A 121,896-nucleotide genomic window follows, 5' to 3' on the forward strand; every position below is an offset into this window, starting at 1 on the left:
GAGTGGTTTGACATTTCTTTCTCCAACTCATTTTACGGATGAAGAAACTGAGACAAACAGGGTTAAGTGACTTGCCCAGGGTCACACAACTAGCAAGTGTCTGAGACTGGATTTGAACTAAGAGCTGTCCTGACTCCAGGCTTGATGTTCTATCCACTGCACCATCTGGCTGCTCTCAATGAATAAAAAGCAACATCCAGTTAGACTCCTTACACACTAGAAGAGTGAAACACATGGCCTTGCAGCCTGCAACATTACTGAGTTTGACCTGAAGCAGATTAAAATATAATTGGAAAGTGTTTAATTAAATAAGTGAAAACACAATAGCATTTAAGGTCATTTTCTAAGTTGATATGAAGCCCACACAGATCCTTATGTGCAGTCAGTGGTCCAGTTTCTATTTGAGTTTGACACCATGGCCTTAGAACAAGAAGCAGAGAGAGGGCAGAATCAAAAGTTTTTGCCAGCAAGAGTACAGTAAATGGAAAAACATAGGGAGTTGTTAATGGTTCCAGATTTCCACAAGTGACTGGACTTAAGACTTTAACTCTCTTGAGAAGCAATGATAGAAAAGCAAATGAGGAGTAAGCGAACAGTCCAGAAACAAATAATGAATACATATAGAGAATTTGCATGATTTCCCAGTCTAGTTATTAATTCAAAAAAACAAATGTGTTTCATTCATGGCATGACTTGTTCTTAATGAAGTTGTGTTGGTTCTTTGTAATCATGGCTGCTTACTCTTAATTTTCACTAACCATCACCATTCCTAGAATCTAGGAATAAAATTAAAGTTGCTGGCACTTAATGCCTATACTGTGCTGGCTCCATTCTTCCTCCTTGTTCATCTTTTTAAAAACTGAGACATTTGCCCTTCAGTTATCTTCAACATTTCCTCCATTCTATATGATTTTTCAAAGATTAATGACAGTAGCTCAGTATAATGTCTGCCAGTTGCATCAAAACCTTAGAATAGATCATTTTGAGGTTTTTTTTTTTGTTTCTCTGGTTTTTATTTTAGACAGTTCCATGACAAAAATCTTTCTGATGCTGCCTGGGTCACTCTAGGACATTGGGTTACAACCTCTGCAGTAGATCTCCAAAGTTCCTTGTACCAGTTTTTCAGTTGAGAACAAATCAATGTGAATTTGGTGGTTCCAAGTTCAACCAAAAGGTAGAGAATGTCAACATGTGGTGTTTTTTTGTTGTTTATCTTCTTTAATAGATTTAGTAGTTAGTGACCCTTATCTGGAAAGGAAAAATAAACTTGATTTTTGATCCTTACTTATAGGAATTTTTTTTTAATTTAAATTTATTTATTTAACATATTTGGTTTTCAGCATTGATTTTCACAACAGTTTGAATTACAAATTTTCTCCCCATTTCTACCCTCCCCCCCACTCCAAGATGGCTTATATTCTGGTTGCCCTGTTCCCCAGTCAGCCCTCCCCTCTATCACCCCTCTCCCCTCTTATCCCCTTTTCCCTTCCTTTCTTGTAGGGCAAGATAAATTTCTACGCCCCATTGCCTGTGTATCTTATTTTTTAGTTGCATGCAATAACTTTTTTTTTTGAACATCTGATTTTAAAACTTTGAGTTCCAAATTCTCTCCCTTCTTCCCTTCCCACCCACCCTCCCTAAGAAGTCAAGCAATTCAACCTAGGCCACACATGTATCATTATGTATAACCCTTCCACAATACTCATGTTGTGAAAGGCTAACTACATTTTGCTTCTTTTCAATCCATCCCGCTTTGTTGAATTTTCTCCCTTGACCCTGTCCCCTTTCCAAAGTGTTTGTTTTGATTACCTCCACCCCCATCTGCCCTCCCCTCCATCATCCCCCCCCTTTTATTTTATTCTTTTTTTATCTTCCTCCCTCTTCTTTTCTGTGGGGTAAGATACCCAACTGAGTATATATGGTATTCCCCTGCAGGCCAAATCGGATGAGAGCAAGGTTCACTCATTGCCCCCTCACCTGCCCTCTCCCCTCCTCCCACAGAACTGCTTCCTCTTGCCACTTTTATGCCAGATCATCCGCCCCATTTTATCTCTCCCTATCTCCCTCTCTCAGTATGTTGCTCTCTCATCCCTTAATTTCTTTGGATATCTTCCCTTCATCTTCAACTCACCCTGCATCTGCACTCTCTCTTTTACATATATATATATATATATATATATATATATATATATATATATATATAAACACACATATATATACACACACATACACATACATACATATACACATAGATATATACATACATACACATTCACTTATATATATACATAAACATATACATATATATATGCATATTCCCTTAAACTACCCTAATACTTAGGTCTCATGAATCATACACATCATCTTTCCATGTAGGAATGTAAACAAAACAGTTCAACTTTAGTAAGTCCCTTGCAATTTCCGTTTCTTGATTACCTTTTCATGCTTCTCTTGATTCTTATGTTTTAAAGTCAAATTTTCTATTCAGTTCTGGTCTTTTCACTGAGAAAGCTTGAAAATCCTCTATTTTATTGAAAATCCATATTTTGCCTTGGAATATGATACTCAGTTTTGCTGGGTAGGTGATTCTAGGTTTTAATCCTAGCTCCATTGACCTCCGGAATATCGCATTCCAAGCCCTTCGATCTCTTAATGTAGAAGCTGCCAGATCTTGGGTTATTCTGATTGGGTCTCCACAATACTCAAATTGTTTCTTTCTGGCTGCTTGCAGTATTTTCTCATTGATCTGGGAGCTCTGGAATTTGGCAACAATATTCCTAGGAGATTTCTTTTTGGGATCTATTTGAGGAGGCGATCGATGGATTCTTTCAATTTCTATTTTGCCCTGTGGCTCTAGAATATCAGGGCAGTTCTCCTTGATAATTTCTTGAAAGATGGTATATAGGCTCTTTTTTTGATCATGGCTTTCAGGTAATCCAATAATTTTTAAATTATCTCTCCTGGATCTATTTTCCAGGTCAGTGGTTTTTCCAAGGAGATATTTCACATTGTCTTCCATTTTTTCATTCTTTTGGTTCTGTTTTATAATATCCTGATTTTTCATAAAGTCACTAGCTTCCACTTGCTCCAATCTAATTTTTAAAGTAGTATTTTCTTCAGTGGTCTTTTGGACCTCCTTTTCCATTTGGCTAATTCTGCCTTTCAAGGCATTCTTCTCCTCATTGGCTTTTTGGAGCTCTTTTGCCATTTGAGTTAGTCTGTTTTTTAAGATGTTGTTTGTTTTCCTCAGTGTATTTTTCAGTATTTTTTTGGGTCTCCTTTAGCAAGTCATTGACTTGTTTTTCATGGTTTTCTCGCATCCTTCTCATTTCTCTTCCCAATTTTTCCTCTACTTCTCTAACTTGCTTTTCCAAATCCTTTTTGAGTTCTTCTATGGCCTGGGGCCAGTTCATGTTTTTCTTGGAGGCTTTTGTTGTAGGCTCTATGACTTTGTTGTCTTCTTTAGGCTGTATGTTTTGGTCTTCTTTGTCACCAAAGAAAGAATCCAAAATCTGAGACTGAATCTGGGTGCGTTTTCGCTGCCTGGCCATATTCCCAACCAACTAACTTGACCCTTGAGTTTTTCAGTGGGGTATGACTGCTTGTAGACTAAGGAGTTCTATGTTCCATGTTTGGGGGGGAGGTGCCAGCTCTGTCAGATCCGCACTGCTCCTTCCCCAAGAACTCCCAACCCGAACTGGGCTTAGATCTTCGGCAGGCTGTGCACCCCTGCTCTAATCCGCCACTTAATTCCTCCCACCAGGTGGGCCTGGAGCTGGAAGTAACAACAGCTGTAGCTGCCCCACCTCCGCTGCCCCTGGGGCTGGAAGCCAAACCACGAACTCCTTCCTCCCGCAGCTTTTCCCACTAACCTTCTCTGCAATCTTTGGTGTTTGTGGGTTGAGGGGTCTGGTAACTGCCGCAGCTCACATATTCAGGGCACTAGGGCCCCCTCTGCCCGGCTTCTGGTCTGGATGGTCCACGCCACCCACGCTGAACTCTGCTCCACTCTGTTCCCAGCTCCCAGCTCCCAGCTCCCAGCTCTGTGTGGGATGGACCTCACCCAGAGGCCATCCAGGCTGTCCTGGGCTGGAGCCCTGCTTCCCTCTGCTGTTTTGTGGGTTCTGCCATTCTAGAATTGGTTCAGAGCCATTTTTATAGGTTTTTGGAGGGACTCTGTAACGGAGCTCACTCTAGTCCCTGCTTACCAGCCGCTATCTTTACCTATAGGAATTTTACCCAACATTTTGAAGCAGGAGAGAGATAAAAAGTGAATGAGGAGATGGGTGGCCAATTGCTACTCCAGAATAATATATTTGAGGGGTGAAAGTTGCGGAGAAAATAGATTTGCATATAAAAATTGAGAATACTTGTTGGTAAAAAAATGAAAAGTCAGAATCTTTTGATTGGTGAAGGATGATAATGAGCATAGTAGTGAAGTAATGAAGAACTTATATTTGAGATCTGTGTTGAAAAGGAACATAGGTTGCTCTGGTAATGACAATCTATTGAATATACACGTGTGTGTGTGTGTATGAGTATTACAAAAATCATGTAGCCTGATTAATTTAGAGGCTGGAGACAACAACAATCAGCTTGAGACATACGTAGCTTGAGGATAGAGACCACAAGTTAGTGAGTGTGAGGATACTGAAGTTATAAAGTTAATAGTGGATCACCCCAGAAATGGTAGGAATATCCATCCAGTGACCCACTTGTCATGCAAAATTCCAAGGGCAATGTAGAGGAAGTTATACATTAAGCCAGATGACGGACATTGATTGAATAAATCTAATGTGTACTTTACATGTAATTTCACTATGTAATGTGATATACTGCGCATGACTCCAGCATTTAGTCTACTATATACAACGCAGATAATGATGCTAAGTAATACATATTTGCATTGAATCCGCATATTTGTACTGCTGTATTCAGCTTCAATTTTTGATATTATATATTACATTTCTGTATGTGATCTGGTTTTCTTCATGCCACTGTAATTTATTTTTTCTATTTTATCTTGGATTTGCCTGTGACTGTCATAAGCAAATTGAATAATGCTTTCTGATGAACAACTATAGATTTAGCTCTATTCCTGCTATACTTTCCAAGGACTCCAAACTTTATTTTCTTGGCATTGATCTTACAGAAAAATCAGATTGCCGGTCTAGCAACATCTGACTCCTCTCAACCTTATTTGTCAATAATTAGAGGCAATTATTATATGCTATTGGAAAAAGACACATGAAGTCAAGAAAGAGAAACTGAAGAAGAGGAAACTGAAGCAAATTGATGGAGTGTCACATGGCAAAACTACCGGACATAGCATCTTGGAAGTCTCTGAAAATAGCTGCACAAGACCCCTGAAACTTGGGACAGTACACCCTCTACCCTAGAAGCAGAGCCCTACTTTAACCAAGAGTTAAAGGTCAAGTAATAGGCTGGGAAAATGAGCAAACAATGGACAAAATTTTCCCATTCTATACTCATTGTGCTTTTCTTATTCTTCATAACAGCCAGCACATAATTTTTAGAATTTCTTTTCTTTTTGAAAAATTTAGCTAATTTAATTATTCTAAACATTTATATTTTAAAATTTTCATTTGAAATTCTCCCTCTCTCTCTCTCTAGTCCTTTTTCACCGCTTGAGAAGGCAAGCAATATGGTATTCATTATACATACTAAGTCATGGAAAAAATTTCTGTATTAGCCATGTTGTAGGGAAAAAAAAAGTAAGGAAAAATATATTGAAAAAATATGTTTCAATCAGCACAGAGTTAATCAGTTCTCTCCCTGGAGGTGAAAAGCATTTTTCATCATGAGTCCTTTGGAATTGTCATGGATCATTATCTTGATTGGAATGATTAAGTCTTTCATAGTTAATCATCATTACAATATTGCTGTTAAAACGTACAAGGCTCACTTCACTTAATATCAGATTATATAAATATTCCTAGATTTTCTAAAACCATTCCCATCCTCATTTGTCATAGCACAATAGCATTCCATCACAATTATATATTACAACTTGTTTGCCATTCCACCATGGATAAACATCTGCTCAGTTTCTAATTCTTTGTTACCATATAAAGAGCTGCTATGTTTTTGTAAATATAGGTCCTTTTACCCCTACTTTTAAAAATCTCTTTGGCATACAGACCTAGTAGTGGTATTGATGATTCAAAGGGTATGTATACTTTTGTAGCCCTTTGGGCCTAGCTCCAAATTGTTCTCCAGTATGATTGAACCAGTTCACCACCTCACACACAGCGTATTTGTGTTCCTATTTTTCACTTACATTTGTCATTTGTCATTTTCCTTTTCCATCATGTTAGCTAAATTAATAGGTGTGAGGTGGTACCTCAGAGTTGTTTTAATTTGTAATTCTCTATTAGTGATTTAGAGCCTTTTTTATATGAGTATTGACCATTTTGATTTCTTCTTCTGAAAAATGCCTGTTCATATCCTTTGACAATTCATCAATTAGATAATGGCTCTTTCAAAAAAAATTGACTTAGTTTCGTATATATTTGAGAAATGAAATCTTTATCAGGTAACCGTGGACAGCTAGCGTTTACACAGAACTTTAAGGTTTGCAAAGCACTAGACATAAGTTGTCTCCTTTTCTCCTCATAAAACCCCATTGCAATAAATGTAATAATTTCCATTTTACAGAGGAAGGAACTGAGACTAAGAGAGGTTAAGTAACATTCCCAGGATCTTACAATTATTAACTGTTTAAGACAGAATTTTTAAAATTTGTTTTTACATTTTCATATGGCACAGTATATTTTAAGCAGATGTCATAATCTCATTGATTTTTGTATCCACAATCTAGTCTTTCTATTAATTCTGATAAGGTTGTCAGAGGCTTTATCAGTTAATAAGTGACATTTTACAGCAAATCCTCATACTAACCCAAAAATTCTGTGCCAAATTTCTTGTGTAGTTCATAAGAAAAGAAAACTGTACAAATTTTGCTTTTATTCATGAAAAACAAAAATTTTTTTGTGTGGTCCAAATTAGTAATTAAGAGACATGAGTATAATACTAAACTCTGTGAGGGAAGGGCAGAGCAAAAGTTTCCTGCAATGTTCCCCCCCCTTCCCTGCCCCCAGTGTTTCGTTTTTCAGTCCAATAGAGAGTTCAATTACTCCCCATGAAGCTGTCTTCAAAGGTAGCTGGCTTGGACACGTGTGAGTGAAAGAACAAAGAGCTTATCTGATGTTTTGGTGGACACATTGAAGGATTTTGCAAATGATGAGACTTTGTCACAGTCAGACCTGTGCCAAGAAGTGGGACCTATGATGCTGGCATGTGGCTTAGTTTTACAAAAGATTGTTGTATTCATTACTGAGTAAGGTAAGATTGAAAGTTTACCTTTCAGTGCCATAGGAATCATCTGAACTGCATTGCTAAAATTTCTGGGGAAGAAACAGTAATGGCTTTTGCAGAATTAGCTACTCCTTCTTTGATTTTCTCACAACTAAGGGAGAGGGCTTTCTGTCTATGGTCTTTGGGCGTAGGTTGACCTTCACTGAATTACTTAGCTCAGCTGAAGTTTCCTCTGGTACCCATGATTTTGTTACAACAAACTGGAAACTTTATCAGTGGAGGTCCAGATTCTACACAGTTACTTTCATCAAGCAAAGTAGTAACTGTGATTTCAGTTGGCATCTGATCTATTTATATCACTTGCTCAGATGAATCAATGTTAGCATGAAGTTCAGAATGGTTGGCTACTGAAGTTGATGGCTTGGCATGTGTTTGTGTATTGACTGGAACCTTCTTAATCATGCTCACAGAGGAGTTTGGAATAGTTTCCACTCCTGGTAACTTTATTCCTAGTGGTTGGTACCAAGGAATAGACAATTTAAGGTTTTTCGACAATGGCATTTTGGGCTTCCAGATGGGTTGGGTTGTCACTGCTAGGGTAGCATGGGGCAAAGCAAAAAGAGGAAAGGTTCACCCCCAACCAGAAACTTGCATCAGGGCATACTCTTGTGGTGGCATTATCAAAGGCCTAGTATTTGCTGAGGATGTGGGATATAATTGATCGGACAGTGATGGTGATTGATAGGGCAGCACTCGGGATGTTAGGACATTTGGTGTAATTTGGGGGTGTGACAGTCCTAAACTGAATTTTTTTCTGTAAATTTTTCCCAGTCTGTGTTGTTCAGGGAGACATTTTAGGTTCATCTTGATCTTTTGGAGGTACCAATAAAGAATTCTCCATTGTGATGTCTGGCTTTCCCATGTCAATAAATGGGCTGGTGACTGTGAGGTAGCTCATACCTAAGCCTCCAGATTCTTAAATCCAGTGCACTCAGCACCTGATAAGCCAGATTCCTTAGAGCACCTATAAGCCAGGCTTGGCCATTCTTCCTACTTCACAAATCTTACGTCAATCTTCTTCCTTTCAAAGAGCATAATACAAGACTCAAGAAAGCTGAGCTTTTTAATTACATATAAAAATCCTTGAGGCTGCCTGGGTGACATATAAAGAATGTTCAGGAAGTATTATATCATATAATTGCCAGACAGCCTTCCTACTCCCTACTCAGCCCAGCAGGGTGACGTCATGCAAGCTTCATGTTCAAAGACATCAGACTGGGGTGGGGGGGGGGGAGGTGAGCAAGCAGCAGGACACCTCCCCTTTATTCACCTCTCTTCCCCACCACACACACACACACACACACACACACACACACACACACAAACACACACATACACATACACACTATCAGAATTTTTTTTAACTTTTAAAAATTTATTTCTTTATTTTTAGTTTTCAACATTCACTTCCATAAGATTTTGAGTTCTAAATTTTCTCCCCATCTCTCCCCTTCCCCCACCACAAGATGGAATGTAATTTGATATAGGCTCTATACATATATCCATATTGAAACTATATTCATATTAGTCATGTTGTAAAGAAGAATTAGAACCAATGGGAGAAACCACCAGAAAGAAGAAACAAACAAAAAAAAAAGAAAAAAAGAGAGCACAAATAATATGCTTCAATCTGCTATCAGATTCCATAGTTATTTTTCTGGATGTGAACAGTATTTTCCATCATTAGTCCTTTGGAGTTGTCTTGGTCCTTGCATTACTAAGAGATAAGTCTATCAAAGTCAGTCTTTGCACATTGTGGCTGTTACTGTGTACAATGTTCTCCTGGTTCTGCTCACCTCACTTGGCATCAGTTCATGTTTTTCCAGGATTTTCTGAAGTCTACCTCCTCATCATTCTTATAGCACAGTAGTATTCCATCACATTCATATAGCAGAACTTGTTCAGTCATTCATCAACTGATGGGCACCCCCTCAATTATTTCCTATAAATATTTTTGTACATGTGTGTGCTTTTTCTATTTGTATGATCTCTTTGGGTTACAGATCTAGAAGTGGTATGGCTGGGTCAAAGGGCATGCATATTTTTATAGCCCTTGGGGCATATTTCAAAGTTGCTCTCCAGAATGGTTGGATCAGTTCACAACTCCACCAAAAATGCATTAATATTCCAATTTTCTCACATCTTCTCCAGCATTTATTCTGTTCCTGTATTGTCATGTTAGCCAATCTGCTAGGTGTGATGTGGTACCTCAGAGTTGTTTTGTAGTTCTCTAATAAATAGTGATTTGGAGCATTTTTTCATAGGACTATAGATAGCTTCAATTTCTTTCTCTGAAAAGTCCCTGTTCATATTCTTTGACCATTTATTAACTGGGAAATGACTTGTATTCTTACAAATTTGACTCAGTTCCCTATACATTTTAGAAATGAGGCCTTTATCAGAGATACTGGTTGTAAAAATTCTTTCCCAGTTTTCTGCTTCCTCTCTAATCTTGGTTTCATTGGCTTTGTGCAAAAATGTTTCAATTTAATGTATTCATTTTCCATTTCAAAATGTTCTCTATCTCTTGTTTGGTTATAAATTGTTCCATTCTCCATAAATCTGATGGGTAAACTATTCCTTGCTCTTCTAGTGTAAAATATTGGTCTATGCTTAGTTTCTGCCATACCATTTTCCAGTTTTCCCAGCAGTTTTCATCAAATAGTGAGTTATGGAGTCTTGTTTTTATGAAAGAGCAGATTATTATAGTCATTGACGATTGTGTCTTATGTAGCTAACCTATTTCACTGATCCACTAGTCTCTTTCTTAGCCAGTACCAACTAGTTTTGATGATTGCTGCCTAATAATACAGTTGTAGATCTGGTATGGCTAGGCCACCTTCCCTTGCATTTCTTTTTCATTAATCCCCTTAATATTCTGGACCTTTAGGTCTTCCAGATAAATTTTGTTATTATTTTTTCTAGCTCTATAAAATAATTTTCTGGTAGTTTGATTGGTATGGCACTGAATAAGTAAATTAATCTAGGTAGATTTGCCATTGTTGTTATATTAGCTCAGCCTTCCCGTGAGCAACTGATGATTTTCCAGTTATTTAGATCTGATTTTATTTGTGCAAAAAGTGTTTTGTAATTGTATTCATATAGTTCCTGGCTTTGTTTTTGGCAAGGAGACTCCCAAATATTTTATAATGTCTACAGTAACTTTAAATGGAATTTCTTTTTCTATCTCATGTTATTGGGCTTTGTTAGTAATATATAGAAATGCCAATAATTTATGTGAATTTATTTTATATCCTGCAACTTTTCTAAAGTTGTTAATTATTTCAAGTAGTTTTTTAGTTGGTTGTCTAGGTTTCTCTAAGTATACCCTTATATCATCTGCAAAAAGTGACAGCTTTGTTCTTCTTTGCCTAGTCTAATTCCTACAATTTCTTTTTTTCTCTTATTGCCAAAGCAAACTTTTCTAGTACCATATTAATAACAGTGGTGATAATGGACATCTTTTTTTTTTTCATCCCTGATCTTCTTGGAAATGCTTCTAGCTTATCCCCATTACATGTAATGTTTGCTGATAGTTTTAGGAAGATGCTACTTATCATTTTAAGGAAGGCTTCATTTATTCCTATGCTCTCTACTGTTTTTAATAGGAATGGGTGCTATATTTTGTCAAAAGCTTTTTCTGCATCTATTGAGATAATCATATGGTTTCTGATAGCTTTGTTGTTGATATGATTAATTATGCTGATAATTTTCCTAATATTGAACCAGCAATGCATTCTTGGTATAAATCCTGCCTGGTCATAGTGTATTATTCTCATGATAAGTTACTATAATCTTTTTGCCAATATTTTATTTAAATTTTTTTGCATCTATATTCATTAGGGAAATTGGTCTATAATTTCTTTCTCTGTTTTGACTCTTCCCAGTTTAGGTATAAGTACCATATTTGTATCATAAAAAGAATTTGGTAGGACTCTTTCTTCACCTATTTTCCCAAAGAGTCTACATAGTAATTGTGCTTTAAATGTTTGCAAGAATTCACTTGTAAATCCACCTGGCCCTGGAGATTTTTTTTCCTAGGGAGTTATTGATGGCTTGTTCAGTTTCTTTTTCTGAACTGGGTTATTGAAGTATTTTATTTGCTCTTCTGTTAATCTGGGCAATTTATATTTTTGTAAATATTCATCCATTTCACTAAGATTGTCAAGTTTATTGGCACATGGTTGGGCAAAGTAGTTCCTAACTATTATTTTCATTGGTGCTGAATTCACCCTTTTCATTTTTGATACTGGTAACTGGGTTTTCTTTCTTTTAAATCAAATTAACAAAGGGTTTATCTATTTTATTATTTTTTTTAATAAAACCAGCTCTTAGTTTTATTTATTCATTCAGTAGTTTTCTTAATTTAATTTTTTTTAATCTCTCCTTTGGTTTCCAGTATTTCTAATTTGGTATTTAGTTGGGGATTTTTAATTTGTTCCTCTTCTAGCTTTTTTAGTTGCATGCCTAATTCAGTGACCTACTCTTTCTCTATTTTATTCATATAAGCATTTAGAGATATAAAACTTCCCCAAGAACTGTTTTTCCTGAATCCCACAAGTTTTCGTATGTTGTCTCATTATTGTCATTCTCCTATATGAAGTTATTGGATTGTTTCTATGATTTGATATTTGACCTACTCATTGTTTAGGAATAGATTATTTAGTTCCCAGTTAATTTTAGTCTATTTTTCCATGACCTGTTATTATATATAATTTTATTACATCGTGATTTGAAAAGGATGCATTGACTATTTCTGCCTTTCTGCATTGGACTGTGAGGTTTTAATGCCCCAGGACATGGTTAATTTTTGTGTAATAATTTTGCCATGTACCACTGAGAAAAAGGTATATTCTTTTCTATCCTCCTTCACCTTTCACCAGAGGTCTACCATATCTAACTTTTCTAAAATTCTATTCATGTCCTTAACTTCTTTCTTGTTTAAGACAGAATTTGAACTCATGTCTTCATGACTCCTAGTCTGGCATTCTTTCCCACTGCAGCACTCAGCTGCCTCTGACATAGCAGACAATAACTTAATGGTTACACATCTCAGGTCAGTCAATACTCAGGATAAAATTCATCTGGGCCTGATGATTTGATCTCATTAATCATTCTACACATCCTAAATATAAAAATCCTGTTAGCAGAATAGTGTTCTTTCTTCTCATGTACCTAGGTAGTGCAGTGGGTAAAGAGGCAGGACTAAAGTCAGGAAGACTCATCTTCCTGAGCTCAAATCTGACCTCAGACACTTACTAGCTATGGTACCCTGAACAAATCACTTAACTCAGGTCCTCATTTGTAAACTGAGCTGGCAAAGGAAATGGCAAACCACTCCAGTACCTTTGCCAAGAAAGCCCCAGTTGGGGTCACAGATAGTCAGATAAAATTAAAATAAGAGAATAACAAAATTCCATCTTTACTACAATTTCTTTAGCCATTTCCTAAATGATAGACAACCACTCAGTTTTTGCTGTTGTTGTTGTTTTCATTTTTTTTGGGGGGGGGGGGCTTTGATTTGTTGTTTTGCTTTCACAGTGGCAGAGAGAGGTAGGGAAGGTTATGGATGTGAAAATAAAATTTAAATTTAAAAAGTCCCTATGTCTATTTTAGTAGAAAGATCATTTTATTTGGCAGAGAACGAGTTGAAAAACTCTGCCTTCTCTTTTTGATTTTGTTCTTTTCCATGATATAGTTTAAGAATACACTCTACTTGTCAGTTTTGGACACCAGAAATAGATTATAGGCGCAGTGTGTGTGTGTGTGTGTGTGTGTGTGTGTGTGTGTGAGAGAGAGAGAGAGAGAGAGAGAGAGAGAGAGAGAGAGAGAGAGGAGAGAGAGAGAGGGGAGAGAGGGAGAGAAGAATAGAATGATGTTAAAATTTTAGGTCTCTGACGTGTTTTATTTTTATTTTTCAAACTTGCAGCATCTGATTTTAAGTAATTCCCTTTCAGATAGTATTAATCATTATTATGTAAAAAGAAAAAAGATGAAAAACATCTTTTTATGGTTTCAAGGTGCACCTATAGCCCAGTAGAAGCAAATTTATCATAGAAATAATTAAGTATAGCTTTCCATCTTCCAGGAAAAATAGTGTCCTTAGTACTATTTTTAACAGACTTGTGCCTTTCTGTGCCTGGTGGCAGAAGCCTCAGTGATAGACAGTGAAAAAAAGATAAACAAATAAATTGAAAGTATACCTATAAACATTTTTATAAATTATGATAAAATAGATTGAAAAATATTTTTACAACATTCTGTTAACTTTATTTCACAACTTTCTGTTGATATATTTAATACAATGAATAAAGTATTTAAATGATTCATGAAAAAGGCAAGAGTATGTTGACCACATGCTACTGTATAATAAAATTTCACATCTAGACATTGACATAATAAGCACTTTTTAAAAAGTTTTCATGGGGAATAAAATTCAAAATTAAGTTTGTTGAAGTAGCCACTGAAATGATATCCAAGGGAAGATAAACTAGCAATAAGCTTTCTATCTGTTATCCCAAAAGTGTATTTTAATTTTAAAAAGTGAAACCTTTATTGAATTTCAATTCAATTTCAAAAATATTTATTTAGGGTTAGCTGCAAGGCAAAGTTTAAGGAAGCACTTGACAAATTAAAATTAGACAATATTACATAAGAATAAAGGTTCTTTTCAAAATTAATCTACTTTCTGTTAGGTGCAAGACCAAACTCAGCAAGCATGAATGACTCAAGGTAAGAACTGATGTAATAAAGTTTTAAAAAGGGTTTTCTTTTTAACTTTTCATATGAAGTTACTAAAGATTAATGTTATTATATTTCACACCACAGAAAAGTTCTAAATCAATATTTACATTTATAATTATACAAAGAGAAAATATTTGGACATGAAGAGAGTTACACATATAATGAATCAGCCAAAGTAGATGTTTCTGTGGAATTCCTTGAATGCTGAAAAGTATGATCCCCAAATTGCCATTATTCAGTCATCAGGCATTTATTACATACCTATGCCAGACCTTGTGTTAATCTTTGGAGATAAAGATCCAAAAATGTGATAGTCCTTCCCTTCAAGGAATTCACTTCTTTCTAAAGCTGTGTTTCCTTGCCCGGCCAGTAGAGAGTCTCAAAAATTTGTTCACTGTTAGTATGATCTTTCTTGCTACTTGTAGATTCCATTGTATCTTCTTTATTGTTTGTGAGATTTCCATTTTTAGAAACATATCTCCTCTTTAAAACAAAAAGCATTGTAATACTCAGGAAAATAGACACGGTGCCAAGTAGCACGGTTAAGCCCAGATATATGTATCTAAAAGAAATTTTAAAAATCATTTTTATAATTTTATCTTGATTGGTTATTTTGAAATTATGGGAAAATAAATATAAGATTGCAATTCTTATTTCCAACTAATAATATGAATTATGTGGCTGTAAAGACCCTAGGAAAGAGACTAGGAAAGAAACTTTACTAATAGAATGACCTTCTGGCAGGGTTATTTTCAGCTACCATTTCCCAAATGCTTAACTGGTAAATTACTTCTGATATAAGTTGCTGGTTAAGTAATTTATGTTGTTAATTACTTTCTTAAGACCAGGCCCAAGTTTGTCTTGAATTAAGGCTGCCCTAGGCAACCACAATGAAAATCAAACCTATCAACAGCCAACAGATGACTCAAAGAATAAGTCCAGAGTGTGTCACTTTCATCTATGAAGCTAATTCATTCCTGAACATGGAAATGCCACTCTAAACCTTACAAATGAAACAATAAATGTCATATATTTATGACAAAATATTTGAATAAATTTTCCATGTAAAATGATGATAAATAAGACACTATATTATTAAAAAGCATGAATTCAAAAGGATTAGTACCTAAACGCATAAGAGTCATATAATCTGCAGGCTCCTCGGTATCCACACTTTTTAATTCCCCATTTAAGACATGTTGTGTCTATCAGTACTCCAAAGTATATTGGAGCTGGGATTCCTGCTGCAAGGAAAAATACAATAAATTAAAATACAAATATTATTACATTTGATCCTTACAACAACTCTGGGAGAGAGGTGCTATTATTACAGCCTTCTTATAGATGAGGAAACTGAGGCAGAGAGGTTAAGTGATTCACCCAGGGTATTAGGGTGGGTAATTATCTGATGCCAGATGAGAACCCAAATCTCCATGTCCAACCCACTATCCACTGCCTTATCTATCTTCCTAAATTCTTTTCGAAACACTCAAAGAACAATTTAAATCACTTTTGAATTTTTAACAGATATGAATTTTTAAGAGATATGGAATTCAAAGCACTTGGCTAGATGATTGAAGCAATACTTTTTTCCTCAAATACCAGAAAGTTAGGTAAAGGGTTGCTTCTATTAGTATGCAAAAAGCCAGGCACAATGACTTATCTTTAGTTTCTTTCTAATACTTATCAATTTTGTTATATTTAGATTATAACTATGTCTAGCATAATTATATACTTAGATTTATTTTTAACCTATGTATATGAGAGCTTGATATAAATTTTGTTTAAGCTCTGAATCCAGTTTTATTTTAGCCACTGAATTGGTCCTGTCTGACAGTTTTGTAAAACAGTTTGCAAATGAATGAATAAATAAATGAACAAAGTATTTCTTAAGTGCTGAATTTGTTCCCAGCACAGTGCCAAGGATTAAGGTTACAAAGAAGCAAGGATAGAGACACACACAATAGGAAATTAAGACCAGAGAAGGACATCTTAGTCTAAGAAAGTTGCAGGGATGATGAGTGGGACCCTAGAAAAATAGATTGACACACTCCGTCTATGGACAATGGAGTTGATTGGTTTTAGGGGTTGGGATCCTGCAGCCTCAAGACCACATATGGCCCTCCAGGTCCTCAAGTACGACGCTTTGACTGAACCCAAACTTCACAGAACAAATACCTTTAATAAAAGGATATATTCTGTAAAACCTGGAAACTTGGACTCAGTCAAAAGGTAGCACCAAAAGACCTAGAAGTCCACATGTGGCCTCCAAGCAGCAGGTTCCCCACTCTGGGTGCAGATTAATGGTTCCAGAGGAAGAGAAGAAAGAAAAGGTATATACAGGACAATAAAGTGGTCAGATAAACTTGGAAGAGATAGACAGAAAGTAAAACCAATTTTACATATAGACTTTCTCATTTATATTGGCTTATACACCAAAGTTAATTTTAGCAAAATATTTTCAATAAATGTCAGAATGTAAATATTATTTCCATTTTTTAAATGATGTATAAGTTATACTTACCAAAAACTCTTATTGCTAAAGTGTAGATTCCTAGGGCAAAAGACTTAAAATGTGGCTTTATTGACCTAAAAGTAATAAAAGCATGTTTAATGAGACTATAAAGCAGTAGTACTTGTAAACAAAAATTCCTGTGTAAAAAACAAAACAGAACAAAAAACAAACCTGTAACACAATTATGTGAAATACAATAACTTGTTAAATAGACATCAAATCACATCAATATATTCTGGAATCCAAATTTTCCTTATAATTATTTTCAAATGAGCATAGGTATATGCAAGAAAAAAATGTTTTAACTCCCCAAATACTGACACTATAAATCATTGAAATAGTTTTAAAATAGATAATTCCATTCTTATAAGTAATTAGTGAGAATTAATGATACATTAACAGTAATTTATAATTTATAAACTAATCTATTGTTATCTTTACAAGCACAATGCAAAATTCAACAGAATTTGGTGATAATCAGTAAAATTCATTGTGCCTTATTATGTGATAGTGTTATATGTTACAAACCTGAAAAGACTGATCCTGTCTCACAGTTGTTGTAAGACTATCTTAAAGGAACTAAAGGGACTGGAATTTTTTTCAAAATCAGAGATCCTATTTCCTTTCATGTTAATATGCATTTTGATAGATATAATCATTAGTCAGTATTCCCAGGAGTAGCAAATTCTTAAATTGTCAGTTCTCCAGGCTACACCTCAATCCTGTATGGAGGAATATTAGAATTCCCATTTTACAGATGAGGAAACTGAGACATAGATATTAAGTGACTTGCCCATGGTAACAAAAGTGGTAAGAGTTTTTTAGGTCTGATTAAACTTAGGTCTTCTTTACTCCATTCCAGTACTTTGTTACTATAGTATTGGCTGTGTGCCCTTCATAAGTCTTTCTATGCTCTAAGTAAAATATTGAAATCATATGATTGGTAATGGGAATTTCTTGACCCAATATTTCCTTATGCCAATGAAACCACAGGCCCACTCATTATCCCTATCACTTATGAGTTTTTTCTAATATGAATATATTTTATTAATTATTACTAAAGAAATATTAGGGAAAAGAAAATAATGTTTATACCCCAAACTGATTGAAACATATTTATTATTACTTCTAGCCTGCATTTAGTAAAAATAATACTACTCATTGTGGTAACATTGAGCTAATTGTGCTAATATTATGCTGATTTTGCTAATACTATATGTTAGAAACTTATATGATGTGTTCTCTCCTCTCTATAAGATTATGTCAACTTTTATGTTAAAAAAAGTATATGCATTCACCTCAGAAGCAATATATACCCAGGTGTGCCTCCTACAGATAAAGTATAGGAAGTGATGACTGATATTATCAGGAAATATAGGAACATTTTTGAACATTCATTTCCTTTTTGACATCTGCCCACCATTCCTGAGGAATTTCCTGATTTAGACTCTGTGACTCCCACACAGGTGCAATTGTAAAATATCTGGAATAGAATGATAAAAGCTTCAGTAAGTTATATAAAAACAAAAATGTATAATATTAATTTTTAGAATCTTACTGTACATATGTAGTTTATGGGGGTGGACTAAATACCTGTTTCTTTGTCTTGTATAGACATATGCAAATGATAAATCTAGACAAATTTCAATTAGTAAACACAAAAATAAATCTAAAATTGTTTGCTTAGAAACATTAGATCGTAGGTCCACAAAATTCTTCTCTTTCTAAGAAGAGGTACTCTGAAATTTGGTGAATAGACTTTTCATTTGCCATTACAAAAATCCAGAACCTTTCTGAAGTTTTTGTTGTCATGGTCCACTTTGAGAAGGAAGGACAAATAACAACCCTGTCCAGCTTTCTGATATATGGAATACAATACGTCCTGAGAAAAAAGCTATGATTGCTTTATACAACCTATAATCTTTCTTTTCTTCCTTTGTCTTATATGTTTAGGGTAGGGATTATCTTTTTTTTTAGTATCCCCAGATCTTGGTATGGTACCTGGCATATAGTAGGTACTTAATAAATGCTTATTGATTGATTCATGCCTATTTTTATCAAAAGTGCTGACATTTTCTGATTGAGGAAATTTTATTGACTAAAAAGGACAGACAGAGGTGAAACCAAGGTGGCAGAGTAAAGGCAAAGCTTTGGCTGAGCTCCCCCCATAACACCCCCTCAAACCTTTAAATAATGACTCTAAACAAATTCTAGAGCAGCAGAACCCACACATGATGTTGTGAAACAATTTTCCAGCCCAAGATAATTTGGAAGGTCAGCAAGAAAAGTATGTTGCATCAGAATGAGAGAGGAGCACAGTCCAGTGCAGGCCATGCCAGGGCAGACTGGGACCCAGTAAACCAGGAAAAGGCCTTAGGGCTACTGAATCAGTTGCAGAAATGGTTATTTAAAGACCCCTAAGTCCACAGACATTGAAGACAACTTAGAAGGTCAGCAGGAAAGGTCTGTTGCACCTGGGTGAGAGTGAAGCACAGTGCAATGCAGGTTGTGCCAACACAGACCCAGACCCAGCAAACAAAGAGCAGACTTTGGGAACCACTGAATGAGCAGTGGCAGCAGCTGCTTCTGGAGCTCTCAACCAACAAATGGCTAGAGAGTTGAACAATTGGTCAGAAAGAGATTACAAGGATCTCTTGGCTAGTACTCTCTGTTGATTTGCCCATACTCAGATCTGGGTTGCAGACCTGGGTGGCAGTTCCAGGGTGAAGAGAAGCACTAGCACATCAGTGTTTGTGGCCACATTGAAGCAGGAACCTTTCTCACAGTTCCAGGACAGAAAATAACACTTGTGGTTAATCACAGATCTGAGCACAGGTCAGAAGAGTAGTAAACACACCTCTCCTTAGATCACACCACCTTGGAAGAACTGGAAACTTACAGGTCCCTAGAAGAATCTCTGAAAATAGCTGCACAAAACCCCTGAAGCTTGGGACAGTGCATCCTCTACTCTGAAAACAGAATCCTACTTTAATAAAGAGTTAAAAATCAAGGAATAGGCTAGGAAAATGAGCAGCAACAGAAAAATTTCTGACCATAGAAAGTTACAATGGTGATGATGAAAATCAAAACACAGACTAAGAAGAAAATGACAAAGTCAAAGCTCCTTCTTCCAAAGCTTGTAAGAAAAAATATGAATTGGTCTCAGGCCATGGAAGAGTTCAAAAAAGATTTTGAAAATCAAATAAGAGAGGTAGAGGAAAAATTAGGAAGATAAATGAAAGTGATGAAAGAAAATCATGAAAAACAAGCTATATTAGGAAGGCAGAATTTACGATTTCAAAGAGAATCTCATATGTGCCTAAAAGGTCTGGAACCACAGGATATAAGGAATTCTCTAGGCAGAAGGCAGGAGAACTAAAGCATGTGTTTACACTCCACAGTAACAAGCCCACAAACCAGCGTCCCCATTTTGATATTTTCATCAAAAGCTTCCAGGCCCAATAAGTCCACCTCACAAGGGTAACCAGGAGGCCACAGAGAAGTGAGATGGTATAAGGCAAAATCGTATACACACTTCCCCTCTACGGTAAGAAGATTACCCACTAGCCTCTAGTCAGCTCTGCTACCGGCAGATCAGCTTCAGCTGTAGGCGTCTCTGGCTCCAACTGGAAAAGGAAGAGAGGATCTTCAAGCTGTACTCTTCCCTCTTATAGAGTTTTTGACATCATCAAGTGCCGCCTGAACGACCAGGGCCGATTGGTTCTTGACTTGGCCCCTCCCCCTAGCGTAGACCAGGTTAACACACCTCCCCTCAGCCAGCCCCATGACACAGGGAGTTCTCTGATTCCTGGCATGGTTGCTGGGCTTCCTGCCCCAGAAGAGCAAGCCCCAGTGTCCAGGGAAGCTCAATGAGGTAAGCTGAGTCATTTAAAGAAAACAAAGTCCATTCTGGTTACACAAGCCAACAGCTTAGAAAAGAAGACATACAGAAATACTGAAGAAAATAAAAACTTGAAAAATAGATGAGGCCAAATGTTAAAAGGGGTACAAAAAGCCAATGCAGGGAAGAATGCTTTAAAAGCAGAATTGGCCAAATGGAAAGAGGCACAAAAGTTAACTGAATAAGAGAACTCTTTAAAAAGTAGAATTGGTGTAATGAGGATAAGCTAGAAGCATTTCCAACAAGATCAGGAATGAAATAAGGATGTCCATTATCACAATTGTTATTAAATATTGTACTAGAAATATTAGCTTTAGCAATAAGAGAAGAAACAGAACTGGAAGAAATTAGAATAAGCAAAGAAGAAACAAAGAAACATCTTTGTAGATGACATAATGGTATACTTAGAGAAACCTAGACAATCAACTAAAAAACTACTTGAAATAATTAACAACTTGAGCAATGTTGCAGGATATAAAATAAATCAACATAAATCTTCAGCATTTCTATGTATTACTTACAAAGCCCAACATCAAGAGATAGAAGGGAAATTCCTTTTAAAGTAATTGTAGACAATATAAAATATTCAGGACTCTACCTCCCAAAAGAAACCCAGAAACTATGTGAATACAATTATAAAATACTTTTCACACAAATGAAGTCAGACCTTAATAATTGGAAAAACATCAGTTACTCATGGGTAGGCCAAGATAATATAATAAAAATGACAATTCTATCTAAATTAATTTATTTATTTAGTGTCATACCAATCAAACTACCAGAAAATTATTGTATAGAGTTAGGAAAAATAATAACAAAATTCATCTGGAAGAGTAAAAGGTCCAGGATATCAAGGGAATTAACAAAAAGAAATGTTAGGGAAGGTGGCCTAGCCATACTAGATCTACAACTGTATTATTAAGCAGCAATCATCAAAACTTCTTGGTACTGGCTAAGAAACAGTGATAGATGAGTGGAATAAGTTAGTTATGTGAGACACAGTAGTCAAGGACTACAGTAATCAATTGTTTGATCAACCCAAAGACTCCAGATTTTTGGATAAGAACTCACTATTTGATAAAAAATGCTGGTAAAACTGGAAAATAGTATGGCAGAAACTAGGCATAGACTGATATCTTGCACTGTATACCAAGATGAGATCAAAATGGGTACATGATTTAGATATAAAGACTGATACTATAAACTAGGAGAGCAAGGAGATCAAAGCATACTATTTTATTTCTATTGTTTTTTTCTTTCTTGTGGTTTTCTTCTTTGGCTCTGATTCTTCTCAACAATATGATTAATGTGAAAATATGTGTAAAAACTTGTTTAAAACATCTGTCTGATAATATTAAGAGACAGACTCATTTTCCAAGGCCCTCATAATGAATCAATTAAAATTCTCTGAAGTTTTAGGTGAAAAAAACGTTAATAATGTGCTGGTCTTGTTAACAAAATGAATAAATCATCCAGAAACTATGTCTCTTGAACCTTATTAATTGTCACACCATAGTTATCATAATACATGTTTAATAAATGTCTGTTTACTTAAAAAAGAAAGTAGAATTGGATAATAGAAAAGGAGATACAAAACCTCACTGATGAAAATAATTCCTAAAAAAAAAATAGAATTGAGCAAATGGAAGCTGACTTTGTGAGAAATCAAGAAAAACAAAACAAAACCAAAAGAATGAAAACATAGAAGACAACACGAAATCTCAGTGGATAAACAACGGACCGAGAAAATAGATCCAGGAGAGATAATTTTAGAATTATTGGACTACCTAGAAGTCATAATCAAGAAAGAGCCTAGACATCATTTTTCAAGTAGTGATCATGGAAAACTGCCCTGATATCCTAGAACTAGAGGGTAAAATATTACTTGAAAGAATCCACCAATCACCTCCCCAAATGAAAACTCCCAGGAATATCATGGCCAAATTCAGATCTCCCAGGACAAGGAGAAAATAATACAAACAGCCAGAAAGAAATAATTCAAGTATCATGGAGCCACAGTCCAGATAACAAAAGATTTGGCAGCTTCTACATTAAAAGATCAGGGGCTTGGAATATGATATTTCAGAGGGCAAAGGAGCGAGGATTACAACCAAGAATCACCTATCCAGCAAAAGCTAATATAATCCATGAGGGGAAAAATGGGCATTCAATGAAATAGAGGACTTTCAATCATTCTTGATGAAGAGACCAGAGCTGAATAAAAAAAATTTGACTTTCAGATGCAAGACTCAAGACAAGCTTAAAATGGTAAAAAGGAAAAGGAAATCATAAAGAATGTAATAAGGTTAAACTGTTTGCACTCCTACATGGGAAGATGATAGTTGTAACTTATTGGAACCTTCTCATTGTTAGGGTAAATAGAAGTAGTATATATAGACAGAGGGCACAGGGGTGAGTTGAATTTTAAGGGATGATATTGCAGTATTAATGTGATCAAACATCTTCCCCACCAATTCAATAGGCCTCAGGTGGGGCTAGGTGAGAAAGCTTGATTATATCTTTGTTTGTAAGTAGGCCTAACGCCTCTATTTAGCAGGTACTAAGCCAATTTGGGTGTGAAGCCCTAAAGGGAGTTGTTAAGACCAGAGCCAATGGTATGTGCACTGAGTTCTAGAATCACGAATTCAGCCAATCAGAGAACTAAGTTCTAGCCAATCAGATGCTGACTAGGACTGTATATAAGAAGAGCCCAGAGTGTAAGAGAACCAGAATTGAAAAGGGACAGAAATGAAGAGAAGCAGAACTGAAGGGGAGCAGAACTGAGAAGCAGACATCAAGAAGACATTGAGGCAGCAGACATAAAGAAGGCACTGAAGAGCATACATTGAGAGGGCCAGCATTGACAGAGCTGCAGAAGAGAGTACTGAGCAGAGAGTTAGAATTCATAAGTGATTGTTTATGCAAAGGCCCTAACAGGAGGGAAGGTAACAAGATACTTGGTTCCTTGCTATAACAATGTGTTGTAATTTCCTTGTTGATACATTGAGGTGGGCTTGCTGGTTTTGGAATATAATTACTACTGTATTGAATTGGAATTACTGGTCCCAGGATTGGATCCTCTGGAGCCTAAATAAACGTTAAACTTCCTCTGCCTTCTACCTAGAGAGTTTTTCATACTTTGCAATTCTGAACCATACAGGCATGTTCATGGTCATCCTCAAGGTTATGAATCTCACCTTACTGGTACAGATATTATAAAATAATAAAATTGAGGGATGAGAAAGGAATTTACTGGGAGAATGGGAAAGGAAGGGGTAGAATTGGGTAAATCATCTCACACAAAAGAATCAAAAGAAAGTTTTTTACAGTGGAAGGGAAGAGTGCAAAGCTTGAGGTGGGGGTGGAGTGAATGAACCTTACTCTCATAAGAACTGGTTCAAAGAGGGAATAACATACACACTCAGTTGGGTATAGAAATCTGTCTAACCCTAAAGAAAAGTAGGAGGGAAAAGGGATAAGGGAGAGGGGTTGTGATAGATGGGAGGGCATATTGGGGGGGTAGTCAGAATCAAAACATTTTTGAAGAAGGATAGGGTGAAAGGAGAGAGAGAGAATAGAATAAATGGGGGGGGGGGATAGATTAGAGGGAAATACAGTTCCCAATGGTAACTGTACAAAAATTGAAGAAAATTTTTCTGATAAAGGCCTCATATCTCAAACATATAGAAAACTGAGGCAAATGTATAAAAATAAGAGCCATTACCAATGATAAAAGATCAAAAGATATGAACAGTTTTCAGATGAAGTAATCAAGGCTATCTATAACCATATGAAAAATGGTCTAACTCACTATTAATTGAAGAATTGCAAATTAAAACAATTCTGAAGTACTGCCTCATACTTATTAGACTGGCTAATAGGACAGAAGAGGAAAATGATCAATGGTGGAGGGGATGTGGAGAAAATGAGACAGTAATGCATTGTGGGTGTAGTTGTGAACTGATTTATCCATTCTGTAGAGCAATTTGGACTTATCCCAAAAGGGTTATAAAACCATACATATTCTTTGACCTAGCAATACTGCTACTAGATCTGTATCCCAAAAGAGATTAAAAAAACAAAAAAGTAAAAAAGATCTATATGTACAAAAATAAGCAACTCTTTTGTGGTGGCAAAGATTTAGAAATTAAGGGGATGCCCATCAATTGGGGAAAGATGGAACAAATTGTGGTATGTGGAATACTATTGTACTATAAGAAATGATGAACAGGATGCTCACAGAAAACCTTTGAAAGACTTACATGAGCTGATGCAAAGTGAAATGTACTGTATACAAAGGACATCATATTGTAAAATGAGCAGCTATGAATGACTTAGCTATTTTCAGCAATACAATGATGCAGGATAGCTCTGAAGGACTTATGATAAAAAATGCTATCTATCACCAGAGAAATAACTGATGGTGTCTAAATACAAATTGAAGCATTCTTTTTGCCTTAACTTTCTTTACTTTTCTTGAGTGTTTTTTTCTTCTTTTGGTGTATGCTTTCCTTCACAACATGACTATTACGGAAATGTTCTGCATGACTACACATGTATAACCCACATTAAATTGTTTGCCTTCTCAAGGAGGAGTGGGGAAGAAGAGAGAGAATTTGCAAATCAACGTTTTAAAAATGAATGTTAAAACTTGTGTTCACGTGTAACTGGGGAAAAATAAAATGCTAAATAAAAAAGAAAAAAATTGACAGACACCAAGGTGATTATGTGAGAAACATTTAAAAAACATCCCTACAAAGGAAAAAAGTTTTATGCAGAGTATATGACAACAAAATGTCCTGTTTTCTAGAATCTAATTTTCTAAGATTGACCTGAGAATTTTAAGATTTAAAGCTGGGAGGCGGAGCTGCTCCAGACCAAGGCGGAAGCGGCCGGCCGGGAAATCCACGTGGGAGACGAGCTGGGAGAAAGCTGGGCGCCCGAAACCGGCAGAGATCCCCAGGCCTCCCAACACAGGACGGCAGTCTCTGGGAGCGACGAGAGGCAGCGCAACGCCACCAGCCGCGAAAACACCCAGTCCTGCCGCTTGCAAAACCCAGGATCTCGGCCTCTTGAACTTCCGGAAGACTCAATGGCTAGGTAAGCGGCTCTAACCCCTCCCCCCCTCACCCAGAGAATTCCTCGGGGAAAAAAAAAAAAAAAAGAGAACTGAAACAGAGGAGAGAGTAGCAGGGCTTCACAGGACAAATACTAGAAGCTCATTAGTCCCAGAGGGGAAGAGTCGGCAGGGGGCCAAGCCAGGAGCCCAGACGTAACCTTGCTCCCCCAGGGGAAGCGCCAGTCATCAGCTCAAACAACAAACGGCTGAGACCATTGCTGAAAAGCAAGTGCTGGAGAGCACCCATAGGGAGTGAGACGCCAGGGAGCCAGACCCCTCCCCCACACCTCAGGAAACTGAAGGTTATAATTTTAGACTCACAACCCCCAGAATAAGAAAGCTGGGACAGAAAGCCCTGAGACTCACAGATAGAAATTCGTTCTAACGCCAGCAAAAGGCAATCCAACATGAAGAAGAACACAAAAAAACCGAGGACAATAGATTCTTTTTATGGAGACAGGCAGGATCAAAATATCGACTTAGAAGAAGATAGCAATGACACGGTAGATACATCAGATATCTCAAAAGCTAATATGATCTGGTCTCCAGCCCAAAAAGCACTGCTGGAAGAGCTAAAAGAGGATTTTAAAAACCAAATTAGGGAGCTAAAAGAAAATATGGAAAAAATGGAAAAAAGGGAGAAAAAATCCACTGACGAAATCAAGTCCCTAAAGAATAAGATTGGCGAAATGGCTATGGAGATTCAGAATCTAGAGAGAGAAAAGGACACCCTGAGAGGTGAAATCAACCAATTGAAAATGGATGCTCAAAGCAAAATGTAAACACTAACTCATTTAAAATTAGACTTGAGCAAGTGGAAGCTAATGAATCTATGAGGCATCAAGAAGTAATAAAACAAAATGTAAAGAATGAAAAAATAGAAAAAAATGTGAAATATCTGATTGGCAAAACAACTGACCTGGAAAATAGATCCAGGAGAGACAATTTGAGAGTTATTGGTCTACCGGAAATCCACGATGAAAAAAGGAGCCTTGACAGTATCTTCGAAGAAATTATCAAAGACAACTGCCCAGAGGTCCTAGAACCAGAGGGCAAAATAGTCATTGAAAGAATTCACCGATCACCCCCTGAAAGAGATCCCAAACTGAAAACACCAAGAAATATTATAGCCAAATTTCAGAGCTATAAACTTAAGGAGAAAATACTGCAAGCAGCCAAAAAGAAGCAATTCAAATATCGTGGAACTACAGTCAGGATCACGCAGGATCTCTCAGCTTCCACATTAAAAGACAGGAGAAATTGGAATATGATATTCCGAAGGGCAAAGGAGCTGGGACTACAACCAAGGATCAACTACCCAGCAAAACTAAGCATAATTTTCCAGGCAAGGCGATGGACATTCAATGAAATAAGGGAATTCCAGACCTTCCTGATGAAAAGGCCAGAACTCAATGGCAAATTTGATCTCCAAATACAAACCTCAAGAGAGACATAAAAAGGTAACCAGGGGGAAAAACCCCACAAACTTCATTAACCAATAAGCTTAGGTTGTTTACATCTTTATGTGGGATTATATCATCTTATGTATGTTTTTTATGTATATATATATACATATACATATATAAGTCATTCTTGTGAATGGTACAACTATTGTGACAAATGAAAGGGATATACATAGGTTGTGAATGCCTGTATAAATTGACTGATGTAAAGATATAAAATATAAATAAGAGATATAAAGGGAGGGCTATGAGGGAAGTGGTAAGAAGGTTGTAGAAAAGGGTAAATTACACCAAAGGAAGTGGCAAAAAAACATATTATAGTAGAGGGAAAGAAGGGAGGGAGAAGAGCAGTATTTGAGCTTTACTGTCATCTGATCTAGTTCAAGAAGGGAATAACATACTCGGATAAGTTTAGAAATCTAACTTGTCCTACGGGAAGTGGGAGGGAAAGGGGGGAAAAAGGGAGGGGGGAGGGCAGAAGGAAGAGGAGAAGTAGCAAGTGGGTAACGGTTAGATAAGGGAGGGGAATAAAGAGGGAGGGTTAACTGAGGAAAGCGGCGGTCAAAAGCAAAACTTTGTTGGGGAGGAGAAGGGGAAAGGGAGAAATAAAAGCATAAACAGGGGGAATTAGGATGGAGAAAAAGACACAGATAGAAATCATAACCCTGAACGTGCAGGGGATGAACATTCTCACAAAACAGAAGCAGATAGCAGAATGGATTAAAAACCATAATCCTACAATATGCTGTTTACAAGAAACACATCTGAAACAGGGGGATACACATAGGGTTAAGGTAAAAGGCTGGAGTAAAATATATTGTGCCTCAGCTAAAGTAAAAAAAGCAGGTGTAGCAATCCTAATCTCAGACAAAGCAAAAGTAAAGATAGATCTAATTAGAAGAGATAAGGAAGGACATTATATCCTGCTGAAAGGCACCATAAACAATGAAGCAATATCATTGCTTAACATATATGCACCAAGTGGTAAGGCATACAAATTCTTAGAGGAGAGGTTAAGGGAGTTACAGGAAGAAATAGACAGCAAAACTATAATATTGGGAGACCTCAACCTCCCCCTTTCTGAACTTGATAAATCTAACCTCAAAATAAATAAGAAAAAAGTTAAGGAGGTAAACAGAATTTTAGAAAAGGCACATATGATAGACCTTTGGAGAAAACTGAATGGGGATAAAAAGGAATATACTTTCTTCTCAAAAGTACATGGCACATACTCAAAAATTGACCATGTACTAGGGCATAAAAACCTCACAATCCAGTGCAGAAAAGCAGAAGTAGTCAATGCATCCTTTTCAGATCATGATGCAATAAGAATCATTTTTAATAAAGCACCATGGAAAAATAAGCTAAAAACTAATTGGAAACTAAATAATTTAATTCTAAAGAGTGAGTGGGCCAAAGATCAAATCAGAGAAACAATCAATAATTTCATTCAAGAGAATGACAATAATGAAACAACATACCAAAACTTATGGGATGCAGCAAAAGCAGTTCTTAGGGGAAGTTTTATATCTCTAAATGCCTACATGAATAAAATAGGGAAAGAGGAGATCAATGATCTGGGCATACAGCTGAAAAAGCTAGAAAAAGAGCAAATTGAAAACCCCCAATTAAATACCAAATTAGAAATACTGAAAATCAAAGGAGAGATTAATAAAATTGAAACCAAGAAAACTATTGAATTAATAAATAAAACAAAGAGCTGGTTTTATGAAAAAACCAATAAAATTGACAAACCTTTGGTCAATTTGATTAAAAAAAAGAAAGAAGAAAATCAAATTACCAGTATAAAAAATGAAAAGGGTGAGGTCACCTCTAATGAAGAGGAAATCAAAACAATAATTAGGAATTATTTCGCCCAACTGTATGCCCATAAATTTGACAACCTTAGAGATATGGATGAATATCTACAAAAACATAAACTGCCCAGACTGACAGAGAAGGAAGTGAAATTTCTTAATGACCCCATATCAGAAAAAGAAATTGAGCAGGCCATCAACGAACTCCCTAGGAAAAAATCTCCAGGGCCAGATGGTTTTACATGTGAATTCTATCAAACATTTAAAGAACAACTAATTCCAATACTTTGCAGACTATTTGGGAAAATAGGAGAAGAAGGAGTCCTACCAAATTCTTTTTATGACACAAATATGGTACTAATACCTAAACCAGGTAGAGTTAAAACAGAGAAAGAAAATTATAGACCAATTTCTCTAATGAATATTGATGCAAAAATTTTAAATAAAATATTAGCAAAAAGATTGCAGCAACTCATTACGAGAATAATATACCATGACCAGGTAGGATTTATTCCAGGAATGCAAGGCTGGTTCAATATTAGGAAAACTATTAGCATAATTGACCATATCAACAACAAAACTAGCAAAAACCATATGATCATCTCAATAGACGCAGAAAAAGCCTTTGACAAAATACAACACCCATTCCTATTAAAAACACTAGAAAGCATAGGAATAAGGGGAACCTTCCTCAAAATTATAAATAGCATCTACCTAAAACCATCAACAAGCATTATTTGTAATGGGGATAAACTAGATGCATTCCCAATAAGATCAGGGGTGAAACAAGGATGTCCATTATCACCCCTATTATTCAATTTGGTTCTAGAAACATTAGCTGTAGCAATAAGAGAAGAAAAAGAAATTGAAGGAATTAGAATAGGAAAAGAAGAAACTAAATTATCACTTTTTGCAGATGATATGATGATTTATCTAGAGAATCCTAGAGAATCAAGTAAAAAACTACTTGAAATAATAAACAACTTTAGCAAAGTTGCAGGATATAAAATAAACCCACATAAATCCTCAGCATTCCTATACATTACTGACAAAGCCCAACAGCAAGAGATAGAAAGAGAAATTCCATTCAAAGTTACTGAAGGCACTATAAAATATTTGGGAGTCTATTTGCCAAGACAAACCCAGGGCCTATATGAACATAACTATGAAACACTTTTCACGCGAATAAAATCAGATCTAAATAAATGGAGAAATATCAGTTGCTCATGGTTAGGCCGAGCTAATATAATAAAAATGACAATTCTACCTAAATTAATCTATCTATTCAGTGCCATACCAATCGAACTACCAAAATTTTTTTTTGCTGAGCTGGACAAAATAATAACAAAATTCATTTGGAAAAACAAGAGGTCTAGAGTATCTAGGATATTAATGAAAAGACATGCTAGGGATGGTGGTTTAGCCACACCAGATATTAAACTGTACTACACAGCAGCAGTCATCAAAACTGCCTGGTACTGGTTAAGAAACAGGGGTGTGGATCAGTGGTATAGGATAGGTACACAAGTAGGTGAAATCAACAAGTTTAGCAATCTACTCTTTGATAAACCCAAAGAAGCCAGTTTCTGGGCTAATAATTCACTATTTCACAAAAACTGTTGGGAAAATTGGAAAATGGTAGGGCAAAAACTGGGCATAGACCAATATCTTACACCATATACCAAAATAAAGTCAAAATGGGTTCATGATTTAGGAGTAAAAGTTGATACTCTAAGTAATTTGGGAAAGCAAGGAATAGTTTACTTATCAGATTTGTGGAAAAGTAAAGAATTCATGACCCAACAAGAGATAGAGAGCATTACAAAATGCAAAATGGATAATTTTGATTATGTCAAATTGAAATGTTTTTGTACAAAAAAAGCCAATGCAACAAGAATTAGGAGGGAAGCAGAAAATTGGGAGAAAATCTTTGCAACTAGTATTTCTGATAAAGGCCTCATTTCTAAAATATACAGGGAGCTAAGCCAAATATATAGGAAAACAAGCCATTCCCCAATTGAGAAATGGTCAAAGGATATGAACAGGCAGTTTTTCAGAGGAAGAAATTAAAGCTATCTACAGGCATATGGAAAAATGCTCTGGATCGCTGCTGATTAGAGAAATGCAAATCAAAACAACTCTTAGATACCACATCTCTCCTGTCAGATTGGCTAAAATAACAAATCAGGAGAATGATAAATGCTGGAAAGGATGTGGGGAAATTGGAACATTGTTGCATTGCTGGTGGAGTTGCGAGCTGATCCAGCCATTTTGGAGGGCGGTGTGGAACTATGCCCAAAGGGCTATAGAAATGTTCATACCCTTTGACCCAGTAATACCACTTCTAGGGTTGTATCCCAAAGAAATCACGCAAGCGGGAAAAGGACCCATATGTACAAGAATATTTATAGCAGCTCTCTTTGTGGTAGCCAAGAATTGGAAAGCAAAGGGATGCCCATCAATTGGGGAATGGCTGAACAAGCTGTGGTATATGAAGGTGATGGAATACTATTGTGCCATAAGAAATGGGGATGATGCAGACTTCATAACAACCTGGAAAAACCTACACGACATAATGCTGAGTGAGCGGAGCAGAGCCAGGAGAACGTTGTGCACAGCCACAGATATGTGGATTCCGTGAGGACCAACCCTGACATACTGCGCTTCTCTCAGCAACCTAAAGGGGCAAGGACAAATCCAGGGGACTCACGATGGAGAATGCTATCTTCATCCAGAGAAAGAACTGTGAAGTTTGAATACAGACTGAGGCACACTACATGCTCGCCTTTTCTGCTTCTCTTTTGTTTTTGGTTTTGGGTTTTTTTTTTTTGTTGTTTTTTTTTTTTGGTTCTGTTTCTTCTTTCTTATGATTCATTCCATTGGTCAAAATTCTTCTCCACGACTTGAATAGAGCATAAATTAATTCAATGCGAAGTTATACATGACAGTTATATGAGACTTCATGCCGTCTTGGGGAGGGAGGGGGGAGGGAGGGGAGAAAAACTGGAACTCAAAACTATGTAGAACCGTGTGTGGTAAACTAAAAATAAATAAAGGAAAAAAAAAATTTGTCAAAAAAAAAAAAAAAAAAGATTTAAAGCTGGGAAACCCTAATATGTAGAACTCACTGGTGACTATGAGGTAACTATATGCTTATGATTTGGATGGAAGAAATATGGGTTTGTGTTCCTCAGCGTAAGATAGAGGTGTCACATAAAAGTCTGTGATTCGAAGTAGTAGAATTGTTAAAAAGCACACAACTAAAAAGGCAAAACCAAACATCTGAGAGGGATTGAGAAGAATCCTTACAGGTGGGACACAGAAAGACCTCAGTCTTTGCTGAAACCTACTGCTTATGAGAGCTTATTGGGAGAAAAAAATCTTTGCTGCTTGGAGTAGCTGATTTTAGGAAAAATCTTTTCTGCTTAGAAGAGCTGATTTTTGTTGGAAACCAGTAATTCAGAAGAACTGACTGAGAAGGAAATATTCTAACTTTGCCTTTTCCAGCACTGATATTTACTTCCTGAGAGGCAGAAACCTCTGAGAATTCATCTAAAGGAACAGACCTGGAGAAGTTCTACTGATACCATGTTTAGTATAACTAACTACTTTTGCTGAAAGAGTGTAATGCTGCTTGAGAATCCACCAGGAAAGAGTACTGAAGAAGCTTTGCAGATTCTAGGCTAGGGGTTTGATTTACTGAAAGAACATAACACTATCTGGGTAGTTCAGAGGAAGAACAGGCAGCAGAGAAGCATCTCTGCATAGTAGGAGAGCAGAGAGGCCTAGAAGAAGAGTATCCTTGCCAATAAGTAGATTATAGTAAAGACTGTGTCTGATAGAAACAAAATAAATCAAGGTCAGAAGTTCAGAGTTTTGAGTTATCCCAGGCATAAATATTCCCTTCTCATGTCCTTCTTGATATGGTTACATAAGAGAATATTGTATACAGTAACAGTGATATTGTTTTAAGAACAAATTTGAGTGAATAAGTTATTTTATTACAAATACCCAAATTAACTATAAGGAACATATGAAGAACGACACCATCTGCATCCAGAGAAAGTACTGATAAATTGAAGTATATATAGAATAATTATATATATATGCAAACATTTATATAAATGTATATATATGTGTGTGTCTATCTATCCATCTATCTATATGTACTTATTTGTGCCTAATGTAGCCATCTCTAGGGTTGGGGGGAGGGAAGATAAAAAAGAAAAAATATTTACATGATAATTTTGTTTTTTATTTGAAAAGAACAGTAAGTTGTGCATAGTAGATTTGCAGTTTCATGTGCAATTACCTTTTTATATTATAGTATGTTAGGAGAATGCTTGTTTTATTCCATAAAATAAAATAAAATTTAAATAAAAACATGATTATGCTCACTAAAGTACACTATATGCATTTCTGTGAGAATATGTCCTAGATCATGGGACATGTTTTACTTATTCTTGCTCTGCTTTCTGCCTAGTAAGTTTTCTGATTAAGAGTTAATGATGGGCAGATTTGTTAAATTGGAAATGCTATTAAAGTTCTGGAGGGTTTACCTCCATCCAACATACAACGAAAAACACTGATCTTGAATATAACAATGTGACCACCCTTGTCTAGGAAAATCCCCATAGCATAAATGTAGACTGGCTAAGTGAACCGGACCAAAAAGAACAGAAAAGATGCAAGAGTCAGGGTTGAGTGTCATCACATACACATACAAAATATACAAAGAAAATCTGCATTTTCTATCATGAATTTGATTGTTCCTAAGGAAGAAGCAAGAGGAAGAGGGTCCCCTTGTCATGGGCAAGAGTATTTTGTTTGGGGGGTAGAGCCAAGATGGTGGAGTGAAAGCAGGAATGCACCTGAGCTTTCTTCAAAACCCCTCCAAATACCTTTAAAAAGCAACTCTGAACACATCCTAGAGAGGCAGAACTTTCAAAGAAACAGAGTGAGGCAGATTTCCAGCCCAAGACAACCTGGAAGGTCAACAGGAAGGATCTGTTGCACTGGGCTGAGAGAAGAGGGCAGTCTAGCTAACGCTGTGCCAGACCTGGCACCAGCAAAGCCAGAGCAGACCTTGCAGGGACTGAATCCCTGGGAGCAGTGGTGGTTTCTAGACTTCTCAGCATACAGATGCCAGAGACAACTTAGAAGGTCAGCAGAAGGGGTCTATCAGAACTGGGTGACAGAGAAGTTCAGGCCAGCTCAGGGCATGCCAATACAATCCTGACACCAGCAAACTAAGAGAAGGCCACAGGAGTGCCTGAAGCAGCAGAGGCTTCTCCTGGAGCTATCAGCCCACAGACAGAATGTGTGAAAGTCACCTATTTGGACTTCCAGCAACCAGAATGGTGGAGTAAGCAGTAAGTCACTCTCACCCTCCCTTATTGATCCTGAAAAGCCCAGAGAATATTGCCCCAGGAAAAATCCTGAAATGGTGGAGGCAGCAGAAAGACAAGGTTCAGCAGTCTTTTAGCTAGGAAGGTAAGGGGATTAAGGGAAAGGGCTCTTTTGCTGTACTTGAGAGAGATCCTTACAGGATGGGAGGCATCCTAGCAAACCAGAGGCAAGCCCCAACTCAGCCAAACAGTGGGAGATTCTGAGCCCTAGGGTGGTGGTGCAGGCAATCACCAACACCAGGCACATACCAGCCACCAGCCACCAGCCACCACCACCAGCTCTAGCTCACCACCAGGTAAGGTACCACTCTTGAGCTGCCAGCACCTGAGGCCCCAGCACACAAAATCAGTAACCAGGCTTCTAGTCCCCATCACAAGTAGCCTGGGAAAATTCCCCCTGTCCTCCAGATGCAGAGATCAACTTTAAAAGCCAAGAAAAAAGTGAAGAACATGAGCAAAAACAACAAAGAAAAACAATGACCTTAGAGAAGCCCCCAAATTGAAAATGCCAAGGAATATTGTAGCCAAATTCCAGAACTCTCAGATCAAGGAGAAAATACTGCAAGCAGCCAGAAAGAAACAATTCACATATCGTAGAAACACAGTCAGGATTATGCAGGACCTTGCACTTTCTACATTAAAAAATCAAAAGACTTGGAATATGATATTCTATAAGGGAAAGAATCTTGGATTACAACCAAGGATCAACTACCCAGTGAAACTGAGCATAAACGTTCTGGGCAGAAGATGGTATTCAGTGAAATAGAGGATTTCCAGACTCTCCTGATGAAAAGACCAGAGCTCAATGGAAAATTTGATCTTCAAATACAAGACTCGAGAGATGTATAAACAGGAAAGAAAAAAGCAAACGTCATTCAATAAGGCCAAACTGTTTACATCCCTATATGGGAAGATGATACTTCTACCTTTTGAGAACTGTAACCTTATTATGGCTTTTAGAAAGGATATACATAGACACAGAAGGTGGGTTTAAGGTGATTTTGATGTGATGATAAAAAACCTAACTAAGGGGTTAAAAGGGATTGTAATGGGAGAAGAAGAAAGGAGGAGGCAGAAAAAGGTAAATTACATCACATGAAGAGGAAGAAAGAGATATTACAGTAGAGGGAAAGAAAGGAGGGAGATGAACATTGTTTGAACTTAAGTCTCATTGGATTTTGCTCAAGGAGGGAATAACATACTCAGGTATAGAAATCTAGCTTGCCATATAGGTGGTAGGAGGGGAAAGGGGAAAGAAAAGGGAGTGGGTAGATAGAAGGGAGGGCAGACTGAAGGAGGTGGTGATTGAAAGCAAAATTCTAATGAGGAGGGAAAAGGAGAAGGGGAAAAGAAAAGCATAAAGGGGTGGAGAATAGGATGGAGAGAAAGACACAAATAGTAATCATAACTGTGAATGTGTATGGGATGAACTCTCCCATCAAATGGAAGAGATAGCAGAATGGATTAAAAACCATAATCCAGCAATATATTGTTTACAAGAAACACATTTGAAATAGAGAGGTATACACAGTGCAAAGGTAAAAGGCTGGAGTAGAATATATTATGCTTCAGCTGAAATAGAAATAAAAAGCAGAGGTAGTAATCCTGATTTCAGACAAAGTGAAAGCAACAATAGATCTAATTAAAAGAGATAAAATAGGAAACTATATCCTGCTGAAAGGCACCATAGACAATGAAGTAATATCATTACTAGACATATATGCACCAAGTGGCATAGCATCCAAATTCTTAAAGAAGTTAAGAAAGTTACAGGAAGAAATAGACAGCAAAACTATACTAGTGGGGAACATCAACCTCCCCCCTCCCCTGAACTAATTAAATCTAACCACAAAGTAAAGAAGAAAGAAGTTAAGGAGGATTAATATAATATTAGACAAGTTAGATATGGTAAACCTCTGGAGAAAACTGAATGGGGATAGAAAGGAATATACCTTTTTTTCTCAGTGGCACATGGAACCTACACAAAAATTGATCATGTATTAGGTCACAGAAACCTCACAATCCAATGCAGAAAGGCAGAAATATTAAATGTGTCATTTTCACATTATAATGCAATAAAAATTATATGTAATAAAGGGCCATGGAAAGACAGAGTAAAAATTAATTGGAAACTAAAAAATCTAATCCTAAAGAATGAGTGGGCCAAATAACAGATCATAGAAACAATCAATAACTTCACACAGGAAAATGTCAATAATGAGACAACATACTAAAACTTATGGGATGCAGTGAAAGTGGCTCTTAGGGGAAGTTTTATATCTCTAAATGCTTACATGAATAAAATAGAGAAAGAGGAGGTCAAGAGTAGGTCAGGGCACACAACTAAAAAAGCTAGAAAAAGAACAAGTTAAAAATCCCCAATTAAATATCAAATTAAAAATACTGAAAACCAAAGGAGAAATTAATAAAATTTAAATTAAGAAAACTATTGAACTAATAAATAAAACTAAGAGCTGGTTTTATGAAAAAAAACCAATAAAATAGATAAACCTTTGGTTAATTCAATTAAAAAAAAAGAAAGAAGAAAATCATATTACCAGTACCAAAAATGAAAAGGGTGAATTCATCACCAATGAAAAGGAAATTAAGACAATAATTAGGAATTATTTTGCTCAACTGTATGTCAATAAATTTGACAATCTTAGTGAAATGGATGAATATTTACAAAAATATAAATTGGCCAGGTTAAGAAAAGAGCAAATAAAATACTTCAAAAACCCAACTTTGAAAAAAGAAACTGAAAAAGCCAACAATGAACTCCCTAGGAAAAAAAAAATCTCCAGGACCAGATGGATTTACAAGTGAATTCTTGCAAACATTTAAAAAATGAATAATTCTTATACTATATAGACTATTTGGAAAAATAGTTGAAGAAAGAGTCCTACCAAATTCTTTTTATGATACAAATATAGTACTGATACCTAAATCTGGAAGAGTCAAAATAGAAACAAAATTATAGACCAATTTCCCTAATGAATATAGAAGCAAAAATTTTAAATAACATATTAGCAAAAAGATTACAACAACTTATCATGAGAATAATGCACTATGACCAGGCAGGATTTATACCAGGAATGCATTGCTGATTCAATATTAGGAAAACTATCAGCAGAATTAATCATATCAACAACAAAGCTAACAGAAACCATATGATTATTATCTCAATAGATGCAGAAAAAGCTTTTGACAAAATACAGCACCCATTCCCATTAAAAACAGTAGAGAGCTTAGGAATAAATGGAATCTTCCTTAAAATGATATGTAGCATCTACCTAAAGCCATCAGCAAGCATTGTATGTAATGGAGATAAGCTAGAAGCATGTTCAAGAAGATCAGGGATGAAAAAAGGATGTCCAGTATCACCACTGTTATTAATATGGTACTAGAAAAGATTGCTTTGGCAATAAGAGAAAAAAAAAGAAATTGAAGGAATTAAAATAGGCAAAGAAGAAACTAACATATCATTATTTGCTTAGAGAATAAAGTGAAAAAGTACTTGAAATAATAAACAACTTTAGCAAAGTTGTAGGATATAAAATAAACCCACATAAATCATTGGCATTTCTATATATTACTAACAAAGCCTAACAGCAAGTGATAGAGAAATTCCATTTAAAGTTACTGTAGACATTATAACATATTTGGGAGTCTACCTGCCAAAACAAAGCCAGAAAATATATGAATACAATTACAAAACACTTTTTGCACAAATAAAGTCAGATCTAAACAGTTGGAAAAATATCAGTTGCTCATGGGTAGGCTGAGCTAATATGATAAAAATGACAATTCTTTCTAAATTAATTTACTTATTCAGTGCCATACCAATCAAACTATCAGAAAATTATTTTATAGAGCTAGAAAAAAATAACAAAATTCATCTGTAAGAACAAAATTCCAGAATATCAAGGGGATTAATGAAAAGAAATCCTATTAAAGGTGGCCTCACCATACCAGATCTTACATTGTATTATAAAGCAGCAATCATCAAAACTCCTTTGTACTGGCTAATAAATAGGGTGGTGGATCAGTGGAATAGGTTAGGTATACAAGACACAGTAGTCAATGATTATAGTAATCTACTGTTTGATAAACCCAAAGATTCCAGGTTCTGGGATAAGAACTCACTATTTGACAAAAACTGCTGGGAAAATTGGAAAATAGTACAGCAGAAACTAGGCATAGACCAACATTTTATACCATGTATCAAAATAAAGACAAAGTGGGTACATGATTTAGATATAAAGGCTGATACTATAAGCAATTTGGGAGAGCAAGGAATAGTTTGCCGGTCAGAGTTATGGAGAATGGAAAATTTATGACCAAACAAGAGATAAAGAACATTATGCAATGCAAAATAGATGATTTTGATTACATTAAATTGAAACATTTTTGCACAAAGCCAATGCAGCCAATATTAGGAGGGAAGCAGAAAACTGGGAAAGAATTTTTACAACCAGTATCTCTGATAAAGGCCTCATTTCTAAAATATATAAAAACTGAGTCAATTTTTTACAAGTCATTCCCCAATTGATAATGATCAAAGGATCTGAATAGTGGGTTTTCAGAGGAAAAAATTAAAGCTATCTATTGTCATATGAAAAAATGCTCTAAATAATTCTTGATTAGAGAAATGCAAATCAAAACAACTTTGAGGTACCATATCGCACCTATAAGTTCGCTAACATAATAATAGAGGAACATGATAACTGCTAGAGAAGATGTGGGAAAATTGGAACACTAATGCATTGTTGGTGGAGTTGTGAACTGATCCAACCATTCCAGAGAGCAATTTGGAACTATGCTCTAAGGGTTATAAAAACATAAATGCCCTTTGACCCAGAAATACCACTTCTATGTCTGTATCCCAAAGAGATCATACAAATGGGAAAGGAACTCACATGTCCAAAAATATTTATTGCAATTCTTTTTGTGGTGGCTAAAAATTGGAAATTGGAAAGATATGGCTGAACAAGTTGTGGTATATGAATGTAATGGGATACTATTGTAGTATAAGAAATGATGAAGAGGCAGACTTCAGAAAAACCTGGAAAGACATGAATGAACTGATGCTGAGTGAAGTGAGCAGAACCAGAACATTGTACACAGTAACTGCCACAATGTGCAATGACTAACTTTGATAGACATCTCTTTTTAGTAATGTAGGGATCCAAGACAACTGCAAAGGGCTAATGAAGGAAAATGCTGTTCGCATCCAGAAAAAGAAATATGGATTTTGAATGCAGATTGAAGCATATTATTCTCTCCTCTCTCCTACACAAGGCAGAAAAGTCCCTCCACTTCCCACCTGCAACCTCCACACAGGGGCAAGAGAGAGGTTAGACATCTCCAAGTTAAGGGCTATCTCTGTCCTTCTGCTATTTCTCCTCTCTCTCTCTCTCTCTCTCTCTCTCTCTCTCTCTCTCTCTCTCTGTCTCTCTCTCTCTCCATGTCTATTCCTTTTTGTTTCTTCTTTCTTGTGGTTTCTCCCACTGGTTCTAATTCTTCTTTACAAGATGACTAATGTGAAAATAGGTTCAATGTGAATGAGCCTATATCAAATTATGTGCTGTCTTGCTGTGGGTAGAAGGGATAGATGGAGAGAAAATTTGGGACTCAAAATCTTATGGAAGTGAATGTTGGAAACTAAAAATAAATAAATAAAATTTAAAAGTATTCTTGTCTAGCAATTAGCCTTGGTGAAGCGTGCTAGATAAATAAAGGATGACAAATTCTGTAAATATTTGTATATATAACTACAAAATAATGACAGGTTCCAAAGACCAGATATGAAAATCACTCATTACTTTGTAACTGATATATGTGTATGATATGATAGGAAAGTGGGAAAGGGCATCTGTGTGGAGCTTTTGCAGATCATTTTGGCAAAATTATGACAGATGGATCTTGAAACCTTTCTATTTCATTGAATGACCATTTTCCCCTTGATGTATTGTACTTAATTTTGCCAGCTAAGTAATTCTTGATGTAGCTCCAGCTTCTTTCCATTTTGGAATATCATGTTCCATGACCTCTGATCCTTTAATATTGCAGCTGCCAAATCCTGTGTGTTCCTGATTGTGACTCCCTGATATTTTAATTGTTTCTGGCCACTTGTAGTATTTTTCCTTGAACTTATTGTTCTGAAATTTGGCTATATGTTCCTTGGAGTCAATATTTTGGGATCACTTTCCTAAGGTGATAGGGGAATTTTTTCAATGCCTGTTTTGCCCTCTAGTTCGAAGACATTAGGGGAGTTTTCTTTGATAATTTCTTAAAAGATGCTGTCCAAGTCCTCCTTTTGATTATGGCTTTCTAGTAATGCAGTGACTCTGATATGTCTCTCCTGGATTTATTTTCTATGTCAGTTATTTTTCTCATAAGGTATTTCATATTTTCTTCTATTTTTTAATTCTTTTGAATATGTTTGACTGATTCATGATGTCTCATAGAGTCATCAGCTTCCACTTGCCAAAATCTAACTATTTAGTAGTTATTTTCCTCAATTAATTTTTGTACTTTCTTTTCCATTTGGCCAATTCTGCTTTTAGAGCAGTTTTCTAAGTTGTTGATTCTTTTTTTCATAATTCTCTTGCATCACTCTAATTTCTTTTCCCAATTTTTCTTCTACCTCTCTTGTATGATTTTTAAGCTCATTCTCAAGCTCTTCCATGACATCTTTCTGGGCTTAAGACCACTTCACATCTTTCTTTAGGGTTTTGCCCATAGGTGTTCTGACATTGTTGTCCTTTTCTGAGTTTGTGTCTTGGTCATCCCTGTCACCGTAATAACTTTCCATGGTCCGGTTCTTTTTGTTGTTGTTGTTTTTTGCTCATATTTTTTTTCCTTTTTCCTTTCTTTTAAATTTGAGCTCTGCTCCCAGGGTGGAAGGTGCACTATTTCTAGCTTTCTGTGCTAGTGGCCACAGGCCCTGGCTGTTTGTCTTATGCTTCAATGATGTTGCCCTGAGGCCTCTGTGGGACCCTCGTGTCTGGTGCTGCACTGACGGGGAGGACAGAGTGTTGGATGGCAGTGCTAGAGGTGGTAGGGGCCTGGCAACTTAGCTGGTGCTGAGCTGGGGTCCTAGTGGTGGTATGTGACATGTACTGAAGCCTGGTGGCATGTTTCTGCATTTTCCCATGGCTAAGCATGTGGAGGTCTGGCCTCCGGAGGCTGCCTGTTTGCCTGGGTCTATGTTGAATCCTGGCTAGCCAGACTTGGCTGGAAGCTGCCTGTTTGCTTAGACATTCACAGGACTGGGGTTTACCTCTTTCCCCAGGGCTATGCTGCAGCACATAGGGGTCTGCCTTCTGGAGAATGCCTATTTGCCCAGGGCTACACTGAATCATGTAGTAGATCTTAGATCTGGAGTTTGTTAGTTCCCCTGGCTATGCTAAGGCTCATGGGGGGTCCTGGTGTTGGTGTTTGCCTACACTACCCCACTGCGGCTCAGAATCTCCTGCTGGTTTGCTGAAGTGGAGCTTGCTGCTGGCTTATGGGGATGCTTCATGTCCTGCACTGCGTTCCCCTTTCACTTGACTGAGATGGACCTGTCCTGTTAATCTTCTAATTTTCTAGGGTTGAAAGATTGTTTTGCCTCATGTCTTTTCTGGTTCTGACATTCCAGGATTTGTTTTGGGGCTGTTTTACGGTTGTTTGTAGGTAAGCACGGAAGAACTATAGAGATTTACTGCTTATTCCACCATCTTGGCTCCCTGGAAGTCCCTGAATTTTTCATTTCCCTTTCCAGTGTGATTGTCAGGCTTATAGATCAAGGGAATGTTGTTGATATAGATTACTGAGAATAAAACTCATTCTTAAAGCCCTAATGTTATCGTTTTCATTAAGTGTGAGAGATATGTGGTAAGTCAAAGTCTGGTTAGTTATATTAAGAACTGCCTAAAAGTGGGGGCTTTTTGACTAGTCATTAATGGTCCAATAGTCTATTAATGCTCAATTTAGAAAGAAGTTTCTAGTGGAGTGTCTCAGGGATTGGTTCTTGACCCTATATTTTTTTTAATCAATGAGTCAGGAAAAGACATAAATGATTTCCCTGTAGAAGACAAATTAGAATAGATGTTTGACCTCAGATGACAGGAGCAATGGATGATGGTTGTAGCTGCAGAGAAATAGATTTAGGCTAGAGGATTTCCTTTACACTAGAGGTCTTTAAGGTAAGACTTGGAAGACATTATCAAGTATAATGTAGAAGAGTTTGTTTTCTAAATATGGGTTGGACTAGATGACCTATGAGGTCTCTTTCAACTCTGTAATTTTATGATTCTGAAGGCAGAATGAAGGGATTGCCATATGCAAAGCTGAAAGGAATTTAAGACCCCTTTGTAGCCTGAGACTGTTTTATTTTTCTTTTGTAAGCCCTGTATCTAACATAGTTCCTGGCATATAGTAGACACTAAAAAAAATTTGTTGAATTGAATATAGTCTGACCCTATCATTCTCTGAATGAAGAAACTGAGTCCCAGAGACTTCAAGAGTTACTCAAAGTTATCCATAGCAGCAAAACAAATCTGTGTCTTCTACTGTCAAAGCCACTACTCACTGGATGTGGGGAGCAAGACAGAGAAAACAAGACAAAAATGACTGAAATTTTGATCCTGGCTTCCAGAAGAAAAATAAGAAAGTCAAGAAGTGAAACAGATTTTGGAGAAAGTAGAAGAGGGGAATGGGTGATGGATTTGAAATTATGGGATCTGGGTTTGAATTCTGGTTCTTCTTCTTACTGCCTGTATCACTTTGGATAAGTCACTTCTCAGTTTCCTCATTTGTTAAAAAAAAAAGTGAAGGGAGTGAATGTAAGCAGAATGGCCGTTGTTTTCTTTGAGTGACTCAGTTTATCTCATTGAGCCTTGCTGGGTGCTGGGCCCCAGACCCAGAGCCCTGTTAGGTGTGGAACCTTGGTGCTAACTCCAGGGAGGGCCTAGTTTACATGTCTGGGACAGCAGAGGCTTTTAGACCATGTGGGTTTAGGTTCGCCTCTTTGTGACGATTCATGGGGCTGGCTAAGAGGAGGTGTTAACTCCAGAGCCATGCCCTATTGGGTGTTAACCTAGTCTACGTGGATGTGAACCTCCCAGGGTCCTAGGGGGAGGGGCCAACTCAAGAACCAATCAGCTCTGGTCATTCAGGTGACACTTGATGATGTCAAAAACTCTATAAGAGGAGAGAAGACAGCTTGAAGATCCCTTTTCGGTTGGAGCAGCAGTGGTGGCGAGCGTGACTCTGGGCCAACCCTTGTTCTGAGCTCTCAGGCTGAACCTAGATGTTGGTAACTATGAATTATATTGGGTCTGTCTGCTGATATTTGTAATTTGTTTGTATTTTGCTCTGAAGTTCAGGGTACTGGTTTTTTCCCCTGAACTAAATGAATGTTCTGAAGTTCAGGGTACTGGCTTTTTCCCCTGAACTAACTGAATGCTGTCTGTATGCTCCCCTGAACCAACTGAATGCTGTCTGTATGCTGGATTAAAGTAAGCTCGTCAACCCCTTCACCTTGCTTTCCTTGGTTAAGCAGATCAAAAGAACCTGTGCTTTCCCAGCGTGCCGGTAGCTTTCTGGGTGCTGGCTGTGGGTGGATTTTACACCCCCACAGAAGCTGCTAGCTGGATTGTTAAAACAGTGAAGAAGACAAATTTCTTCAAGATTCTTCAAGATAAAAATCTATGTTCTTTTGATGCTAGTGAATTTACTTTTTGATATGCTAAATGTGAGATGAAACAGGAAAGCCTGATAGATATGTCCATTAACCAGTTAGACATGGGGATTGAGTCTTGGTCTGAAGCCAGATAAGGAGATTGGGAATCATCTGAAAAGGGATTAAATGTGGAACCAATGAAAATGGATGAAATTGCTGAGAGAGAGATAGCTTCAGGTAGTTTACTCAGCATCACCTAAACCCATCATATATTTGGCTTCCTAATCCAGGATTATTCTTATTGTTGAAACTACACATAAGGTTCTATCTCATTGAGATACATTTTCCTAGGCAGGAAGAGCAACCAACAGCCTAGACCAACACTGGATTTTTACTAATCCTGGGAGGCAGGGTATTGCCCTGATCTTTTCAAACCTGGCCACTTTATATTGCATCTCCTAGCTAGAATGCCCTACACTTGTCCTTTGTTAATTTGTATCTTACTCTTCTTACAAGACCTAAATCATGTCCTCTCACAAGCCTTCTCCAACTACCCCAGCTCTCAGTGATCATTCTCTCCTATAAATTAATACAATGCCTATGTCACTCATTTGGTATTCAACCTATGCTATTTAATGGTTACCTATATGTCCATTCTCCTAAGTAGATTGTACAATTCTTGTGCCATTGGCCATATTTAATACTTTTTTCTGTCCTTTATGTCTAGCATAATGTAGAACACCTACACTAGGTATTCAATAAATGTTCGTCTAGATCAGGGCTGTCCAAAACACGGGCCATGTGCCCCCATGTGACCTGACTGTGTCCACCACAAGCATAGAAATTGACACATTTGTGTCAATTTCTGTGCCTGTATTAAACACAGGAGGGACACATAAAATTGCACTGTGGGCCGCATGTGGCCCACGGGCCACACTTTGGACATCCCTGGTCTAGATGATATTGATCAAAACCTGTGGCTCCAAAAGTAAACCCAAGAGTGTGTGTGCAAGGAAACTCTGTCCTGTGAGATTCTATATGATGTTTCTGACTGTTTCCACTCCAGTGCCAGAGCATGAAATTGAATAAGACAGGAAATCTTTGGTATCTTCATTTAGAAACCATTAAGAGTAACAGATATGATAATTTATCTCTTTTTCATATCTCAATGGGATGGACCACTTATGTGTATAAGATCTGCCTCTTCTTCCCCTCCCCCCACATCCAAGTCACTTGGACAGGCCCTGTTATATTTTTTCTACTTGTGGCACTCTTTTCCCTGTTGCTATGACACAGAAAGGAGCCTAAGATAAAAGGCAGAACTAAATCTATAGTTCAGTGACTTGTTCCTCTACGATCTACCCAAGCCTCTAACCAACTATGCAGCTGTCAACTCAGAATTTGGGTACATAATTAAGAAGGAGGAGTTCCTTACAGTGTTTTTCCCACTTCCAGTGGAAGTTTGGCAACCAGCAAGACAAGCAGATACATAGGTGATTCCATTTTCTCCACATATAGGATCCCATTCTGTCTTTGAACATGTGCATCCCGAATTGCAATTTGAAAAGAGAGCTCGTTCATAATAAGAAACTTGTCTGGTTCTGTAAACAAATGTAACAATATTCAATATTACCAATTAGCAGGACCACAACCCCTACCCGAACATGAAATTTTAAAATAATGGCCTTTAGTTGAGTCAGTATGCATGAGGATAATACTTGTAAAGAGTATTTTTCAGGAAAAAAAATGGTGCCCAAAGAAAATATTCACACATCACTCAATTCTGAGAATCTTTTAGGTACTCCAGTGGCTAAATATGTATTTGAGGTTGGAAGCACCAGTATACAAAAGCTACAGTCTTTGACTTTTGACTTCTAGTCAACCTTTATTGAGTTCCGCTTTTACTTGGACTTGCTTTTATAGTCCCTAAGCAAACGTGACACATACACAAAATGGCCAGGGAAGCAAGCACCAAGTGCATTTTTTTTAACAATTTACCACCCTGGTTCAATGGATCTATAGATCACAGGTGATTATTATAAGGTAATTCCCTTTCAGAGTGGTTATCACAATCTCAGTATTGATATAGTTTGTGACAGGATTCTTTTTTTGATCAGACCCATGATTTCATGTGATCATAGCAACATAGATATAGTGACTGAAAGAGCTCCAGAATCCATCTGCTCCAACCCCCTGATTTTATAGGGGAGGAAACTGAGGCCGAAAGAGTGTTAGTAACTTGCCTAAGATCACACGCTGGGGAAGCACCAGAGAAGTTCTGACTTCAAAGCCATTAATTTTTGCACTTTCCCATGGAATTCTCAATGAGAAAGCATCTTTTGCCAATGCTGATTGGCACACATTCTGCAACTTAACAGTCTTAGAGAGTTCTCTGAGGGTACTGATAGGGTAAGTGATTTGTCAGAAGAAAGACATACCCAGGTTTTCCTGATGCTGAAGCCAGCTTTCTAATCACTATGTCAAACTACAACTAAGTGGTTGCATGAGGCAAAAAACTAGTAATTATATCTATTAATTTCATTTCACAAGTATTTATTATATACCTATTACATTTATTTACTGTATACCCAGTGGGTGCTGGGTGGTGAGTACCCTGGGTGATGCAAAGATGAATGACACTATCTTTTCCTTGAAGAAATTAATAATGAAGAAACAAATGAATAAATGAAAAGGTATTTACTAAGCACTGTGTTAAGTGCTGCAAATCAAACAGAAAAACAAGATAGTCTCTGCTCTGAAAGAGTTCATAAGGGGAGATAACACATATATCAAGTTTATTTTTATTAACATTAAATTATTATTATTTAAAGTAATATTTATCATTATTAATAAAATTATTTTATCATCTTCTTTAAATAAATTCATTTTATTAAATTTATTATTTGTCATCATAATAACACATTCCTATATCACTTTTGAAGTTTACATACCTCATACATCACAACAACCCTATGAAATTAACACTGTGAGATAAATTATATCCCATTTTACTAAAGGGGAAATGGAGGCACAGAAAATTTATGTGAATTTACCAGTCTCACATAGCTAATAAGAGTCAGAGGTAGAAATTGAAGTTAGGCCTTTGGACTCTAAGGTCAGTGTCCTTTTATTTCAGGAAGCTGTTTCTTTTCTATAAGCTAGAAGAAGCCCAAAGTCTTATCGAGAGGTATAATACATTTCAGCATGCTTTATACATTTGAAATACCTTTATAGCTCAATTGTATTTCCCTTCTCCATCCTCTCTCCCACTCATTTCCCCATTGTCTCTCTGATCTTACCATAGACTGTGTCTTCTATGCCTCCTTTGTTTATACATTCATCTGTTCTTTCATCCATTCATTCTTTCACTTTTCCCTCAGTCATAACTCTTCTTCCTTGAATTGTGTTTTATGAATCTAATTCTTCCTCCTCCAACTCTATTTAATCCCCATCTCCCTTACTTTTCGGAGGATGCCTCCAGAATTTTCTGCCAACTATCATTTAGTTCACTCACAACTTCTTATTACTCTAGTTCCCTTGAGCTTTCCTTTCTCAGTGTTATGGGATCATGGATTTAAGGGGCCTTAGAGATCATCTCCTTCAGCCTTGACATTTTACATATAGAGAAACTGAAATCCAAGGAGGTTCAATGACTTGTCTATGTTAATGCAGGAAAGGTAAGTAACAGAAGCAAGATTTAGACACGTCTTGTGCCTCTAAACCCAATTATTGTTCCTACTGAGTCAGTTTTCCTCTTACTGTTCTCTTACTTTGTAGTTCCTGTTTTCTTTTTTTTTACTTTTTTCTCTTCTCACTTCTCCTGCTTTCCCTATTTTATAGGTTCTTCCATCCAAAAGTTCTGGAGTCTTTGGGTTCTGTGATCTTTGCTCCTTCCTTTCTCACATAGAAACCCTGTCATTTTAGTCTTATATCATTGCACTCCAAGACCAATCTTAAATGTAACTTTGAGAACGGAATAAGTGAAGATCACTAGTAGTATCAGCAAGGAGTATTTGCTAGGAAGGGACAATATTGGTCCTGTCAACAATAACATTAACTCATTTCTGTAGAACTTTAAGGTCAACAGGGTCAACCTACCTTACAACAGGGTGCCTTGTAAGAGAAATAATGCAAATATTATTACCTGCATTTTCCAAATGTGGAAACTAAGGGTCAGAAATTTGAAGTGACTTGCCGAGGGTTACATGGCACATGAGTATAAGAGCTAAGATTTAAACCCCAGGATTCTGACTCAAAGACCAATAACCTTTCCTGTAGGCCATGCTGTTTCCCCCCATTTGTAATCAATGTAGGGCGATTTCAGTAGCCAACCAGACCACCCAAACAAGAGTCTCTTACCTGCAGTTCTAGGCCAATTTTGAAGGTTTTTCTCCTCCTAATTAATAATTTTTATTTATGCCTTTCTTTTTTTAATCAGAAGTAAATGGCAACATATCTCACTCATTGAGTCCCTTCTTTTGACAAAGAAAACTAAAGCAAAGTCCAATAAATAAAGTAATATATGATAGAATGTCCATCATTGCATACCCATAGTCCCCCACTTCTAAACTAAGAAGAATGAGATAAATTTCTCCCTCTTTTCTTGGAGAAAAGATTAGTCACTGTAATTAATCTGAGTTGGGTGGAGTTTTAGTGTCATAGTCACTTCTCTTTTATTGTATATTGTTCTCTTGTTTCTCCTTGCTTAACTGCATTAGTTCATACACATTTAAGGAAAGCAATCAGAACAGCGATGGGCTTCACTGCCATGCCAAAAGGAACAGAAGATAGTTAGTGGACCTTTGGTTTCATTGATATCACTCCTGGATAAGGAAATTCTCTCTATCTGTATAGGCCAGCACTGCCTCTTCAATTTACAATCTTAGAAAATTTTGAAAGCTGTATTTAAAAAAGCTATATGTAACAGAGACTGGCAGCTTCATATCAAACCTCTTTCTCTGGCTTACTGTATACATGCAAATGCCCCCAAAATACCTTGAACCTAGCTTTAAAGTGACTTTGGAAGCAATTCTTTTTCCACTATGCCATGGTGTCTCTCATAATGAATGACACTATTTTATGGTTTTATTAATTGCATTATAGGTAATCTTTAAGTTCTATAAAGGCTTAATTCTATAAGTTCTAGCCCAGCACTTCAGCATGGTATAGAGGGAGGTCAGGGTTCTCAAAGGCTATACTAGTGGATCACAAGTCCTGATTGGTTTGACAATGCTAAAGTACAAAGTTTTCAGATATGGTATCAGCAATAGAACAAGTCTCTATGTTGGCAATTTGAGGACATGGGCTAAATAGACTTGCTGCTAAGTGGTCACATGTCCCACTTACTTTTGGAGGCTTAGGCAATCACATGGGCTAAACATATGGGACATCAAAGTTTTGGCTTTTATTTGAAACAAATTAGCACACAAAAATAAGCTCATGACTTAACTTGAGTTACCAGGGACCACAGTGCAAAAAACTTAATACAGTTAGCTCATAATCATTAAAGAGACAAGGTACAACCTGATCTTTGTAGGGGTAGAATACATTTGGGACTTAGTCAATGAGGTAGGTTCAGATCATAAAAGAAAAAATTAGACCAGAGCATGAGGTATTGTTGTTTGTCCATTGTTCTGGAAGAGGACCATGACATCAGGAAGGAAGTGAGAAGTTATTAATATTCTATGATGAGAATGAGTAAGGAAGTGATAGGCAGTCAGCCAAATGGACTCTGAAAAGAAGAAGCTTCTTACCACTTACACAAAAATTCCAGGGTTGTTGCTGTTTGTCCTTCACTCTAGTAGAGGACTATTACATCAGGGAGGTGGTGCTATGGCATGCAAGTAAATCAGACTTAAGCAAATGAGGGCTGTGCAAAGTCATCAGCCTCACTTTTTCTTCTGGAGCCATCTGGGTCCTATGGCTACATGTAGATCAGGACAATTGGAGATGGCCCAGGATACAGTGGGGGACCTTGGACTTTTCAAGGTAATGTCTTTAACAGGTCTCAGTTTGACTGAGGCAAAGTGCATTCAATGATTAAGGCTTAATAAAAAATGAGGCAGAGAATGGTCTCTTTACCTAATCAAAAAACAAATCTATCTAGGAGGGGAAGATCCTCAAGGTTTCTGGCCAAAATAGAAACAATAGCTATTTACATTCACTCTGAGCCAATCGGGGCCCAAACAATGACTAAATTGGGCTTGGCCTGGGACCTATTGTTGATAAGTCAATGAGTGCCAGAGTAATGTAGGGTCAAGGCTGGTCTTCAAGAAAGAAAACAGAAAGGTTTCAGAGATTAAAATTTACATTCTCTTTGGGCAGAGCACCCACAGGTAAGGTTGTGATATCTTATGTGGACAGAAGGAAGGGGGAGAAAAAGGAAGGGAGAGAGAGAGAGAGAGAGAGAGAGAGAGAGAGAGAGAGAGAGAGAGAGAGAGAGAGAGAGAAAGGAAGGAAAGAAAAAAGGAAGGAAGGAAAGAAGGAAGGAAGGAAGGAAGGAAGGAAGGAAGGAAGGGAGGAAAGAAGGAAGGAAGGAAGAAATCCATATCACCAGTGGGCAGTTCCTTTCTACTTGCAGAGGTGGTTGTTTGTCCTTCATTCTCTAAGAGGACCATGACATCACAGCAGTGATGCCATGACATACAAATACAAGTGAATTGGATTTAAGTGAGAGAGGGCTGTGCAAAGTCACCAGCCTCACTTTTTCCTCCAAAGTCATCTGGGCCCAGTGGCCAGATATAGATCAGGATAACTGGAGATGGCCCAGGATGCAGTGGGGGACAGGGAACTGATGATTGATCAAAAAGCAGTTTCCTGATGGTGCACTCAGATTATACCTAACTTTCATAATTTCTTTCAGATAGTTACAAGAATGGCCATAGTTGCACAAACTGAGCTAGCTGTTCAGTTATGAGGAAAATAGGAGGGAAGACTTGCTCAGGCACGTCTAATTGGTTTCCTACTTCTGATGTTGTCAGCACAGGGATGCCAAATATTTAGTCTAAAAGTGCCCAGAACAGAAAAATACAAAAAATGGGAAAGGATACAAGCAGAATGAAGAGCATTTTCCTGCAGTACACATGGCCTGTTGTAAGAAAAACTAGTCCTAGACAACCAGCAGTTTTTGTGCTCTATGCCTACATATGAATAAAAGAAAAATAGAAAATAATAATAAATAAGAATAGTCTATGATACTTATTTGTCCCCAGTGATAGTGGCACAGTGGTGGAAAAGAGGGTAAAGGGTGCTAAACTCACATAGTTTTTAAATGATCTATGAACTTTAACTTAGCTGTTAGAAATCTAAATGTGAAATTTTTATCTAACAATCAATGAGTCATAATCCCGCTCAGGAAATGAATCATATCAATGTGAAATTTCTTCTCTAAATGAAACTGGACAACAAAAAGAAATTGTTACTTAATAGAATGATGGCTCATAGATTTTTCTCAAGAGGGATAAAAGGAGGAAGTAGTAAAGTTGCTTTTATTGTGCATTCTAGGGCAAGAAGAAACATTACTTAAAGGACATCTTATTAGTCATCTTATTCTGCAGTAATCATGACAAGCATTTTCAAGAAAGACACTGCTGGTTTTATTTTACTGCTTTTCTTTGTTGCAATGGGAGTTTCAATGGTCGGAAGAGTTTAAAATGCATCAATAAAACTAAAGAACAAAATATGAATGAAGAATGAGCTAAATAATTGTTCTTTGAATGTCCAATAGAATTCTTCTATAGTTTTGTTTTAACCAAGGATATTTTTCTTTAATAATTCCTTAGGATTTGTTCAATTTTATTTTCAGAGCTTAAGGTTTTTTTTAGCTTTTTTATAATTTTTGTAGATAAACATCTCTTTCCAGTAAGTTCTCAGTATGACAGCATATAATTATGCAGGATAAGCTCTGCTAGTTTTTTTTATTTCCTCTCTGTTTTTAATTAAATTAACTAAAATTTATTTATTTTTGTTAGTTTTTTTTAAAGAAACATTTAATTTTATTACTTCCATAGTAACTTTATTTTCCATTTTGCCTACTTCTGTAATTAAAGTCAGATAAATGGTTCAGTAGGGGATAGAAAGAATCCAGCCTTAGGCATTTATTAGCTATGTGTTCTGGTAAATGACTTAACCTCTTTCTGCCTCAGTTTTCCCAACCACAAAATGAAGATGATAATAGCACCTACCCCTCAGAGTTGTGGTGAGAATCAAATGAAATAATATTTATAAAGCACTTAGCACTAATTGTAAAATTTCTTTTATACTTTGTGTTCGTGAATTTTTAAGTATCTAATTTTAGTTACATGTGCACTTTATCATTCTTTTCTGTTATTACATGTTTTCAGAGATATAATTTTGTCCTCTGAAGACTGCTTCACCAGTATCACAAAACTTTTGACATTCTGTCTTATTATTGTTCTCTTTCACAAAGCTGTTAATTACTCCAGTGATTTTACCCTTTTACCCATTTATTATTTAGGTTGTAATTATTAAGTTTACATTTAGTTCTGTTTCTTTTTTATTGTCTGTATGCATTTATATTTTCATTTTTTCTGATTTGTAGAGAATGGATTTAATACTTCTGCTTTTTTGTATATTTAAGGGGACACAAGAGCAAGTGGAATTATGGACTTGAAATTCCTTTTTCTGACTTTATCTGTGGGCTATATAAACCAGAGTGATTTTTTGAAGTACTTTCATTTGGTTGGGAAGGGGGTGTGTTGTGGGTAGAAAAAAGCCAAGCAAATGAGAAATGCAAAGAAGGAAGCTTGGAAAATCAAAGATGGGCAGGTAGAGAATAGGGGAAATTGGAATCAGAGCTGCTACCACAGTCTACATGCTTAACTATGCCATTGAGGATTAAGGTGAACACCACAGAAGCAAGAAATGAGGAGCCAGTTACAGAATCTTAGAGCTGGCTATTGACAATCTGAGAAGCATGAATGAGGCTACTGATGAGACTTCCTTGCACTGACTTTGCTCTCCTGTGTTATTTTGGGGAAGAGACTTTCTCTTATGTTATTCTTCCTATACTCTTGCCCTATATTTGATATTTTGCCCCTACAACATGGCCTACTTTTATAAACTAACATGATGCTGAAAAATATTAATATTCTTCAGTGTTTCAATTAAGAAGATGCCATAAATCTTAAAAATCTAAAATTTAACTCTCTGTTCACTTCTATATATTTTTTTCTTTTTGTTTGTCTTTCTGTTAGATTTATTCATTTCTGAGAAAGGATCATTGGAATCTTCTATATTTATTTTACTTATCCACATCTTTTTGACATTAGGTTAAATTTTCTTTGTTAAAATTTAGGTTCTAGGTCATTTGGTTCATATATATTTAATAATAATAAAGTATCATTCAGCTCAAATCATGAACCACTTCCTATATAAAGGTTCACCAGATTCCTCTCCCTAATTGTTAGTGCCTCCCTCTCATTCATTCTCTTGTATTTCTCTTTTATTTATTTTCTATGTTTTTTCCATATATATATTTATATGTGTATACATTGTTTTCTCCAATATAATCTAAGTTTCTTCAAGTTAGAGAATATTTTATTTTTAATCCCTATATTCCTACATCCCAGCACAATCCCTCACATGCAGTAGGTTCTTAATAAATTCTTGTTAATTAACTGTTTATCTATGGTAACTTTTAAAATAACATAGTTTTCCTATTTCTCAAATTGTTAATTTTTATTTTTACTTTTCATAATTCTAACTCTTACATTAGATTCATGAAATTTTTTCTTGATACTTTCATTCTGTACTCATCTTTTAAAAGTGTGTTTATGTAGCAGAGTGCTGGACTTTGAATTCTCATTCTTTTGCCTTTTTTCTCATTTATTGAATTGATCAATTATTCATATTAAAAGTTACCAATTGTAAGATTTCCTCTACTTATTTTCTGTATTGATTTTTACTCCTTTCCTTATTTTTTAAGGTAGTATTCCATTGCTGTGAATAGCTTTGTTCATTAGGGGTAGTCTATTTCTGGAATACCAAATTTAAGCTCCCTTCTCTATTCCATTCCATGTTAATATATACATATATATATATATATATATAATATATATATATTATATATATATGTCCTCATTATAATCTCTCTTCTGCTTGTATGTTTGTTTATTTTTTTGTTATTTTGTTTGTATTTTCTTTGGTTTGTGGGGATTTCTGATATTACTCACTCTTAGAGACATTAACTCATTCATGAAGGAAGCAGTGACATGGTGGAAATCATTTGGTATCCCAAGTCATCATGTACACTTTTACTCTGTGCCTTTAATATGACCACTCATCACTCTTATATCCAATGCACATCATCACTGGCTTTACATCTCTCCTGCCACCTAACCATTATGAGTATTGGTTGTACTTAGAGACTTATAGTTGGCATCTCCTGAGTTGAGACATACTTCTGGGAAACATAAATCTTACTTGGAAAAAAATAATCTCTTCACATGTCAATTCACATGTCCAAATCTCATTATTAGCCCCTAATTTCCTAACAGAAACATACATCATCAAACCATATTCCACAAGAATGTTTTTTAATGGTGCACCTTCCTCCTTTGACGAAAAAATTTGCTTTCCACCCCACACCATACCAGTACTTCCTTTCTATTGCTTTTATGCTCTTCTCCCATGGCTCCCCACACATTTTAGAATTATATATGCATATATTTTCTATCACTCCCATTTACTCATAACCAATAGTTTATCAGATCTAATTATTCTAAAATTCTATTTGGGACCTTATTATTTTACTTGCTTGTCTTTTTGTTAGATTTATTTAAATTTGAAAGGAGGATGCTGCTGTCTATAGAAATTATTGTCTTATTTTCTAGTTCTTCATGCAGTTTGATTAGCTTTTTCTTTAGGTATTTAGATGCTGAATGATTCTGTATACACACATACATATATATGTTTATATATGTATGTGTGTATATATGTATAATCTTTGCATTGGTAGTTTTATTATCAGTGCTTTTGATATCCAAAGTTTGTGTATATACTTTAGGAGTATGTAAGACAAGTCAACGGGATGTTCAAAAAACTCTTAGTTCTTAGAAGACCAACACAGCTGATCATCAGACTTCAGCATCTGCCTACATCTGCAACAGTCCTTCCCTCTGCCTTCATCTAGTTCAGGTTGTGCTGGATGACTAGCCATATGCATGATATATACTTCCCCAGGCAGACGCACAGGCAGGCAATCATTATCCACCCAGCTACTATATGATGTGTCCTCCCTATGTCTCACCTACCATAGCTGCGGCACACACCTCATATATTCCTTTCTCTGGTTCCCCATATTCCCCAACCCACTGAGGTCCAGGCTGCAATAAAAAACAAAACAAAACAAACCATGCAGATGGTATTTTGAAAGGAGTGTGGTATCCTTCTAGAGACTTACCCTGAAGGAAGAAGAGACAATATATAGGACATATGCTCCCTATTTACCTAGCTCTGCCCTAGAGAGCCAAGTGTCATACTGTCCAAACCCTTGTCCAAACTACTTCCAGGGGGTAGGAACACCTTTTCTGGCTCTCATTCTCAGAGAAGGATAGAAGATTCAGTAGTGCTTCCTAGGCATTTCCCTCCACTTTTGGAAGAGGTAATAGCACATCACCCAGACCTCCATGGGGCTCAGGTTACAAAAATCACAGTTAGACCAAACTTTACTTTTCCAGGAGTGTTGGACACTTCCAGGACCTCAGCCTCAGAAGGAATGACTTAACCTCCCCACAGCTTTGTTTCTTGCCTGAAAATTGAAGGAGTTGGACCAGATGGCCCCTGAGGTCTCTTTCATACTTAGATATAGCCTATGCAATATTCATCCTATGCTCTCGGAATGCACATTCCCTAAGGCTAAGAATAAATTTGAGCTAAATATTTTTAAAAGAAACACTTTTTAAAAAATCCAAGCAAAATGTTCAGAATCATAGGTGGCAAATAGAAATTACAATCAAAAGTGTTTCCAATTAGATTGTAAATTTTTTGAAGACAGGAACAGTGTCTCATTAATTCTTTATATCTTTTTCAATGCCCAGTATTGTACTTTAGACACAATAGGTATTTAATAAGTCAAGGAAACTTGGGTTCTAGTCATGGCTTTTCCATTATTCATATGTGGGGCCCCATAGAAAATCACTTCAACTCTCTAGGCCTCTGTTTCCCAATCTATAAATTGAGAGAGTTAAACTAAATTATTTTAAATCCCATTCATTCTAAAATCTTGCGATTCAATGACTCCAAGTCATAGGCATAAGAGATTGGCAACTTTCTTGTGTCCTATATGCAATATACTTCCCCCAGAGCATGATTGGCAAACAATGAGAATCTCAGTTACATATAAACTTACATAATCATCATAACATACCCTTGATAGGAGATAGTTAGGCCAGCCACATCAGAATTATCACAGCCCATTGCAAACAGGGAAAGCATTAGAAGGTAGCCAAAGAATGAAGATCCCAGATAGAGTTTTGAAGCTCCAACCACACTGATCCTGAATTTTTTCATAACTAGGCCCCCAGAGAATATTCCAAAGGCTACTGCGGGAATATTGATAAGTCCTTGGGAAACAAAGAAAAAGTCATTATGAAGTGAACTGACAAATGTTCTACCTCATATTTTATGAGTATTTCCATATAACTGAGTAGTCTCTTTGTTTCTTGAATATTTAATCTTTTAAAATAATGAAGTAGAGAGTCGTATCCTCTAACACATAAAAATTTTTTATTGTGCTTAATGGCTCACAATTAGAGTTGTGAAATAAGGAATCTATACTCTACTATGAATGCACAGGTCAACGGCTAATTTATTGTTGTTATTGTTTAGTCATTCAGTCTTTTCCAGCAATTTATGACCCAGTATGATGTTTTCTTGGCAAAGATACTGGAGTGATTTACCGCTTCCTTCTCCAATGGATTAAAACGAAGAGAGGTAACATGACTTGACCAGGGTAACATAGTTAGTGAGTGTCTGCACCAAATTTGAACTAGATCTTCCTGACTCCAGGTCCAGCATTTTATGCACTGAGCCACCTACATATCTCCAAGGCAAACTGAGGTTAAATGACTTGCCCTAGTCACACAGCAAGCAAGTGTCTGAGGCCAGAATTGGATTCAGATCTTCCTGACTCCAGGCCCAGCACTCTATCCACTGAGCCATCAAATTGTAAATAGCACCTCACAAATGTAGCTCCAGAATTCAACCTATTCTAGCCCAGTCTCCAAGATACAGGCCTGAATCGAATGACAGAAAGTTATATAGTAAAATATTTCTTGAACTTTGACCAAATACGTAGAAGTCTATCAGCTGGTTGTTGTCCTTCAGAATTGAATAGGACCAAAATGTTGGGATCACTATGCTGGGGGCAGTGTACAGTGTGTCTGACTATGGCTGAGTAGAGTAATGTGAGCTCAGAAGGCTCTACCACAGGTTGGGCACAAACAGTACATCTAGAGTCCATATAAAGGAGTACATAAGATATATGGTGCAAAAGCAGACATAGTCCTTGAACTCTAGGGAGAGGGCTGACTGTAGACAAAATTTTGATGATGTAAGTGTTTCTTCTTCCATACTCTCCTTCTCCAAATTCTGTGCAGCTCCAATCCCTAGGCTAATGCCTCTCCTTGCTATCTTCAGGTGCATTGTACCATTTCACTTTCCTCTTATTAAAACCTGTTTTCAGAAAAGAATCTGAAACTGATTTATGCTAAAGTATAAATTGAAACTCTTCATTTTAGAGATGAGAACTAAGGACCACAGAAGTTACATCACTTCCCTAAGATCACCCAAGTAGCAAGGCCAGGATCTGAATCCAGATCTTGTGACTTCAAATGCAGCTTTCTTTTTATAACACTCCCCTGCTGCATATATTGAGAATGGTTCAAATTTTAACTTTTCACAAAAATGTTTCCATTATAACAATATTAAAATTGTAAATTAAAAGAATAAGTACCAACAGAAAAAAATTACAAGCATCACATAGCAGAAATTATGTGGGAAGAGATGATCGCACACTCTGCCTCAGAGTTCATTAGGAATCTGTTCCTTTCTGGGGAGACGAAACAGACTTAGAAATAGAACACAAGAGATTCAGAGCTGAAGTCACCTAGTCTAGTTGTTACAGATGAGGAAATAGACTCAGAGAGGCCATTTAGGCTCTCTGGTTTGAATTGAGAACTTCCTACCTCCAGTCTGGTAGCATATGCACTATATGCAACACTTTTTATTGTTGTTCAGTCGATTTTCAGTCATGTCTGACTCTTCATAACCCCATTTAGGGTTTGCTTGGAAAAGATACTGGAATGGTTTGCCATTTCCTTCTCCATATCATTTTACAAATGAAGAAACTGAGGCAAGCAGAGTTAAGTGTTAACTTTAAACGGGTTAAACCCAGGGTCATATACCTAGTAAGTATCTGAGGTTGGATTTGAATTCAGGTCTTCCTGACTCCAGACCTTTTATCCACTGTACCACCTAGCTTCACACTGCCTCCTATAGAACTCAAAAGAAGAAATAATTGCATAATCTAAAGGAATATTAAAAGAAAAAGTTATGGTCTTAGGTTGGTTAGGGAGTATAGTGAGAAAATTGTTGGATTGGGAGTCAAAAGATGTGGGTGCTAATACCTGCCACTTCCTACGTGAATTGAGGGCAAATCACAACCTTTCAAAGCCTCAGTTTTTTCATTTGTCAAATTTAAAGTGTTGGGCTACATGATTTGTAAGGTCTCTTCTAGTTTTAATATTTTAAGAGTCTAAAACTTCTAATACTAACTTTGTTCTGAAAAATCTCATCTAATCTTAGCATGTTTTTAGTTCTGGGGTCCTACCTAGGACAGTTTTAAGGTAAAGTTGGGCTGTCAGGTCCACTCTTGAGACACTATTAACTAGTAACTTATTCAGATATCTAGGCACAGTTTAAGATGAATGCTAGTGCCTTTCCAGGCCTAGAAATACCCTGGCCTTTGAGAGAACAATTTTAACATAAGTTTGATCCATGTGTGAGCATAACTTCCTGGGGCTACTCTTGATCATAGGAAAGTGAAGTTGTCAGTTATACCATGGACTTCTGAGGCTGAGTTCATTCTAAAATTAATGAGATATAACATTTCTCATAGATTTACACCCAACAGTAAGATCTATCTGGATGATCCTCTATAAAAATGAGAGTTCTTTATTTTTTTAATTACTTTTTCATTTATATCTTCTTTTTTACATCACCAAAATTCCTCCCAATATTCTTCCTTCTTTCCCATAGTAGAAGTCCATCTCATACTAAAATAATATCTTTAAGAAAAAAGAAAGAGAAAAAAATCAGCAAAACTGACTAATTTTACATTGTAAATATTTGGTTTTGCTTTGTTTGATAGCATGATTGAAATTCCTATAGTTTTATATTCCTCTGATGCCTAGTAAATTTTGTTTTAGCCCTTCATTTTTATTCTATGCATCCTTTTGCTTTTTAGATGTGTTTCTTATAAGTAAGAGATTGTGGAAGGAAGAAATTTTATAAAGAAGAATTTTTTAAAAATTAATTCAACCCATCACTCTAATATTATTGAATTGTTTAATCTATTCACATGTAAAGTTGTGCAAGGTTGCTATTTTCTCTGTCTCTAATGCTGTTATTTTTGTCTGAATTAGATGTTTTCTCTCTTCCTATGTAAAAGCAGTGCAGTACTTTAACTTTTCAGTTATTTTAAATTAATCTACTTTAAAACAACTCTTCCTCTTAGCTTTCTTCCTTTTGTCCTTAAGCCCCCTCCCCATTTGTTGTTTCCTTTCCTAGATTTGGAGTTTGTTTAACTTATTAATTAATTTTCTTTCTTCCTTTTATCCATTTATCTAATTTTCCCCCTCTTTTAAAAAAATAATCAAGAAAAATTGCCCTCTATCTTCTTCTTCAATCTATTTTATTTGTTAGGTTTTTTTTTTAATTTCATTTTGTTTGTCTCAATCTCATTATCTCCCCCACCCCCTTTTGTCTATTCTAAACTTTTGTTCTTTGGCTCTGATGCTCATTTTTCCCTTCTTTAGTCTCTGTATTACTCTGGCAATTAAAATTTCTAAGGCACCAATACTGTTTCCTCTTCTGAACTATTTGTTGTTTTGTAAATCTTCCCTTCTCCTTTTAAATTTGTTGCTGTTGTTATTGTTGTGCCCACACTAAGAAATACACATTCCTACAGGAGGTAAATTGAATAGAAGTATTGTTTAAGGTAGGATTTTTCCTGTCTCCCTGATAGTGCAGTTCATTACTCCCTCTTTTTCTCTCCAGGATCGTTTCCCACACTTCCCAAAACATATCTTCTCTCAGTCCATGTTCTCCCATTTTTTTGGGTGTCCCCAGAAGCTCTGATTCTTCTCCTCTGGAACCGTTATGAAGGCACTCTCTCAGAGGTAGTGTTCTCTCTAAGCACCAAAACCTTGTAGATTGTACCTGTTATTATACCTTCCAAGGTAAAATATCTTCTCCCCCAACCTGCAACAGAGTATTTTTCAGTGGGACTTCTTTCTGCCACTCATCTAAGACTTCAATCTTTCTTTCCTCCTGTTCTAATCCTTCCATTTGCTTCTTTACACATTCTCTTGTAGGTCTCCTTTTTTTTTGAGAGAGAGATTACATGAGTTATTTTTCCTTCATTTTTAACCATTTGCTTGATTAAGGTACATCACATATTCCCCTCTATCTTTTTCCTACCCTCTCCACTTTGAAGCATCATTCCATTCTGCACTTTAGTTCAACATAAAAACAAAACAAACAAAAAACTGCACTACATTGATTCACATGATGAATGTTATAAAATTTAATCCACGCTTTCAGGCTTGTCGTTCCACATGTTTTCTTCTATGTGGTTTCTGCTTTTACTCTTGTCTTACTGAAAAAAAAGAAATTCTTTTCTTAAAAGAAATTCTTATTCTTAAAAAAGAATTTTTTTTAAAAAATGGACTAATCCTAAGATGTTATGTTGTTGTTAAGCCCATATGTATTCTTTTTCTTTCTGGTTTTTCTTTCATTTTCCAGGGTAACTTCTTTCATTCCTAGTATTTTTCCTGGTAGCTGATACTTTTTTAAAAGACCTTTTCTTATGTCTGTTGTCTGGGTCTTTGCAAGGCAAGTAATCTGCTTAGGTCAAGTTTTCTCCAAATGCCTCTTTTATTGAATCAGTACCCTTTATTTATAAATTCATTCACTCTATTTCTAGACTCAGATTTCCAGGATGTACCACCCTGAATTTTATCCTCTGGTCCTTTGTGTATTGGAACACATTATTCCATTTCCTCCTGCAACTTCTGATGTGCATAGAATAATATTGGATGATTTGAATTTTCTTTATATTTAGTCTTTCTTCTGGTCACTTTTAGAATTCATTATTTATCATCGTAGTTAAGTTTAACCACTATATGCCTCGTAGTTTGCAGCATTGCATTTTTTTCTGGAGATGATCTGTGGATTCTTTAAGTTGGTACTTAGGTTTCTGTGTTCAGAAATCCAGGGGTCCTTTGATATATTATTCTTTGCATGATGATGTTCAGGCTTTTTGGTTTGTTTTTTGACAGACATATAATAAGTTATGTCTTACAGATCAATTAGTTTTCCTTGTATGGAGATCATGTTTTATTTTTAATATTGTTGCTTTTTGCTTCTCTTAATCTGGATTTTCTTTTCTTCTCTGTGTTTGGATTCTTAGTGAGTTGTTTTCTCTTTTCATTTCTTCAATGAGATTTGCCACCATGGATTCAAGGTTTTTCTATTCTATTCATTATTTGTGATTTGTAGGTAATAAATTCTGCTTTCATGATTCTAATTTCTCACTTGAATCATTCAGGGACATCCTGCTATAATACCATGTTCTCTTGGGAATCTACATGATTTTACCTCTTCAGGTGTAGATTCATTGTTCTTTGTTGATTAATCTTCTTTCCCTCGATAACTCTGAGTTTTTTTTTTTCCTTTAAAGTTCTCAGTTTTCTTTAACTGACATCTTTGGGAATTTCATTCTCTTTTTATGTTCTCCTACTTTTCACTTTTAAACTCTTTCTTTTTTGATAGTAGCTTCCACTGGGGCCTATACATCAAAGCTTTCTTGGCCATCTCCCATGCTAAGGAATTTACATTTCAGTAGTCTCAGTTTCTGTCCTAACTTCTGGGTGGACATAACTGATTTGAAGCAATAGCTATACAGCAGTCTTTTTTTCTGCAGGTTTTGTGGAGCTCCACATACATATTGGCACCCTGATTCAACTTCCCTCTGTTCTTTAGTCCTCTTTTATCACACTCTTGCTGTCTTGGTCGAAGTATGTTTCCCATTTTCCATATCGCAAGTAGTGTGTGTGTTTGGGGCAAGTGGAGCAGATTGTTTTGCATGTGGGTCCGTTTGTGTAACCCTATCAGAGTGAGGGGGATAAAGTCCATAAAGCAATAGGGTGGCATGTTAGGTATTAAGAATGAACCTTCTTTGTTGTTACCTTAAGGTTTTTTATGTCAGACCATGAAGATAGCTGAAATTGTGCATGATACTCATTTTAGAGTGGTTTGAGTGGTCATGAGAATTGGAGAAAATATCTAGTCCTCTATCTTACTGGTACCATGACTTGAAAGCCAATCACTCCTCATCTTAATAAATTTTCTAGAATTTCAAATTTTAATGGAACATGTTCTACTTAAGGTATCACCAAATTAGTTAAATGTTAAAACATAGAACCTCAAGCAAAGTTAATATAGTTTAATATAGTTTCTTTGATCTAGTTTATGTTATAAATACTGGTTCGAAAGGGAGAAAACATTTCAGGAACTGAAAGAGTAGAGTCAGTAAATACTTAGGTATGTATATGTTGGCAATAAACTACTTTCAACCTAAGCCAGGGGTGGGGAACCTGCAGCCTCAAGGCCTCATGTGTCCCTCTAGGTCCTCAAGTGTGGCCCTTTGAACCCTGTGAAGTTTGGATTCAGTCAAAGGATAAACCTGAGCACCTAGAGGGCCACATGTAGCCTCAAGCCAATAGGTTCCCCACCCCTGGACTATGCAATATGTCTGACCTCCATTCTTTTACCTTGATACTGACTTTGTAATTCTGTCATTTTCTCACTGAAGTCCCAAGGTAGCTTTATGGACTTTGATATTGGCTTCTCTGAATGGCAATGGGTCTTATCTTACTGAGAGAATATACTACTTTTCGTAAAAACTATATTATGCTGAAGGGTTGGAATGAGAAGCAATAAAAGTAGTAGATTTGCAGGTATAGATAGACATTTTCAATATGATTTTCCAGATAAGGAAACTAAAGTAGGCAATTAGGTAACTTTCCCAAGGTTATACAAATAATCAGCCTTAGAGATAGGATTTGAACTTTGGTTCCCTCACTCCAGTTAGTATTCTTTCTGCTCTACCACTACATCCACTGGGTATACCATCTTAAATCCTTCTTCATGAAGATTTTTTTTCTCATGAATCCTAGTGGGATATCTTACTTTCCTGAATGAACTCATCTCCAATCTGATAATGGAATGAAAGGAAAAAAGAGAATGCAATATATATGAATTTGCTTTATCACAAACTTTGATGCAAACAACTTCTCTGTTGTGCTGAATCACTACCATTTTTCAGGAAACTTTGTGTACATAGCGTCCTTCAGAAATTTAGGAAAAGCTTTCCTACTGAATTAACAAAGGAATCAGTGCTTTTTTTCTGAAAATACTGATTCCTTTCTGCCTGAGTAATATCTTCTACATGAAGCTTTTGTTAATCACTTCGGATGCCAATACTCTGCCCCCAAAAATCACTTTGACTTTATTTTGTATATATTTATTTGTAGTCATGTTTTATCATCCAAGAGAATATAAACTACTTAAGGGTAGGGAATATTTTATTGTTGTATCCCCAGAACTTAGCCCAATGCAAAGTATATACTCAGGGAGTGTTTTGATTGATATATGTGTTACCCATTGCCAATCAAAAAAGTATAGAGTTAAAGTCCATGAAGCAGATATAGGAAAAGGTGACAGAAGGACAGAATGTGGCAATTTCAGGAAAAGAGGAAAGAAAGTCAAAGTTGGTATCAAAGACAGTGAACAAAAGCCAGATATACTGGCCAAATCTTTTGGAGCTTACCTTCCACTTATATAGTTCCTTACTAGTATCATCAAGCTACTCCCACTCCCAGCCTAGGAACTGACATAAGTGTTAACTTAAACTAAGTGTCTCCTGCTGAGAGCAAGAGCTGTGTGATTTTTCCTCTGTATTTTCATACTCTAGCATAGCCCACAGTCCATTGATATAGTAAGCAATTAATGTTTGTTGAAGCATATGAATGTCTATGTCTACACAGGAGTCTTGGTATAACCTTCAGAACAAATGTATATTTAAATGGATAGGAGATAAGATGATAAATCTAGTCACAAATTCTAGCATTTTCACAAATGGATCATGTTATAAGCAAATATACATAGATGTATGGATACCACTATTGAGTCATCCTTGACATGGCCCAAGAACAAACTTTTTTTAGATGATAATGTATCTGCTAAATTTAACTTTCTTCATTTAATTCTGAGGATCAGGGCTCTAGTTCAAAACCTTGCCAAGTAGGAGTTTGTAACATAGTTCTTAGGAAATCATGATAAATTTGACAAATGCATTTGCACATCTAATATATTAAAACACAGTGTCCTTCCTCCCTCCACTGGTGAAGGTTGGAATATCGCCATGGCTTGGTAAATAGTTTCAAGATATGCTGTGGCCAAAATTTAACATGATCTGGTGATAAACTTTCTAGAGATAAACTTCTCTGAATGTACCTGGGCTGATCCTTAGAAAATGGACATAGATTTCAGGCATTTTAGTTTGAACTATAATTTTTACAATTGTGAGTTATTTTTACTGTGATCATCTGTTGAACCAACCAATGTGTGAATTAACTCAGGATGGGGAGAAAAATGAAATAAGGTGGAACAATAGGAGAAAAACGATTTCTTTTCCAATTCAATGAAAGTAATTCAATAATTATTTATTAATTAGTGGAAAGAGTTCCTAATCAAAATCAAGAAGAGCTAGGCTTGAATCACACTTATTAATAGTGTGACCATGGATAAGTATTGTCTCTCTGAGTCTCAATTTTCTCATTTGTTAAATGGGGATAATGTAACCTATCTCAGACGGTCTTGTGTTTGAGGTAGTGAATGGAGTGATAGAGAATGAACTGGTAGGAGAGAAAAATTTGAAACTTTAACATTTGACAAAGGAAGATTTTTTTTTTGCTTAACAATCCCCATAAGCAGAAAAAAAATTACATTTACTGGGTTTTCTCTGGTCAGTAAGATTGTGGGAATTTTATCCTGGCTGCACTGAGCAACATATGCACCATTTACTGATCACCTCATGTGAAGAGAAACTACCACCATGATCGGGAGGGGCTGAAGGAGTGTCTAGATGGAATCATACTGCAAGAAAAGAGAAACTTGGTTCAAAAAAAGCGGGGTGTGTGTGTGTGTGTGTGTGTGTGTGTGTGTGTGTATGTACGTGTTGGGGAGTAAAATGACTAAGAGCTATCTCTATGCTATTCTAAGTGATCTCTTGCCAGGTTTTTTTATTTCTCTTTCTTTTGCCTTTGGGATTTTTAATATTTTTAAATTTACTCTCATACTCTATTACAGTCCTATGATAAATATAAAAATAAGTACACTATTTAATACTGACAATGATGCAATAAGTACCCATTTTTTGAAATGCTTATCTCTGCCAATAAATTTTATTTGAATGCTATAGTTCACCTATACAATAAATTTTGGTGTGTGATTGTGGAGCTACATTGCTAATAATTTGTATATTTGCTTGATCTTGTTTTCTATGTGTCACTTAAAACATGTTTATATTCTGTTATTATTGCATCATATTACATGGTTGGTTTGGTTCATTATTATGATTTATTGAATATTACCAGCCTGAATCAATATAACGAACACATACGTTATAATTTACATGAAAAGTATTGTAATGTTTTTGTTTTGGAAATTCATAGGGGTCTACTACTTTTAGGAAGGGATCCAGAGTATAAAAGTAAGAACATTATAGTAATATTTAAAAGAAACATCCCTGAATTTGGAGACTTCAAGTTAATTCACATAGCAAACTTAATGCTGGAGAGACCAATCTGTTGGTACTCTTTAAAAATTAACTGATGCATTTATCATTTAGAAACACTAGATTTGCTGACAGTAGTACATAGAATCTAAAAATTGATCTATACTTCCTCTCTTGAGGAGGAGGACAAGGAAGAGGAGGGAAGGAAGAGAAAGAAAAGGAGGAGAAGGAGGAGAAGGGTTAGTCAATAGAGTAGAAGCTCTAAGGAGAAAAGTTTGAGAGTAGTATTGTCACAAAAGATAGCTCAACTGAGAGTAGGACAGAAGCTAGGTCTCCTACACAAGGCAGAAAAGTCCCTCCACTCCCCACCTGCAACCTCCACACAGGGGCAAGAAAGAGGTTAGACATCTCCAAGTTAAAGGCTATCTCTGTCCTTCTGCTATTTCCTATGGAAATAATTCAAAATACCTACGCTGAAGGTACAAGTTTAAAGACAAAGCCATGAGGAAACCTTTTGAAGGGGGAACCATGAATAAAACCATTCTACTTGGAAAGGTAATGAGCGACTTTCTGTTAAGATGGTCATGTAACAACTCCTAAAGGAGCCTTAACATGTTAGCAATGATGTAAAAGTGGGCCAAAAGAAATATTGATCAATATGTCTAAAGAAAAACATCAGTAAATTTTTTTCTATTCCATGTCTGCACAAAAAGATAGCTTCTTGGAGCCTTTGGGTGCTCAGAGCAACTGAGGTTCCCAACTTTCTTCAGCTATATGACACTTCCCTCAAAGCTTGAAAGTCACTTACCCTTCTGTGTTTAAAAGTTTACTTCATTTCTTAAAGCATCAAAGATGACATAGCTATTGGTCAATAGAATTGCTAGACTACATATGCTATTGCTTGAATACAGTATTGGGGCAGGGGGGAGTGACTGGGAATAACCCAGCAGGGGGAAAGATTCAAAAATATTGTATCTTTCACAGTAAAATCTCTTCCTGTAGGTTTGGAGTCAAAGGAAAGAGTTGTTAATTTATTTGATCAATTTCCTAAGCAAGATGGAACACATTCACTATGGCTTCACTCGATATCAAATTACTTAATGTATGACTGAGGAAAGTTAACTGGTTGACATCAAGGCAGACATCTGCCATTGCCCTTGGCCTATTTTGAAAGAAAAATCACTCTCACAGGGGTTAAGGATTGAGTAGGTAGCAAGTGAGAAAGCTATATTTCAAGGAAGGAACTGCCCAGCCCACCAAAAAGAGTAGGAGGAATAAAGTACCTGACATCGCTAGCTATCTACTAGCCAGCCCAATAATAAAGCTTCACAGTTATATAAGTGAATACAAAAGATATTGAAAATAATTGCAGGGGTCACTAGAAATTAGCTGGGGTATTAACAAAGTCCTCATGTAAGAGGTAGTGCTTGAGATGAGCTTTGAAGGAAGTTAGGCTTCTGAATAGGAGCAGGTTAGGAAGGAGAACACAATTGAGAGAGGGCAAAAATTGCAAAAATGCAGAAACAAGACATGGATTATTATGTAGGAGGAATAGCAAATAGTTCAAGTTGGCTGGAAGTGAAGTATATGAGGAACAGTAATATGTAAAAATTCTCAAAATGTAGGCTGAAACCAGATTGGGAAATAGAATTTATATTTGATCCCAAAGGCGAAAGGAAGGCACTGTAGCTTTTTGACCAGAGGAATGGCTGTCAGACTTGTGTTTTATAAATACCACTTTGGCAATTGGTTGTATGATGGTTAGAGAGGAGAGAGTCTTAGGGCTGGAAAACCAACTAGAAACCTATTACTGTAGTTCTGATAAGAGATGATAAGAATCCACACTAGAGTGGTGACTAGGTAAGTCACTAGGTGACTAGGAAATAAAGAAATAGAAAGGATGTTATAGAATCTATAATATTTGGTTGCTGATTAGATACAGAACATGAGAGAGGGCAAAGGGTCAAAGATGACTTAGAAGTTCAAACCTCAATGACTAGACAGTGGTGTCCTATAGCAAAGTAGCAGCAATGCAAAGAGTAAAACCCATTTCTCCTTCTTCAAAAGCCAGTGTATTTCCTTGTACACATGATGCAACCCTAGAATCTCAATCATCAGTAAGTCTCAAATGCAATTTAAAAGGCTCCATCTGAGGATATCACAATCTTCTGAAAGGGCCGTTCTGATCGAATATATGATTTTCAAGACCCTAGTCCCAACAGGAACCTTAGGAAGAGTTACTTAGTGTTTGGCAATTGATTTCCTATAGTTTTTCCCAAGGACTGTTATTTAGGCAGTGGTTTATTCCCCTCTAGTGGCAGAGAAGGAGAATAGGCAGTATTGAGCCACAGCAGAATGAGGGAATAGAAATATAACCAAAACTGATGGAAGCTCAGAGGAAAGAAAAACCTATCCCTTCTCCCAAATCTCCGTTCCAAGAATATGGCTTTTATTTTCCTCTATGGTCTACTTCTTCAGACAGGATTTGATACTGTCGAGAGGCAATAGTTTATCCTCCTGGGCAAAGAGTTTAGGCCAGTCAGAGGCATGTTAGAGCAAGGCATTAAAGATTCAACCTATAAAGTAAAAGGAAGTCATGTCAACCTAACCTTAGTCTCTAGACAGCTTTCCTAAAGTGGTAAATTAGGGAACATCTAGAATTTGGCAATACATTTGAAGAAGACTTGTGTTTTTTTTTTCCTTGTGGAAAATATGGAAGAATTGTAAGATATGAGGGTGGATCTAGTACTAATTGAACAGCCAGACCTAAGGAACAAACACTAATAATGAACTGGCATCAAATTGGAAGGCTTCCAATAGAGTACACCAGGGATCTGTGCTTAGGCCAGTGAGGTTTAACATTTTCATCAATAATTTGGATAACGGTATACATGTCACAAAACTGAAACACTTGATTAGAGAATTCATAGTGGGTAGAATATTGTATAATGTAATTTAGAGGTGATTAATGTTAAGTCATTTACTTGGTTTTGAAAAATTGATTTCATAAGTACCAGAACAGTGAACCATGACAAGAAAAGGAATTTATTTGAAAAGGACTTGGATATTTTAGTGGACTTATAAATTCAACATAAGTAAGGAGCCACAAAATGTAGCATTAAAACAGTCCTAGAGTTCAGAAATAAGAATGTGATAGTTGTGCTCTACTCCTCTTGGTCAGACCAAATCTGTATATTGTGTTCAGGTCTAGATACCACAAAGCCCAACTTCAATGCCCCTTCATGGGGTGAGCTAACCTTGGCTTTTCACAGGCTGTACCAGTAAGCTCTGGGACATTCTACCAATCAGGAAAGACTTTCAGTGTTCAGTCCCAGCAGCCAATTTAGTCTTGTTTTCTAAGAACTGATATAATTCCTTATGAAGGGACACATGACCATGAAATGAAGGGATACAAGTGTTGGATGACCTTTATACCCATGTGGCACTTTATCATATTAATGGAAGACTGATAAGAAATGGGCACAGGGTACTAAGAATTATAAAGTTTTAGACTATCAATTAATTTGAAATTGACTTAGTGTTCAAAATATGAGATCCTTGTCCAATGACAAACAAGGGAACATACTATCTGATGAGCTGAATCATATGAATCTTGATATTCTTGCTATAAATACAACTGGAAAGAAATAAGATGCAATTAAATAGAAGAATGACTCTCATATATTCCTTGGAAAGGCAAAAGAAGGAGTTGAAGAAGTGATATTTATCATATGCCTAACAGCAACAGGAAACAATTAATGGGCTATTTGGTCATTGTGTATTTTAATAGTAATAATAAATACTTAGAAAAAGATCACCATGAAAATAATTTAAACTTATGCATCAATGTTGAATGTTGAGGATGCAGCAATAGATAAACCAAAACGCCTCTACTCTACGATCATCATCAACTTTCTTATACCTATTCAACTAGAAACTTGTATTCTGCTCCTTGAAGCATACTAGGCTCTATATGTCTCCTTTTCAGTATCCCCTTATATATTATCTTTCACATTACCACGTAAAATCCTTTGAGGACAGGGGCCACCTTTGCTTGATATTATTTGTATCGCCAGCAGTTAGTACAGTACCTGGCACATAGTAAGTGCTTAATAAATGCTTAGTCTATGTGTAACAGGAATTTATAACCTGTGACTTACAGTTGAGGCATACAAAAATTCCTTTCTCAGTCTAACAAGTTGTCTCTGATAACTCTGATGATTTCAATCTTTGAGCCAAAAGACCAATTTAAATCTCATCCTGTAATTTTTAAAAAAGCACACCACACACACACACACACACACACACACACACACACACACACACACACACACATTGGGAGGAAGACTAGGAAGAAATAGCAAAGATGTCAAGTGCTGAGCAGTAGTAACACTGGCATCAATCTCCCCAATTCCAGCCAGAACTTATTGAGTTGAGCTTGAAATAATTGTCAGCACAGGGACAACAGGGTAGAAGATGAAGTTAAAGAGCCATGGGGTTCTTCATATTGGCATCTTGGTGCAGAAGACTAGGGCTAAAGCAACTAGAAGAACCAATCTCTTTATGGACTGAAAGAAGTTCTAACAGAAGTCCTGCTTTTCCTCAAATTCTCTTTCCCTTGCCCACCAACATTATTGTTGGGACTTTATGAACCATCTGAGTATTGCTGAGCTTGACAGTGCCCTGAGGGAAGCAACTAGAACAGTGAAGATTCTTGACAATAGCACAGGAGGATCAATTGAAAGAATTGGGGCTGTTTAACCTGAAGAAAAGAAGACTTAGAGTGAAACATGACAGATTTTGTGAAGGGACTTTCTTAGAGGACATTTTTGTGGGAAAGATAATAGATTTTGAACTTGGTCCAAGAGGAAAAAAAGTAAGAAGAACAAGCAAGTGTTGCAAAGAGACAAATGTAAATTTGGTATAAAAAAAGACTTTCAAACAGTTCAAGTTCCTCGAACATGAAATGGGTTTTCTCAAAGGGTACTATGAGATCTCTTGCAGCTACAAAATTTTGTGATTTTTGCCATTCTGCAACATGTACTCTGATATTCAGACTTCAACACAAAGTTGGATACAAGTAAAGACAGTATTAATATTAGGAATTTATGCATCAAGGTTGAAGAATGAAAGTGGTTGACTTTTAGGCTACCAAGAATTCTCATATCTTTATTACATAAATATATTTATTTAAGAGGTGAATTAGGAAAGTGCTGAATTTGGTAAATATGAATCAACATCATGCAAAATAAATTTAACACTGTAGCAGACAAAAAATGGGTGATGAATGTGGTAGCTATTTAAAATATTTTTAATTGGAGGTGGAGCAGACATAGGAACTCACCTGACCTCTCCCAAAATTCTCCTCCAAAAACTATTTAGTAAAGCCTGAAATTTAATTCTGGAACTGCAGAGCCAACAAAAGGGCAGAGTAAAACAATTACAGCCTAAGATGACTTGAAGGACATAGGAAAGCTTTGTCACACCAAAGTGTGGGTCAAACCCTGAGCATAGCATAGAGTACTGCATTGCAGTGGCAGGAACAGGCATTGGAGGCAGTTGCAATTAGAGATCTCAGCTCATATATGGTAAGGGGGTTGGACTGTTGGCCTTAAAGAGACTATAGGGGATTCTTTGCTGGCACTGGGTGCAGGACCCTGTTACATTGCCAATATGCAGTTCCAGGTCACAGTTTGACAGTGAAGAGGAGCACTAGTACTTGCTGCACAGGGGAATAGGTGCCCTGGTCACAGTTCCAGGGTGAAGAAGAATGCTTGTGGTCACTAACAAGGAAGTAATGGCCCTAGTATCAGTTGCAAGGCAGAAGAGAGCACTAGTGTTTGCAGCTACAGGAGAGCAGGGGACTGACTTGGCTATAGTTTGAAGTCCAAGAGAAGCATGAGCACATGTAGCTATAGCTTTACCTTTCCTGGGTAAAGACAGAGCATAGGCCAGGAGACCAGTGACCACACCTCTCCTTAAATCATACCACACTGAAAGCACCGAAAACTTACTAACCCCAAGAACTACCTCTGAAAACACCAGCACAATAAACAACTGAAGGTTGGGACAGTGGCCCCTCAACACCAGAATCAGAGCCCAAAGTTAATGTACAGTTAAAAATCAAGAAATAGGCAGGAAAAATGAGAAAACAGCAAAAAATATGACCATAAAAAGTTAGTATGTTCACAGGGAAAATTAAGATGCAAAATCAGAAAAAGACAATGCCCAAACAGCTGAAAGCAAGCCTTAATGAGAAATGTAAATTGGACACAAGCTGAACAAGAATTTCCAGAACACTCAAAATTATTTTAAAACTTAAATAACACAGGTAGAGGGAAAACTGGGAAAATATAAGAGAGTGTTGCAAGAAAATTCAGAAAGAGAGTGAGGAGGTTGGTAAAAGAGGCACAAAAAAGGAGAAAAAAAACACTTAAAAACAGAATTGGCCAAATGGTAAAAAGAGGCACATAAATCCACTGAAGAGAAGAACTCTGGAAAAAAAGCAGAATTGGCCAAATGGAAAAAGAGGTACAAAAGCTCAAGGAAGAAAATTATTCCTTAAAAATTAGAATTTGGCAAGTGGAAGCTAATGACACCAATAGTCAACAAAAAAACAATAAAACAAAATCAAAAGAATTTTTTTTTAAAAAGAGAAGAAATAGTGAAAGACCTCCTTGGAAAAAAACAACTGACCTGGAAAGTGGATCAAAGAGAGATAATTTAATAATTATTGGACAAAATGAATGCCATGATAAAAAAGAGCCTAAATGCCACATTTCAAGATATTATCATGGAAAATTGTCCTGCTATTCTAGAATGAAGAGTAAAAAAAATTGAGAGATACCATCAATCACTTCCAGAAAGAGATCCCAGAATCAAAATATCATAGCAAAATTCCAGAACTCCCAGATCAAGGAGACATGTTGCAAGCAGCCAGAAAAAAATTCAAACACATCAAGATTACATAAAATTTAGCAGATTCCACATTAAAGGTTCAGATAGCTTGGAATAGGATATTCTGGAAAGCAAGGAAACAGGATTACAACCAAGAATAACCTACCCAGAAAAACTGAGCATAATACTTCAGAGGGGAAAATTATATTTAATGAAATAGAAAACTTTCGAACATTCCTATTGAAAAGAACAGAACTAAGTGGAGAATTTGATTTCCGAATAGAAAACTCAATAGAAGCATAAAAAGTCAACATTAAAGAGAAATCATAAGGGATTCAACAAGGTCAAATTGTTTACACTCCTACATGAGAAGATTATACTTGTAACTCCTAAGAACTTTGTTATTGTTAGGTCAGTTAGAAGGAGAATACATAGCCAGAGGGCATGTTTGTGAGTGGGCTATGATGGGATTCTTTTTTAAAATGAAATTATAGGGTGAGAAAGAGGGATGCACTGATACAAAAGGGAAGGGTAAACAAGAATGGGGGAAATTATGTTACATAAGCTTCTGGAGCTCCAGGTCCAGAGACAGTGGGGCGAATCAAGTGGCTGATCAGAGCAGGACTGCAGGGATCTCTTTACTGCCACTGAGGCAGGATTCTCTTGCTTTGGCCTGCTTGGATCTGGGTCACAGTCCCGGTTGGTGGTCCTTAGGGGAGAAGGAGCACTGGTGTGACAGAGCTTGTGGTGACTGTGGAGAGAGAGTTGTCCTGGTAGTTACATGGCAAAAAGGAATGCTTTCATTCACAGACCACAGCACAGGCCAGGAGAGGAGCATCATACCATGTCAGAATAGAAATAACTCTGAAAACAGCAGCACAAAACCCCTTAAGCTTGAGCCAGAGTCCTCTCTACTCTGAAAGCAGTCATACCTGGACAAAGAGGTCAAAAGTCAAGTAATTGGCTAGGAAAATGAGCAGACAGAATAAAAGGACTCAGACTATAGAATCTTACTTTGGTGACAAAGAAGATCAAAAACATACAGCCAGAAGAAGTCAACAAAGTCAAAGAACCTACATCAAAAGCCTCCAAGAAAAACACGAACTGGTCTCAGGTCATGGAGGAGCTCAAAAAGGATTTGGAAAAGCAAGGAAGAGAAGTAGAGGAAAAATTGGAAAGAGAAATGAGAGTGATACAAGAATATCATAAAAAATGAGTCAACAGCTTGCTAAAAGAGACCTCCAAAAATACTGAAGAAAATAACACCTTAAAAATAGACTAACCCAAATGTCAAAAGAGCTCCAAAAAGCCAAGGAGGAGAAGAATGCCTTGAAAGGCAGAATTAGCCAAATAGAAAAGGAGGTTCAAAAGATCACTGAAGAAAATAATACCTTAAAAATTAGAATGGAGCAAGTGGAAGCTAGTGACTTTATGAGAAATCAAGAAATTATAAAACAGAAACAAAGGAATGAAAAAATAGAAGACAATGTGAAATATCTCATTGGGAAAACCACTGACCTGGATAATATTTCCAGGAGAGATAATTTAAAAATTATTGGACTACCTGAAAGCCATGATCAAAAAAGAGCCTACATATGATCTTTCAAGAAATTATCAAGGAATACTGCCCTGATATTCTAGAACCAGAGGGTAAAATAGAAACTGAAAGAATCCACAGATCACCTCTTGAAAAAAAATCCCAAAAGCAAAATTCCTAGGGATACTATAGCAAAATTCAGAGTTCCCAGGTCAAGGAGAAAATATTGCAAACAGAAAGAAACAATGTGAGTTTTGTAGAAACACAATCAGGATAACATAAGACCTAGCAGCTTCAACATTAAGGAATTAAACTGAGTATAATACACCAGGACAAAATATTTCATTTTCAATGAAATAGAGGACTTTCAAGCATTATTGATGAAAAGACCAGAGCTGAATAGAAAATTTGACTTTCAAATACAAGAATCAAGGGAAGCATGAAAAGGTAAACAGGAAAGAGAAATCATAAGGGACTTAGTATGAACTGTTTACCTTCTTACATGGAAAGATGATTTTTAACTCATGAGACCTTTCTCAGTATTAGGGTAATTGAAAGGAATATGCATGTGTATATAGACAGCAGGCCTAGGGTTAGTTGGATATGAAGGGATGATATCTAAAATATAAAGTTAAGGGGTGAGAGAGGAATATATTGGGAGAAGGAGAAAGGGAGAGATAGAATGGTGTAAATTATGTCACATAAAAGTGGCAAGAAAAAGCTGTTATAATGGAAGGGAACAAGGGGTAGGTGAAAGGGAATGAATCAACTGTGTTCTTATTGGATTTGGTTTAAGGAGGGAATAACATACACATTCAATTGGGTATCTTACCCTATAGGGAAGTAGGGGGGAAGGGAATAGGGGAGGAGATGATAGAAAGGAGGGCAGATTGGGGGAGGAGGTAGTCAAAAGCAAACACTTTTGAAAAGGGACAGGGTCAAAGGAGAAAATAGAATAAATGGGGGGGTGGGATAGGATGGAGGGAAATATAGTTAGTCTTTCACAACATGACTACTATGGAAGTGTTTTGCATAAAGATACATGTATAACCTATATTGAATTTCTTGCCTTCTCAAGGAAGGTGGGTGGGGAGGGAAGAAGAAAGAGAATTTGGAACTCAAATTTCTAAAAACAAATGTTAAAAAAAATATTTTTACCTCCAGCTGGGATAAGATATACAGACAATGAGGTATAGAAATCTATCTTACCCTACAAGAAAGTAAGGGATAAGGGGATGGGGGTGGGAAGTGGGGTGATAGAAGAGAGGGCAGACTCGGGAAGAGGGCAATTAGAATACACGCCATCTTGGGGTGGGGGAGAGGGTAGATATGGGGAGAAAATTTGTAACTCAAAATATTATGAAAATGAATGTTGCAAACTAAAAATAAAAATTTTAAAAATGGATCATACTCCATGAGCAAATGGGATTTACACCAGGAATACAAGGTTTGTTCAATATTATGGAAAATTATCAGTATAATTGACCATATCAATAACAACCCCAACAGAAATCATGGTTATCTCAATAGGTTCTGAAAAAACCTTTGACAAAATACAGCACCCATTCCTATTCCTAAAGCAATAGAAAGCATAGTAATAAAGGCAAGAGACAGAAAGAGAAATTCCATTCAAAATAACTGTAAATAATATAAAATACTTAGTAGTCTACCTACCAACACAAACCAAGGAACTATATGAACACAATTGCAAAACACTTTCCCCACAAATAAAGTCAGTTGTAAATATATGGAAAAGTATCAATTGTTCATGGGTAGGTAGAGCTAAGATAATAAAAATGACAATTCTGCCTAAACTAATTTACTTATGCAGTGCCATACCAATCAAACTACCAAAAAAAAATTAGTTGTTACAACTACAAAAAAAAATAACAACAAAATTCATCTGGAAGAACAAAAAGTTGAGAATATCAAGAGAATAATGAAAAAAAATACAAAAGGAAAGTGGTCTAGCAATACTATTTAAAAAAAAATTAAGAGGCTAGAGCAGAACTTATTATGCTTCAGCTGAAGTTAGATAAAAAGCAGGGGTAGTAATCATGATCTCAGACAAAGCAAAATAATAAATAGCCTTAATGAAAAGAGAGAAGCAGAAAAACTACAATTTGCTAAAAGGTACCATGGACAATGAAGAAATATAAATACCAAGCATATATGCACCAAATCACATCAGTCCAAATTCTTTTAAAATTTCTTTTTATTTCATTAAAAATTTCCCAATTACATGTAAAAAAAATTTTCATTTTTAAAAAATTTTGAATTCCGAATACTCTCCCTCACTACTGCCACATCCCCTCTTTAAGAAGGCAAACAATTTTATATTGATTAAATATGTGAAGTCATGCAAAACTTGTTTCCATATTACCCATGTTGTGAAAGAAAACAAAATAAAACAATAAAAATAAAGTTTCCTTCACTATGCACTCATAGTTCATCAGTTCCCTCTTTGGAGGTGAATGGTATATTTCAATATGCTTTAGAATTGTTTTACATCACTGTCTTAATAAGAGTAGCTAAGTCTTTCACAATGGATCTTCACAGTAGATCATCCTTACAATATGGCTGTTACTGGGTACAATGTTCTCCTGGATCTGTTCACTTCACTTTGCATAAGTTCATGTAAGTCCTATTTTTTCTGAGAATATCTTACTCATGATATCTTATTCAACAATGGTACTTCATCATAATAGCATACAGTGAACTGTTCAGCCATTTTTCCAATTGATGGGCATACCCTGGATTTCCAATTATTTGCCACCAGAAAAAGAGTTGCAATTAATATTGCTGTTCAGTTATTTCTGTTGTGTCTAACTCTTTGTGACCCCATTTAGGTTTTCTTGGCAAATGTAATGGAGTGTTTTGTAATTTCCTTCTCCAGCTCATTCTACAGATGAAGAAATCAAGGCAAACAGGTCAAGTGACTTGCCCAGGGTCACACAACTAGTAAGTTCTGAGGCCAGATTGAAACTGAGGTCATCCTGATTCCAAGCTAGACAATCTATCCACTCTGCCACCGAGCAGTGGGTTTTTTTTCATCTGTAAAAATGAGCTGGAGAGGGAAAAGACAAACCACTCCAGTATCTTTGCCAAGAAAATCCTAAATGTGGTCATAAGAAATAGGATATCACTTAAAAGACTGAACAAATCCTTCTCTCTCTTATTAATCCTGTCCTTCCTCTAAATTCTACTTTGCTTCTGATCACTGTCTTCTTTTTTTCTGTTCTCCCTTTTATCACCACCTTCCATCAGTGAGCTTTTGTACCTCTTTTTTATTTGGTCAATTCTGTTTTTTTAAAGTGTTCTCTCCAGTTTTCATGCCTCTTTTACTGAGCTGTTGTCTATTTTCCTAATTTCCTCTTTGCTTATTTGATTTTGAAAATTATTTTTGCTTTCCAGAAATTCTTGATAATTTTGTGTCCAATTCACACTTTTCTTTGAGGACTTGCTTGTAACTGTTTTGGCTTTTTGTCTTTTGATTTTGTGAGTAGATATTCCCTTTCACCATTGTAATTTTCATGGTCTTTTTTGTTATTTGCTCTATTTTTCACTCTATTTATTGATTTGGAACTTTATTTTAAAATTAAGCTTTGTTCCAGGTCTACATGGATGGCCACTGCCTCAAACTTTAGGGTTTTTTGCACTGATGTTTTCAGAGCTACTTCGGGTGGTTTGGAGGTTTTTGGTACTTTGAAGGTAGTTTGATCTTTGGAGAGGTGTGTTAACTGCTCTCCTGATCTACATTCTGGTAGAGGGTAGAGGGGTCCCTGATACCTTGGGAATGGAGTTAATACTTCTCCTCAGGTTTCTGCTCCTTCTTGACTGAAAGTGTTCTTCCCTGTCTTTGAACTATGACTAGAAGTGGGTATAGACAATGGAATTGCCAAACAAAGTATGGTCATGTGTCCAGTGCTAGCACAGTGGTCACCTATATTCTTATCTTTCTAACAAGTTACCGTGTTCCCTTACCATCTCTGGTTTGGGAGCTCCCAGAATTGCTACTGCTTACATCACCATTACTTAGTCCTACCATTGATGTTTTATCCATTTGACCTCTGGGTTATCCTCCACCACCATTTTATAGATTTCTCTTTCAGAACTCTTATGTTCTCTTGGACTAGAAGAATATTTTACTCCAACAATTTTTTTTTGCTCTGCCACTCCAGAATTCAGTTTGAGGTGTTATTTTAACCCTATTTTGGAAAAAGAAATTGAACAACCCATAAATGAGCACCCTAAAAAAATCCCCAGGATCAGATGGATTCACATGTGAATTCTAACTATTTTTTAAAGTCCAATTAATTCTAATACAGTATAAACTATTTGAAAAAATAAGTAATTCCTTTTAACACACAAAGATGGTTTTGATACCTAAACTGAGGAAAGAAAAGTAGGGCTTGCTTCCAGAGAGGAGGACACACTGTCTCAAACTTCAGGGGTTTTGTTCAGCTATTTTCAGAGATACTTCTAGGGACCTGTAAGTTTTCAGTTATTCCAAGGTAGTATGATCTAAGGTGAGATCTAAGGAACTCCTGGCCTGTGCTCTGGTCTGTGAGTGACCATAAGCACTGTTTTCTTCCCTGGCACTGTGAGAAGGGTCTCTGTTCCACTGCTGCTGTAAGCTCTGCTATGTTAGTGCTCTTCCTTGCCCTGGAGTGCCAACCAGGACTGCGACCCAGATCCGAATGACAACCTTACCATCTGTGAACTGGGAGCTCAGGAAGCAGCCTCTGTTGTTACTGATTCAATGACTCCCAAGGCCTGCTCCTGGTTTCCTGGGCCAGAGCTGTGCTGGTGTGGCTTCTGCTGGACTGTGCTGCACTCTCACCCACGTGCAACAGATCTTTCCTGATAACTTTCCAAGTAGTCTTTGGTGTTTGTGGGCTGAGAGGTCTGCCAGTGATTCAGTCATCCTAAGGCCTGTTCTGGGTTTGCTGGGGCCAGGTCTGCACTGGTGCAGTGTGCTTGACTGTACTCCTCTCTCTCTCTGATGCAACAGACCTTTCCTGGGACCTTCCAAGGTGTCTATGGCTAGAAATTTGTTTTACTCTAGCTTTCTGTGGGTTCTCCTCCTCTAGAATTTATTTAAGAGTCATTATTAAAAGTATTTGGATGGGTTTGGGGAAAAGCTGAGGTGAGTCCCTGCCTTCACTCTGCCATCTTGAATCTGCTTCCTCTGGAGCTTTTCTTAAAAAAAATAAGTAATATCTACCGAAAACTGAAAGCAAGCATTATCTGTAATGGGGATAAGCAAGAAGCCTTCCTGATAAGATCAGGATTAAAGAAAGGATACCTATTTTCACCACTTATTAAATATTGTGCTAGAAATGCTTGCAGTAACAATAAAAGAAGAAAAAGATATTGAAAGAATAAAAATAGGCAATGAGGAAACAAAACAAAATGGCATACTTAGAGAACACTAGAGAATCAACTAAAAAAAACTTTTTGAAACAATTAACCACTTCAGCAAAGTGGCAGGATATAGAATATACCCACAGAAGTCATTAGCATTTCTATGTATCACCAACAAAGTCAAGGAGGAAAAGATAAGAAGAGAAATCCCACTTAAAATGACTGCAGACATTGTGGAAAGCTGCATGCCAAATCTAACCCAGAAACTATATAAACACAATTACAAAGCATTTGTTACACAAATAAAGTCAGATCTAATAATGGGAAATATTCATTTCTCATGGGCAGGCTGAGCCAATGTAATAAAAATGACAACTCTATGTAAATTAATTTACTTAATCGGTGCTATACCAAACAAACTACCAAAAATTATTTTATAGAGCTGAAAATACAATAGCAAAATTTATCTGGAATAGCAAGAGGTAAAAAATATTAAGAGAATCAATTTTAAAAAAATATGAAAGAAGGTGGCCTAGATGTAATAGATCTAGAATGTATTGTAAATCAAGAATCATGAAAACAATCTGGTATTGGCTAAGAAATAGTGGTAGATCAGTGGAATTGATTAGGTACACAATACACACTAGTAAATGACCCTAGTAATCTAGTGTTTGATAAATCCAAAGATCCAAGGTTATGGGACAAGAATTCACTATTTGACCAAAATTGCTTGGAAAACTGAAAAGAAGGTTAGCAGAAACTACATAAAGACCAACATCTCACACCATATAGCAAGATAAGATTAAATGTGTACATCGTTTAGACATAAAAAGTGATATCATAAACAAATGAGGAGAGCACCTGTCAGATCTATAGAAAAGAGAAGAATTTATGACAAAACAAAAGATAGAGAGCATTATAGGATGTAAAAATAACTTTCATTACATTAAATTTTAAAAATTTTGCACAAAGAAAACCAATCCAGCCAAGATAAGAAGGGAGGCAAGAAACTGCGGAAGAAATTTACAGCAAGTTTCCCTGATAAAGGCCTCATTTCTCAAACATATAGAGAACAAAACCAAGTTTATAAGAATACAAGTCACTCCCCAACTGATAATTGGTCAAAGGCAGTTTTCAGAAGAAATTAAAGTTATTTGTAGTCATAAGAAAATGCACTACATTGATTATTGATCTCAAATCTGTTCATTAGAGAAATGCAAAACAAATGTATCACCTCACTGCTATCACACTGGTTAATTAGACAGAAAAGAAAAGTGAAAAATGTTGGATGGGATGTGGAAATTTGGGATATTACTGAACTGTTGGTGGAGGTATGAACTGATCCAAACATTCTGGAGAACAATAGGGAACTGTGTCTAAAGGGCTATAAAACTGTGCATATGTTTTAACTAAGCAATACCACTACCAGTTCTATATCCCAAAGAGTTCAAAGAAAAAGGAAAAGGACCTACATGTACAAAAATATTTATAGCAGGTCTTTTTCTGGTGCCTAAGAACTGGAAATGGAGGAGATGGCTATCAATTAGAGAATTACTGAAGAAGTCATGATATATGATTGTTATGGGATATTATTTGTCTGTGAGAAATGATGAGCAGGATGCTTTCAGAAAAACCTGGGATGACTTATATGAACTCATGTAAAGTAAAGTAACAAGATCTAGGAAAACATTGTACATAGTAACAGCAATATTTTAAAGATGCTCAACTGTGAATGACTTATCTATTCTGGTGAATACTATGATCCAAGACAATTACAAAGATCTTATGATGAAAAATGCTACCCATTTCCAGAGAAAAAATTGATGGAATCTGAGTTCAGATCTAAACATGATTTTTTTGTTTACTTTATTTTTCTTGTTTATTTTTTGCCTCTGTTTTCTTTTGCAACATGCATTATATGGAAGTATGTTCTGCATGACTCCACATGTGTTACCTATATTAAACGCTTGTCTTCTCAGTGAGGGGAAAGGGAAGGAGAAAGGCAGAATTTAATGCACACATCAAATTTTAAAAATAAAATCCTGGCAAAAGGACTATGGTAATGTTTTACCTCCTAAATTCACTGTCACTGTGTTGGATTTATATCAGAGATTTAAAGATGGGTAAACATTAGAAGAATATTAGTGTCATTGATAGTACAAGTGACAAAACAGAAAAAAAAAACACTTTATGATGCTTGTAGATACAGAAAAGAGCTTTGATAAAAGTACATAATTTATGCTGAGAACTCTGAAAAGCATAATCATTGAAGAACTCTTCTGTAATTTAATCAAAGTTACATAACTAATACCAAAAATGAAAATTATTTGGCATGGAGATATAGTATCTTTTCTAAGGTATCCCTACTGTATTTGACACAGTTCAAGAAATATTATTACTACTACTAAGACATGAACAATAAAATAAAGGTATAAATATCAGCAAAGAGCTTAAATCTCTCTGCATAAAGCACCAGTAAATCAGAAAAGAAAGTTATCAAGCCAAACAATGGTGTCAGTAAAGTGTCAAGATATAAGTGAAAGAAAAAACAATGGTCTGGCCCCAGCCCCAGGGTGGCAGAGACAGTAGCAGAAGCAACAGCTGCAACTTCCAGAGCTCCAGGCCCACAGACGGTGGTGTGATGAAGCGTCTGATCAGAGTGGAAGTGCAAGGGGGGTGGGATAGGACGGAGAGAAATATAGTTAGTCTTTCACAACTTGACTATTATGGAAGTGTTTTGCATTATGATACATGTATAACCCATATTGAATTGCTTGCCTTCTCAAGGAGGGTGAGTGGGGAGGGAAGAAGGAAGAGAATCTGGAACTCAAAGTTTTAAAAAACAAATGTTAAAAATTGTTTTTACATGCAACTGGAAATATGATATACAGGCAATAGGGCATAGAAATCTATCTTGTCCTACAAGAAAGTAAGGGAGAAGGGGGAGAAGGGGGTGGGGTGATAGAAGGGAGGGCAGACTGGGGAAAGGGGTAATCAGAATGCATGCCATCTTGGGCTGGGAGGGAGAGGACAGATGGGGAGAAAGTTTGTAACTCAAAATCTTATGGAAATGAATGTTGAAAACTAAAAATAAATAAATTTAAAAAAGAAATGATGAGCTCATATATATTAGCAAAAAACAAGGATACACAAAATAATGAACAATGAAATAAGCAGCCCCAAAAGGAAATTGTATACCATAACAGCAATAGTGTTTTACGAACAACTTTGAGTGACTAAGTCATTTTGACTATTATAACGAAAGAAAAAGAAACTGGGAAACTTCTCTGGACAAAGAAACCAAACTTTATTAAAGGGAAAAAGGTGGTGGTCTGCAGTCTACCAAGTATGGCCTGAGACCATGAGTTACAAAATTCACACTTATTTATAAATCTATATATAGTCCAATACGCCCTTTGCAAGTCCAGTAGGTGCCTCATGCATGCACTGTACATATAGAGGTCTGCCCTTTCTAGAACTATATGTTATGCTTAGATAGATAAAAAATCAATGCCCTGAGTGCTTTGCTTTGTAATCATTTGTCAGCTACAAACATTTTAATAGAGTAAGAAGTAACTGTATGATTTATAGTAAGAGCATAGCCCTGGGTAAAAACCTGTGTGACTGAAACTACGACATAGTCCCACGGAAGTAGCTGTTTCAGTTAACCGTAAGAGTGACTATAATCATTATAAAGTGTGTATCTTAAGTATGTGATTATAATAACTACATCTGCATATTAATCTTTTATTAAAATAATAAAAAAAGCTCTCTGGAACGCACAGGGCACCTTTTGGAATGTACAGTGTATTGTCAGAACATCGAAGTCTTATAAAATATATTGGTCTTGTACTAGGCATGTACTGGTCGTGTACTGGGCATTTACTAGGCCTATAAAGGGCTCATTGGGACATCATGACCTTCAGACATCATGACTGGGGCTTGACCAGGGTGTGACAAGGGCTTCCATCATTGTACGTCCTTATAAATAACTGCAAATTTTGTAACTCATGGTCTCAGACTATTCTGGATGGATTGTAGACCACCACCCTTGTTTCTTGCCCAGAGAGGTTTCCCAGTATCTTTTTTTCAATAAATTAACTACAAAGATCATATGATGGAAGACACTATCTGCATCTAGAGAAAGACCTGACAAATGAAAGTATATCAAGAATGATTTTACATATTTTGGTCTAATGGTAGCCATCCCTATGATGGGGGGAGGAAAAAAAGAAATTTACATGACAAGTTTATTATATGTTTAAAAGTAATAACAAGTTGTACATAATATATTTGCAGCTTCGTGTGCAATCATATTTTTATTATTCTACTATATTATAAAAATATTTATTTTGTTTCATAAATTAAAAATCAAATAAATAATTTTTTTTCACAAAAGATTCTCAATGGGACAGAATAGATAAGTGTAACAATCTGCATGCGGGTCCAGGACTAAAAGTATCTCTGGAACAAATATTTTGAGTGACAACTGAGCAAGTTGGGAATTTTAGCCCTCTCTCTTTATGCTACCATTCAGAGCTCAGCACAATAACTAGTGTATAGTAAGGGTTTAATAAATGTTAGTTGACTGATAGAGGTAGCCTTGGAGAAGAAAGGGATATGGAAGAGATCTGAAGTTTCCACATGCTCAGCTTTCATTCAAGGTGTTTGTGTCAGTGAGGTCCATAGCTCTGTATCCACCTTTAAGGTATTACATAAGCAAGAGTTAAAAAAAATGAGGCTCAGTAGTTAGTATTTTATGAATTCAAAGCCGTTTAAAATTGGGCTAAGGAAACTGTACTCAATGAGAACTGTTAGAGAAGCTGGAAGTTTTAAGCAGCATCTTACAGTACAGAATGAAATAAATGCCAAAAGGATACATGATCTAAATATAAAAGATTTTACATTAAAAAAGAAAAAAAAAACAGAAAGTGGTAGCAGTCACTACTAGGAGGAAAGGATAATTCTTAACCAAACGAGTCTTAGAAATCATCATAAATTGAAAAATGGACATTTTTGATTCCATAAAGCTAAAAATCTTTCACATAAAATCAGTGCAGCTTGGGTCATATTATTATATTTTTCTGGAATATGAGCTTCTTGAGGGAAATGGTTGTTCTTGTTTCCAGCTTTTAATACCCAACACATAGTATAATACCTAGCACATATTCAGCACTTGATAAATATTTATTTATTGATAGGATGGAAAGTGAAACTATTAACTGGGGGGAGGAGGAAATCTTTATATCAAATGTCTGTGATCAAAGTCTGATAACCAAGATGGATTAAGGAATTAACATAAATATATGACCAAGAGTTATTTCCTAATGGATAAGGTCAACAGATATGAATATTTTTAAAAGACTCACAAACTATCAATGACCAAATAAGAAATCATTTCACATCATAAACAATAAAAAAAACCTTCAAATTTAAAAACTCTGAAGTTTCACCTCACTTCAAAAAAAATTAGAAAAGATGACAAAAATGGAAATTATAGATGTTGAGAGACTGCAGGAAAATGAGAAAACCAAAAGAGTGTTGATGAAGCTATTAATTGGTCCAACTATTCTGGAAAACAATGGGGCACAATTATTCAGGAAAAGTCATTAAATTATCATACCCTTTTACCCAGAGATTATACTATTTGACCCCAAGCAGATCAAACAAGGAAAGGTCCCACATAGACTAAAATATTCACAAAAGCATTTTTGAGGTAGTAAAAACACTAGAAATAACATGAATGCCCATCAGGTGAGGAATAGCTAAATAAAATCTGGATATGAATTATGAAATTATATTAAATTAAATATTAATTACATATTCTGTATAAAATAATAAATATAAAGAAGTCATGAAAGAAGGATTTTTATGAGCTGAAACAGAATAAAATATGTCAGTCCAGGAAAAAAATATAATAATAACAACAATATAAGTGAAATGAACACTAAAATAAGGTTGGATGTTGAGTTACTGCAATGATCCACTTAGGTTGACATAAGAAAATTCACTTCCCTTCTGTTGGTAAAGAGAAGTGAGGGAATGTGGATGAGGGAAGTTCTATCCAATGTCAAGTATGGTCGCTGTGTTGGTCATAACTTTATATATATATAGCATCTAGTCTGTAATCTCAGAGCTCTTGTAATGGGCTTCAATTACATAAAAATACCTGCCATTCAGTTTTCACAACAAAAGTTGTTCTCTGAGAGACCTTTCATGGGCTGTCCATAGTGCAGTGGACAGAATTTTGGACTTGGATTCAGTAAGACCTGAGTTTGAATCTTGCTTCAGATACTTAATAGCTGTGTGACCCTGGGCAAGTCATGTAAACTTTTCTGCCTCAGTTTCCTCATCTACAAAATGATAATGATAGCACCTGGCTTCCAGGGTTGTTGTTAGGATCAAATAAGATAATATTTGTAAAAGATTTTATTAACTATATAGCACTAAAAAAGCTAGCTATTTTTATTATTTTTATTTTTATTAATCATTTCCTTTATTGTTATTATATCCCTATAGGTTGTCTATCCACCTATCATAGTCTGGACAATATGCTAATATTTGAATTAGTGAAGGGAGAAGCTCAAAAATATCAAGAAGTCTAGCTGTGTATTTAAACTGTTTTTATCCAGAAACCAGGAGGGATATTTACAAAAACATTATTACAAAAACTTGGCACTATATTTCCTTTGTTCAGATGGTCTGGAAATAATATAGGAAGAGTAGTCAGCATATAATTTGAGAATTTCTATTTCTTATTTAAGACAAAGTCTACGAATGTTCAGAAAAAGAGAGGGAAAACCTGAGACATTTTTTATAACATTTCAAAACATGAGAATATTGAGTTGATACTTTCACATTTGTTTAAATGTAATTCCCCAGTTAGAAGGAAATGAAACAAATATGGTGACAGAGAAGTGCTGACAAAAGTATTGTTTCTTAACCCATATTGTATTCCCTTTTGCCTCTTCTAAATCACAATATTTCAGAGTTAGAATGAAACCTGTTAGTCATTCATTCTAACTCATTCTTGAACAGGAATTCCTATATAACATGACCAGCAAATAGCCTTGATTGGTAAATCTATAATAATAAATAACTTACATTTTGGTATAGAACATTTCAATTTTTGACCTTCATACATTTTTGGAAATTGTTTGGAAGCTTTTCCTTATATTGGCATGATTTCTTTACTCTCTAGAATTATTATTCATTGCTCCTATAATTTCTAGGCCAAAATGAATGTATCAAATTCCTTTTATGCATAAAAATCTTTTAGATATTTGCTTGAGGCTAGCCATGAATATATTGAGGTAGCTAAGTAGCTCAGTGGATAGAGTACTGGGTCTGAAGTCAGGAAGGCATGAGTTCAAATATAACCTCAGATAGTCACTAGCTTTGTGACTCTGAGCAAGTCAGCTAATTTCTGTTGCATTAATTCATTGGAGAAAGAAAATAGCAAGCTCCTCTATTATCTTTGCCAAGAAACCTTTACAGGGTCATAATAAGTCAGACATGACTGAATGACTAAACAACAACATGAATATCCTTACTTTCTTCCCTACTTGACTAGATCTGTGACCTCACTGTTATGGATACTTCCAATGGTTCAGATTGCAACCCATCTGCCTATTCTCATTTTATGCATATTTTGTTCATCTCCTCCCATAAACACTCCACTTGGGGACCATCTAATGCACTAAGATTATTCCTCTAAATTTCTGGACATTGAATGGGTAGTAAGGTAATATTTGGGATGCCTATATTCTGTCTTTCATTCTTTTTTTCTTTCCTGATTACCATTTTATGCCTCTCTTGGGTCTTGTATTTGAAGATCAAATTTTCCATTGAGCTCTAGTCTTTTCAGTAGGAAAGTCTGGAAGTAACCTATTCCATTGAATATCTGTCTCCTCCCCTAAAAGATTATGCTCATTTTCACTGAGTCATTGATCCTTGGTTGTAAACCAAGCTCCTTTACCTTACAGAACATCATATTCCAAGCCTTCAGATGTTCTAATGTAGAAGCCGCAAGATCCTGCATAATCCTTCCTGTAGTTTCATGATATTTGAAAGGTTTCTTTTTGGTTGTTTGCAGTATTTTCTCCTTGATCTGATAATTTCTGAATTTGGCTACAATCTTCCTTGGCATTTTAAATTTGGGATCTCTTTCAGGAGGTGATTAGTGGATTCTTACAATGACTACTACCCTCTGTTTCTAGGACCTCAGGATAGTTATTCTTGATGATTTCTTGAATTGTACTGTCCAGGCTCTTTTTTTGATCATGGGTTTCAGGTAGACCAATAATTCTTAAACTATCTCTCCTGGATCTATTTTTCAGATCAGTTGTTTTTCCAATGAGGTATCTTACATTTTCTTTTCTTTTCATTCTTTTGTTTTTGTTTGACAGATTCTTGATGTCTCATAGAGTCCTTAGCTTCCACTTACCCAATTCTACTTTTTAAAGAGTTTTCTTCATTTTACTTTTTTCCATTTTGTCAATTGTATTTTTAAAAGAATTGTTCAGTTTTTTTTCTACCTCTCTTATTTGGCTTTTAAAATTCTTCTTGAGCTCTTCCAAGAAGACTTTTTGGACTTGAGACCAATTCATATTCCTCTATGAGGTTTTGGACCATGTTGTCCTCTCTTGAATTTGTGTTTTGATCTTTCCTGTCACCAAGATACTTCTCTGTGGTCACTATTTATTCTTGTTGCTTTTTGCTCATGTTGTTTGCCTTTTATCTGGCTTTTAAATTTGATCTCTGCTTCTGAAGCCATTGCAGCACTGTCCCAGACTTCTTGTACTGGAGGCTAGGGGCCTGGTTACTGGTTTTCTGTGCTGGGTCCTCAGGTGCTGGTAACTAGAGGTTCTAGTGGTCTGGTAGTTTACCTGGTGCTGAGATGAAACTGGTAGTGGTGGCTGGTGGCTGTTTGAGCTTGCCTGCTCCTCCACCCTGGGGCTCAGAATCTCCTGCTGTTTTGCTGAGGTGGTGCTTGCCTCTGGCTTGCTGGGATGCCTTTGGTCCTGTACTGGTCTCTGTCAGACATAGCAAGCGGGACCATTCTTGTTAACTCCCCTAGCCTCCTGAGCTAAAAGACTGCTGTACCTCACTTTTCTACTAGCTCCACTATTCCAGGATTTTTCCTGGTACAATATTCTCTGGGTTTCAAGGTTTATAAAGGAAGATGAGAGCAACTTACTGCTTACTCTACTATCTTGGCTTCTCAAAGTTTAAACTGGTGACTTTCAAATATTCAGTCTGGCTGCTAGCTCCAGGAACAGCTGCTGCTGCTGCTGTCTCTCACCCTGCACAGGTCTGGGCTTCTCTCACCCAGGTCAGACCCCCCTCTCCTGCTGAGCTGCTAGGTTGTCTCTGGCATCTGTGTGCTGAGAAGTCTGGAAATCACCACTACTGCCAGTGATTCAGTCCCCTGGGGTCTGCTCTGGCTTTGCCATGGTGGCATCTGAGCTGGCACAGCCTGTGTGCTAGACTGTGCTCCTCTCCCAGCCAGGTGCAACAGACCCTTCTTGTTGACCTTCCAGGTTGTCTTGGGATGGAAATCTGACTCATTCTGTCTCTTTGTGGATTCTGCCACTCTCAAATTTGTTCAGAGTCACTTTTTAAAAGATATTTGAAGGGAATTGAGGGAGGGCTCAGGTGAGTCCTTGCTTTCACTCCACCATCTTAGCTCTGCTCCCTTTGCCTTTCATTCTTGATAAATGACTGATCCACTTCTCTCTGTAGTGATGCATATATCTTTGTGATACATTTTGTGATGTTTCTGGTGCCCAGTGCTTCTCTGATGAAATGCTTCAATCCTTCTACACTCACCATGGATGGCAACTGCTTTTTTTTTTTAAAAACTAATCTTCAGCCTTAATTCCTCAGGCACTGTGGAATTCTATAATTCATAGCCATATAGTAATCACTGGATTTTTGGTGTCAAAATGGGTCTTTATTTTAGGGAGAAGTTTAGAGTCTCCTTTAAACTTGTAAACTCCCTTTAATCTCCTTCGAAGTTTCTTGAGGGCAAAGACTATTTACCTTTGTCCATGCATCCCCAATGCCAAGCATCACACCTTATACTTTGTTGTAATTCAGTAAATGCTTGTTAAATCCCTCAATGAATTAATGGTTTTAAAGTTATGTTTAAGAAGAAAAACTTCTGGTAGTTCCCACTGAACTGGAAAAATTTCGTATATGAATCTCATAAGAGAACAAGTTTTTTTTTTATTTCTTTTTTTATCTGAAGACCAGCTTAACTACATCTGGAGATATTTGTTATTGAGTTTGCCATATTATTTTAAATTCTTCAAAATTCTTGGAGACTGTCAACCCACCAGTTAAGTCACAGATCATTTAAGCACTGAATTAAGTACTCTAGTCTTTTTAGTAGTCTGTCATTGACTTCTAGGTTGTTTGAGAGAAGAATAAACCAGGTTAGATGATGCTTCTAATATGTAACAGAGTCCTGCTGAAGTGCTCTTACTTTTCCAGGTTTTTTTAGTTCTAATATTATCATCCAAATGATCTTTTTTCTTCATTTCTCAGTAAGAATAGACCATCCTTCTATGCTAACTTCTCTCATTTTGAGGGTGAACAAGTTAGAAAAATATTCATACCCTGCAACCATAGTTTAATAAAGCAGACCCCCAGAGACATAAGTGTTAATGCAGTTTTCTAAAATGCTTCACTTGTTCCAAAGAAGTTGTTTACTAGTTTGGAGCTTCTGGCTTGTTTCCATGCACTTCTGTATGCTACTGGTTGCTTATGGGACTCATTTTGTCATTAACTGTACTTCTGTGAAATGGTGGAAAAACCCTGTATTTGGATGAGTGGAAATTGGTTGGAAGTACAGTTCTGCTATTTATTAACTATGTCGTTTATCCTTTCCTTGTCTCAGATTCCTGAGACATTTTACAACTTCATGTGTAAAATGATAGCTTGAACTAAATCTGTAAGGTCTTGCTCTTTTTTGTAATACCCACTAGTCCTAATGTCGCTTAGACAAAACCAGCAATGATGTTGAGATTTTGGCTGCATATAAAAATATTAATCCTTATATTAAAAAGTTGCTGGTAAAGAAGAGCTATTTGGTTTGTCCTTTTTAAAGCTTGAAGAGGACTGTCTCAGCATAGTGCAGAGGAAAGAGAGCTGAACTTGGAATCACAGGGCTTGAATTGGAATTTGGACTCTGCCACTCACCTGGGTGACCTTGGGCAAAAGTGACTTAATCTCTTTGGCCTTTGGTTTCTTCATTTGTAAATTAAGAATGCAGGGTTAGATGACTTCTACATTTCCTTTCAGGTCTGTATCTATAACCTATGACTTCTTCCCAGTTTACTCACACTTACAGCTGCCTTATAATCAGCAAGCAATTCTTGCATTGAGATAATCACAAAAAATTATATACACATTTTCCTGTTAGAGCTTTTCTCACATTTATATCTCCGCCGACATCAGCAGAGTAAATTTTGAGACACTTTCTTCCCTCAAAATCTGAGGAGACAACATAACCTAAAAGAAAATTTAGTTTTGAAAAGACTTGGAAGTCAAGGAAAGCATACCTATAACAAAATTTGTCTTCGAAGATGATTGTCCATACTGTTGTTCGATATACTTGGGTTTATATGTGACCATTCCAAATAAAGAATTAAACTGAACGGTGCTTGCACACAAGTATAAAAAATACACTGGATTTCCAAAAAGCCTCTTCAGAGAAGGCAGAAAATCTACAAAGTGAAAATAACATGGACCAATTACCAAAAAAATATAAGATAGGCTTTGATCAATTTTTTTGCTATCATCCTCAGAGTCATCTTTAACTTTTCCCTGACCCTCACCTGAGAAATTCATTTGGTTGCCAATTCTCTCAAGGCTAAAATATCTTCCCCACATATCTTTTTTTTCCCTACTCACATGGATATTGTCTTGGTTCAGCCTTACATATACTACTATAATAGCCTCCTAACTGGTCTGTCTCCAATCTCTTTCCTCTTCAACCCACAATTACCAAAATTATCTTTCCAATATAGTGGTCTAATTATATGATGTCTCTTCCTCCCCATTCAAAAACTGTTAGTGATTGCTTACTATATATAGGGTAAATTACAAAGTCCTTATTCTAGATTTCAAAGCCTTTTTACATTCTGTCTCCATTTGACCTATGTAGATTTTCATATGAATATTTTTCTTCATCCTATATTATCATCCTATATTAAATTGATCTGGTTCTGACCTCTTCACCCTCCATTCATTCGTTCATGTTATGTCTCATGTTTAGAACATCCTCCTACCTCCCTTTCTTTTCTTTCTAGACTCAATGGGCCCCCCCACACCATGCAACTTTCAATTTTGGCCCCTGGGTAAAGTATCTAAGGAACATTTTTTAAAATGTGGGATTTTACTCACCTCTTGCCATTTCAAGCATTGACACTTTTTCTTGATAGTGTGTGTGATATTCCTTAGGATTTTCAACAATAAACTTTGATTTTTCAGAAGAGGAAATGGAATCTTTCCTGCCTTCAGGTTTCATGAGACTCTTTGGCAAGAACCAGAAAGGCACAGCTGCAATAAGACTTAGGGCACCTGCTATTAAATAACCTAGCCACCAGGCACCTACCCATTGTGTGTCCTTTGGAGTAATGGCTAGGTCACCTAAAAGACAAAGAGGATAAGTGAGGTGTCCACATAGCAAAATCTTTATTTAGTATTCCACCACAAAAAGAATTGATCCTTAATCAAACAGAGGTTCAATTTTTCCACATTAGGTTTTAATGTTAACCTTTCTTTCTTCCTATTATATACCACTATTTTTTTCACTCAAAAAGAATGAAGAGCTATTTGGATCATGTTCAATCATGTTCTTTTTTTCTTCTAAACAAATACTAAAACTTAAATACATAATAAGAAAAGAAAACAACATTGTAAACTTAAATATAAAATAAGAAAAGAAAAAAACATATCATGTGCACAGCAGGACATAGGAGAGGATTCAAAATATATGGCAATAACTTATCATTTCAAGAAAGCCTATGTATTAAATACTGTGTGTTAAGTTGAAAGCTAGCCATCTATTCTGTGCTTCCTTGTAGGCTTTCTTTTGTTCTCTGCTGTACACCTTTTACTTTGTTCTTTTTATCTCCCTCCCCCTCCCCTACCTGCCACCCCCAGACTACAACTGAGCATTGACATACACACACACACACACACACACACATATCTCCACACATGTATATATTTATGTATGTATGTATATATACATACAATTATACATATATACACATACATACATATATACACACATACATACATACATACATACATGTATAAACATATACTTTCCCTAAGAGATTCTACTCCTAATCTTGTTTTTAGGTTTACGCATATCTTTTTTCCTATCTCTCCTAACTCCTCTACCTTACTTCTACCTGCTGCCTTACCCTCCCTTATCCTCGAATTGCCCTAAATGTAAACACCCTTTTGTACACCCCTTTGACCTATTCTGTCCTCCTGTCTAAAGCTCCCTCCCTTATATTCCCATTCTTCTAAATCTAAATACCCTTCTACACAATCCCCTTTTAACCTATTCCCTCACCCTTCTCTCTAGAGATCCTTTCTTTATCCTCTGCCCCCTCCCTATCCCCTGTAACAATGTTGCTAGCAGCTGCTGTGGGGGTGTAAGACCAACAACACCAGCATACAGGAGGGCTGCTAGCACAGATCCTTTGATCTGTTTTTCTAAGGAAAGCAACTTTAAGGGGTTAACAATCTTACTTTAATTACACATACATATATCATTCACTTAGTTCAGGAGCAAAAGCCAGCACCCTGAACCTCGGAGCAGATACAAACAGAAATTACAAGCATATCTTATATAAACAGACCAAATAAACACAAATCAGCAGACAGGCTTTGTCCAATCAAGACATCACATACATAGATACTAGAGAAGCACCAACACCTGGGTTTTCAAAGGTGGGGGAAGGGAGGTTGGGGGTGTATGCTGCTTCAAGGGCGTACCCAGAGTCTACTCACCAATACTCTTTCAATAAGTGTGCCCCCAAAGGCAAAATGCCAACCTCAGAGATCTTATACCCTGTTTGGGGCCCTGAGGGCTCAGAGCTTATTTAGAAAAAAGGTGTGAGGCCTGAGGCCTGAGGCCTGGGTCCTCACACATAGTTGATGAAAGGGTGTGGGCCTGCCTCTAATCAGGCTTCCCTAACTTGGCTCCACCTCAGGCTTATTCAATAGGCAGGAAAGATCTTTCACTTACAGATTGTCCTTACATCCCCTAGAGTTTTATTTCTTTTTTAAATTTAGAAAACTTTTATACTCTTCTAGATGTATATGTATTTTCCCCCCTTAAACTCATTCCTGATGAAATTAGGTTTCCAGAACTAAAAGTCTCCCTCCCCCATCTAAATCTTCTGTATTGGTTCTTCCTCTTGTACCTCATTTGTATAAGATAAATACTCTTTTAAATGTTGTTGGTTTTACTTTTGAAAGTCATATCATATTTGTCTTCCCCAATCTTTCTTATAAGTACCTAATTACTATTAACAATTTTAGACATAGGTTTTACATTTTCCATACATAAAAGGAAAACATTCTATCCTTATTTAGTCTCTTATAATTGGTCATTGGTATGTAGCTTATATTTCTCTTGGCTCTCATATGTCAAATCTTCTGTTGAGTTCAGGGTTTGTTTGTTTTTTAACAGAGTCCTGAAAGTCTGACAGTTGATGAAATAGCCATTTTTTTCCATTCAAAATTATGCTTAGCTTTGCTGGGTATGATATTTTCAGCTGGAGGCCCAATTCTTTTGCTCTTCAATATACAGTGTTCCAAGACCTGTGATATTTAGTGTTGTCAGTGCTAGGTCTTATGTGATTCTAATTGTGGTATCATCATATGTAAATTGTTTTTTTTTTTCTTGTTGCTTATAATATTTTGTCCTTAATCTGTGGGTTTTATAATTTAACTATAACATTCCTGTGAGCTTCCCTTGTAGGCTCTCTTTCAGGTGGTGATTGGTAGAATTTTTCTATTTCTACTTTCTTGTTCTAATGCTTCAGGACAATTTTCTTTAATAATTCCTTGTATTATTTATATCAAAATTATTTTTTGATCAGAACATTCAGGTAGTCCAATTATTATGTTTTGTCTTCTTGATAGGTACTCTATATCTGTTGTTTGTTTTATGAGATGTTTCACATTCTCTTCTAATTTTTATTCTTTATATATTTTTTTATTCCTTCTTAAAACTTTGCTGGCTTCCCCTTGCCTTATTCTGATTTTCAAGGAGTCATTTTCTTCCTTAAGATTATGGATGTCCTTTTCTAATTGGTTGACATTCTTGTCATAATCTTCTTGTTTTCCTATATTATTTTTCTTTTTAATTTTTCCTCAATCTTATTTGATTTTTAAAGTCTTTTTTAAGTTCTTCAATGAATTCTTTTTGGGCAGGGGAGCATTTGACATTACTCTTTGGGATAGAAGAGGGTCTCTTTGCTTCAATATCCTCCTCTGAAGATGAACTCCAGTCTTCCTTATTCTCATAGTAGCTCTCTATGGTTGGATTTTTCTCCTTTGCCTGTGTATTTTTTTGTGATAATTTAGTTTTTATAATCACCTTTAGTCCTGGGGCATGGGGGATGGTGCCTCTGGCCTCTGATCCTCTTCAGTTCTCCCCTCTGACTTGAACTCAAACTAAGACCTCCAGCCTCCTGTAAGTGTCCACAGCCAGGGGCATTCTGCTCCACTGCTTCTGCACTCATCAGACATGTGGTAGTTCCTTCTCACCCCTACCGTCTCCTGTCTCTTTCCACAGCACAGCTGGGTCTGGTGTTCCTTGTCAACAAAGGTTCCCTAGATCTTCCCCAGGTCAGATGCCCAACTCCCAGAGGCAGCCTCCCAACCCAGCTCAGCCCAGGGCTTGCCACTTTCTACTTAAGCAGCTTGCCACTTGTTGTTAAAGTGGACCCTAGCCTGGAGATGTTTACTCTTCACAGGGAGGAAATATAGTCATTAGATTTTTCTTCAGATCTTCTCAGATTGTCGCAAGAGGACCCCTGTTCTGCCTCTACTGTTATTTTCACAGCCTTATGTTCACCCAGAGGTGCTATTTTGTCTCTTTTGTGTAGGAAAATCTTGAAAGCTTGAAATTTTCTGACCACTCTGCCATCTCCTGAGAATCCTCTCCCCAATCCAATTCAATGTCCTAATTAACACCTACTATGTGCTCAGTGCTGTGCTGGGTACAAAGAAGATAGATAGATAGATAGATAGATAGATAGATAGATATAAAGCATTTACCAGAGGCAGCTAGGTGGTGCCATGAATAAATCACTGCACCTGGAGTCAGGAATATCTGAGTTGAATGGCCCTGAGTAAGTCATGTAACCTCTATCTCGGTTTCCTTGACTATAAAATGAAGATAGTAATAGCACCTATCTCCCAGGGTTGTCGTAAAGATAAAATGAGACATTTGTAAAGCAGTTTGTAAACCTTAAAGCACTATATAAATGCTAGTTATTATTATTGTAGTTATTATGGCACTCACTATGTGCTAGGCACTGTGCTGAACTATGGGGAGATAAATACAATCAAGACATTCCTTCCACTCAAGGGGAAGATAATACATAAAAGGGAGGTGGAAGAGGAGAGATAGGAAAATCTTTGTCCTCAAAGAGCATTCTAAGGAAGGAAAACACCATTTACACTGGTAAATAATTGCTATAAATACAGAGCAAATACATTTCATTCGAAAGTAGAGAAAAGAGAGCTGACAACTGAGGACATGATGCCGGCAGATGGTACTTGAGATTAGTACAAATGAGAGCAAATGCTGATGTTAGATATGAGCAATGAAATTGGACATTTTTAACCTATGCCCACCTAAACTATTCCATATAAAATAGTTTTTCACAGGACATGTGCTTCCTGTTTCATTGGTTTCAGGTTGGGAGAAAGGATGGCCACATGTCTGTATATTTCCCATTGTTTCACTCCAGAGTTGTGGCTGGTTTCCTTTTATTATCAAAGTTTTATATTCAACTGTATCCACACTGATTGTACTGTCCCAGTCATTCTACTCCTAGGTTGCTCAATCCTGCTGTCACCTTCTATTCCTGACTCTCACAATCCATTCCACCAATTTCTAGGGAAATAATTCTATTCAGCTTTTTAACTTCCACAGTGGGACTATGCCATCTTGATGGTGACTGAGCGAAAACTTGTATTGTTGTTCAGTAATATCCACCTCTTCATGATCCCATTCTGAGTTTTCTTGGCAAAAATACTGGAGTGGTTTTGCCATTCCTCCTCTAGCTCATTTTACAAATTAGGAAATTGAAGTGAGCAGGGTTAAATGACTTGCCCAGGGTCACACAGATATTAAGCATCTTAAGCCAAATTTGAACTTGAGGAGATGAGTCTTCCTGACTCTAGGCCAAGCACCCTAACCGCTGTGCCACCTAGCTGCTTGAATGAAAACTTGATCATCACTATCACCACCATCACCATACTTTTCACCTCTTGCTCTTAGGTCCCTTCCAATTCTGAGATTCTGTGATGTGTGTGTGTGTGTGTGTGTGTGTGTGTGTGTTTCTGTGTGTGTGTGTGTTTGTGTGTGAGAGAGAGAGAGAGAGAGAGAGAGAGGGAGAGATGGCAAGCAGGGAGGGACTTTTTGCCTTTGTTTTTTCTTTAGGAATGCTTCTTTTCTTTCAAATGTAATGGCAACCAAAGTGGACTTTTTGTTATCTTTTGTTCTGGAGGGCTTCTCAGCACTAAGGCAATTAAATGCCTTTGATGAGTCTTGCCTTTCAAATGAAATGGCAAACAAAGTGGGACTTTTTGTTGTCTTCTGTTCTGGAGTGCTTCTCAGCACTGAGATAATCAAGTGCCTTTGATGAGTCTTGGCTTTGTTTCAATTGGATTGATGGATTCAAATGAATTTAATCAAGAGTTCTTGAAGACCTGCTTAAGAAACAAGAAAGCCTCATGCCCCACACACTTTTGCTAAGTAAATACTAAGCCCCAGGGCCCTGAAAAGTGTATATATGATCTGAAGTTGGTGTTTTGTTTGGGGGGTTTCACTCACTGGAATAGTGGTCACATTGTTTGGCTAATCAAGATTCTGGGTAGCTGATAAGAGCCCATGGCTTTGAAAATCCAGATTTTGGTGCTTCTCTCTCTGGTAACTATGTATGTAATGACTATGGTCAGATGGATAGAAGCCTGTCTATTGATTTGTGTTATTTTGCTCTCTTTGTAATTTCTTGTTGTTTTCATCTTTCTTTCTTTTTATTTATTTTTTAAATTTATTTTTGGTTTTCAATATTCATTTCCACAAGACTACAAGATTTTGAGTTACAAATTTTCACCCTATCTCTGCTCTGCCCCCACCCCAAGATGGCATGTATTCTGATTGTCCCTTTCCCCAGTCTGCCCTCCCTTCTATCTCTGTTTATAATTTCTGCTTGTAATTTCTGTTTACATTTGCTCTGAAGTTCAGGGTGCTAACCTTTTTCCCCTGAACAAAGTGAATGATATATGTATGTTTAATTAAAGTGATATTGTTAACCCCTTAAAGTTACTTTCTTTAGAAAAGCAGATCAAAGAATCTGTGCTAGCAGCCTTTCTGTGTTCTGGCATTATTGGCCTTACACAGCCACACTAGTTGCAAGTAACATTATTGTTACTCTGTGTGTGTGTATGTGTGTGTGTGTGTGTGTGTGTACACATGGCACGTGTGTGTGTGGCATATATGTGTGTGTGTGGCATATATGTGTGTGTGTGGCATGTGTGTGTGTGGTATGTTGTGGCGGTTGAGTTCTGAGCAAAGGAATCACATGATTAATACTGGATAATAGTAATATAATAATATTAATACAATAATAATTGTTTCAGGAATGGATGTGTTAGCCAACTACTTTATTAATCAATTCATCATTACACAGAATCCTCAGATCAAAATTTACTTTCTTAGCCGTAACTTGCTTACATATGACATCCTCATTATAATGTAATATCTTTTAGGATGAGGATTTTCTCACATTTGTATTGGTTAATGATAATAATAATAATAATAATAATAATAATAAGTTAGCATTTTATACCCTGGGAAGTAGGTGGCGTTATTATCTTCATTTTACATGCTGAAGAAATTGAGGCAGAGGTTAAATGACTTTCTCTGGGTAAAACATCTAGTAATGTGAAGTCATAATTTCCAGACTCTAGGTCCAGAACTCTATTCATGGTGCCACCTAGTTGCCTGTATCCAGGGCTTAGCATGGTGCCTAGCACATAGTAAGTACTTTAACAATTGCATTTTCTTTCATTCATCCTTTGAAGTCTCAGTTTCCTCATCTATTAAATTGGGATAATTGTACTACTTCAAGATGTTATAAAAAAAGCTTGTAACACAAGTGCTACAGAAATATTAGTGATTTATATTTTATTAAATGTTTTTTCATTGAATACGATTCTTCTTCCTAAAACTACAGAATTTTATAACAATTATACAATTCAGCTCATTTAGATTACAGATGAAGATCCCAGGACACAAAAAAGTTACATAGCTCGGCAAAAGTCACACAGCTAGTTCATAGTAGTCCAAGGGCTACAACCAAGATCCATTTTTTCCACTACATACTTGGTTTCATTTCTTCACTGTAGACATTTTATTTCTGCTATACAACTTTAAAGTAGTACAGTAAACTAGGCCTGGAGTCAGACTGTCTGAGTTCAGATCTTGACTTTGTCACTTACTCGCTGGGGAACCTCAGGAAAAGAACGTAACATCTCAGGGGTCAGTTTTCTTATCTGTAAAATGATGGTTGGCACTAGATAACTTCTGAGATCTCTTCAACTCTTAATCTACCATCCTATAAAATGCATTAACATAGTTTGAGCATCTCCTCCATTCATAAGCCTCTTGTTTTTTTATCATCCATCGTTTGAAAATAGAAATAGAAAAATCTCTGGCATTTTAGAAATTAGTTATTAATTTGATGTGCTTCCCAGAAATACCACAAAACAGCCACTTGTTTGAATCATCTCTTTTCCATATCATTTCTTTATACTCTAAAATAATTTTTCACCAGGGAAATGAGTTAATTGGTCACCATACAACAAACCTGTACTTCATATGGTAACCTTTGGATTTCTCATGGACTTGAATAAAGGAACTGCCAACAGCTGTAGGAATTTTACAAATACCAGGCCACTCTACTTTTTCTTGTCATAGCTTCAAATTTTAATTCTCAATTTTTAAAATAAGTGACAGTATTATCTTGTTCCCTTTTTTTCTGAGATTCTGGTTGTTTAGAATAATGAGCTATTTCTTATAAATGTAGCTATCATAGAAAAGGACAAGCTGTGGCACTGGGAAATACTTGGTTTACTCAATGCATGAGCGAAATCCTGACAGGGAAATTCAAGGCTTCCCTGTAGTGGTCCCCAAGACCTAACCTACGGATAATTTTGTAGAATAAAAAGACATTTGATTTCTAGAGACTGTCAGGCCTTCATGTCTCTGCTGAATTTCCCAATTATATTGTCAATAGATCTGGCTGTAATAAATGTTGACACACCTGGAATTCCCCAAAGCCAGGGAGTGACCACAGCATTCAGGCTTTCCTGCCCTGGAATGTATTTGAACTTGAGCCCTAGAAAGGTGATACATTCTACCAACAAATTATAAACCATTTCCTAATCACCACCTGCTTTCCATATTTCTCTTATTAATATACATGGAGAAAAATAATATAAGGATTATTTTTTTCAGTTAATCACTTTATTAACATTTATCTTCTGAAAATCACGAATATTATTCATATCATCTCTTTGAAAGAACCCACAATAACTCTTTTTAAAAAAATTCTGCCTTACCTAGGTTTACAAAGCCAATGTCAACATATAGTTTGGCACACAGTGAACCCAAAAGAAATCCAAATATTGGTCCAATAATTGCAACTGTCTGCACACACCCTAAAAAGAAAATTTTAAAAAATTACCCCTGTTAAAAATGCAGAAATTCCCCAACAATAAATGTCAGTTCAATCAGTGATTTTATCAGTAGAGCATATTTCACACTTTGGTTTAGATAAAGGCTGAACTAGATGGCTTCCTAGGTCCCTTCCAACTTATTTGATTTTTCCCCCATTTTTGTGGGAGAGGTTTTTTGGGGGGGCCAGGTGGGGAAAAATGTTTTTATATAGAGTAAAAGCATCAGTTAAGGTTATCTGATCAAGGCTAAACATTCTAGACTAAATATTATATTAGAGAAAGCAATTAACACTTTCAAGGCCTCGAAGCATCACCATGAGAGATAGTGTTGACTTGGATTCAAGTCACATTGGACATCAGTTCAATTAAACAAATCTTTACCAGGCTAATATGTGCAAAGCACTTCTGTGATGGCCATTAAAAAAAAGATGAAGAACAAATTTACCGTGCCTCCAAGAAATTTATAATTTTATAAAGGAACAAATCTTTTAACCTCACTGATCTTCACTTACTCATCTGAAAAAGGGAATTATATTTGCATCAACTATGATGTTGTAAGCATCTCATGAAATGATGTATACAGCATGTCAAATAAGTGGGCATAATTAATTGACGATAAGCTCAGTAGAGAAAAGGAATAATTTAATCTGCTTCATTATTTTATTAGCTTTGATCAGAAACAAGCATTTTTAAGGTATTTAAATTACCTAGACCTTTTCTTTAAAGAGAGACAATAATTCACCCAATCTCACAAGGACTCTGATGATGGGGGAGAATTGAATAATATAATTTTCCAAAATGCTTTTTTCGCCAGTACATACAACAGATGCTCCTTTACCCTACATAATTCCATAGACCCAGAGAAGTTTCCCTGTCACCCCAAATTAATCCTCTTCCAATCACCAAGACTAATTTTCACTAATACCTGAAATCCCTTTGCCAGAAGATAAAATCTCTCGTTTCACAAATAACAACCTTAAAATGAGAATATTCTGGAAGAGGTAAGACTATTATTGCTACTACTACTGCTACTACTGTTACTACTGTTACTACTACTACTCCCACCACCACTACTACCTCTACTACCACTGCTACTACTGCTGCCACCACCACCACTACTACTACCACTAAACATTTATATAGCACTTCAAGGTTTACAAAGCATGTTACATATATTATCTCCTTTCATTCTCACAACAACTCTGAGAGGTAGGTTCTATTATGTATGATCCCTACTTTACAAATGAGGAAGCAGAGGCACAGAAGGTTAAGTGACTTGTCCAGGGTCACACACCTAAAAAGTATGAGGTAGGCTTCAACTCAGGTCTCCCTGACACCAAATCTACTAAGCCCTACAGCTACCTAGCTGCCTATCTCCAGTTTACACTAAAGTGTGACTGGCATAAATTCTTTTTCTCTATCTAGGCTTTGATAGGGGGACAGGAGATCATCACCTAACATCAGAGGGAGAAACTGTTAGGAACTTTGAGGAACAAAAGAAAGTAAATTGTAATGAGCACTATACTTTATAAAGAACTTTACTTACTTTACAAACTTGTTGTATATAGGACTTTCCCTGCAGAGCTCTTCCTTTGTAACCCTTTTAGCAAATAAAGTGCCTTTTCATTCACCCCTTTGGCAATTTTGAAAGCAAATGGCAAATCTGTTCAACCATCCCTTTGGTAATTTGAGAGGAAAAAGGCAAAAAGGAAAATATGGAACTGGAAGGAGCAAAGTTCTGACCTCAACACTTAAAAAATGTCCATCATTTTCTAGAGTTCTGTCAACAACTTTGTAAAAATTATATATAATCTAGTGTAATTTAGTTACATACCCACATTCCTTTATGAATTCAGTCTTTTATGCTAATTTAAATGACATAGGTGAAACAGGCATCTAGACACTATAATGAAAATGATGTTATATTGCTATGAATTATTATTAATTTTAATTATTATTATTAATAATTAACAATGTAACAACCCCTGGCAAAGGCTTTGACTAACCAACGAAACCACCTGAGATTTGTATTTGTTCCCAATTTGAAAAGAGAGGAAACAAAGTAGAGATCAGTCCTGGAAAGGGGAGAATATAGAGGAGGGTTTTATGACTGCTGTAGATTGGGACTCTCTGGAGTAGACAGGGGAGTGAAGAGAAAGGTGGTAGTTATTCCATGACAACATTCCAACTGGGCCACATCTGGAGTAGCTTTTTTTTAAGAAAATGAGAGGTGACCTCTGTCTAAATGAAAATACTAGAGGGAACATGTAGCTGTGTGTATCTTATTCTGGGTGTTTATCCTAGTAGAAAGGGTGCTGAAAGAAACAAGGCCCCAAGAGGAATGTCCAGGACCCATTCTGCCTCAATATTAGTTTTCTTTGAGTTTTTCTTAAATTTATTCTATTAAAGAATACATTTGCCCAAATTAATATTATTTCTCATAAATACTTATGGCTGAACCTGTTTTTTTTGTTTTGTTTTGTTTTCTTGGGTTTTTTTGTTTGTTTTGTTGTTTGGGACATAGAGATGCAGTAGGAACCATGTAGGAGATGAGACCTTTTCTAGCATTTGATTTTGATTTTAACCCCTAGCCTATTGTTGGTTTTACGTGGCATAAATATGAGCCATTTTATAATTACAATTCTAAATTAAGAATATTAGCATGAGTGGCAACCCTATTTAACAAATCTCCCTCATTGACCCAATTCAATGTTATCGTAGTATAATAACAAAAGCAACAGTACCAGGAGAGACCAGGCAAATCCAGCTTCTGACACATACTGGCTATGTGAACCTGGACAATTGTCTTAACCTCATAATGTTCTAGGTAACTTTGATATTATAAACTGTAGAGAAGAAGCAGACCTATACCTTGGAAAAGGGATTTTTCTTATCCAAGGAGTTCCTTTTAGCAAGCAAAGCATATTTGAAACCCCTATACACTCATACTAAATAATAATGTATCCATACAACTCTCTAGTTACCAATAATTTTATATACTTTATGAAATTTGATGTTCCCAATAGTTGTAAACTAACACATGCAAATATTATCATCCCCTTTTTAACAGATGAGGAAATGAAAGCTCAGGGAGTAGCTAGAATGGACTTGTCCAAGGTACACAGTTAGAAAGTGACAAAGCTTAAAGTTGAAACCTGGTTACTCTTCTCCAATTTCAGGGCTCCTTGCCCTGTCTTACACAGAAAAAAGAAAAAACACTTCATGTTCAAGCACCCAGGCATTTATTTCTGAGACAAAGAAGCAATCATTACCAATATAAAATGCAGCATTGTCCTCACTGGCATGGTCATCAATGTACGTAATCCCCAGAGGCTGAATGGGAGTTTCTCCTATTCCACGGAGGAGGTTTCCCAGAAAAACATAAACCCACATGGAAGTTCGAGTTTCTGTTTCACATCCTTAATAAAATTTTAAAATGGCATAAAATTGTTAAAATTTGACCACCATCCAACTGCAAAGGTTTCCTTTGGCACCACCCAAAGAATAATTGTAAAACATTGAAATAAGGAATAGGTAGGATGTATTTGGACTAGGTGGAAAATCTAGTGCTTCAGTGACAGCTGCATCCCCCAGGACAGAATACAAGCTCTGAAAGACTTAACTCTTTCCACTTTAGAACTTCTGCCCTTCCTCCAAGTTGTCCTGAAGGGTGAGTGTGTCAGATGCTCTGCTCTACCTAGAGTGCCTCAGACATGCTGCAAAATCAACCCTGGCTGTATTTTAGCCCTACCCCTATACATATACCCCGCCCCCCCAACCCCTCCAGATCAATCTAATTTCAAGTTCAGGAGTTGTAATAAAATCAGTTAAGCCACTGCTATAAGAAAATGGCTCCACTCACTATTCCTGTAACTTCCCAAATCAACACATACCTTGATGGCCACCATTCTCCCATATTGACTCCCCCTGTTAGAATCTAAGTTCCATGAGGGAAGTGATTGTTGTGACTTTGTATCTGTATCCCTAGCACTTAGTGCCTGACATACAGTGAAGCTTAATAAATATTTTTTCTTTCTTTTTTCTTTCAAGAAACTTACTTTAAAAACGAATACCAAAGTCTTTTCTCTCTTAAATTTTAACTTGAATGCATTTTCAGCAAATAATTTAAGAATAATTTGTGAGTACTTTCCCTTCAGTCATGAAGATCATGTGGTAGTAGGAATGAACTAATATCTCCCCAAATCTAGTATTACATGAGTTTTCTAGAGTCTGCCTGAGAGCACTAGCTCTGAAACTTCTCACTACTTTTCCCAAGTTAAAATGTAGTGTTTGGTAAAAGCAATCACGAAAACTAAAATTCAGTGCTCCTTGTGGGCTTTCATAGACTTTGCATGAACTACAAATTCAATAGCAATGCATTGTACTAAGGCATGAAGACAATGTAAATTTAACCATCAGGAGATGCTTTTCAACATAATGACTTCAAGCTGGGTCCCACGCTCAGCCTGGAGGTTCTGTGTATCCTCTCTCAGGGGAAGGACTTGGCAAGCCATCTATTGATCTTAGCAAGTCAGGAACATTCTTTCCTTCAGCTACACCTCTCTTTGTGGGAAAATGAGAATTCATTATCTAAAGATGAATGAATCATTGTAATTTAACTCAATTACAAATTATGTCTTCAGCCCTTCTGCTCCTCTTTGCCCCACCTCCATGAACGTATATTTGTCCTTCATTCTAGAAGAGGACCATGACATCCGGAAAATGATGACATGACTTGCAGTTGACTTTGATTTGAGTGAAGGAGGGCTGTGCAAGGACACCAGCATCATTTTCTCCTCTAGAGTCAACTGCGTCCAGTGACCTGATATTCACCAGGACAGCTGGAGATGGCCCAAGATGCATTGGGAGACCCTGGCCTTTTCAAGGTAAGGTCTTTTCAGGTTCTCACTTTGAGGTAATGCCCATTCAGTGAATAGGCCTCTTTAAGGAGTTAATCAAGGGAGGGCTATTTTAATCAAAACTCTAAAAAAAAAAAAAAAAGATCAAATTGGGAGGGGAAGACCCTCAGGGTTCCTGGCCCAAAGAGAACCAGTTGCTGTTTAGTATTTACAATACTCACAAACATTGATAAGAAGAGTTCTTATCTTGACATCAATGACAGTAAAAAGGCCATCCTATTAATTTTATCAACAAAGAGATGAGCTTGTCTAGAGAATCTCACAAATCCTAGAGATTCAGAAGGGTCTAAATTGGCTGTTTTCTCTGAGTTTCATACTCTATGCTAGCAATTTAGGAGGAATTTTCATTCTCACGGTCTTGCTGCCTATTTCAATCAAGATAGAGGAGAAAGGATATTGGATTGGGAGATTGGTGCAAATTAGATATCAAATCCCTGACTTTTTTTCACAATTAAAGAAATAGTCTTACCTGTATTTACTTTTGATTGGGATCTTTCCGTAACTGAAAGCGATATTTTTTTGTTGAGTTTCTGTAGGCATGGAGAGATGGTGATGGTAGAGTTGGAAGGAGAAAATTTGTCATACCTATAACTGAATAAAATGAACACTTTATTTACTCTGGGAATTTTCACACCATATTCAGTCAATCAAAAGCAATGTACACTATATTCTCATTAAAGCTGTAGCAACCCTCACTCAAATACCCGGTCATCCGTCCTAGCTGTCTGGGAAAGACCATCAGCCCAAAAGTCGCAATCATGAAAGTCTTCCAACTTGTGATGAAAAAGAAAGAACTTATTCCTTTGATCACATTTGTGAGTATTGCTGGATTTGGAGCAGCCTACATGTCCATGTATTCCCTTCACAAAGCTGATGTGATTGTTAACAGACACAAAAATCCAGAACCATTGGAAAATGCGAATCCTTATGAGCCTCAAAAGCTTATCACAATTAACCAAAAGTAGGAGCCTATTGAAGAGCTGCAGACTGTCAAACAGTTGACCAAATGAAGAGTCTTCATCTAAAGAACACTCTATGAATCTAGCAGAAACATTTCTACACAAACTATACTATTGAAACCAGTGTGCAGAAGTGCTTCTGCTACATTTTTAGGGTCTCCCTACATTTTTGGGCTCTGAATTCCTTTTTGTATAAAATGTATGTAGCTCATGAAAATATTCATGAGGATTTTTGCATTTATTTGTACTTATGTATTCTTTGGGGGGCAAATGTATAATGACTTGTAAGATAAATTGTCTACTATAACAAAAGTGATACTGTGTTTTTTTCCCCAAAGGTTGGATAAATATTTATTTCATCATTGAATTGATGAGTCATTGGAAAATATATCTAATCAAAAAAATATTAAAAAAATAAGGCATACAGTCTAGGTTTGGGATATTTGTACAGCAGATGCTATGTATGGTCTCCAAAGAATCCTATTTGTTATAGAAGAATAAACCTTGAGAACTGTATTTTGGCCAGTCGATGATCTGGATAACTGAGAAGAAAATTAAAGCAAGGATATTTTATACAAGATCATTTCCCCCCCTATTTTTGCTAAGGAAGGAGCACTGATCTTTTCTTAATTAATTTATAAGGCAGCAACCAAATCCTAGTTCTGCCACTGTGTGACATTGGGAAGATCATGTAATCTTTCTGTACCTAAATTTCCCCATTTGTAAAATGAAGGAATTGGACTAAATTGACTCTTAGGTACTTTCTAGGTCTAGATCTATAATCTATGATTAAGTGATCGACAGAAATCCATATTATAAATTCAACCCAGCGCTATATTAAAGCAGCCATGATGTCAAAATAGGGACAACTATTCCCTTTGAGTTAAAAGGCAGAATGGTAATTTAATCACCTATTCTTTTATATTTTGTGGTGGGCTTAATGGACTGAGTCCATGACTTGGTTGTGAAATAAAGACTTTTAGAAATCATTCATACATGTTGCATTCCAGTTATGAGCTGGAGATATTGGGTGCATGCAACTATTCTTTCCTGTGACACAAAGTATCATGCCCCAGTGGTTGAGGTATAAAGTTGCAGTGAGATTATCTCTAATCATCCATAACCACCATCACTTCCAACAATAAAGCTGTTTTTGTGCCCTAAGTTCCACTCCATTAGAACCAGGCATAATAAGCATCAGCATGTATGAGAGGCAGCAAGAGGAAAGAGCTCTAATCTTTTGGAATAAATAACTTTATTATCTGCAGCAAAGAAAGATGATGTACAGTGGGGAGAGAGCTCTGGACCTAGAATCAGAAAACCTTGGGCTTCAGTCCCAGGTGGGCCACGTATTAGCTATGTGACCCGGGGAAAGTTATTTAAATTCTCTGAGCCTTAGTTTTTTATTAATAAAATGGAATAATAGCATAAACCCCATCCCAGTTGGTTTCATATGAGATAATAGATATGAAAGTGCTTTGACACGTGCTATATGAATGTATGCTACTATCTTTGATATTATTATTACTATAGCCAGGAAAATAAACATAGAGAAAAGGAAAAACATATTTGTACATTGGTACAGAACCAAACAGAGTCAGGCATGAACTGGACTCACCAGGGGCTAGTGGAAATTTACAAAGGTTGTTGTTTGTCCTACATTATCATAGAAGACCATGACATTAGGGAGGTGATGCCGTGATGTGTATATGAATTGGATTTAAATGAGGGAGGGCTGTGCACAGTTACCAGCCAAACAGACCAAAAGAGTCAAAACTGTTATGGTGATCAGATTTCAAGTCTCATCTGGGGGCTCAGAGCTTTTATTATTGTTTTCTTAATTACAGAAAAATTTAAAATCTTATGAAGTATTGAAATAGAATATGACTAAAATATATCATCACAAAATCCTTTGTTGACTTCCCCAAATATACCATAGGGTTGAGATACCTAGATATACCATGGGTTATCTCTGGGTTAATAGTTTATATTTAGTCATAGAGCACAAAGACCTTGATTCTGTTCAACAATATGTTGGATAAATGTTTATTTGGTCACAGGGTTATAGAGGTCTATTTGTGCCCATCATTTTACTTTCATCTTAGCTATTTGTTCCTTGCGGATTCTTGTCTAAATCTTTTCCAGCTGCATATGTTCTATTGCTATTCAAATTTCTTAGCATATTTTGTGCATTCTTTAATTTATCCTTGCCATTTTCTACCTAGTATTATATGTATATTCAATTAGAAAATCTTTGAGGCAGAAGCTTTGTCTTGTTCTGTAATTCTAAAGATTAGATCAATGAAAAAAGACTTTAAAGGTTCTCGAGTTCCAACTCTTTCATTTTCAAAGAAGCTGAGACTTGGGGAAATGAAGCGACTTTCATTAGCTCCCTTGAGCCAAGAGTTTAACTCTGATCTTCAGGTCTTCAAACACTACCCCTGGTACTTCAGAGATTTGGGGAAACCATCCATATATCCTCTATAGCTAACACAATTCCTTGCACATTTAGGTACTCAACAAATATTGAACTGAAATAATTGAATATTTCCACAAATATTTCTCTGGCCAGGACATTAGACACTCTCTTTCCTAAGAAATTTAATTGAATGTATTCCTTGGATACCATATAAATTGCTTTTCATTGTTAGCCAACTTTTTATAAGGATTTATCTAGTCTCCTCAAGTTGTAAATTAGACTCTTGAAGCCAGAGTCTAAGTGTTCTGTGATATGTCACCCAGAGTATTGAAACATAATGTCTTGTAAATAGTAGACAATAAATAAATAGTGATTGACTAATCAATCTTCATAACAGTATCTTTAAACTACTTTAGGGTTTTGTTTGTTTTTTTTTGCCAATATAAGGTTTGCTACAAATAGTACATAGCATTATTGTTACCTTAACCTACTATCTTATTTCATTAATGTAAATATTTGTTGACTAATGTGAATAAAGTTTTGTCTTCTATACACATTAGAATAATTTGCTTTAGACTTACTGTCCCATGAAGAAGTGAGGCATTGCAATAAGCAATGTTCCAACTCCCATAATTAGGCATCCTGTTCCAATTATCTTCGGCCTATGAAGTTTAGCTCCAAAGTAGCTAACAAAGGTTATAACTAAAAGATTCCCTTTTGTGGAAAAATGGAATATTAATAAATTAATTAATTATGTAAAACACAATTTAAAAAATATGTTAATCTCACAACACCAAATGAATAATTTGCCTTAAACTTAGGACAATTCTAAGGTTAATTCCCTTACTGTGTCCCACCCACCTTTCCTTCTTTTGGTCTTTCTTTCTATTCTTCAGGTCTGAGTTGATGAATGTAACTTTCTTGGCCAGTGGTTCATATGGAATTGCTTTCTTAAACTGTCTCAGTGACTCAATCCAGAAACTTCATTTCTAATGATCTCATTTTTTAAAGATCTCTCAGGCAACTAGGTGGCTTAATGGATGGAGCATTGTATCTGGAGTCAGGAAGACTTGAGTTCAACTCTGGCCGCAGATACCAGCTGGGTGACCCTGGGAAAGTTGCTTATCATGTGTTTGCCTCAGTTTTCTCAACTATAAATTGGGGATTATAATAGTTACCTTACAAAGTTGTTTTGAGGCTCATATGAGATAATATTTGTAAAAGGCTTATCACAATGCCTGGTTCATAGTATATGTTTGTTTCCTTCCTGTCTGCCTGTCTCCATTACTTACTTTTAATGATGGTGCCCTTGGTATATCTTTTTTCCTTCTATCCAGTGAAACTTGAGCCAATATTAATTTATTTTTCTTTTTATATTTTAACTACTTGAATTAAGACCATGACTTGTCATCCAGATAGCATTGAAATATTTAGCAAAAGACACATTGGTCTATGTTCCCAGGCTTCTTACTGATTACTGCTTTTTTACTGGAATCAATGTTTTTCATAGTAAAGTTAAAACTAGCTCATGCAGACTGACAAAGAAGAAAGAAGATAAAGAATAATGGTTCTTTCCTAAACATTTCTCATTTCCCCAAAAGGCAAGATAAAATGCGATCAATGTGAAACATTGTCAGTATTTCATCCTTTCCCAAAGGAAAGCACTAGTTGATGAGATGAGTTGAGGAAACAATATGAAGCAGTGTGCTATAATGGAAAGAACACTAGACTTGCAATTAGAAGACTTCGTTTCAAGTCCTAAGTTTACCACTTACTAGCTCAAATTTAGTCAAGTCCTTTAACCCCTCTGAGGCTAGCCCTCCCATCATTAGAAGGAGGATAATAACACTGGAACTATTTCCTCAGGGAGTTGTCTTGAAGTAACAGTTAGGAAACCTTGAAGTACCATATAAATATGAGCTATTATTCTTATTATGGTTATCTCCAATGTTGCTACAATAATATTGGTACAGGATTGAGTATCTTTATGAATAAGATAACATTTTGAGGACTAAATGAGATAATGTGTGTAAAATGCTTTGTAAACTGCTACATAAAACAAGTTACGCTAATGCTGATGATTATCATAGATGATACTTACATCAAAAGACTGAGTAATTATTACAGTATTCCAAGAGGATAAATCACCTCTAAGGCAGATTGCTAAAAGATTCCCTTAGAATAGAGTCATACCATAACAGAAAATAGAAATCATAATATTAATCATATGATAACTGATATTTATACTGTACTTTAAAGTTTACAATAAAAATTCATATGTATTATTACACTTACAATAACTCCTCACAACTATAGAGCATCACTAAAAATATATTGTTATTGAAGAAGGGCTTTTTAGCAACACATTCTGGGGTCATTTTATGCTTTCCCAAATGTCATACTGAATGATCTCCTCCTCCTATTTAATATTGGACCCAAATAAGTTTCCATCTGCAGTAACTATCCAGAATATATACAGGCTGTTCCAAAGGTTAATGCAGTTTTAAGCTTAAAACAGAGCCAAATAGAAAGGTTCCTAATTGACGACAAAGTTCTTCAAATACCTCCATTTACAGGGTACATTATATGGATTGAACTGCCCTAAGACTTTTGGGACATTGTGTGTGTGTGTGTGTGTGTGTGTGTGTGTGTGTGTGTAGAATGGGCTATTAAACATTGTGGCAATTATGTCTGAATCAATGGCAGCAAACTCAAATAGAAATAGATCACTGAAGTCAACATATTGACTCAGAAAATGACAAATTAACATTATCTTTAGTATATTTTATTTTTATGTATTTTATTAAACATCTCCCATTTACATTTTAACTGGGTTCCTCACTTGGATGGTTATAAGTTTTGCACTTCCATAAACAATATGCATTTTCATCCACTTTCCAGTGTGAATGATTGTTTTGGAAGTTTTATTGTATTCCAGGGTCTGATATAATCAATCAAATAGACCCTTCTATTTGAAGGAATGAATTTTCTTCTTTGCCTTCATCTTTAGCATGAGGCCTTTCCTGATTTCCCCAGTGGCTACTGCTTCCTTGCCAAATTATGTTTTATTTGCCTATTTTGTGTATATTTGTATACATGGATTTTATGTTTATGTTTTATATATATATATATATATATATATATATATGTATGTATCTATGTATGTGTGCATTTATGTGTGTGTATATATATATATATACTTATCTCTCCCATTAGAATATAAGCTCCTGTGGTAGCAAGCAGGGTGGGACTTTTTGCTGTCTTTTGTTTTGGAGTGCTTTTCAGCACTAAGCCAATCAAGTGTCCTTGAGTCTTGCCTTTGTTTGAATCAAGCAAGTAAAGTGGGACTTTTTGTTGTCATTTGTTTTGGAGTGCTTCTCAGCACTAAGCCAATCAAGTGCCTTTGAGTCTTGCCTTTGTTTTAATCAAAAGTCTTTGATTGGATCAAGAGTCTTTGATGACTTGCTTAAATCATGGGAAGGCTTAGGTCACATGGGTTTGAGTCACATGGTTGTGACCCCCTCTGACCCTGAAGAAGTATATATATATACTCTGAGTTTAGCATTTTGCTTGGGGCTCACTCACTGGAAGAGTGTCATATGATTTGACCAGATGAGACTCTGGGTAGCTGTTGGAGCCCCCCAGGTTGAAAAACCTAGCTTTTTCTTTGGTTCTTCTCTCTCTGGTAACTATGTACGTAATGTCTTGGACAAAGAGCTAGAAGCCTGTCTGCTGATTTGTGTTATTTTGCTCTGTTTATATAATTTCTGCTTATAATTTCTTTTGTATTCTCTCCAAAGTCCAAGATGCTGGCTTTTCCCCCTGAACTAAGTGAATGATATATGTATGTTTCATCAAAGTGAGATTGTAAACCCCTTACAGTCACTTTCCTTAGAAAAGCAGATCAAAGAATCTGTGCTAGCAGCCCTCCTGTGTGCTGGTGTTATTGGCCTTACACAGCCACAGTAGTGGCAAGTAGCATTGTTGTTATAGCTCCTTATGAGTAAGACTTGTTTTATTCTTTGTACTTGTACCCTCAGTTCCTAGCACAGTGCCTTGCATATGGCATGTGGTTAGTAAATGCTTGATAGTTGATTGGTTCTATTTGGAGTCTGCACAGGGCATCTTGCATGATGCTGGTGAACACCTTAAGTAAATGCCTCCTATGTGTTAGTGTAACAATACTATTTTATACTTCATATTATAATTTAATAAAATTATCTATACTCCTAAATCTTTCAGATTCTTATATAGTTTTAAAAGATTTATTGGAGGATATGCTTGAGGAGAACTTTGAATCATACTTTTTTTCCTACTAAATTAAGTATTTTTTCAATAATAATTTTTACCATAATAATAACTCACAGTTCGTTAGGGGGAAAACACTACAGGTGACATCAAGGTGATAGAAAGACATGTGGTAGATATAGGTAGGTTGCAATATATTACCATATATAACAGGTAATTAACCTAGATGTGTTCTAAAAGAAATCAACCAGGACATGAATAACCAGAAAGGAAGGGCTGCTGACCAATAGAGGAATTGATAATATGATTGTTACATGTGTGCCCACAAAATATTAAAAAAGAAATAGAGGAAGAGCTCCAGTTCATTATTTAGTAGATGCTGGAAAAGACATAGAGCATTCAAGCACTTTGACGCAATGATACCACCACTTGAAATTTACTCCCCAAAAGGTAAAATGTAGTGAGAAAGGATCCAAAAGCACAAAAAATATACTAGTAGCATCAAGGACCTGGAAATAAAATATGTGCCCATTGACTGGAGGGGTAATTAAATAAATTATGGTATGCGAATATATTTAACTACAATATCACTGTAAGGAATGGTGAAAAGTGAAAAACAGAGAAACTTGGGAAGATTTGTGTGAATTTATATAGAGTGAAGAAAGTAGGACCAAGAGAATAATACCCAAATCACCATAATAATATAAAGGGGTAAAAAACACTATTTTACATCAGAGAACTTATCAGTATGTTGACCAGTCTGGACTCCAGAGATCTGCTAATGAGGCATATATCTATCCTCTTCATACAGAGGTGACAGACTACAGTTGAGAAATGATGCACATGTTGTCAGAGGTGGTCAATGTACTTTGTTTTTTATTTGTGTGATGGGGTGGGGGGTACTAGGAAATAAGAGCAAAGTTGTTTTTTTTTTTAAAGCATCAAACATTTGAAAAAAAGAAATCCATGTAGAAGAATCAGATAATACAGATTATATGAGAAAACCATGGTAAAAGTCTCATCTGCACTGATGAAAGGAATATTTGTCCATAAAATTTCAAATCTATTGAATTACGTATGAGTTTTTTACAATGTGGCATGAATGTCATCTTGTGATGTACTTTCAGCTTATCAGGAACTAACTACATTGTGTTAGAAATAAGACAAAAGCCCAGTTTAGTTTTCATAATACCTACCAATTTCAAAGCTGCCATCAATAACTCCAACCAGAGAACTAGGGATTTCAAATCGTCTTTCTATCTGAGTGATTGTGCTCTTCAGATAGCCTTCTGACAAGGCTTTGGCAAAATAAACAAAAGACAATGCACAGAGAAACAGCTGTAAAAGGACAGAGATGAAAGTAGTCTGATTTTATGAATGACACAAATATAAAGACTTCAAAGAATGAAAACTACATTAAATCCATGCTTAACAAAACAAGTGAAAAAGATGTCTTTACAAAAGAAGATCTTCTCTAAATGTATATCAGTTTGGGCTTATCTTCTCAATATTTCATATTGTCATATTTCATATTTCATATTTCACATATTTCATATTTCATATTTCACATTTCGTATTTCTCAATATTTCATATTGTCAACTCCTCCTCCTTTTTTTTTAATTTGGAGAGCCATAGGGCAACACAAGCTTTCTCAGAAATTGAAAGTAAAACCTCCACTTTAGCTCTTCTCTGGACCTATCCATTGTCTAACTGCTTTGACTAGAAGAGATTGTATCTTTGAACTCACAAAAAGACATGCATACGCACACGCGCGCACAAACACACACACACACACACACACACACACACTCAATGCATGAGCCTAACTGTTTACCAGTCTGTGACATATCCATCAGCCCATATTACAAATAGGTAATAGCAACATTGTATGTGAGAATAGGGACCATAATTCAGCATTCTGAAGAAGTATGACATGACTGATGTAGCTTCTCTTTTTTTCACTAAATCTTTATCAGATATAACCCATTTTCTTCTTTATTTTTCTTAGTTCCCTTTGAAGGTTGAATAGTTTTATCTTTATCATGTAAAAATGATGGCCTTTTCAGTCCACAAACCTAAAAATGTCCATTATTGGGTAAGATTATATAAGGAAACAAGGTTATATAAGGAAGAAGGGCTAAGATATAAACAAAGTGCAATATTATAGGAATGGAGAGAGGATGTTATAAGTAGAGACATTTTAATATTAACTTTTTAGAAATACTAAAATATTTTCATTCTCTTGACCTTTATACATTTACTTTGTGAGAATCCAAACTGAACATATTGAGTCAAGGCAAAAAGCATTTATTAAACTCCTACTGTTTGGTGGGCACTCTGCTAAGCATTGTTACACTAGAAGGCCCAAAACCTCCAGTGAAAATAGCTGCAAAGGTGTGGGAACAATTTTCAAACTTTGTCTAGGGCACACAAATGTATTGTCTCAGCTCTGATAATCAGTTCTGAGTCAAGTACTTAAGGGGCAGTGAGCAATGCGAAAAGGGGGGAGCATTGAAGAGTATTCAAACTCGTGCTAACAAGGTATGAAATTTAATAAATTACTTACATGCACTATTACCTGAATACTCCAAATACCTGTCACGTTCACACGACATAACCCTGCTTTGAGAGGTGTGGTTTTAATATATTCTCAGTGAGTCAACCACCATTTACTAAGCATTCATTATGTACCAGGCATTGTACTAAGTATTGGATATGAAGAAAGGCAAATAATAGTCCCTGTTCTCATAGAACACACATTCTAATAGGGAGAGAGTATGCAAATAACTAGATATCTACAACTTGTATGTAAAGTATATAGAAGGCAATCTGAAAAGAAAGCACTAAAAGCTGGGGGTGGCAAGAGGCGGACTGGGAAAGATCTTATGCAGAAGATGTGATTTGAACTGACTCTCAAAGGAAGTCAGGGAAATCAAAAGGGATAAGTGGAGGTCTCCAAAAGTGGAGAAGTGGCAACAGGGATAGATAGTGCAAAGGAACAGAAATGGAAGCTAGAGGGTTGTGTTTAAAGAATTGCAAATGTTAAAAAAGAGTTATAAATGTGTCAGTGTAGCTGGATATTACACTTAAAGACAAACATCTCCAGCTATAATGAAAGAAACATGAACAAGGAACAAAAATCATCTTTTCCATCTAATTCCTTTGTGCCACCCTACCTTTAATTCTCCACAACAAGGTTGTTTTCTTTCTGAAATAGATGACTGTGATTTAAAAGGAGTCCTGTCCGTAGGTCTTTCAGATTTTGAGAAGAATAGCTGGGCGTTTTCTTTGGGTGAATTTTCCATTACAAAAATGATCCTCCACTGTGATTCTGTTGAAGTTGAATTTTTAAAAGTATTTAAATGTGTTGTGAAATTCATTAAATAAGATTTCTATCATACAAAAGAAATATGACAATCTGTATTACATGTTCAGGGAAGAACAATCAAATAAATTTTACACTAATTTACAGCAGAGCACATGGTTCCTTTAAAAATATTTTATTTTAAAAGTAATTTCATATTTCATTATTATATCACTTATATTTCCCAATATGTACCTCCTACCTCATCCTCCATGAGAGCTATCCCTTACCACAGAGAATAAAAAAAGAGGGGGGGCACCAATTTGGCAAAACTAACCAACAAGTTCAAAAAGCCTAACGTTACATACAGTGCAAAATATGCAATTATGTTGTATGAATTAGTAAACTCTAGCACTTTAAGAAAAGAAAGGGCATAAGACAAATGCTACTAGATTATGATTCAGAAGACATAAGGTCTAGCAACTCACTCTATAACTGTAGGCATTTTGTCGCTTCTCTTTGATCCTTAGTAAAATCAGGGGATTGCACAAAGTATTCTGCAGCTTTCTTGTTCAGTTTGAATATTTTATGAGTCTCTTTGCATACTATTAGCTATGTATGAATTGGGAAACCTTCTAATTAAACTTTTCCATTGTTTTATTGAGTAATGTTACCATTGAGACTATTCAGTCCATATTCATAATTACTTCCTCTGTATTCTATTCTGTCATAACAAAAGACAAATGAAAAGGTTGCTGTTGTAATGTTTGGTGAAACAGGATTTTGCTAAGTTGAAGGACTTACCAGCCTAAGCAAGAAGCAAAGGAAGGAAGAAGATGAATTCCCATGTAAATTAACTCCTGGAACACAGTTGCTGCATTCCAATTAAGTTTCTAAATCTAAATTTTTAAGCAGAATGTTCTTAGACAAACATTGGGATAAGGATTTTGAGAATTAGAGTAAATTTAGGAAAAAGGTCATGATTATCAAACAAGTCAAAAATACACATCTTGAAAGTATGGATAAAAAATACTGATTAATAAATAATAATGAAGACTTGAGAAGAGATGTTAGCCATGACAAGATTAACCTCCTTTTTTTGCAAGGATTACTAATGGGATGCCATAGACATATCTCTGTTGTGACCTAGAAATTGACCACTCACCCCTGGAAACCTGTCCTCTTAATGGCAAGAATGAATCTTATATTGTGTGGTCTCAACATAACCATGTCACTTCCTGGTCATCTCCATAACATGCTACTTACCTGTCCCCCTCCACTTCCCCAGTCCCACTTACTAACTCTGCCTTTGGAACAGTAATCAAATCATTACTTTGATTCCTAGGAAGGACACACTGATCATTTGCCCTATTGAGTAAAATCACTATTTCCTGATTTCTCTGTCTAATAAGTTCCTCTCTGGCCACTCCTTTCATACGTTATCTTACATGCTTTTATTTGCATCCCCAATGCTCAAAACAGTGCCTTGCACATAGTACTTAATGACTGCTTTTCATTCATTCGTTCATTTTCTTACATAATGCTAAACTTTTTTCCGGAATGGTTAATCTAATTCATAGCTTGATAATTCATAAGCATTTTAGCTGACTTGTCTTTCCATTGTTTCATTAACATTGACTATTTCTGAATTTTATTATCTTTGTTAATTAGATGGCTAAGCCATAATTTGGAACATTTTGTTCACATTTGTAATAGTTTGATTTTTTTCTTTCAAAAACTTTTCATATCATTTTATCACTTTCTTTGAAGGAGTGGTCCTTGGTGTTATATATTTATGTCAATTCTTTACTTGATTTTTATCAAATATTTGGTACAATTTTTTTTCACGTGACTTATTCTCTTTGGAGTCCAGCTACTTTGATTTGTTAATTAACAGATTTTTAATTTTATTTAATGGAAATTGTCTGTTTTCTCCTTTATGATTACTTTTATACTTTTGTAAAGAATTCTCTTTAACCAAAAATTTGAAAATTAAGTGTCCATTCTCCTCTATTTTTCTTTTTTAACAAATTTAATATATATATATATATACATATATATATATATACATATATATATATATAGTGTGTGTGCATGTGCATGTGTGTGTGTACATATATATATATACATATATATTACAGTATGTTAACATACAGTGTCTTCTAAGGAAAGCAAAGTTTCTGTGAGTACATAAAGATGGAATAAATATGAAATAAAGGAGAGAGTCTAATGCAAAGGGGACTATTTTTATTTTTTATGCTGACATGCTAATAGCTTTATTTGTTCTTTTGTTTCCTTGAATGTGATGTGACTGGAAGAGTTTTTTTTTTTAAATTTATTTATTTATTTTTAGTTTACCACACACAGTTCTACATAATTTTGAGTTCCAGATTTTCTCCCCTCCCTCCCCCCTTCCTCCCCAAGACGGCCTGGAATCTCATATAACTACCATGTATAACTTCGCATTGAATTAATTTATATACTAGTCAAGTTGTGGAGAAGAATTATGACCAATGGAATGAATCATGAGAAAGAAGAGACAGAACCAAAAAAAAAAAAAACAAACCCAAAAACAAAAACAAAAGAGAAGCAAAAAAGGCAAGCATGTAGTGCGCCTCAATCTGTATTCAAACTTCACAGTTCTTTCTCTGGATGAAGATAGCATTCTCCATCGTGAGTCCCCTGGAGTTGTCCTTGCACCTTACGTTGTTGAGAAGAGCGAAGTATGTCAGGGTTGGTCCTCACGGAATCCATATATCTGTGGTTGTGTACAATGTTCTCCTGGCTCTGCTCCGCAAAGGGAACTATTTTAACAATAGAATATGAGATTCAAGAGTGCATAATGGAAGGGAAGGACAGAGGAAGAAGTGCTTGGGCTGAGGATAGCTTAGGTAATGTTGATTTTCTCATCTACTTCTATGACTGAGACTCTCATTCTGTGTCTCAGTGGCAACAGAGCTTGTGCCTGGTACTTCAGTGGTCTCTACAGGTCTGAGACATTGCAGATTTTCTCCTCCTTCCAAGTAATCAGTGACAGCTCTTTCTTAGATACTACTTTGGTGATAATTGGACTTGGTGTTGAACCTGTCTTTTTTTTTTTTTACTCATTTTTCTCTCTGAGGCTGCAGTCCTGGACTGGGTCCAGATGATACCTTAACTTGATGTGGACAGTTGAGACGTTGCTGATTTTCTCACTGTGTTAAATTTTTTTTGTATTTTTACTTTTTCTTTCTTTAAAAATATATTAGATAATTGTGTATCAACTTTATCAATTTTTAAATTACTTGTTACTTTTGTCATCTTTGTTGCGTTTGTTTGGGACTTTGTGATTCCAATGATTTTCTAGTGTTTTTTCAATTTCATGTTCAGTTCTTTAATATTATATTTTGTTAATATCTATCTTCGTAGACATATTTTTTCCCTGGCAGAACTGCTGTAGTTGCGTTTTCCAATTGTTGGTATATTGTATTATAGCTGTCATTCCTTTTAATATGGTGATTTATTTTTAGATGATTTTTTTGCCCACTCATTATCCAGGATATTGTAGTTTAATTTCCATTTAAATCTTTATTCTTTGATTATGTCTCATATATTAATTACTTGTATTTAATTGTAATCTAGAAAATGTGATTAGTATGTCTACCTTTTAACATTTATTCATAATATTTGTGCCTCAGCACATGTTAAATTTTTGATGGAAGTATTATATGATTCTGACAGGTCTATTTGTTCTGTAATATTGCCAATGTATCATATCTTTTATATTGAATTTTTCCAATTCATTTCAATTCATGGAAAATTTATAAAGACCTACCATGTGCCAGGGATTGTATTAGCTGATGAGAATACAAAAAGAAAAATTAAATAATTACTACCTTCAATATGCTTACATTTTACTTGTGGGAAATTGCATTCGCACAGATGAGTCTACATAAACTATATAAAAAATAAATACAAAATAATTTCTCGAGTGGGAAGAGGTAAGAATTAACAACTAAGGAGATCAGAAAAAACCTCTTATAGGAGTTGCCACCCATCTCTGCTTTGAAGGAATGTAGGGATTCTGGAAAGCAGAGACAAAGAAGGAGAGCAGAACAAAGTCACAAAGGCAGGTGATGGGATACCGTGTGTAAGGGACTGCTGGTAGGTGGGTTTGGTGAGAAGGTAGCACGTGTGAAAAGGAATAATGTAAAATAATATGAAATCAATATAGAAAGTTAAGTTGTATCCAGATTGTGAAGAGATTTCAACACAAATAGCAAAATTCTGATATTTCCAACAATTTGTCCAACTCCACATGTTCTTTCTGATTTATCCACTTTAATGTTAGGTCTCCTACTATTATTGTGTTCCCCATGTCTTCTGGCAATTCAGTTAGCTTTCCCTTTACAGATTTTAAAGTTAGGCTCTTTGGGGAATAGATGCTGAATAATAACATAACTTTATTGTTAGGGATTCCTTAAACATGCAGTTATCCTATTTATTTTATTTGACATTTTGAATTTTTGTCTTGACTCATTTGAAATCATAATTACCATTCATGATGTTTTCAGAACTGGTGAACCCAGGGGTCAGCAAACTATGGCTAGTGGGCCAAGCAGCCAGTGAGCTAAGAATAATTTTTACATTTTAAAAAACAATAAAGTTTTATTTTAAAATGTTTAAACCATTTTAAGCTCTCAGGCCATAAAAAAGAGGTATTGGGTCATATTTGGACCTCATGCTAACCCCTGATCATTAACCTACAGTAAATTATATCCCAATCCTTCATTTTCATTTTCTAAATATCATTAAGATTTTCTACTCATATTGGTAGTTTTTGTCTTCCTGTCTATTCCAAACCACCCATTCTCTCCAGTGGCACTCATCCTACAACCTCTCAGCACACACTCCCACCTCATACTTTGCTAAAAACAAACAAACAAACAAACAAACAAAAACAAAACTGAGACCATCCACTAGGTACTCCCTCTTCTCACTTCTTTCTCTTATGATAAACCTTTCACATAATTCTTCACCATTTCTCACTTTATTCTAGTCTCTGATAAGGAGATAGCCCTTCTATTCATGAAGGCCAGCCCACTTATGTGCACTTT

General features: G+C 36.2%; 2 protein-coding genes across 2 annotated transcripts; one reads left to right on the forward strand and one right to left on the reverse strand.

Moving 5' to 3' along the window:
* Nucleotides 1-13,650: 13,650 nt before the first annotated feature.
* Nucleotides 13,651-116,821, reverse strand: LOC118850574 (solute carrier organic anion transporter family member 1C1-like). The gene is made up of 14 exons (XM_036760071.1): nt 116,673-116,821; nt 114,692-114,833; nt 109,829-109,961; nt 106,339-106,460; nt 104,223-104,369; nt 100,834-100,932; nt 92,350-92,595; nt 91,506-91,670; nt 56,424-56,619; nt 45,471-45,636; nt 17,956-18,140; nt 16,667-16,731; nt 15,269-15,386; nt 13,651-14,704 (listed from the first exon to the last, which is right to left on the reverse strand). The coding sequence occupies exons 1-14, from the start codon at nt 116,799-116,801 to the stop codon at nt 14,485-14,487; spliced, it is 2,133 nt and encodes a 710-aa protein (XP_036615966.1). The 5' UTR covers nt 116,802-116,821; the 3' UTR covers nt 13,651-14,484.
* Nucleotides 106,628-106,834, forward strand: LOC118850575 (normal mucosa of esophagus-specific gene 1 protein-like). The gene has a single exon (XM_036760072.1). The coding sequence runs from the start codon at nt 106,628-106,630 to the stop codon at nt 106,832-106,834; it is 207 nt and encodes a 68-aa protein (XP_036615967.1).
* Nucleotides 116,822-121,896: the final 5,075 nt, after the last annotated feature.

This window comes from Trichosurus vulpecula, chromosome 5 (genome assembly GCF_011100635.1).
Source record: "Trichosurus vulpecula isolate mTriVul1 chromosome 5, mTriVul1.pri, whole genome shotgun sequence".
In the NCBI taxonomy this organism is placed as follows: domain Eukaryota; kingdom Metazoa; phylum Chordata; class Mammalia; order Diprotodontia; family Phalangeridae; genus Trichosurus; species Trichosurus vulpecula.

Excerpts from the sequence above, each read along its gene's own strand:
- LOC118850574 (XM_036760071.1), bottom strand. The coding sequence starts at position 116,801 with ATGGAAAATTCACCCAAAGAAAACGCCCAGCTATTCTTCTCAAAATCT. Across the intron at positions 109,962-114,691 it reads TGATGGCAGCTTTGAAATTG|GGAATCTTTTAGTTATAACC; the intron begins GTAGGTATTATG and ends TTTCCACAAAAG. Across the intron at positions 91,671-92,349 it reads AATGCTTGAAATGGCAAGAG|ATTTTCTGCCTTCTCTGAAG; the intron begins GTGAGTAAAATC and ends TTCACTTTGTAG.
- LOC118850575 (XM_036760072.1), top strand. The coding sequence starts at position 106,628 with ATGAAAGTCTTCCAACTTGTGATGAAAAAGAAAGAACTTATTCCTTTG.